Consider the following 123,138-nt stretch of genomic DNA (forward strand, 5'->3'; position numbering starts at 1 on the left):
CCTCATTCATCAACTCACCGGTCATTTGCGATCATGGAAGACACAGTAAGTAGACTAGCCCGTAATGAAGTTCAATAGTCCAGATAAATAAGCGTGGGGACGAGCCTACCTTGTATCGCGCGTGCACAATCGGTGATTGACAGGCAGCAGAGCCCAGCTCGTAACCTGATTGGTTACCTTTTACCGGTCCGGTCTGCAATTTTGTAAACAAACCTGCTGGCTTTGGAGGGACCTAGCGGGACATATAGGGGACCTAGAGAACTCTTTTTTTTTTTGTATTGGGGTATTTAATGTACTACTTTCAGAATCCCCGGACAGTTCCAGGCATTATGCTTGAAAAAGAGTTGCAGACTGCAGCTTTAATGACTGTAAAACATGTGGAGGTAGGCTGCATTTTATTTCTGTTGGTTAAATGCTGTTATAAAATAAAGCAAAACGTATCAAAGACTTATTTAAAGTATCAATACACATTTAGTTACTAAATTGTGTAGGCCTATATCTAACTAGCCAGCTGCAGTATCTAACTATCTATATCCAGCCTGTCTGAGCCTTTTAAAAAATCCCCAATTTAATATGTTGATAAATAAGCAAAATTAGAGACACCCAAAATTAAATAGGCGCGGGGGGGGGGGGGGGGGGGGTGTCGATAAGCATCTCCCTGATATGAGTTTTTGGAACTTGGGATGTCTGCCTTTTTCAAACACTGAAGGACTCAGATCATTTCACCGGTGACTTCTTGGATAAGCAGCTGCTTCTTTTTACCAGTTTAAACAGCAGTGAGGTGTGTATGTGTGTATTTAAAGGAGAGAAAATACTGTATGATCAGGATATGCTTTTGGATACAGAATATGTGGTTTTGAACACGTCTCTTTGATCACCTTTCAGGAAGAACTCCAAAATGTTGCTCACTGATGGAACACCCACATCATTCAGAGCAGAAAGGCGTTTGCTGCTCGTGGCAACAATTGTTGTGATGAGACAGTGTTCTCATTATCATCTCATATTATTATTCGGGTGTCCTGATGAGGGCAGATGAGGAACAGGTGGGATGGCAGGAGCAATCCAGACTCCATCCAAGAGTCCCAGGAATGATGCTCAGCCGAAGACTCAGAAAACCAAAATAAAAACAACAGCCAAGCATGATCGCAACACAAGGTGGTTAAATTTAGATATGAAGAAAGACTTGATGACCGTTAGAACATTCTGTTGTGATCAAAGAAAAATGAAACCTCCCCTTTTCTTAGATGAACACACAGAGTGTGTTGGAGACTGTAAAGGAAAATTAATTCTTATATGCATAGTACTGAGTGTTACTGTGTATAACCTGTAATAACCTCCTGCAAAGATACCAACCCGTTTTTCTCTTTTCCTTCCAGATGGGTGACACACCTGACATATTCTGGAGGACCTGCTTCTGTAAAAAGAAGTCCATAAGGTCATTAGCAGCATCCAGTTTTTGCCAGCAGGTGCTGCTAATTTATAAAACAACAAAGGTTAAAACAAGGCGCGGCTGAGCCGGATATCAAAACTAAACTGGAAAATAAAACATGAATATCACTGTGACAAGAAAATAAAACAAAACAAAAGACTTAACATGACATGGAAAAAACACTTATCTCGGCGTGGCTTGACGTGATAAGGGAATGGTGAGATCGGGGAAACTAAATGGTGAACTGAGAGTGATGGGTGAGTGAGTGCAGCTGGGGACGGATGGACAGGTGAAGGGAATGAACTGATGATCAGGCATGGGAAGTGAGGGGAAAACAATGGCAAGACTAAAAACAAGAACTCAAAAACCAAGACATGAAGCCTAAACCATGATACAACATAAAACTAAAAACATGGGGAAACCCCATGGCCGTGACAGTTTCCCAGATATTTGCCACATAGCTGTGAAAGCTGCCTTATACTCAACATGTAGAGATGTAAAACTATGGAGCTGATGGATGGAAAAGTCACATGAAATCACTTAAAGATGTTATTTCAGCGTCAGGGGAAGAGAATCAGCTGACTGGTCCCAATGATACTATCAGCACATCATGAATGTCCTTGTGTAGATGCTTTGAGAAGCGTGTTGACCATGATGCCCTCACTGTGCACGTGTCCTGTTTCTGAGCTGGAATATGGTGCAAAGACCTCACATCAATGCAGGGAGCTTTCCTGCTCCTGTCTCAGTCTCAGTGCACTCTGGGTTCATCCTCTGGGAGCAGGAACATCCACAGCAAACTGATGGAAATCTGTCCTGATAAGCTGCTGCTAAAGGACAAAATCCTGAGCTGAGATCAGTCCCAGATCTGTCTCTGAGAATGGAATAAAGTGAAATGATGTGGTGAAATCTGCTGGAAGCTGTTCAACAACAAGTGCTGCTGGAAGTGTTTTCATGAAGAGCTCATTAACATTTCACAGGAGGAACGGACTTTATTCCAGCAGCAGCTCAAAGCAGCAGATTCATATTTATCTGGACATGTGAATGAAAACATTCAGGATTAAATAAACCTCTTTAAAATGTCTCGCTTTTATTTATGCTGCATTGAAGTTTCATTTGGATCATTTTCCACTCCAAAGCTTTGAAATCTGCACAGTTTTTATCTTTGAACCTTCAGAAAAATTCTCTTAATAAGCAGAAAAAGTTGAATGAAAGTTGAAATAAATAAAGACAGCAGTGAAGAAGAAGCTCCCTCAGCTCAGTGTGTTTGGGACTCTGTCTGAGATGGAGGTGAAATATGTGAACCTGGGCTGTGGTTTACTGCTCTCTTCATGTCACAAACACTGTTTGCCATCTGTTCATCTGAAGGTTTTTGTACAGGCTGCAGGGATCATTTCTCACTGTGGGATCATCCTTCCAGCAGCTGCAGTAGTAGGTGGCTGAATGATCGAGTTTAACTTTCTGTATCTGCAACTCCCAGCCGTTCTGTTTATTCACAGCTGAGAAATCATCTTTCTGAGGATGATTGTAACTAGAATCTATGTTTCCACCACTCCGACTGATATCAAGAATCACTCTGAATGTTTCTGTTTCTTTCTTCTGGTACCAGAATACATAAGTATTAGAACACTGGTCAGTTCCACAGCTGAAGGAGACACTTTGACCAACTCTCCTGGTCAGCGTTAACTGGTCCTGACTCAGCTCTGCTGCCATGGCAACCAGCGCTGCAGAGACACAGACAGACAGACGAAGGTCAGTGGGACGGTGTTTGTTCCAGGTGGAGTTTGCTGGCTCCTGATTGGCTGGAAACACTCACCTGAACACAGACAGCACAGAGCAGCGGCTGGGAGGAAAAGCATTTTGTGCAGCGGTGTTTCCTCTGGTGAACCTGGGGAGAAGTGGCGCTCTGAGGCAGCTGAGGCCAAACAAGGACGAGCTGTGAGATCAGAGCAGGGCCACGTGCTTTCTGACAGCTCCTCAGAGCTCCCATCAGCCCCTGCTGTGGGCCCACAGATAAGACCGCTGCTGCTGACTGACAGCTCAGCCCAAGCTGCTGTGTGCTTTGTGGTCTGGATTTGAATCTGACAGCAGATGGAAAAAATGGGGTCACATGATGCAGAAAGACTAAAAAACATTCATGTTCCCACAGACACATTCAGCTCGGTGGTGAATTTAGTAACACGCTGTGTTATCTGTTGCATCTGTAAGCAGCTGTGAACAGAAACAGCACGGCTGTTATTACTGTGTTATGCTGATGCATGGAAGCAGCTGAATGATTGTGCTGTAAACACTGAGAACAGCCTGCAGATGTGGCTGTTGGGCTGCTTTTGCTTCACAGTCGGTGCAGACAACATGCAGCAGCTTGAAAGATAAATGTGAAATCACACAGAGTTCAGGAGGTGCAGGTCACATCTTCTGTCAGGTTTGCGGGTTGGCAGGACACGGATACGGACTCCAGAGGTGTAAAGCAAACTTGGTTTCATCACAAACAAACAAAAAGTCAAAAGAAAAGGCGGCTGAGCCGGATGATAACACTAAACTGTGGGATCAAAAACATGAATATAACTGTGACAAGAAAAACAACGGCCAGACTTCCAGCGACGTGGAGGCAGGAACCGATTTGGCGGACGGCCAGACCTGGGATAAGGTCATAAGGTCAGCCCAAGGACCCACAGCTTCAAGCCCCTCCCCCCCACCCTCTTTTTGGGATGTCTGGGATCCATCCCTTGAAGGGGGGGCTCCCCCGTCACTGGTTATCTGGCCGCCCGCCCGCCCGGCTGCAGCTTACAGCTACGTTTTTGGACACTTTTTTGGACTCCAATTTTTGTTTTTGATTTTCCCCTCCCTCCCCCCCCCTCCCTCAGGTTCAGTTCAGGTCTTGTCTTTAGTTTTTCCATGTCCCCATAGTTTCTGTTGCCCTGCCATCAGCTTCACTCACAGCACCGGATGTTTTTCCCCTCAGCTGCACTCACTCACCGATCACACACCAGATCCTCACCGTCTCCCTGGTCTTACCCGTCACCGCCCCTTATGTCAAGTACAGTAAAGTTTGTCCTTTTGTTTTCATAGTCAAGTTTAGTTTTTTCATAGTCCTTAGTTTTATTTCTTGATATCTGCATCCGTGTCCAATTCTCCACGCCACTGTACATGTGTTTAACAGCACAAAGAAAGAAAAAGATCTTAAAAATATACAATATTGTGAATATTAATACAACAACAAACAATGATTTGATGTGTTGAAACTTTGAGGTTTAAAGGTTAATATCCCAGTTTCCTGCTGTTTGTCTTTGTTCTATCCACCATCCCTCCATCTTCTCTACTCTCTTGATCCCGGCTGCCTTTAGGCACGAGGCGATGTGCGTCCTGAAGGGTCGGCAGTCCCTCACAGGGCCACACAATCATGCACACTCACCCTCACTCCCAGCCTCAATATACAATCATGTTTAATCTAACATGCATGTTTTTGGACAGTGGGAAGAAGAAGGAGTACTCAGAGATGTCATCTTTGTTTTATGAATGAACTAACAAACAAAAAGCAAATGAGAAAAATAGTGATGCTTTAACTTCCCCAGAATACATCATCAAATAATAAAGAAGCTGTCATCAAAGTTGGAGGTAATTATTTCATTTAGAACATTTAGAATGTGTCAGATTTTCAGAAGTATATACTCAGATTTCATCAAGCTTCAAAATGTGTAATAATTAGGTCATAACAAGAATGTGCCACCAAGCTGGTAAAAAAGTACGCCTCCGTCATTATACCACAGCGTAGCGTTACTTAATAAAATATAAGGATTTACCAGAAGTTCTCACTGTCTCAATAAACCTTATTTAATATCGTATGTAGGGCACCACCTTCAAAGAAGGAAATACACAGAATCTTACGATTCTGGTATGTTAAGTTAATATTTCAATTAATATTCAGTCTCACATCTCGCTACTTTCATAAATTATTGTTTGGTTGGACAGACATTACGTAAAGAAAGCATACAACACAACCTGTGGTTATACATATATAGATATATGAACTATTTATTAAAACGTTATGACCAAAGACATGAACCTTAAAACAAACAGGAGATGCGTTGAATATGGGTGATTATATACAACACTTAGTGAATGGAAAATAAAATAGGGGGGGGGTCCTTTGGTTGTGGATGACTTTCATGGACTTTGCAGTTGGCTGGACGGTCGCTTCTTTTCCACCAGGAAACAGGAACTGGCTGTTATCGAGGACTTCACCGCACAGAATGACCAAAAAACTATGTGATAACGTGCAGCAGCGGAGGTTAAAAACGTGCGACGTAAAAAGAACATGGATGGTGATGGAGGAACAAAAACACAGAAAACGTGTATCTTTAGACTACTTCATTCTGTTTCTATCTCTGTTCATCTGTACAGTTATGACATATGAATAGCGAACCCAACAATGTTATTTTCCTGTGTTAACAATGGAGTACAAAAAGATACAGAAGGGACATCGTTTAACAGTTGCATTACTGCATATAACTGTCCAGTTTACTGACTCCGTTTGGATTTAACTGTTCAACACTACAGACCACTAGGGGGCAGTGTGGTTCCATAGGCGGGTTAGTCATTTTTCCAACAGGGTTATTTCAAGCTTTCATAGGCCGAAGGTGGTTGTAAATGAGGAGATTTCCGTCTCTTCCTTTGTGTAGACTTCCCACATCTGGTCCTGACCCAGAAAAACATCCCCACAGGAATGTTTGCATCTTCCAAAGGTTTAAGGTATATTAATTCCACACTGGAGCGCAGGGCTGGACTGGCATCTGAAAAGGGCCCGGGCACTTTTTGATCACTGAGGGCCCAGCGCGCATATATGTATATTTATATACACACACACTTCTGTCTAATTATCATTAATCCTTCATTTAATCCTTGTAAGGTGTTCATGTTTTTCTTACATAGAAGATATTCTGGCCCAGTGGACCTGGGACTAAAGGAGGGGAAAAAAGCTGCTGTGCACCCTCATGTTCCCTTCATCCTGCTTGTGAAGTTCTGAGTATCTTTGTTTTTGAGGATAAGAGATAGAGAGAGGAGGATAACTAACTTTATTTTCCAGATGATGAGCCCTGGCCAGTGAATCTCATTGTGAAAAAAGTATTCATACCATTTCCCTCAGAAAAACCTGAAAATGGGTCCCACAGACCCAAGCCAGGGATAAGCAAAGCAATATTTCACCAGCACACACAACACTGTATAGAAAAGGAGCACCAGCACACACAACACTGTATAGAAAAGGAGCACCAGCACCACACACACTGTTGTATGTTCTAAGTCTTACTGAATCAAATTAAACATGTAGTAATAATTTCCTGGGTTCAATTATTTTATTTATTGCTCAAAATTGCTCCAGTCCACAGATACTGTCAGTGAGCTTACTGAATGGATGTTAACCCCCGCCCCCCAGGCATAAACTGTAATGCAGCTTGAGACTGATCAAAACAGCCTAAGATAGTGCTTATGTCTGTGTGTTTTTTCTCGGACACGTCATTTTTTTCACTACAGCAAAACCAAAAAATTATACCAAATGGGTATGTTTGTGACTGATTTGATGAAGTCAGGATGACAACTTGGTCTCGGTTTCAATCTTTCAGGCAATGGGAAACGAAACGCTGAAGCGCCCAATAGCTACACTGCATTGGCTAACGGGTGTTGAGATGAATTCTAACCTCAATCTCTCCCTGCTGGGTCACGTCTCCTATCTCCGTCTCCCCCTCCTCTGGTTCCCCAGCTGGAACCATCTCCTCCGCCTCCTCCTGTTCATTCTCCACCACCTGTGCGCTCGTTGATGTACCGGCGGCCCCACTGCCCAGGGTTGGGGAGTAACGGATTACATGTAACGGCGTTACGGTAAAAGGATACAAAATAAAAGTAACTGTAATACGTTACAGTACAAGCAAAAACGATGTACTCAGATTACAGTTACATTCAGTGAGAATGGGGGTTACTTAACAGGATTACAATTTGTGCGAGGTTGCAGTGACAGAAGTACAGAGCGGCAGGTCGGACTGGGGAAAAAAATCGGCCCTGGCAATTTTCCCCGGGACCAGCCCCCCCTCAGTATTAATAAAGTATCTCCAATCTAATTAAATAAAAATAAAAAAACGAGCACAGACCGCTCATACAGTCAATGGCATGTACCCATAGAAAAAATACACACTCACACACACATCACACAACCTGACTATCGGCTAACAACCATGATCAGTAACCCACACAAACCCAGACACATAATGGCTCGGCGGCCAGCAATCGGATAAACCAATGAAGTGAATCAATCCTGTGAAAGAATGAAAACAAGTGAATGAAACCTGCACTCACCCATTATGAAGTTAACTCTGCCAGCCCCTCCATACTCTTGCCCCTGCTCAGCCAACTCCTTGACGTCGGGTATGGTTGGAAACGTTACGGCGGCTAGCATTAGCAACGAGGCTGCTAGGCTTGCTAAATCGGTAAGCATTGGGCTACTGAAGAAAGCTAGTCTTTTTAACTACGTTATAGTATCATCTTTCTTCTCGGCTATAAGTTAACCTTTGTTTACGGCCACTGGCCCTAACCTGACGCGCTAGCTGTCAAATCACCGGAAGTTTTCACCGGAAGTACTGGCGCACACACACAAGCAAGGGCGTGCAAAGAAAAATAAAATGTGATGTAAAAGTCTTACTTTGCTTATTTATTACTAAAGTAGAGCACTTCATTGTCATTGCACATGTATTAATGAAATGCAGTTTGCCATCTTATCAAGTGTAACGCGTGCAGATTGTATAGCATGCAGTATTTAGAGATAAAATGCAGTTATTTACAGCTAGTGTAAGGAAAGATGGTTAATAGATATGTGCAGAATAGATCAATTACCTAGGGAAATGCATGTATGTGCAGAGAATGTATAATGAAGTTATGGCAGTACAATGAAAAGAAAAATAGCATGGTATAAATAAGTGAGATAAATACAGATGGAATCATACAGATAATAGGCTACCATAAATAGGTAAAAGTAATCCAAAAGTAATCCAAAAGTAATTAGTTACATTACCTTTTTTAAGTAATCCAAAAAGTTACACTACAATTACATTTTAAACAAGGTAACTTGTAACTGTAACGGATTACATTTTTAAAGTAACTTACCCAACACTGCCACTGCCCCAACCTGAGGTCGAGCAGCCAGGTTCCGCATCTCCCACGGCCCCACTAACCGAACCTGAGCTCGAGCTTGTGCTTTTAAAAAACATATCGGTGAATTTAACACATTTTACTGCGTCGTCTTTTAGTTTTTGTTTTCTCTTTTCTTTACGTTTGTCATGGTCACTCTTTTGTTTCTCCATTTCGCGTCCTCTTTCCACCAGAGCTTTAGCCGAATATAGCCAAGTGAAGTCGGCTAAACTTCAAGAGACTTGGGTCAAGTGGGCCTGTAGGGAGGGGCGGGCCTTTGACAACGTTAGGCATTCTCATTGGACTAGCGCTCTGTGCGTCAGGACAAACATCCAATGGGCCCCGACGTGTCATTTTTTTTTTTTACCGTCGCAGTCAATGAAAAATATAATATATATATGTATATTTTATTTACGGCCCTCGGAGGGCCCAGAGGGCCCAAATCGCGGGAGGGCCGTTCGGGATATGCCTGAACGGCCAGATAGCCAGTCCAGCCCTGGTGGAGCGTGCTACAAATGAATTTATCCATCTCATGAACCCACTGAGATAGCTTTCTCCAGTTGCTTATTCTAGTCTCAGTTTCTCAAATACAATAAAAATCCATAAAGTGTTTCATGATCATTTTTAGATAAACGCAATAAACACATTTAAGTGTCCCTGAATGAATTTATGGTGACGGATAAAGTCTCAAATGATTTTATAAATAAATGATTTTCTCAGCTCAGTGGATGGCTGTAACTGTCATTGTGTTATTAAGGTGAAAAGCCACAGCTAACGGTGTGGAGGCCGCAGAGCAGGAACCCACACAGCTGCAGCAAAGGAAGTCTGAGTGTCTGTCAGCAGGTTTTTCTGTCCTAATAACCACTGAGAACAGATTCATATCTGCTGCTGCACACACTCATCAGCCCCCCTCTCTGCTGTTTGTCTTTTCTCTGCTTCCTGGAAACCTTTTTACCACTGAGCCCTCCACCCACACAGCTGAACGGAGCTCAGTCACTTATTCATTTATTCACAGGGTAAGAAAGGAATAAAGAGAGCAAATGAAATGAGAGGAAGAGACTTAACACCACAGTCAAAAGGCTGTCAACATACCTAACCTGTAAACAAGCAGAGAAACAAACAACAACAAGCTTATTTTCCACTTTATTGAGAATGTTGAAGTGAATAAATGTGAAGAAGCAAACACACTGTGCACATACAGAATATTAAAAAGAGAGAAATGTTGTTAAATGCTGAAACATCTACAAGGCAGCTGATAATTCAGCTTCATTTAGTTTCTCCCACACATCCTGAGTAAGGTTGGTGAACGCTGATCAAAGTGATGAACCAGATGAACGGATGAGATGTGATGGTGAGAAAAGGCCAGCAGAAAACAGTCAGTCAGCATGTGTGCAGCCGGTGGACGCTCCCTTGTTTCTGAGGATCATCAGCAGAGAGAGTCCACAGCAGCACACCAGACTCTTCACTATCAGCAGCGTGTACAGCAGGCACAGCAGCTTCACTTGTTTCTGGAGCCTCTGAAGAAGCCAAGGAGAAACGTCTGAAACAGAAAAAGAGTCAAAGGTTTGAAGTTGCAGTGAGAAATGTCCGTCCTCTGCTCCTCTGCTCTCTCTGACAGCGTCTCCACATGAAGCTGAATCCCTGCTGAACACAGTCACCGAGCCTTGGTTACCTTGTTGTGTTTGGGCCTCCACTCGGCCCCCCTCGTGCTCCACGGAGCAGCTGTATTTATACGTGTGGAGAGGATCACGATCAACAATCCTGATGGAGGCGGTGCGTCCCGACTCTCTGAGCTCCAGCTGCTCTCCCTCAGCAGGGGGCAGCTCCTCCAGACCACCGTTCTTCTTCTGTCTTTTCCAGGAGAAGCGGACCAGAGGAGGAAACATGCCTGAGGCCAGACACAGCAGGGAGCTCCTCCCCTCCAGGTGGACTCTGGATGCTGCTGGGTACACGCTCACCACGGGCTTCACCACCTGCTCATCTGGAGTTGGACAGCAGCAACAAGCAGCACACACACACATTCACACAGTCAGCAGCAGCTTCCAGCACTGCGCTGCATTCAGTCTGATCCTGGAAACTACATGGACTCTGATCCCTGAACTACTCATCAGTACAGCACAAAGTTCCCTGCATGCACTGTATTCACCTTCATATCAGACACACTCATCACCTCATGTCACCATGTGGAACAGGTGCACGTGCTTTATTACAATAAAACTGCATTATTACACGACTGCTTTCATCTTTTATTGCTCTTTGAAGTGAAATATTACGTAAGACCCTTTACCCCTAATCCCTGATAGGGGACATTTTTGTCCACTTGGGGTGTACTTTCTTCTCTAATTTCACACTGTAGATAGTGATACTCATTATATTTGGTCCAGTTGTGCATTTTTTTTTTTTTTTTTCAAATTTCAAACACACATCATATACAATGCAATTTTTCATTGTGTAGAAAAAAAAACTCCTTAATTTCTGAAAAGGTACATTTTTGTCCCCTTTTAAAAAGACCTAAAACATCATATATTGATATTTTTTTCCACTTTTTTTCATAAATCTTTTATTCCACTTCGGTTCTGATCATAACTAGTTTTCAATTATTTTAAAAAAAAATTAACCCTTTAGATGCCAATTTGAACTTTTTAGCCCAAATTTTAAGCCTTTAGGTGCCAGTATTTACAAAATATGGAATTCTGTAACTACCAAGTTTATTAGAACCGATAAACTTGGTAGTTACAGAATTACCAAGAACTAAACAGAATTTAGTCATTGAGATGATCAATAACTAAATATCTGTGACATCACTAACAGTTAAGTTCAGTTGTTCCTGAAATTTAAACAAATACAACTGAACTGTACAAACAGGTGCAACTTTAATCCCAAATGTGACAGAAAACATGTCGAACTTTAACTGGAGCGTTCTGCTTTAATGTTAAAGTCAAATACGGCCTTTAAGTCAGACTTCATATTCGCCTCCAACTACTTTGTAAAACAGATTTTCTCCTTTACTATTTAGATTTATATCAGAAAGGAAAAGAAGACCAAGTGAGTTTGAGCCGTTATATGTCCACCAATGTTTTCTCTGGAGGTTCATTAACAGCTGTTTACTCCAGTTCAAACATGATGAATATCTGAATTTAACTTCAAAGTACGATAAACTGTCTGATCTGTAAATTCATCTTCAGCTTTTATTCTGTTTTACTTCAATTTAACATTTTAAAAAGACTTCTTTAATTCACAGGATAAAAATGACTTCTAAATATTTGAACGATGAATAATTATCGTCTTCATCTTATTTCAAATGAAACATGTTTAAATGATCATTCTGAGTAAATATCAAATCACTTTTCTGTTTGAATCTCATCCTGTTTTTGAACAACAGATGTGACAGAATCCCTGAGACCATCAAATCCTAAATCTTTGGAACATCACTAATATTTGCAGAAATAAAGAATAAGTTTAGCTGTTCAGTGGGATTTCAACATGTTTTCAGAAATGATTGAGCTTTTCTTCTGGAACAATGGCTGCAGGATGAATTCTCTGCTAATGATGAACAAACTAACATGTAAAGCCTGAAGCAGCAGAAACTGACTTTAAACACATTTAAACTTCTACAATAAAACAACTGAAGGAAAAGAAATGTTTGTTCTTACCTGTTACAAACAGTTTAGTTCCAGAGCCAAAAATGAAGTACCATCCTCCCCCACACAGTGAGTGAGAGTGATACAAAAACCTGTCTGCTGCTGAATGTGGCAGCTGAGCTGAACAGCCCAAATGATGAAGCAGTATCATATTTCAGCTCCATGATGTGTTTCTCTAATGTTCAGATCAACATGAGCGTCTCTTCTGCTCTCTTCTTTCAGCCTGGTGTTATTCTGAAATGTTCTTCCTTCTGCTCTGTGTGTGCATGTAAGCGCCTCTGCAGCAGCAACAGAAAGCAGCTGCAACAGGGGCACAGATTCTGCCTCAACTTCTCAATATGTCTGACAGGCACTGAGGCAAAAAATGGGAAGTGATCCATGTGATTTGGAGCTGGCCGCCAGCAAGACCCCAGCAGCAGGGAAAAGAAGTCCTTTAGAAGTCTGGACCGCGTTATTCAGTGAGGAAGTCGGCCAGTAGACCAGTGATACCATGTGATGGAGCAGCTCAGTGGAACCGCTGGGATGGTGGGTCATGCTCTCAGTCTTTCTAAGATGTTGGAGTTTTCCAAGCTGTCTTTGAAGGCAGATTACTGATTCCCTTCACCTCAGAGATTTTTCCCTGTGCGCTTCCAGCCTTCTGCTTCTGCCATCCTGAACTTCTTGGTGTTGTTGAAGTCGTATTTTGACTTCCCCGAGTTGGTTGGTGCGAGAGAATAAAATGACGGAGAGAACGGAGTACAAACTGCAGTTATTTATTACCAAGGATCCTTGGGGAACACGCAGTACAGAAAAAGTCTGCTCTCAAGCCAAGCGCCCTGTGTTCTGAAGCCGCGCTCCCTCGTGGTGTAGACTTATCCCGTTGTAACCCCACCCATGTGTGCTTATCTTTAGTCTTCACCTCTTTAATGCCTGACTCCTTATGTGTGTGTGCGTTGTCTTCACCCCCCTCCCACCCTTGCCCTTAACGAACTTCTTCTTTCTGATGTCTACTCTCTCCAGACACCAGACTTTTCAACTCTTGCCCTTCCTTTTGTGTTACGTCTTCCCAGAGCTTCAGACATTCAGAACACAGTGCACTTTTCCGTTTCCTAATATATGATTGTTACAGAGTATATGTTTATAAGTAGCAATAGAAGCAAGCATAGAAGTGCATTCAAAATAGAGTATAAGATATAAAAGTATAAAAAGAACATTAAATTGTGACATCATTGTATTACAGTCTCACAATTCCCCCTTTTGATCTCTACTCAGAGATCACTGTCGTGCTCTCATATGAAGCCCATTTCCTACCAGGACTAAGTACTAAAAACAGGCAATAATTAAGAATTAAGATCTCCCGACTGATGTCAGGACAGCTGAGTCGCTGCCCTCTCTTCAGGAAACACTACCCTGATCCGCCCTCTGAGGACATCACCTGTTTCCTCCCAGCTCCTTACGCACTTATTTGTTTCTAAATTGTCTTCACATTTGTCTCGGTACCTAACTTACTGCACTTACTCTAGCACTAGTTATGCTCTGTGACCTGAAGTTCTTTTGCCTACAGATGTGGAACACACTTATTGTAAGTCGCTTTGGATAAAAGCGTCTGCAGAATGACCGTAATGTAATGTAATGTAATGTAATGTAATGTAATGTAATGAACATTCTGGATCTCTGAGATGTTGAGCAGAGACGGCCTCATGGTCTCAGACGTCGGATACATCACAATCCTGGACCGAGCTTTGTTCGGCACGTGGACTCTTATGATGAACTCAAGCCGTATGGAGTCTGTGCCAATGGCGCAGTGGATGGGTTTTCCAGGATGGTTATTTGGCTTCATGGAAGGCAAGGCAAGTTTATTTGTACAGCACAATTCAACAACAAGGCGATTCAAAGTGCTTTACAGAAACAGTAGAAATAAAAAGCACAATTTAAATTTTAAACAAAAAAGAAAGAAATAAGAACAATAGATAAAATCAGGAGTTAAAATGTGATTAAGTTTTGAGCTTCATTCAAACGCAGCTGGAAATAGGTGTGTCTTCAGCCTGGACTTAAACACACTGAGTGTTTCAGCTGATCTGAGGCTTTCTGGGAGTTTGTTCCAGACATGTGGAGCATAGAAGCTGAACGCAGCTCCTCCATGTCTGGTTCTGACTCTGGGAACTGATAGAAGACCGGATCCAGATGAGCTGAGGGGCCTGGAAGGTTCATACTGGGTCAGGAGGTCACTGATGCATTCTGGTCCTGGACCATTCAGAGCTTTATAGAGCAGCATCAGAACTTTAAAGTCTATCCTCTGATGGACAGGCAGCCGGTGTAAAGACCTCAGAGCTGGACTGATGTGGTCCAGTTCTTTGGTCTCAGTGAGGACTCGAGCAGCAGAGTTCTGAATAAGCTGCAGGTGTCTAACGGACTTTTTAGGTAGACCTGTAAAGATGCTGTTACAGTAATCAAGCCGACTGAAGATGAATGCATGGACTAGTTTTTCCAGGTCCTGCTGACACATCAGATCCTTTAACCTTGATATATTCTTAAGGTGATAGTAGGCTGACTTTGTTACTGCCTTAATGTGTTTTTCCAAATTTAGGTCCGAGTCCATCACTACAACCAGATTTCTGGCCTGGTTGGTAGTTTCTAGGTGTATAGATTGAAGTTCTGTGGTGACCTGTAATCGTTTCTCTTTGGCTCCAAAGACAATTACCTCTTTTTTTGTTTGTTTTGTTTTTGTTTAGCTGGAGAAAGTTGTGGCACATCCAGTCAATCTCCTCAATGCATTTACCACGAGCCTGTACAGGGCCTCGGTCTCCTGGTGACATTGTAATATATATCTGCGTGTCATCTGCATAGCTATGGTAGTTTATTCTGTTGTTTTTTATAATCTGTGCCAGTGGGAGCATGTAGATGTTAAACAGAAGAGGTCCCAGGATGGAAGCTTGGGTAACTCCACATGTGACTCTTGTGTGCTCAGATGTAAAGTTACCTATTGACACAAAGTACTTCCTGTTCTCTAAGTATGTTTTGAACCAGTTTAGTACAGTTCCGGAAAGACCCGCCCAGTTCTCCAGTCGTTTGAGTAACATATTGTGGTCAACTGTATCAAATGCATGCATACTCCACAAACAGTAATCCTGAAATTATTGCTGGATATTTCATTTCAGAAGGTGAGAAAAGAGGGGGGACTGCATCCAGGATTCATACAGACATGGAGACAGAGAATGGTACAGCCTCGATGCCATTCTTATAGACTCAACACTCAACACTTCCTGGCACAGGAGAGAGGAAGCACAGCCTTTTATGGTATCATTTTGGGCATGGAGTATGCAAATCTACTACTAAACCAGGTGAAGTGAATGAAGGTGATGGCAAAGCAACAGAAACTGAGGAAAACATGGCTAAACTAAATACTGGACTTAAGCCCAATTCGCACGGGATAAGTATTACCTATGGACCCCCCGTAATTCGGAATAATTGCGGAGAATGTCTGAGTTCTTAGTCCTGTGCGAATGCGCCATGTCCGTGATTTGTGGGGTAATAATTCCGCCGCGAATTACCTACTGTATTTCGGCGAAACACAGACGTCCTGTGGTAATTTAAGTCCCGTCTGAACGCACACCTGTGTGTTCAACCTATGTGTACAACCAGGTACAACGGGGCAAAACAGGAAGTTACGACAATTACGGAATATCCGCTCATGATGTCTGTGATTTCAGTAAATTACAGACTTTTGCTTGTCCCGTCCGAATGCGCCACAAAAAATTACAGAGGTGCGGGGGTAGTTGCGAATTACCAGTGATCCATAGGTAATACTTATCCCGTGCGAATTGGGCTTTAGACTAGAAAACTAAGGCATGAGGGAAAACTAAAAACTAAACATGGACTTAAAAACTAAGACATGATTAACACATAAAACACCGAACTAAAAACATGGGGAGAAATCCCATGGAAGACTTTCAAAGATTCTTCAGCCTTGATCACAATGACAGCTATGCTAGAAAGTGCTTGATGTTAGCATCCAGCACCCACAGCCAGCGTATAGAGAGCAGGTGGGCTTCCTTAAGGAAACACCGTGCACTGGATCAACCTTTTCAGACATCCCAAGTCTCCCGGAAGTTCCGGGAGTCTCCCTGATACTGATAGTTAATCACGGATGCCCGCGAGTCGGGTAAAATATCCCGGATTTTAGACTATGCGAGGGAGTTTTTTTATTTTTTTCAATGCGAGTGAGAGCGTGCAGGCAATAAAATAACTCGTGCACCATGCACGTTTTGACTGCGCAGGCACGAGAGAGAGGGGTGTGAAACCTGTGCGTATGTGTCCAAAGCGATGCTCTGTTCAACCAGCGTTCAGGGCGACTGCTTGTCAGAGGGCGCGCTGATTGGTTTAGTCAGCAAAATAAGCCAATAACGTTCGGTGTGGGAGGGCTTCGATTTACTCTCTGACAGCCACCTAAGTTACCACTCAAAACTGTGCATCCTGCCAAATGGCAGAGGGTGAATCCTCGAGTAAAAAACTAAAATATAAGACTCATTTTACAGCAGAATATACTAAAGTGTATCCATGTCTAGAGAAGGTGAAGAATGATGACAGCGTGGCGAGGTGCACTGTATGCAGCAGTGACTTCAGTGTTGCCCACAGCGGACTTAAAGCTGCAGTCTGCAGGATTTGTTGTTGTCATACGTAAAGTCCTAATTTTTGGCATTTTAAGAGTTTACATGATCTATCAGAACGCTTGAAGTTGAAAACGGTGACCTCCGTAGTCGCAAAATGCAAGAAATGCTTATTTTTTAACCGAAAAATAAAAAGTTATTCAACTTCCTGTCCTGCCCCTTCAAAACACATGAGAACTCGTGCACGTACACGACTCCTCATTCATCAACTCACCTGTCATTTGCGATCATTGAAGACACAGTAAGTAGACTAGCCCGTAATGAAGTTCAATAGTCCAGATAAATAAGCGTGGGGACGAGCCTAACTTGTATCGCGCGTGCACAATCGGTGATTGACAGGCAGCAGAGCCCAGCTCGTAACCTGATTGGTTACCCTTTTACCGGTCCGGTCTGCAATTTTGTAAACAAACCTGCTGGCTTTGGAGGGACCTAGCGGGACATATAGGGGACCTAGAGAACTCATTTTTTTTGTATTGGGGTATTTAATGTACTACTTTCAGAATCCCCGGACAGTTCCAGGCATTATGCTTGAAAAAGAGTTGCAGACTGCAGCTTTATTGACTGTAAAACATGTGGAGGTAGGCTGCATTTTATTTCTGTTGGTTAAATGCTGTTATAAAATAAAGCAAAACATATCAAAGACTTATTTAAAGTATCAATACACATTTAGTTACTAAATTGTGTAGGCCTATATCTAACTAGCCAGCTACAGTATCTAACTATCTATATCCAGCCTGTCTGAGCCTTTTAAAAAATCCCCAATTTAATATGTTGATAAATAAGCAAAATTAGAGACCCCCAAAATTAAATAGGCGGGGGGGGGGGGGTCGATAAGCATCTCCCTGAAATGCGTTTTTGGAACTTGGGATGTCTGCCTTTTTCAAACACTGAAGGACTCAGATCATTTCACCGGTGACTTCTTGGATAAGCAGCTGCTTCTTTTTACCTGTTTAAACAGCAGTGAGGTGTGTATGTGTGTATTTAAAGGAGAGAAAATACTGTATGATCAGGATATGCTTTTGGATACAGAATATGTGGTTTTGAACACGTCTCTTTGCTCATCTTTCAGGAAGAACTCCAAAATGTTGCTCACTGATGGAACACCCACATCATTCAGAGCAGAAAGACGTTTGCTGCTCGTGGCCGACCCTACATGATGTATACCCTTCCACAGCTTTGTGGTGGACAAGATCATCTGAAACAAGTCTCAGAGCAGGCAGTGGAACCTTGCAAAGGGGAATGTCTTCAGAGAGGACCGTACACATGTGATGAGACAGTGTTCTCATTATCATCTCATATTATTATTCGGGTGTCCTGATGAGGGCAGATGAGGAACAGGTGTGATGGCAGGAGCAATCCAGACTCCATCCAAGAGTCCCAGGAAACCAGAGGGGTGTTCCACCAAAGTAGCTAAAGAAAGCCAGACTGTAGAGGGAAAGCCTCGCTTAAACTAACACCATCTCCCAATTAAGCCTCAAGTCGTTCCACGAAGCCAGTTTAGCTGCATCTCGGTGAGGCTAATCCAAGCGAGGGTTACATAGCCTAGCTAAGTGCAAGTGCACAAGGAACGTAAGAAGCCCTGACGAGTGGATGGTGGAAAAACGGAGATGGCAGAAAAGGATAGCAAGACAAGAACTGTTATTTTCTTGGCAGCTGAACAAATAATGCTTATGGAGCTGTAAGAGGATTTTAAAAGTGTCATCACCAGAAATGGTAATACAGCTGCGATCAATAAAGCAAAGAAACGGCATGGCTAACAACTGCTGACTAAATGCGTAAGTTTCATACTATTTTCAATTGTTAGACATTTATTTAAAGGACAAGACCGTTTTTTTGACATCGGGCCCTTGATTTCACATTATAACACGATGTTCTACTCACCCCTGCTTGTTGTTGGTCATTTGGAGCTGTTCCGAAGATATTCGAGAGGCGTCTGGCTGCTCTCTTGAGATATTCGGCCATGAAACGGTTTCCTATGGGCAACGTTATACAGGCACAAACTATGCTGTTTATAATTTATTAATTACTGTACACTAGCACTGATAACATGGAGGTGCGTCGCTTACTTAAAGAAATCCGGGTTACTGTAATTTTGAATTTTTGTCGTAAAGTGGGTGTTACTGATGTCATCATCGTGCTACTACCACAGACAGCCCACAGACCTGCTGCCTATTTATTCATTCGGCTAAAATTCAAAATGACAGTAACTAGTTCTCTGTTCTGGCACCCCGATGAACATGGGTAGCACAGGTAACATGGGTAGGTAAGGTGGTAACGAAGGCAGGTAGGTAAGACAAGCAAAGATCCAGCAAACTGACAGAAAGACTGGAAACTAAATAGGGAACTGGGTGATTGTGAATGAGCTGATGGGGAAAACACAGGTGAAGTGAGTGAAGCTAATGAACAAGCATGGGAAGTGAGGGGAAAAACAATGGCAAGACTAAACTAAACATGGACTTAAAAAACTACGACATGATTATCACCAAACTAAAAACATGGGGAGAAATCCCATGGGCGTGACACATTCGGCCTTCAATCAGTTACTGGCAGGTGAAAACTGATTGGAAACTGCAAAATGCATCCAAACATGGGAAGCAAATACTATGACGGGCCCAGATCAGATAAAAAACAATGCAGTCAGGAGGATCGCTGCAAAAGTTCTCATATCTTTATTGAAAACCCACCAATAGCCTAAATCATATTCATTACAGTCTAATTTCCAAAGACACAAAGTCATCAGACATACCGAGCACAGAGACATGTTTATCACATATTGTCGTTACGTGATAAACGTCAAACCTTCGAAGCTATAATTAGGTCTACATTATAATGCAGTTCTGTGTATCTGCACAATCACTTTTGGGAACGACACCAGCATCTCACAGCGTGAATGGGAGAAGATGCAAATAAACGCCAGTAAGAACCACGATCTGTGTTTGTGTGTTGTGACGAGAGCTACAATCAGCGTCCTGATAAGCTGCTGCTAAAGGACAAAATCCTGAGCTGAGATCAGTCCCAGATCTGTCTCTGAGAATGGAATAAAGTGAAATGATGTGGTGAAATCTGCTGGAAGCTGTTCAACAACAAGTGCTGCTGGAAGTGTTTTCATGAAGAGCTCATTAACATTTCACAGGAGGAACGGACTTTATTCCAGCAGCAGCTCAAAGCAGCAGATTCATATTTATCTGGACATGTGAATGAAAACATTCAGGATTAAATAAACCTCTTTAAAATGTCTCGCTTTTATTTATGCTGCATTGAAGTTTCATTTGGATCATTTTCCACTCCAAAGCTTTGAAATCTGCACAGTTTTTATCTTTGAACCTTCAGAAAAATTCTCTTAAGAAGCAGAAAAAGTTGAATGAAAGTTGAAATAAATAAAGACAGCAGTGAAGAAGAAGCTCCCTCAGCTCAGTGTGTTTGGGACTCTGTCTGAGATGGAGGTGAAATATGTGAACCTGGGCTGTGGTTTACTGCTCTCTTCATGTCACAAACACTGTTTGCCATCTGTTCATCTGAAGGTTTTTGTACAGGCTGCAGGGATCATTTCTCACTGTGGGACCTTATCACAGCTGCAGTAGTAGGTGGCTGAATGATCGAGTTTAACTTTCTGTATCTGCAACTCACAGCCGTTCTGTTTATTCACAGCTGAGAAATCATCTTTCTGAGGATGACCAAAACCTTTATAAACACCACCATTACTTTTAGCAATCCCAAGAATCACTCTGAATGTTTCTGTTTCTTTCTTCTGGTACCAGTATACATAATTATCATCACACTGGTCAGTTTGTCCACAGCTGAAGGAGACACTTTGACCAACTCTCCTGGTCAGCGTTAACTGGTCCTGACTCAGCTCTGCTGCCATGGCAACCAGCGCTGCAGAGACACAGACAGACAGACGAAGGTCAGTGGGACGGTGTTTGTTCCAGGTGGAGTTTGCTGGCTCCTGATTGGCTGGAAACACTCACCTGAACACAGACAGCACAGAGCAGCGGCTGGGAGGAAAAGCATTTTGTGCAGCGGTGTTTCCTCTGGTGAACCTGGGGAGAAGTGGCGCTCTGAGGCAGCTGAGGCCAAACAAGGACGAGCTGTGAGATCAGAGCAGGGCCACGTGCTTTCTGACAGCTCCTCAGAGCTCCCATCAGCCCCTGCTGTGGGCCCACAGATAAGACCGCTGCTGCTGACTGACAGCTCAGCCCAAGCTGCTGTGTGCTTTGTGGTCTGGATTTGAATCTGACAGCAGATGAAAAAAATAGGGTCACATGATGCAGAAAGACTAAAAAACATTCATGTTCCCACAGACACATTCAGCTCGGTGGTGAATTTAGTAACACGCTGTGTTATCTGTTGCATCTGTAAGCAGCTGTGAACAGAAACAGCACGGCTGTTATTACTGTGTTATGCTGATGCATGGAAGCAGCTGAATGATTGGGCTGTAAACACTGAGAACAGCCTGCAGATGTGGCTGTTGGGCTGCTTTTGCTTCACAGTCGGTGCAGACAACATGCAGCAGCTTGAAAGATAAATGTGAAATCACACAGAGTTCAGGAGGTGCAGGTCACATCTTCATGGAGAACAACCAGCTGATTATTTCACTCTTCTTCATGTGGACGACTCAGTAGAGATGAAATGACTTTATTTCCTCCTTGTTTACTGTTTCTAAGAAGTTTCTTCAGTCTGACCCGACTTGGAACAGAGTCAAATGTATTGGGACACGTGGGAAAGTGGATCCTTTGGACCCTCCATACAAAGACACTTTCTCATTTCTCTCTTTACTTTGTTGTTTGAAGACATTTTAAAGATGGTTTGTATATAAATAACATTTGTGAATTAACATGGTTTTAAAACTATTTTCTACACTGTTTAACTTCTGGGTTTTGTTGCTCTGTCTTACATATTCACAAAAGTCATCCAATCATCACCTTTTTACTGGAATTCATTGAATAATGTGTGTTCTGTGGCCAGAGATCACACTACATAACTGCATAATGAGACTTTTTCAGGACTCTACAAGTTAGAAAATGTATCCATCAAAGGACAAATAATTGTTGTAAACATATCAAACAATTGTCACGACCTGAGACACAGTTCTGATGGACTCAATTGCACGACTCAGTGAGGTAATCCAAAAGGTATTTATTTTCCAGAATAAAGAGCCAAAGACGCTCCAAAGAGGATGACAAAAATAATGCAAACTTAGAATGCAGTAACGCTTGACTTTAACTTGGTTAGGGACAGAACAAGACTAACTGACAACCAGACAAAGGGAGACAAAGACTATTTGAACATGAGGTAAGGGGACACAGGTGGAACCAATCAGGGGCGGGGTTGACAATCACAATGAGGGAAAGCACACAAAGGGAGGAAGTCAGGATCTGAAACGAGAGGGGAAAATGTGAATACAAAATAAAACAGGAAGTGCATGACAGGACTGGACATGAGTGACTTGACTAAACTAAAACATACAGGACCCACACATGAAACTAAACAAGACATGACATAACATAAACATGATACACACTACAGACATACAGACCACTAGGGGGCAGTGTGGTTCCATAGGCGGGTTAGTCATTTTTCCAACAGGGTTATTTCAAGCTTTCATAGGCCGAAGGTGGTTGTAAATGAGGAGATTTCCATCTCTTCCTTTGTGTAGACTTCCCACATCTGGTCCTGACCCAGAAAAACATCCCCACAGGAATGTTTGCATCTTCCAAAGGTTTAAGGTATATTAATTCCACACTGGAGCGTGCTACAAATGGATTTATCCATCTCATGAACCCACTGAGATAGCTTTCTCCAGTTGCTTATTCTAGTCTCAGTTTCTCAAATACAATAAAAATCCATAAAGTGTTTCATGATCATTTTTAGATAAACACAATAAACACATTTAAGTGTCCCTGAATGAATTTATGGTGACGGATAAAGTCTCAAATGATTTTATAAATAAATGATTTTCTCAGCTCAGTGGATGGCTGTAACTGTCATTGTGTTATTAAGGTGAAAAGCCACAGCTAACGGTGTGGAGGCCGCAGAGCAGGAACCCACACAGCTGCAGCAAAGGAAGTCTGAGTGTCTGTCAGAAGCTTTTTCTGTCCTAATAACCACTGAGAACAGATTCATATCTGCTGCTGCACACACTCATCAACCCCCCTCTCTGCTGTTTGTCTTTTCTCTGCTTCCTGGAAACCTTTTTACCACTGAGCCCTCCACCCACACAGCTGAACGGAGCTCAGTCACTTATTCATTTATTCACAGGGTAAGAGAGGAATAAAGAGAGCAAATGAAATGAGAGGAAGAGACTTAACACCACAGTCAAAAGGCTGTCAACATACCTAACCTGTAAACAAGCAGAGAAACAAACAACAACAAGCTTATTTTCCACTTTATTGAGAATGTTGAAGTGAATAAATGTGAAGAAGCAAACACACTGTGCACATACAGAATATTAAAAAGAGAGAAATGTTGTTAAATGCTGAAACATCTACAAGGCAGCTGATAATTCAGCTTCATTTAGTTTCTCCCACACATCCTGAGTAAGGTTGGTGAACGCTGCTCAAAGTGATGAACCAGATGAACGGATGAGATGTGATGGTGAGAAAAGGCCAGCAGAAAACAGTCAGTCAGCATGTGTGCAGCCGGTGGACGCTCCCTTGTTTCTGAGGATCATCAGCAGAGAGAGTCCACAGCAGCACACCAGACTCTTCACTATCAGCAGCGTGTACAGCAGGCACAGCAGCTTCACCCTCAGCTCAGACTGGAAGGAGGCTGACAGCTTCACAGGCTGAGGAGGAACCGAGCTCGCTGCTGGATCAGATGCTGGAGACGTTTCTTCTGGCAGATGTGCAGGAGCTGCTGCTGTTGGTGGTGGAGCTGCTGCTGTTGGTGGTGGAGCTGCTGCTGTTGGTGGTGGAGCTGCTGCTGTTGGTGGTGGAGTAGCAGGAACCTCTGAAAGAGAAAAGGTTTGGAGTTGCAGTGAGAAATGTCCGTCCTCTGCTCCTCTGCTCTCTCTGACAGCGTCTCCACATGAAGCTGAATCCCTGCTGAACACAGTCACCGAGCCTTGGTTACCTTGTTGTGTTTGGGCCTCCACTCGGCCCCCCTCGTGCTCCACGGAGCAGCTGTATTTATACGTGTGGAGAGAGTCGCTATCAACCGCTCTGATGGCGGCGGAGCGTCCCGACCGCTGGAAGTTTGTTTGCCATCCCTCAGCAGGGGGCAGCTCCTCCAGACCACCGTTCTTCTTCTGTCTTTTCCAGGAGAAGCGGACCAGAGGAGGAAACATGCCTGAGGCCAGACACAGCAGGGAGCTCCTCCCCTCCAGGTGGACTCTGGATGCTATCAGACACACGCTCACCACGGGCTTCACCACCTGCTCATCTGGAGTTGGACAGCAGCAACAAGCAGCACACACACACATTCACACAGTCAGCAGCAGCTTCCAAAGGGACATTTTTGTCCCCTTTTAAAACGACATAAAAACATCATATATTAATATATTTTTCCACTTTTTTTCATAAATCTTTTATTCCACTTCAGTTCTGATCATAACTACCAAGTTTTCAATTCTTTTCAATTATTTAAAAAAAATTAACCCTTTAAATACTAGTGTATATGAGGTAAACACCAATTTCTGTTAAAACACACACACACAAACTGCTGTATTTTCAATGTATGCAATGCAAAGTGAAATATTCTATGGGGGATTATTAGGTCTGGGATATGTCATTGATGAGCTACAACATCAGTTTTTACAGATTTTTAGTTTTTCTGCAATGGCAGATTACAGAAACGGCTCAGGTGTGCCATAGTCTAATGCTGTATTCATTATAATGGATGTCTATGGGAGCCGTTTCTGTAATATATAAACCAGTTTTTAAATGGTTAAATTTCTGAAAATAATTTAAAACTTATGATCAGAACTGAAGTGGAATAAAAGATCTATGGGACCGAAGTGCAGACGGAGCAGTCCCCTGCTTCCCAGCAGGTCTGACTTTTTCCTGGAGAACCATTTTGTGATGCAAATGTATTACTCTGTTGAACGCATATTGTTTTGAGAAGCAAAACGCTTTATTTTTTAAACCCCAGCCAACTAGCCGGACTACCTTCATCAACACCAAAACGAGGCTGGAACTCTGCTCACAGGACGCAGCAGGGGGTAAGAAGATGTTCAGAAATGATGTTGCTGATATGGGATGTTACACAGCTTCATGGCAAAAGAGGCGAACTGTCCCTTTAATATCATCTATCTGTGTGGCCCTGTGATGAACTGGGGACCCACCCAGGGTGGCCCCCACCTCTGGCCCAGTGGCAGCTGGGATAGACTCCAGCCCCTCCACCCCTGAATAGGATGGAGCGGCTGTAGAAAATGGATGGAGGCAAATGTCCTTCTGACCAACATTTACTTTGGTCTCATCACCAGAAAACAGCAAATCAGATTTTTGGAAGGATTTTTCAGCCAGTTGAAACTTTTCTGAATAAAGACAAAAACAACAAAGAGTTCATGTGTGTAAAAGTCTCCGTAGATTTATAACCATCACATCTCTGACCACACTAATGATGATGTAATGATTTCATTTTAAAGGACATGTTTGACATGTGTTACACATTTACATCCAAATACTTTTCTTCTTTTTCTCAAACTTATTTCTTAATATGAAACTTTTCTTCTGATTTTTCCATTCTGTTCATCAGTCTTAAACATACAAACAGAAGCGTTTGAGCTTTAATAAGTTGCCTCATATCGTCTGTCAGAATTGAACTTACTGACTAAAATATGCTCAAAATCTCCTTCAAACATGGTTTCATATTCAGTTATTTTCACTTCTTTTTTAGCTTCTTTTCCAAAACAATATTCAGTCTGAAAAAGATGAACATCTGAGCGAGTAACTGTTTCATGGACTTATTTTGAGTTGGAACTGATTTAAAACACAGAAGCACACAGATAGAAAACTAATATTTAACATCAAATCTCCTGTAATAAATATCAACCCAACAGAATCACTGAGATGATCAATAACTAAATATCTGTGACATCACTAACAGTTAAGTTCAGTTGTTCCTGAGATTTAAACAAATACAACTGAACTGCACAAACAGGTGCAACTTTAATCCCAAATGTGACAGAAAACATGTCGAACTTTAACTGGAGCGTTCTGCTTTAATGTTAAAGTCAAATACGGCCTTTAAGTCAGACTTCATATTCGCCTCCAACTACTTTGTAAAACAGATTTTCTGCTTTACTATTTAGATTTATATCAGAAAGGAAAAGAAGACCAAGTGAGTTTGAGCCGTTATATGTCCACCAATGTTTTCTCTGAAGGTTCATTAACAGCTGTTTACTCCAGTTCAAACATGATGAATATCTGAATTTAACTTCAAAGTACGATAAACTGTCTGATCTGTAAATTCATCTTCAGCTTTTATTCTGTTTTACTTCAATTTAACATTTTTAAAAAGACTTCTTTAATTCACAGGATAAAAATGTCTTCTAAATATTTGAATGATGAATAATTATCGTCTTCATCTTATTTCAAATGAAACATGTTTAAATGATCATTCTGAGTAAATATCAAATCACTTTTCTGTTTGAATCTCATCCTGTTTTTGAACAACAGATGTGACAGAATCCCTGAGACCATCAAATCCTAAATCTTTGGAACATCACTAATATTTGCAGAAATAAAGAATAAGTTTAGCTGTTCAGTGAGATTTCAACATGTTTTCAGAAATGATTGAGCTTTTCTTCTGGAACAATGGCTGCAGGATGAATTCTCTGCTAATGATGAACAAACTAACATGTAAAGCCTGAAGCAGCAGAAACTGACTTTAAACACATTTGAACTTCTACAATAAAACAACTGAAGGAAAAGAAATGTTTGTTCTTACCTGTTACAAACAGTTTAGTTCCAGAGCCAAAGATCCTTTCTCCTCCACACAGTGAGTGAGAGTGATACAAAAACCTGTCTGCTGCTGAATGTGGCAGCTGAGCTGAACAGCCCAAATGATGAAGCAGTATCATATTTCAGCTCCATGATGTGTTTCTCTAATGTTCAGATCAACATGAGTGTCCCTTCTGCTCTCTTCTTTCAGCCTGGTGTTATTCTGAAATGTTCTTCCTTCTGCTCTGTGTGTGCATGTAAGCGCCTCTGCAGCAGCAACAGAAAGCAGCTGCAACAGGGGCACAGACTCTGCCTCAACTTCTCAATATGTCTGACAGGCACTGAGGCAAAAAATGGGAAGTGATCCATGTGATTTGGAGCTGGCCGCCAGCAAGACCCCAGCAGCAGGGAAAAGAAGTCATTTAGAAGTCTGGACCGCTTCCAACAAAATAAACACACAAGACGAGACACGCCACCACACGGAGTCTCAGTTCCTGGAAGAAATAAACTAAAACAGCCTGAATAAAACAGTGGCGTCACAACAAATACAATAATTCAGTCAATTTGATTTAAAAATGGTCAAAGCCCCAGCCAACAGAGGAAGACCCAAGTTGGTCTTAAATGAATCTTCCGGTGGGCAAAACAGCAGCGAGTGACATCCAGGTGGAAAGCCAGCAGAAGAGCTCATCAGGTTGCTGTAAACTGGTAGGTTATGGCACCGCCATCTGAGCAGGTCAATAAATAAAGATCAAGCCGTTAGCTGTAACAGAACACTATATGCAGCAGAGGACGGGCTAAACCGGACATCAGACCACAGTTTACATTAGTGGCTGCTGTTAAAGCCGACTAAAACAATGAAAACAGCTACGCTTACCAGAGAACAGTTAGCAGCCGCAACACCAGGAGCAGGCAGACATCATGACAGGTGGAGACGTACTTTGAATTCGAGTTGCAGATGTTGATGGAGCTTGCAGGTGTTGTACCCCAGAGGACAGTTTGACATCAGGCTCTTTTCCTTCTGCTTTCAAGACTGCCAGAGTCACTCCTCTTCTAAAGAAACCAGCTCTGGACCCTTCAGAGATCAAGAACGCTTCCTGTCCAAAACCCTTGAACGTGCTGTCTTTAAACAACTGCCCTCTTACCTCCACCAGAACAACCTCTTGGACTCCCACCAGTCCGGGTTCAAGGTGGGCCCCTCACCTGAGACGGCCCTCCCAGCAGTAACTGAGTCCCTCCAAACTGCTGGAGCTAACTCTCTCTCCTCTGTCCTGGTTCTCCTGGACCCTAACCCTGGACCTGATCTGCAGCATCTGACACAGTGAACCACCACATCCTTCTCTCTACCCTGGAGGGAATGGGTGTCTCTGGCTCTGCACTCTCCATGTTCTCATCCTACCTGACAGGACGCTCCTACCAGGTCACACTGAGAGGGTCTGTGTCGAAGCCACGTAGGCTCACCACTGGGGTTCCCCAAGGTTCGGTCTTGGGTCCTCTTCTTTTCTCCCTCTACACATCATCTCTTGGTTTTGTCATCCACTCCCATTACTTTTCCTACCACTGCTATGCAGACGACACCCAGCTGATTCTGTCTTTTCCCCCTGCTGACACCCCAGTGGAGGCATTGCTGCGTGCCTGGCAGACATCTTGGAGTGGATGTCGATGCACCACCTTAAGCTCAACCTGGACCAGACTGAGCTGGTGTTTCTCCCGGGGAAGGGCTGCCCATTCAGAGACCTGGCCATCACCATGGATGACTGTGTGGTGACATCAACTCGGACTGCGAGGAATCTGGGTGTGACCCTGGACGACCAACTGTCGTTCTCGCCAAACATCGCATCAGTGACCCGTTCCTGCCGATTCCTCCTCTACAACATCCGGAGGATTCGCCCCTTCCTCACCGACAAGGCAGCACAGGTGCTCATCCAGGCTCTTGTCATCTCCCGCCTGGACTACTGCAACTCCCTCCTTGCTGCCATCAGACCTCTGGAGCTGGTTCAGAAAGCTGCTGCTCGTCTGGTGTTCAACCTCCCAAAGTTCTCCCACACCACTCCCCTTCTCCGCTCTCTACACTGGCTCCCTGTAGCTGCTCGCATCCAGTTTAAGACTCTGGTGCTGGCCTACAGGGCAGTGGAAGGAACAGCTCCTTCATACCTCCAGGCTATGGTCAAGCCCTACACCCCCGCCCGACCACTTCGCTCTGCGGCCACTAGGCGCCTGGCTGCCCCGTCACTCAGGGGTCCCTGCGCACGATCGACACGGTCACGGCTTTTCTCTGTTCTGGCACCCCGATGGTGGAACGATCTCCCGACTGATATCAGGACAGCTGAGTCGCTGCCCATCTTTCGCCGCAGGCTGAAAACCCACCTCTTCAGGAAAAACTACCCTGATCCGCCCTCTTAGGACAGCACCTGCGCCGTCCTAGTTCCTTACGCACTTATTGTTTCCTCCACCACTGGCACCCTCTATATTTTCATTACCCCCTACCCGAACCAGGGTTTGAATCCCCACCCCGCTGTGACTGGTGTGCAGTTGGTGAGAGGCTGGTTGGTTATCGCACTTACTCTAGCACTAGTTTTGCTCTTAGCTGTTTGGTATTAGAAGGAAATGCACTTATGATTTCTTGTGACCTGAAGTTCTTTTGCCTACCGATGTTAAACGCACTTATTGTAAGTCGCTTTGGTTAAAAGCGTCTGCAAAATGACCGTAATGTAATGTAATGTAATGTACAACATCCGGAGGATTCGCCCCTTCCTCACCGACCAGAGCTCATCCAGGCTCTGGTCATCTCCCGCCTGGACTACTGCAACTCCCTCCTTGCTGGTGCCCCGGCTTCTGCCATCAGACCTCTGGAGCTGGTTCAGAAAGCTGCTGCTCGTCTGGTGTTCAACCTCCCCAAGTTCTCCCACACCACTCCCCTTCTCCGCTCTCTACACCGGCTCCTTGTAGCTGCAGCATCCAGTTTCAGACTCTGGTGCTGGCCTACAGGGCAGTGGAAGGAACAGCTCCTTCATACGATCTCCCGACTGATGTCAGGACAGCTGAGTCGCTGCCCATCTTTGGCCGCAGGCTGAAAACCATCTCTTCAGGAAACACTACCCAGATCCGCCCTCTTAGGACATCACCTGTTTCCTCCCAGCTCCTTACGCACTTATTTGTTTCCTAAATTGTCTTTTTTTCCCCCCATTTGTCTCGGTACCTAACTTACCGCACTTACTCTAGCACTAGTTATGCTCTTAGCTGTTTGGTTTTGGAAGGAAATGCACTTATGATTTCTTGTGACCTGAAGTTCTTTTGCCTACCGATGTGGAACACACTTATTGTAAGTCGCTTTGGATAAAAGCGTCTGCAGAATGACCGTAATGTAATTTACTAAAAATTCTGGATCTCTGAGATGTTGAGCAGAGACGGCGTCATGGTCTCAGACGTCGGCTACATCACAATCCTGGACCGAGCTTTGTTAGGCACGTGGACTCTTAACCAAGCCATATGTGTCATGATGTGTTTAGGGGAGGACCCAGGTGCAGACAGGAGGCAAAATAAAGTTAAGGGATTTATTTTAACAAGGATAAACACAAATCATTAAAGTTCAAGTTATAAAAACTAAACGGGACATGAAACTAAGAAAATAACAAAACACTAGCAATAGGACAGACGAGGAAAGAATGCTTGATTTATTTTTGTGTGTTTATTACTGTGCTGTTCCATTCAGGCACACGTTAAAGGTTTGATTTCAACTTAAAACAAGTTCATATTACATTATTTCACTTACCTTAAGCCAGCGTGAGTGTACTATTGAACTGTGAGTGGTTTAAAATCATTTACATGTGATTTCTGATTGTTTATCAGTGATTTAATCATTTATTTTTCATTATAAAAGAAAAACAGTGAAGTTAACATTGCATATGCTAACACTGTAAATCTGAGGTTATCTTGAAATAAGTTAACAGTGGGAAAAATTCATTTTACATTGATATTGATTACATTGAGTAAATACAAACTGTACAGTTAAAAGGAAAAAAGTGAATAGATTTATTTAAGCCTGTTGTGTTATGCAGGCTGGGTTTTTTGGACACCCTTGGATCTTGGAGCGAGATTCTCTTCCTGACGAGGGAGAGTGGCGAGCCCACCCGTGAGACCACTTGGATTAAAGAGGACATCTCTTAGTCAACCAACGTTCTATCGGTTTGACAGAAACTAAGAAAAACTCAAACATTTAAGGAACACTATTTTCTACTCTTGGGAAAGAGACATTTTATTTTATTTTATTTTATTTTATTTTATTTTATTTTATTTTATTTTAAGGGTGCACCCGATTCAGAGACATTTAAAGTGTGACTAAAGGCCGGCCGAAATTGTAACAGTGTTATATGATGTGTGTTAATACATTCAAATATTGCTAAAACTTACCTCTGCGTGTTCCCTCTTAATGAAATGGTGTCCAGTTCATTAATCTACCATTTCTCCCTCACGAGTCTAGGAAAATTGTGGTCCGTGTTACTTACCTTACAGGTGGGTTACAAAGACTCCTCTCTTCAGAGAGCTGCTCCTCTCCTGACACCTGAACACACCTCACCTGCTCTTACCTGCACTTCTGCACTTGTTCTGCTTCTCCTCGATCATTTGGACAGATTTCTATGGATTTAACACTCAGCGTACAGACCAGGGTTTCTGCCTGCACTGGGATGTTGTTTCCTCACTTGTGAGTCACTTTGGATCAGAGCAGCTGCTGAATGGCTCAATGGAAATGACCTTAATGTCCATGATGACTGTAGAGAAACATTCCAGCAGAACTGTGAGTATGAGCCATCTTTGTAGAGACTGGATGTTTTAGGCTGTCGCTCTCAGCTGTTTCCCAGATATTTGCCACATAGCTGTGAAAGCTGCCTTATACTCAACATGTAGAGATATAAAACTATGGAGCTGATGGATGGAAAAGTCACATGAAATCACTTAAAGTGACTTTATTCCAGCAGCAGCTCAAAGCAGCAGATTCATATTTATCTGGACATGTGAATGAAAACATTCAGGATTAAATAAACCTCTTTAAAATGTCTCGCTTTTATTTATGCTGCATTGAAGTTTCATTTGGATCATTTTCCACTCCAAAGCTTTGAAATCTGCACAGTTTTTATCTTTGAACCTTCAGAAAAATTCTCTTAATAAGCAGAAAAAGTTGAATGAAAGTTGAAATAAATAAAGACAGCAGTGAAGAAGAAGCTCCCTCAGCTCAGTGTGTTTGGGACTCTGTCTGAGATGGAGGTGAAATATGTGAACCTGGGCTGTGGTTTACTGCTCTCTTCATGTCACAAACACTGTTTGACATCTGTTCATCTGAAGGTTTTTGTACAGGCTGCAGGGATCATTTCTCACTGTGGGGACCTTCCAGCAGCTGCAGTAGTAGGTGGCTGAATGATCGAGTTTAACTTTCTGTATCTGCAACTCACAGCCGTTCTGTTTATTCACAGCTGAGAAATCATCTTTCTGAGGATGACCATAACCTTTATAAACACCACCATTATTTTTATCAATACGAAGAATCAGTCTGAATGTTTCTGTTTCTTTCTTCTGGTACCAGAATACATCATTATAATCACACTGGTGAGTTTGTCCACAGCTGAAGGAGACACTTTGACCAACTCTCCTGGTCAGCGTTAACTGGTCCTGACTCAGCTCTGCTGCCATGGCAACCAGCGCTGCAGAGACACAGACAGACAGACGAAGGTCAGTGGGACGGTGTTTGTTCCAGGTGGAGTTTGCTGGCTCCTGATTGGCTGGAAACACTCACCTGAACACAGACAGCACAGAGCAGCGGCTGGGAGGAAAAGCATTTTGTGCAGCGGTGTTTCCTCTGGTGAACCTGGGGAGAAGTGGCGCTCTGAGGCAGCTGAGGCCAAACAAGGACGAGCTGTGAGATCAGAGCAGGGCCACGTGCTTTCTGACAGCTCCTCAGAGCTCCCATCAGCCCCTGCTGTGGGCCCACAGATAAGACCGCTGCTGCTGACTGACAGCTCAGCCCAAGCTGCTGTGTGCTTTGTGGTCTGGATTTGAATCTGACAGCAGATGAAAAAATGGGGTCACATGATGCAGAAAGACTAAAACACATTCATGTTCCCACAGACACATTCAGCTTGGTGGTGAATTTAGTAACACGCTGTGTTATCTGTTGCATCTGTAAGCAGCTGTGAACAGAAACAGCACGGCTGTTATTACTGTGTTATGCTGATGCATGGAAGCAGCTGAATGATTGTGCTGTAAACACTGAGAACAGCCTGCAGATGTGGCTGTTGGGCTGCTTTTGCTTCACAGTCGGTGCAGACAACATGCAGCAGCTTGAAAGATAAATGTGAAATCACACAGAGTTCAGGAGGTGCAGGTCACATCTTCTGTCAGGTTTGAGAAAAATAGTGATGCTTTAACTTCCCCAGAATACATCATCAAATAATAAAGAAGCTGTCATCAAAGTTGGAGGTAATTATTTCATTTAGAACATTTAGAATGTGTCAGATTTTCAGGAGAAGATATTTAGATTTCATCAAGCTTCAAAATGTGTAATAATTAGGTCATAACAAGAATGTGCCACCAAGCTGGTAGAAAAGTACGCCTCCGTCATTATACCACAGTGTAGCGTTAGCTGATAATATAAAAGGATTTTTTTTTTAACTTTTTATTTTCCATTAACCATTTTATACAAACATATACACAATTCAATCTTTGTCCCGTTTCACATTTGACATCTTATTACTTGCACATTTACACAGACCCTTTTAAACACTTTAACCTACCGTAAATATTCCCGACTGACTATTCCAACTAACACAAGTCCTCGATATAGGCAAAAGTAAAGAAAATATATTTCTCACAAATATCCATTAAGTCACTCAGAGATTGTGGTTATCTTTAACATCTATGACCATGTAAATCCGCATTAATTACAGTGTAAGGAACAACAGTGAACATCGGAAAACTAAAAACTAAGGTAATAAAAATACATAACACCAACTAAACTCAAGGAAAAAAAAAAAAAAGAAATAAAAGAATAAAAATAAAAAAAGAATATATAAGGATTTACCAGAAGTTCTCACAGTCTCAATAAACCTTATTTAACCTCGTATGTAGGGCAACACCTTCAAAGAAGGAAATTCTGGTATGTTAAGTTAATATTTCAGTTAATATTCAGTCTCACATCTCGCTACTTTCATAAATTCTCGTTTGGTTGGACAGACATTACGTAAAGAAAGCATACAACACAACCTGTGGTTACACATATATATAGATATATGAACTATTTATTAAAACGATATGACCAAAGACATGAACCTTAAAACAAACAGGAGATGCGTTGAATATGGGTGATTATATAAAACACTTAGTGAATGGAAAATAAAATAGGGGGGGGGGGTCCTTTGGTTGTGGATGAGTTTCATGGACTTTGCAGTTGGCTGGACGGTCGCTTCTTTTCCACCAGGAAACAGGAACTGGCTGTTATCGAGGACTTCACCGCACAGAATGACTAAAAAACTATGTGATAACGTGCAGCAGCGGAGGTTAAAAACGTGCGACGTAAAAAGAACATGGATGGTGATGGAGGAACAAAAACACAGAAAACGTGTATCTTTAGACTACTTCATTCTGTTTCTATCTCTGTTCATCTGTACAGTTATGACACATGAATAGCGAACCCAACAATGTTATTTTCCTGTGTTAACAATGGAGTACAAAAAGATACAGAAGGGACATCGTTTAACAGTTGCATTACTGCATATAACTGTCCAGTTTACTGACTCCGTTTGGATTTAACTGTTCAACACTACAGACCACTAGGGGGCAGTGTGGTTCCATAGGCGGGTTAGTCACTTTTCCAACAGGGTTATTTCAAGCTTTCATAGGCCGAAGGTGGTTGTAAATGAGGAGATTTCAGTCTCTTCCTTTGTGTAGACTTCCCACATCTGATGTTGATTTTATTTTTGATTTTAGTCCAACTGTGTAAGCACTTTGAGATTTTGCTATGAAAAGTGCGGTACAAATTAAATTGATTATTATTATTATTATTATTATTATCTGGTCCTGACCCAGAAAAACATCCCCACAGGAATGCTTGCATCTTCCAAAGGTTTAAGGTATATTAATTCCACACTGGAGCGTGCTACAAATGAATTTATCCATCTCATGAACCCACTGAGATAGCTTTCTCCAGTTGCTTATTCTAGTCTCAGTTTCTCAAATACAATAAAAATCCATAAAGTGTTTCATGATCATTTTTAGATAAACACAATAAACACATTTAAGTGTCCCTGAATGGATTTATGGTGACGGATAAAGTCTCAGTCTGACCCATCTTTTAACAGGATTCAGCACATTAAAACATGTGGGAAAGGATCACAGTGTACATTCTGATTTTACAACACACACAGGAAACACTTTCCACTTTATTTTGCCTTTGCAAACATGTTGTAAAGCAACACAAAACTGCAGCAGGTTTCTGCTCCATCAAGCTTCATTTCTCAGCTCTGACTTCATGATTCGAGCTGTTTCTCTCACAGATGATCTCACATTGTGTTATTAAGGTGAAAAGCCACAGCTAACGGTGTGGAGGCCGCAGAGCAGGAACCCACACAGCTGCAGCAAAGGCAGTCTGAGTGTCTGTCAGCAGGTTTTTCTGTCCTAATAACCACTGAGAACAGATTCATATCTGCTGCTGCACACACTCATCAACCCCCCTCTCTGCTGTTTGTCTTTTCTCTGCTTCCTGGAAACCTTTTTACCACTGAGCCCTCCACCCACACAGCTGAACGGAGCTCAGTCACTTATTCATTTATTCACAGGGTAAGAGAGGAATAAAGAGAGCAAATGAAATGAGAGGAAGAGACTTAACACCACAGTCAAAAGGCTGTCAACATACCTAACCTGTAAACAAGCAGAGAAACAAACAACAACAAGCTTATTTTCCACTTTATTGAGAATGTTGAAGTGAATAAATGTGAAGAAGCAAACACACTGTGCACATACAGAATATTAAAAAGAGAGAAATGTTGTTAAATGCTGAAACATCTACAAGGCAGCTGATAATTCAGCTTCATTTAGTTTCTCCCACACATCCTGAGTAAGGTTGGTGAACGCTGATCAAAGTGATGAACCAGATGAACGGATGAGATGTGATGGTGAGAAAAGGCCAGCAGAAAACAGTCAGTCAGCATGTGTGCAGCCGGTGGACGCTCCCTTGTTTCTGAGGATCATCAGCAGAGAGAGTCCACAGCAGCACACCAGACTCTTCACTATCAGCAGCGTGTACAGCAGGCACAGCAGCTTCACCCTCAGCTCAGACTGGAAGGAGGCTGACACACACACACACACACACACACACACACACACACACGAACAGGTCATTCTTCTCAGATCACTGAGAAAATATAAAGTGTAACTAGAAAGAGCTGTTCCTGTGAAACAGTGAGAATGCTTATGAGCTGAATGGGGATAGCTGACCATAATAAAAAAACTGAAAATAGTTCAATCTTAGCAGTAAAAACTGTTGCTAAAGTATTGGTTGAAGGATTTTTGTGTACTACCAAACTTAACATTGGAGTTAGTCAGAGAATTTGAGAGGTTGATCTCGGTTCAAGGCTCATAGCTGAAATTCTGTAAATATGAGCTCTTTAGTAGTTACATTGGCTGAAAGAGGACAGTTTTCCTACATTTTAAGGTATAATTTGTTTCTCTAAGTTAAACTGTATGAATGTTAGAGGAATTAGTTTGAAAAAATTGAAACTCATCAGCACGCACTCAACTGTGTGCTCATTCATAAAAATCAAGAAGGAGCAAAATGTTCATGTTTTTGAAACTGTCATATTTCAAAATTGGCTGAAACTTTTAAAAAGCTAAAACCATTGTTAATAGCTGAATGTCTTGTGAACTTTTTAAAGTTTGAATGGTGTCTCTAGCTGAAAGTATGCTGAAGTAGTTCAGTTTGAAAGAGGAGGAAGCTTTTTTAATGATTTGAAAGGATTTACCATTACTTTTAAAGGGAGGAAAAGTTGCACAAAAACCTTAATATTTAAAAAATGATAAAAGTCAGAAACACCAAAAACGATAGCCCCCATCTCCAGAAAGAGCTGAACGTTTTGTGCAAAAATGGTTTAATTTGCTTAAAGTATGCGGAAGTAGTTAAACGGCAAAAAAGGTACGGAAAATAGGATAATAATGAAGAGAAACAGGAACTTAAAGGGTAAACAGATAAAGGGAAACAGAAAAACAATAGTGAATAGTGAATGCCTTGCATTCTCACTAATATAAACACAGGTTATTAGGAGCTGAAGCTGATTGATTGATTTTCTTTTTGCGTCCACTAGGGGGCAGAAGAACTCCACAACACCTCACTAACTGATCTCTGACATATTATGGTCTGTCTGCTGTTTGGTGCTGAGCAGCCCGTGTACAGTGGCTTTATCACAGCGTGTCTGATGAAGACGTTCATGAGTGGAACTTTAAGATTTAGTCCCTAAAGTTGTTGTGGCGCCCTGATTGGACCTTGGAGCTGTCCGTGCAGAGAGGCAGCAGGTGATCTTACCGGCAGCTCGCTGCAGAGCTGGCAGGTCTGCTGGATCTCTCTCTGGAGGACAGGAGGCTGCTGGAGCTGGAAGCTCTGAAACAGAGAAGGAGTCAAAGGTTTGGAGTTGCAGTGAGAAATGTCCGTCCTCTGCTCCTCTGCTCTCTCTGACAGCGTCTCCACATGAAGCTGAATCCCTGCTGAACACAGTCACCGAGCCTTGGTTACCTTGTTGTGTTTGGGCCTCCACTCGGCCCCCCTCGTGCTCCACGGAGCAGCTGTATTTATACGTGCTGTTCTCTTGCTGACGGATCAGCAAGATGGAGGCGGTGCGTCCCGACTCTCTGAGCTCCAGCTGCTCTCCCTCAGCAGGGGGCAGCTCCTCCAGACCACCGTTCTTCTTCTGTCTTTTCCAGGAGAAGCGGACCAGAGGAGGAAACATGCCTGAGGCCAGACACAGCAGGGAGCTCCTCCCCTCCAGGTGGACTCTGGATGCTGCTGGGTACACGCTCACCACGGGCTTCACCACCTGCTCATCTGGAGTTGGACAGCAGCAACAAGCAGCACACACACACATTCACACAGTCAGCAGCAGCTTCCAGCACTGCGCTGCATTCAGTCTGATCCTGGAAACTACATGGACTCTGATCCCTGAACTACTCATCAGTACAGCACAAAGTTCCCTGCATGCACTGTATTCACCTTCATATCAGACACACTCATCACCTCATGTCACCATGTGGAACAGGTGCACGTGCTTTATTACAATAAAACTGAATTATTATACAACTGCTTTCATCTTTTATTGCTCTTTGAAGTGAAATATTACGTAAGAGCCTTTAATATCATCTATCTGTGTGGCCCTGGGATGAACTGGGGACCCACCCAGGGTGGCCCCCACCTCTGGCCCAGTGGCAGCTGGGATAGACTCCAGCCCCTCCACCCCTGAATAGGATGGAGCGGCTGTAGAAAATGGATGGAGGCAAATGTCCTTCTGACCAACATTTACTTTGGTCTCATCACCAGAAAACAGCAAATCAGATTTTTGGAAGGATTTTTCAGCCAGTTGAAACTTTTCTGAATAAAGACAAAAACAACAAAGAGTTCATGTGTGTAAAAGTCTCCGTAGATTTATAACCATCACATCTCTGACCACACTAATGATGATGTAATGATTTCATTTTAAAGGACATGTTTGACATGTGTTACACATTTACATCCAAATACTTTTCTTCTTTTTCTCAAACTTATTTCTTAATATGAAACTTTTCTTCTGATTTTTCCATTCTGTTCATCAGTCTTAAACATACAAACAGAAGCGTTTGAGCTTTAATAAGTTGCCTCATATCGTCTGTCAGAATTGAACTTACTGACTAAAATATGCTCAAAATCTCCTTCAAACATGGTTTCATATTCAGTTATTTTCACTTCTTTTTTAGCTTCTTTTCCAAAACAATATTCAGTCTGAAAAAGATGAACATCTGAGCGAGTAACTGTTTCAGGACTTATTTTGAGTTGGAACTGATTTAAAACACAGAAGCACACAGATAGAAAACTAATATTTAACATCAAATCTCCTGTAATAAATATCAACCCAACAGAATCACTGAGATGATCAATAACTAAATATCTGTGACATCACTAACAGTTAAGTTCAGTTGTTCCTAAGATTTAAACAAATACAACTGAACTGCACAAACAGGTGCAACTTTAATCCCAAATGTGACAGAAAACATGTCGAACTTTAACTGGAGCGTTCTGCTTTAATGTTAAAGTCAAATACGGCCTTTAAGTCAGACTTCATATTCGCCTCCAACTACTTTGTAAAACAGATTTTCTCCTTTACTATTTAGATTTATATCAGAAAGGAAAAGAAGACGAAGTGAGTTTGAGCCGTTATATGTCCACCAATGTTTTCTCTGAAGGTTCATTAACAGCTGTTTACTCCAGTTCAAACATGATGAATATCTGAATTTAACTTCAAAGTACGATAAACTGTCTGATCTGTAAATTCATCTTCAGCTTTTATTCTGTTTTACTTCAGTTTAACATTTTTAAAAAGACTTCTTTAATTCACAGGATAAAAATGACTTCTAAATATTTGAACGATGAATAATTATCGTCTTCATCTTATTTCAAATGAAACATGTTTAAATGATCATTCTGAGTAAATATCAAATCACTTTTCTGTTTGAATCTCATCCTGTTTTTGAACAGCAGATGTGACAGAATCCCTGAGACCATCAAATCCTAAATCTTTGGAACATCACTAATATTTGCAGAAATAAAGAATAAGTTTAGCTGTTCAGTGAGATTTCAACATGTTTTCAGAAATGATTGAGCTTTTCTTCTGGAACAATGGCTGCAGGATGAATTCTCTGCTAATGATGAACAAACTAACATGTAAAGCCTGAAGCAGCAGAAACTGACTTTAAACACATTTGAACTTCTACAATAAAACAACTGAAGGAAAAGAAATGTTTGTTCTTACCTGTTACAAATAGTTTAGTTCCAGAGCCAAAGATGTAGTAGTAGGGCCATCCTCCTCCACACAGTGAGTGAGAGTGATACAAAAACCTGTCTGCTGCTGAATGTGGCAGCTGAGCTGAACAGCCCAAATGATGAAGCAGTATCATATTTCAGCTCCATGATGTGTTTCTCTAATGTTCAGATCAACATGAGCGTCTCTTCTGCTCTCTTCTTTCAGCCTGGTGTTATTCTGAAATGTTCTTCCTTCTGCTCTGTGTGTGCATGTAAGCGCCTCTGCAGCAGCAACAGAAAGCAGCTGCAACAGGGGCACAGACTCTGCCTCAACTTCTCAATATGTCTGACAGGCACTGAGGCAAAAAATGGGAAGTGATCCATGTGATTTGGAGCTGGCCGCCAGCAAGACCCCAGCAGCAGGGAAAAGAAGTCCTTTAGAAGTCTGGACCGCGTTATTCAGTGAGGAAGTCGGCCAGTAGACCAGTGATACCATGTGATGGAGCAGCTCAGTGGAACCGCTGGGATGGTGGGTCACGCTCTCAGTCTTTCTAAGATGTTGGAGTTTTCCAAGCTGTCTTTGAAGGCAGATTACTGATTCCCTTCACCTCAGAGATTTTTCCCTGTGCGTTTCCAGCCTTCTGCTTCTGCCATCCTGAACTTCTTGGTGTTGTTGAAGTCGTATTTTGACTTCCCCGAGTTGGTTGGTGCGAGAGAATAAAATGACGGAGAGAACGGAGTACAAACTGCAGTTATTTATTACCAAGGATCCTTGGGGAACACGCAGTACAGAAAAAGTCTGCTCTCAAGCCAAGCGCCCTGTGTTCTGAAGCCGCGCTCCCTCGTGGTGTAGACTTATCCCGTTGTAACCCCACCCATGTGTGCTTATCTTTAGTCTTCACCTCTTTAATGCCTGACTCCTTATGTGTGTGTGCGTTGTCTTCACCCCCCTCCCACCCTTGCCCTTAACGAACTTCTTCTTTCTGATGTCTACTCTCTCCAGACACCAGACTTTCCAACTCTTGCCCTTCCTTTTGTGTTACGTCTTCCCAGAGCTTCAGACATTCAGAACACAGGGCACTTTTCCATTTCCTAATATATGATTGTTACAGAGTATATGTTTACAAGTAGCAATATAAGCAAGCATAGAAGTGCATTCAAAATAGAGTATAAGATATAAAAGTATAAAAAGAACATTAAATTGTGACATCATTGTATTAGTCTCACAATTCCCCCTCTCATGCTCTCATATGAAGCCCATTTCCTACCAGGACTAAGTACTAAAAAACAGGCAATAATTAGGAATTAAGATCTCCTGACTGATGTCAGTCTTACGCACTTATTTGTTTCTAAATTGTCTTCCCATTTGTCTCGGTACCTAACTTACTGCACTTACTCTAGCACTAGTTATGCTCTTAGCTGTTTGGTTTTGGAAGGAAATGCACTTATTATTGCATCGTATAAACTTAAAAACCAATCCAAATGCCGCGGCCGGCTAAGGCATGGGGTTTTATACTGATGACGCGTCACGCAGAACTATTGCACACGATGGTGTTATTTATTGCTCCATCTCACAAGCTTGTACATAAAAGACAGACACTTACTTCATTTGGTGCATTTCACAAGCCGTGCAAGGATGCCTCTGACAGTGCAAGTTATCTGGCTTACTATTACGTTTACGTTTACGGTCAACAGAAAGTTTTTCCTCAAGCTCACCCAGCCGCCATGATCCAGGCTCACCACATCACAGCTGAGCTCACCTGCTCATTTAAAGGTGATAGAGAAAGGTTGAATGGGGCATTAATCCTTGTTCTGTGATGTGATATGTAGCCCCCAAAAAATTGGTTGGGTCTGTAATGGCTCAGAACCTCCCTAAAAGGCTCTCTGAAACAGCTGTTACTATGCTGGGTTTAGAATGCGTCGTTTGCCCTTATTGGCGTCGTTCCAGAGCTTATCTGGCAACCTCATTATGAAATGTAGGTAGGTGTTGGCGCTATTCGGTTGCCGTTGCTTGATTGGCTGCCCTTGCCTAGCATTGAACCACCTGCTACGAGGTTACTTAGTCGAGAACGTATGGCTTCTCAAAGCCCCCTCCTATTGTGTAGTAATACATTTTAGTTTGGCTTCATTTGTTTTGTTTTACTTCGGTTACTGACTTCCAAAGGTTATGCATTGAAACAAGCAAGCTGGCCTTTGCAGGCTTACTTACCGCCTGCATAATAGTGCAAATAGCTAGCTGCTAAGGGGTTAGCTCATTCCCTTTAGATGAACAAGCCAGAGCTAACGTGCAATTCTTACAACAGGAATATGGCACAACACACATTTAAAACAAAATAAAATGTGATACTTACAGGCTGTACTGATTGCTGGGGTTGATTTTGTTGCAAAGTCGGAACAGAACCTCTACTGAGCATTAAATTCTGACTGAAGCCTGCTCGGAATCGTGCAAGCTTTGTGAAACTGTACTCCGTGAAATGCGCAGAGCAAAGGAAAAGTCGGCGGTTGTATGTACTGGGGATGCTGTTAAAAATAAATAAAAGCCATTGATGGCGAACATTGCTTTCCGGGGGAAGAATATGTAACGATCGTAGTCCGCTTTCACAGCCTTGGAAGGCTCACCTGTTCCTGTTTCTCGCCGAAGGGGCGTGTCTGAAACGGGGTGGCTGTGGATTTGGGTGTGGGGGGGGGCGATTGCGCCAAAAGATACGTCACTTAAAGCTGCAGTAGGCAAGTTTTCAAAATTGCGAGTCTAAAGTCGGAAAATTCGAACTGACACAACTTTCAGGTCCCTCCCCCAACCTCTAACAAGCTCCGAATCGCCCCCCAAACCCCTCCCCCTCTGTGGACGAGGTTGTGCACGTGAGTTCACACCAGTGTGAGCGCACACAAGCTGGGGCAGACTCACGCTCAGCAGCGTGTGCACAAGCTGTGATTGACAGGTAGGATTCCTCCACCCTAACTTGATTGGTTAAAAACAGCCGGGAGCGCTCGGTTTTTGTAAGCATGATTACAGGCTTCAGAGGGAGCTACAGATTTCGTTATTTTTCCTAAACAGCCTATTTAATATTCTACTTCCAGAATCCCATGACAGTTCAAGCTAATATGACTAAAAAAAAGTTGCCTACTGCCGCTTTAAAGGTTGGGTAGGGGTTCTTTTTCTGGAACATTTTTTTACAATCTGCTCCTCCCTCCCCCTCCTTCCCCCTGTGCGCGTACCCTGCTCCGTGAACGAATTACGCGTCCAGAAGCTTGGCAGGAAGCTAAACTAGAGCCAGCTTGGCTAGCACCTAGCATTATTAAACGTATAGTTAGCATATACTAAATACTAAATACTAAATACGGCAACGATAGATGCTTGCTGTCAGAACAACGCTCGTGCACCTTCGTGCTCGTGCGCGTTCATGTACTCTAGAGGCGTGGCTTCGGGGGGAAAGTGAAGAAAAGGGTTGGGACTTTTTACCTGTATATTTTCAAAATGCTGGACTCAAAATCCAGGATCTCCTACCCTACCTTTAATGCTCAAACACGGTGTTATAAATTGGCTTTATTCTTAAACTTTAATTGTAATTGTAATTAATTTAATGACCACACAGCCAAGCTGGTGGAATTTGTTTACAGTACAGCTCTTTGTACAGGTTCCAACATAACATTGAACATATAGTATGACATACATACAAACAGACACATACATACGTCACACATAAATACATAAATACATAAGGGTCATACATAATTCATATCAACAACAGTCCTCAGCGACAGCATAAAATAGACAGTCCTCAGTGTTTGGAGTTCAGAAGAGTTATTGCTATGGGAATGAAACTGTTTTTGAAGCGGGTTGTTCTGGAAGTGACTGTCCTGTAACGCCTCCCAGAGGGCAGTAGCTGGAAGGCGTAGTGTGCGGGGTGAGTGATGTCGGAAATGATCTTGTGCGCCCTGCGTAGTGTCCGTTTGTGGTGGAGTGATTCAAGGGATGGAAGGGGTGAACCGATGATTTTGGATGCTCTGTTGATGATGCGTTGTAGTTTCTTCCGGGAGAGTGTATCGAGACTGCCGAACCAGACTGTGATGGATGTGGTGAGGATGCTTTCAACGATGGCTGTGTAGAAACGGAGCAGGAGATGGGACCTTACTCTGAACTTCTTGAGCTGTCGGAGATGGAAGAGTCTTTGCTGGGCTTTTTTGTAGATGTGGTCTGAGTTGATTTTCCATTTGAGGTTATTGCTGATGTGGGTCCCAAGGAGTTTGAATGTGTCAGTGATGGAGATGGGCTCACCTTCAATGAACACAGGAGTTTTGGGGGATGGCTGGCGTCTGAAGTCGACGAGGAGTTCTTTTGTTTTTGATGTGTTGAGTAGTGGTCTGTGCACCAGGTCACTGCTTGGTTGATCTGTGCACGTTTATGTATTCATATTCTGTAGTTCACTAAATAATCTATGTTCCTAGTCTGTACGTTTACACTCTGCTCATACAAACGAAATGTATGTCAGATAGGTCTGGTACAGTAGATACACGCCTGAAACAACACACACACACACACACACACACACACACACACACACACACACACACACACACGCACACACACACACACACACACACACACACACACACACACACACACACACACACACACACACACAAACACACACACACACACACACACACACACACACACACATCGTTTATCACATCCAAAGAACACGACAAAGACGGTGGATGGCCTGCTCATATCACTAGCAAATGTCCAATTATACTTTGTCGAGTGTAAGTCCAACCTCTGTGAGATAAAGGTGGACATAAATATGAAATGTGTCCGGATATCGGGGCTCTCTCTGATGGAGGCCCTGCGAGGGCTCTGTCACTCCGAGTTCAGCACGGCTAAACTTCACATGTGACCACCAATAAATACTTTGTTTAACTTAAAGCAATACTATGTAACATTTCTTACTTAAAATAACAGCTTGAAAAAAATTGTGCGGCTAGAATGAGTTTTAATACAGTGGAAACCGCTTTGATCACGTTGGTCCAGAGCCAATTTGAACACTATAAGCGGTTGATTACTAAAACCGAAGTTGTATTACAGTACAGGTATTTCACTTGTTTTTTTATGCAGAATATCATCTAAATGCCATTTGTATGTTTTTCAATTAGAAAAATGAAACGGATAGCTTCAGCATTTACTGAATTATATTATCATGCAAGTTTAATTACAGTACTGCGCAGTGCGCAGACATACTGTAGGCTAACTCAAATACAGTACGTAACTTATTCTCTGCTGTGCCGCCGGTGCATTTTTTTTCTTACAAGTCAGAAAATAAAGTTTGAATTCAATCCGCCTTTCAGCACCCTGCTCGGATCTATGCTCCTCCGTGCCGGTGTTCTGTCGATTTGTGCTACTTGGCGTGAAAACGAAACTTAGAAAATCGGCTCAGCGCATGCGCAAAACCACAAAGTAGCAATTCTCGACAAGTAGGAGAAATCGACTGAACACCGGCCTCCCATCTTACAAGAACCAGCCTGGAGCTTCCAGCGGTCACACGCGCATTCAATCCGCTCTCCAGCACCCATCCTCGGACACATGCTCCTCCATGACTTCCTTTTTCCAGCCATGATGCGCGCGCTTGCTGCCCGGTGTCAACTCGTTACGTTAGCTAGCGAGGCAGAAGCAGACGTCCAGAAAGGAACCAAGGGAGTAAAAAATAAAATAGCTACACGTAGTTTTAAAATTATTTTTGCACATGTTTACATTCATAAAATGGCCAAAAATGAACATTATAAGCGGATTTCTTGATTACTATAAACAAATTATTTAAACAGCATTTGTATAGAAATGATTCCGTCCCAAGACTTTTGATCCATATAAGCGGTTGATTACTATATCCGTGACCACTATAAGCGGTTTCCACTGTATTACGATTGGCCTGTCTCCTATGCCCTTCGGGGGTCTGAGTTGGAAAAACTGCGCTATGTAACTTTGCTGAACCGGCCCGGTAGCTGAGCGGAAGTACTTCGACTTGCTTTCTGGCACACCTACCGCAAAAACAAATAGACCCCTCTCACGCTCCCAGGTACATTTGATTACTCTTACCTTCTCAGTCGACATAGCTTGCACCTTCTAACTCCTCGCCGGTTCGTCAACAAACGTGAAAAGTGAAAGTTAAAGGGTGTTGTATTTACGACAGTGTAACCGTACATTACCTCCAAGCCTGTAGGGGGAGCTCCATAATGGGCTTTTTGAGAAGTTACATTGTATTGCTTTAAGCCACTGAGGTGTTTTGCTTGTTAAAACCTAATTGACGCACTTGGACCATACCATCACGGATGAATGAGTACCCTGTTGCCTTTGAGTTTATACAAACAACTCCGTTTATTTGCCTCTCATGGTCTAAATCACGTCTCATGATTTCATCCGTACGGAGCACAAATGATCAATAGACAGCGGTCAAAAACTGTTTGTTGTCCGGAAACACCTGACGAGCCCCCAAACATACATACAATATATATAGGCTGACCCGCCAATCACAATCCGACAACAATTAACAGATCTGCTCTTACACTGCAAGTCCTGCAAAGCAGTTCTAACCCAGCACACTTTAACATTTACAGATCACACCAACACCAAAGAACCAATTCAGGCTCATAGAAGCAAGCAGTAAGTGTCCATCAGTATATGATATATACTCTGAGCTCCAACTCAGTCTGCCAGAATCACAAAGAGATGAGCAGAGAATCCACTAAAGGATTGCACAATGCCCATATCTTCCTCTACCCCTTACTAAACTGCCTCAGGGCCGTTAATGGAACAATCCATTTCAAATAATTGCAGCCTTAATGTGATCTAACGGGAAGGAGGATTTAAGAAGAAGAAACAGCCCCAGTCAGCATTAAAAGTGCTCCTGTTAGGATAATCAGAGCATGATATTAAAGATAAAACACACAGACAGGATTGAAGAAACTTCTAGAAATCTAAAGAACAATCAGTACCTCGTCAGTTTCCATTTAGTCAGCAGAGTTTCATCTCATGGCTACAGTCGTTCCAGGGCTTCAGTCCACATCAGAACACACATGGAGGAAGCTGGAACCAGGTCAGAGCCAGCATGTCAGTGACATGATGTTACAGCTCAAAGGAAAGAGGATTTTAAAGCTGTCCTCATGTTACAAGCTGACCCAGCGTAGCTCCTGTCTGCCTTCATGGCAACACATGATGCTGGATGGAGAACATCTCAGTCCAGACTGTTCTCCTTTGTGGCTCCACGGTGGTGGAAGGAGCTACCAGGTGCTATCAGAGCAGGGGCGTCCCTCTCTACCTTCAACAATCTGTTGAAGACTCCTCTCTTCAGAGAACTGCTCCTCTCCTGACACCTGAACACACCTCACCTGCTCTTACCTGCACTTCTGCACTTGTTCTGCTTCTCCTCTGTCATTTGGACAGATTTCTATGGATTTAACACTCAGCGTACAGACCAGGGTTTCTGCCTGCACTGGGATGTTGTTTCCTCACTTGTGAGTCACTTTGGATCAGAGCAGCTGCTGAATGGCTCAATGGAAATGACCTTAATGTCCATGATGACTGTAGAGAAACACTCCAGCAGAACTGTGAGTATGAGCCATCTTTGTAGAGACTGGATGTTTTAGGCTGTCGCTCTCAGCTGTTTCCCAGATATTTGCCACATAGCTGTGAAAGCTGCCTTATACTCAACATGTAGAGATATAAAACTATGGAGCAGATGGATGGAAAAGTCACATGAAATCACTTAAAGTGACTTTATTCCAGCAGCAGCTCAAAGCAGCAGATTCATATTTATCTGGACATGTAAATGAAAACATTCAGGATTAAATAAACCTCTTTAAAACGTCTCGCTTTTATTTATGCTGCATTGAAGTTTCATTTGGATCATTTTCCACTCCAAAGCTTTGAAATCTGCACAGTTTTTATCTTTGAACCTTCAGAAAAATTCTCTTAATAAGCAGAAAAAGTTGAATGAAAGTTGAAATAAATAAAGACAGCAGTGAAGAAGAAGCTCCCTCAGCTCAGTGTGTTTGGGACTCTGTCTGAGATGGAGGTGAAATATGTGAACCTGGGCTGTGGTTTACTGCTCTCTTCATGTCACAAACACTGTTTGACATCTGTTCATCTGAAGGTTTTTGTACAGGCTGCAGGGATCATTTCTCACTGTGGGATCATCCTTCCGACAGCTGCAGTAGTAGGTGGCTGAATGATCGAGTTTAACTTTCTGTATCTGCAACTCACAGCCGTTCTGTTTATTCACAGCTGAGAAATCATTTTCCTGAGGATGACCAAAACCTTTTCTGACTTCATCATCACTTTTATCAATCCAAAGAATCAGTCTGAATGTTTCTGTTTCTTTCTTCTGGTACCAGTATACAAAATTATAATCACACTGGTGAGTTCCACAGCTGAAGGAGACACTTTGACCAACTCTCCTGGTCAGCGTTAACTGGTCCTGACTCAGCTCTGCTGCCATGGCAACCAGCGCTGCAGAGACACAGACAGACAGACGAAGGTCAGTGGGACGGTGTTTGTTCCAGGTGGAGTTTGCTGGCTCCTGATTGGCTGGAAACACTCACCTGAACACAGACAGCACAGAGCAGCGGCTGGGAGGAAAAGCATTTTGTGCAGCGGTGTTTCCTCTGGTGAACCTGGGGAGAAGTGGCGCTCTGAGGCAGCTGAGGCCAAACAAGGACGAGCTGTGAGATCAGAGCAGGGCCACGTGCTTTCTGACAGCTCCTCAGAGCTCCCATCAGCCCCTGCTGTGGGCCCACAGATAAGACCGCTGCTGCTGACTGACAGCTCAGCCCAAGCTGCTGTGTGCTTTGTGGTCTGGATTTGAATCTGACAGCAGATGAAAAAAATGGGATCACATGATGCAGAAAGACTAAAACACATTCATGTTCCCACAGACACATTCAGCTTGGTGGTGAATTTAGTAACACGCTGTGTTATCTGTTGCATCTGTAAGCAGCTGTGAACAGAAACAGCACGGCTGTTATTACTGTGTTATGCTGATGCATGGAAGCAGCTGAATGATTGTGCTGTAAACACTGAGAACAGCCTGCAGATGTGGCTGTTGGGCTGCTTTTGCTTCACAGTCGGTGCAGACAACATGCAGCAGCTTGAAAGATAAATGTGAAATCACACAGAGTTCAGGAGGTGCAGGTCACATCTTCTGTCAGGTTTGTGGGTTGGCAGGACACGGATACGGACTCCAGAGGTGTAAAGCAAACTTGGTTTAATCACAAACAAACAAAAAGTCAAAACAAAAGGCGGCTGAGCCGGATGATAACACTAAACTGTGGGATCAAAAACATGAATATAACTGTGACAAGAAAAACAACGGCCAGACTTCCAGCGACGTGGAGGCAGGAACCGATTTGGCGGACGGCCAGACCTGGGATAAGGTCATAAGGTCAGCCCAAGGACCCACAGCTTCAAGCCCCTCCCCCCCACCCTCTTTTTGGGATGTCTGGGATCCATCCCTTGAAGGGGGGGCTCCCCCGTCGCCGGTTATCTGGCCGCCCGCCCGATCGGCTGCAGCTTACAGCTAAGTTTTTGGACACTTTTTTGGACTCCAATTTTTGTTTTTGATTTTCCCCTCCCCCCCCCCCCCCCCTCCCTCAGGTTCAGTTCAGGTCTTGTCTTTAGTTTTTCCATGTCCCCATAGTTTCTGTTGCCCTGCCATCAGCTTCACTCACAGCACCGGATGTTTTCCCCTCAGCTGCACTCACTCACCGATCACACACCAGATCCTCACCGTCACCCTGCTCTTACCCGTCACCGCCCCTTATGTCAAGTACAATAAAGTTTGTCCTTTTGTTTTCATAGTCAAGTTTAGTTTTTTCATAGTCCTTAGTTTTATTTCCTGATATCTGCATCCGTGTCCAATTCTCCACGCCACTGTACATGTGTTTAACAGCACAAAGAGAGAAAAAGATCTTAAAAATATACAATATTGTGAATATTAATACAACAACAAACAATGATTTGATGTGTTGAAACTTTGAGGTTTAAAGGTTAATATCCCAGTTTCCTGCTGTTTGTCTTTGTTCTATCCACCATCCCTCCATCTTCTCTACTCTCTTGATCCCGGCTGCCTTTAGGCACGAGGCGATGTGCGTCCTGAAGGGTCGGCAGTCCCTCACAGGGCCACACAATCATGCACACTCACCCTCACTCCCAGCCTCAATATACAATCATGTTGAATCTAACATGCATGTTTTTGGACAGTGGGAAGAAGGAGTACTCAGAGATGTCATCTTTGTTTTATGAATGAACTAACAAACAAAAGCAAATGAGAAAAATAGTGATGCTTTAACTTCCCCAGAATACATCATCAAATAATAAAGAAGCTGTCATCAAAGTTGGAGGTAATTATTTCATTTAGAACATTTAGAATGTGTCAGATTTTCAGGAGAAGATATTTAGATTTCATCAAGCTTCAAAATGTGTAATAATTAGGTCATAACAAGAATGTGCCACCAAGCTGGTAAAAAAGTACGCCTCCGTCATTATACCACAGTGTAGCGTTAGCTGATAAAATATAAGGATTTATTTATTTTTTACTTTTTATTTTCCATTAACCATTTTATACAAACATATATACAATTCACTCTTTGTCCCGTTTCACATTTGACATCTCATTACTTTCACATTTACACAGACCCTTTTAAACACTTTAACCTACCGTAAATATTCCCGACTGACTATTCCAACTAACACAAGTCCTCGATATAGGCAAAAGTAAAGAAAAATATATTTCTCACAAATATCCATTAACTCACTCAGAGATTGTGGTTATCTTTAACATCTATGACCATGTAAATCCGCATTAATTACAGTGTAAGGAACAACAGTGAACATCGGAAAACTAAAAACTAAGGTAATAAAAATACATAACACCAACTAAACTCAAGGCAAAAAAATAAAAAATAAAAAAAGAATAAAAATAAGAAATAAAAAAAGAATATATAAGGATTTACCAGAAGTTCTCACTGTCTCAATAAACCTTATTTAACCTCGTATGTAGGGCACCACCTTCAAAGAAGGAAATTCTGGTATGTTAAGTTAATATTTCAGTTAATATTCAGTCTCACATCTCGCTACTTTCATAAATTCTTGTTTGGTTGGACAGACATTACGTAAAGAAAGCATACAACACAACCTGTGGTTATACATATATATAGATATATGAACTATTTATTAAAACGCTATGACCAAAGACATGAACCTTAAAACAAACAGGAGATGCGTTGAATATGGGTGATTATATACAACACTTAGTGAATGAAAAATAAAATAGGGGGGGGGGGGGGGGGGGGGGTCCTTTGGTTGTGGATGACTTTCATGGACTTTGCAGTTGGCTGGACGGTCGCTTCTTTTCCACCAGGAAACAGGAACTGGCTGTTATCGAGGACTTCACCGTACAGAAGGACTAAATGGTCCAAGTGTCAGAGTTGGCTGGTTGCTGACCAACTCTGAGGTGAGCTTAAGTTCACAGAGTGTTAACAAAAAGTTGACAAGCTTGATGCTGGCTTTCTTGGTAAGAAAAAACTATGTGATAACGTGCAGCAGCGGAGGTTAAAAACGTGCGACGTAAAAAGAACATGGATGGTGATGGAGGAACAAAAACACAGAAAACGTGTATCTTTAGACTACTTCATTCTGTTTCTATCTTTGTTCATCTGTACAGTTATGACATATGAATAGCAAACCCAACAATGTTATTTTCCTGTGTTAACAATGGAGTACAAAAAGATACAAAAAGGAAAATCGTTTAAAAGTTGCATTACTGCATATAACTGTCCAGTTTACTGACTCCGTTTGGATTTAACTATTCAACACTACAGACCACTAGGGGGCAGTGTGGTTCCATAGGCGGGTTAGTCATTTTTCCAACAGGGTTATTTCAAGCTTTCATAGTCCGAAGGTGGTTGTAAATGAGGCGATTTCAGTCCCTTTCCTTTGTGTAGACTTCCCACATCTGGTCCTGACCCAGAAAAACATCCCCACAGGAATGCTTGCATCTTCCAAAGGTTTAAGGTATATTAATTCCACACTGGAGCGTGCTACAAATGAATTTATCCATCTCATGAACCCACTGAGATAGCTTTCTCCAGTTGCTTATTCTAGTCTCAGTTTCTCAAATACAATAAAAATCCATAAAGTGTTTCATGATAAGTTTTAGATAAACACAATAAACACATTTAAGTGTCCCTGAATGAATTTATGGTGACGGATAAAGTCTCTAATGATTTTATAAATAAATGATTTTCTCAGCTCAGTGGATGGCTGTAACTGTCATTGTGTTATTAAGGTGAAAAGCCACAGCTAACGGTGTGGAGGCCGCAGAGCAGGAACCCACACAGCTGCAGCAAAGGCAGTCTGAGTGTCTGTCAGCAGGTTTTTCTGTCCTAATAACCACTGAGAACAGATTCATATCTGCTGCTGCACACACTCATCAACCCCCCTCTCTGCTGTTTGTCTTTTCTCTGCTTCCTGGAAACCTTTTTACCACTGAGCCCTCCACCCACACAGCTGAACGGAGCTCAGTCACTTCTTCATTTATTCACAGGGTAAGAGAGGAATAAAGAGAGCAAATGAAATGAGAGGAAGAGACTTAACACCACAGTCAAAAGGCTGTCAACATACCTAACCTGTAAACAAGCAGAGAAACAAACAACAACAAGCTTATTTTCCACTTTATTGAGAATGTTGAAGTGAATAAATGTGAAGAAGCAAACACACTGTGCACATACAGAATATTAAAAAGAGAGAAATGTTGTTAAATGCTGAAACATCTACAAGGCAGCTGATAATTCAGCTTCATTTAGTTTCTCCCACACATCCTGAGTAAGGTTGGTGAACGCTGATCAAAGTGATGAACCAGATGAACGGATGAGATGTGATGGTGAGAAAAGGCCAGCAGAAAACAGTCAGTCAGCATGTGTGCAGCCGGTGGACGCTCCCTTGTTTCTGAGGATCATCAGCAGAGAGAGTCCACAGCAGCACACCAGACTCTTCACTATCAGCAGCGTGTACAGCAGGCACAGCAGCTTCACCCTCAGCTCAGACTGGAAGGAGGCTGACAGCTTCACAGGCTGAGGAGGAACCGAGGTCGCTGCTGGATCAGATGCTGGAGACGTTTCTTCTGGCAGATGTGCAGGAGCTGCTGCTGTTGGTGGTGGAGCTGCTGCTGTTGGTGGTGGAGTAGCAGGAACCTCTGAAAGAGAAAAGGTTTGGAGTGGCAGTGAGAAATGTCCGTCCTCTGCTCCTCTGCTCTCTTTGACAGCGTCTCCACATGAAGCTGAATCCCTGCTGAACACAGTCACCGAGCCTTGGTTACCTTGTTGTGTTTGGGCCTCCACTCGGCCCCCCTCGTGCTCCACGGAGCAGCTGTATTTATACGTGTGGAGAGAGTCGCTATCAACCGCTCTGATGGCGGCGGAGCGTCCCGACCGCTGGAAGTTTGTTTGCCATCCCTCAGCAGGGGGCAGCTCCTCCAGACCACCGTTCTTCTTCTGTCTTTTCCAGGAGAAGCGGACCAGAGGAGGAAACATGCCTGAGGCCAGACACAACAGGGAGCTCCTCCCCTCCAGGTGGACTCTGGATGCTATCGGACACACGCTCACCACGGGCTTCACCACCTGCTCATCTGGAGTTGGACAGCAGCAACAAGCAGCACACACACACATTCACACAGTCAGCAGCAGCTTCCAAAGGGACATTTTTGTCCCCTTTTAAAACGACATAAAAACATCATATATTAATATATTTTTCCACTTTTTTTCATAAATCTTTTATTCCACTTCAGTTCTGATCATAATTACCAAGTTTTCAATTGTTTTTCTCAAAATTAACCCTTTAGATGCCAATTTGAACTTTTTAGCCCAAATTTGAAGCCTTTAGGTGCCAGTATTTACATATATGTGTATAGATGTGTATATTTCAAATATGGAATGCAAAGTGGAATTATTGAGTAGGGGTAATTATGGTCTGGGATATATCAATGATTAGCAACAACATTGATTTTTAGGGATTTTTAGTTTTTTTGTTATGCCTGATTTAAAAAAAAAAAAACTCCTTAATTTCTGAAAAGGGACATTTTTTCATAAATCTTTTCTTCCACTTCAGTTCTGATCATAACCACCAAGTTTTCAATTATTTTCCAAAAAAATTAACCCTTTAAATACTAGTGTATATGAGGTAAACACCAATTTCTGTTAAAACACACACACACAAACTGCTGTATTTTCAATGTATGCAATGCAAAGTGAAATATTCTATGGGGGATTATTAGGTCTGGGATATGTCATTCATGAGCTACAACATCAGTTTTTACAGATTTTTAGTTTTTCTGCAATGGCAGATTAGAGAAACGGCTCAGGTGTGCCATAGTCTAATGCTGTATTCATTATAATGGATGTCTATGGGAGCCGTTTCTGTAATATATAAACCAGTTTTTAAATGGTTAAATTTCTGAAAATAATTTAAAACTTATGATCAGAACTGAAGTGGAATAAAAGATCTATGGGACCGAAGTGCAGACCGAGCAGTCCCCTGCTTCCCAGCAGGTCTGACTTTTTCCTGGAGAACCATTTTGTGATGCAAATGTATTACTCTGTTGAACGCATATTGTTCTGAGAAGCAAAACGCTTTATTTTTTAAACCCCAGCCAACTAGCCGGACTACCTTCATCAACACCAAAACGAGGCTGGAACTCTGCTCACAGGACGCAGCAGGGGGTAAGAAGATGTTCAGAAATGATGTTGCTGATATGGGATGTTACACAGCTTCATGGCAAAAGAGGCGAACTATCCCTTTAATATCATCTATCTGTGTGGCCCTGTGATGAACTGGGGACCCACCCAGGGTGGCCCCCACCTCTGGCCCAGTGGCAGCTGGGATAGACTCCAGCCCCTCCACCCCTGAATAGGATGGAGCGGCTGTAGAAAATGGATGGAGGCAAATGTCCTTCTGACCAACATTTACTTTGGTCTCATCACCAGAAAACAGCAAATCAGATTTTTGGAAGGATTTTTCAGCCAGTTGAAACTTTTCTGAATAAAGACAAAAACAACAAAGAGTTCATGTGTGTAAAAGTCTCCGTAGATTTATAACCATCACATCTCTGACCACACTAATGATGATGTAATGATTTCATTTTAAAGGACATGTTTGACATGTCTTACACATTTACATCCAAATACTTTTCTTCTTTTAATCAAACTTATTTCTTAATATGAAACGTTTCTTCTGATTTTTCCATTCTGTTCATCAGTCTTGAAACATACAAACAGAAGCGTTTGAGCTTTAATAAGTTGCCTCATATCGTCTGTCAGAATTGAACTTACTGACTAAAATATGCTCAAAATCTCCTTCAAACATGGTTTCATATTCAGTTATTTTCACTTCTTTTTTAGCTTCTTTTCCAAAACAATATTCAGTCTGAAAAAGATGAACATCTGAGCGAGTAACTGTTTCATGGACTTATTTTGAGTTGGAACTGATTTAAAACACAGAAGCACACAGATAGAAAACTAATATTTAACATCAAATCTCCTGTAATAAATATCAACCCAACAGAATGACTGAGATGATCAATAACTAAATATCTGTGACATCACTAACAGTTAAGTTCAGTTGTTCCTGAGATTTAAACAAATACAACTGAACTGTACAAACAGGTGCAACTTTAATCCCAAATGTGACAGAAAACATGTCGAACTTTAACTGGAGCGTTCTGCTTTAATGTTAAAGTCAAATACGGCCTTTAAGTCAGACTTCATATTCGCCTCCAACTACTTTGTAAAACAGATTTTCTCCTTTACTATTTAGATTTATATCAGAAAGGAAAAGAAGACGAAGTGAGTTTGAGCCGTTATATGTCCACCAATGTTTTCTCTGAAGGTTCATTAACAGCTGTTTACTCCAGTTCAAACATGATGAATATCTGAATTTAACTTCAAAGTACGATAAACTGTCTGATCTGTAAATTCATCTTCAGCTTTTATTCTGTTTTACTTCAATTTAACATTTTAAAAAGACTTCTTTAATTCACAGGATAAAAATGACTTCTAAATATTTGAATGATGAATAATTATCGTCTTCATCTTATTTCAAATGAAACATGTTTAAATGATCATTCTGAGTAAATATCAAATCACTTTTCTGTTTGAATCTCATCCTGTTTTTGAACAACAGATGTGACAGAATCCCTGAGACCATCAAACCCTAAATCTTTGGAACATCACTAATATTTGCAGAAATAAAGAATAAGTTTAGCTGTTCAGTGAGATTTCAACATGTTTTCAGAAATGATTGAGCTTTTCTTCTGGAACAATGGCTGCAGGATGAATTCTCTGCTAATGATGAACAAACTAACATGTAAAGCCTGAAGCAGCAGAAACTGACTTTAAACACATTTGAGCTTCTACAATAAAACAACTGAAGGAAAAGAAATATTTGTTCTTACCTGTTACAAACAGTTTAGTTCCAGAGCCAAAGATGTCGTAGCCGTAGCCTCCTCCACACAGTGAGTGAGAGTGATACAAAAACCTGTCTGCTGCTGAATGTGGCAGCTGAGCTGAACAGCCCAAATGATGAAGCAGTATCATATTTCAGCTCCATGATGTGTTTCTCTAATGTTCAGATCAACATGAGCGTCTCTTCTGCTCTCTTCTTTCAGCCTGGTGTTATTCTGAAATGTTCTTCCTTCTGCTCTGTGTGTGCATGTAAGCGCCTCTGCAGCAGCAACAGAAAGCAGCTGCAACAGGGGCACAGATTCTGCCTCAACTTCTCAATATGTCTGACAGGCACTGAGGCAAAAAATGGGAAGTGATCCATGTGATTTGGAGCTGGCCGCCAGCAAGACCCCAGCAGCAGGGAAAAGAAGTCCTTTAGAAGTCTGGACCGCGTTATTCAGTGAGGAAGTCGGCCAGTAGACCAGTGATACCATGTGATGGAGCAGCTCAGTGGAACCGCTGGGATGGTGGGTCATGCTCTCAGTCTTTCTAAGATGTTGGAGTTTTCCAAGCTGTCTTTGAAGGCAGATTACTGATTCCCTTCACCTCAGAGATTTTTCCCTGTGCGTTTCCAGCCTTCTGCTTCTGCCATCCTGAACTTCTTGGTGTTGTTGAAGTCGTATTTTGACTTCCCCGAGTTGGTTGGTGCGAGAGAATAAAATGACGGAGAGAACGGAGTACAAACTGCAGTTATTTATTACCAAGGATCCTTGGGGAACACGCAGTACAGAAAAAGTCTGCTCTCAAGCCAAGCGGCCTGTGTTCTGAAGCCGCGCTCCCTCGTGGTGTAGACTTATCCCGTTGTAACCCCACCCATGTGTGCTTATCTTTAGTCTTCACCTCTTTAATGCCTGACTCCTTATGTGTGTGTGCGTTGTCTTCACCCCCCTCTCACCCTTGCCCTTAACGAACTTCTTCTTTCTGATGTCTACTCTCTCCAGACACCAGACTTTTCAACTCTTGCCCTTCCTTTTGTGTTACGTCTTCCCAGAGCTTCAGACATTCAGAACACAGTGCACTTTTCCGTTTCCTAATATATGATTGTTACAGAGTATATGTTTATAAGTAGCAATATAAGCAAGCATAGAAGTGCATTCAAAATAGAGTATAAGATATAAAAGTATAAAAAGAACATTAAATTGTGACATCATTGTATTAGTCTCATAAATTCCCCCTTTTGATCTCTAATCAGAGATCCCTCTCATGCTTTCATATGAAGCCCATTTCCTACCAGGACTAAGTACTAAAAAACAGGCAATAATTAGGAATTAAGATCTCCCGACTGATGTCAGGACAGCTGAGTCGCTGCCCTCTCTGCAGGAAACACTACCCTGATCCGCCCTCTGAGGACATCACCTGTTTCCTCCCAGCTCCTTACGCACTTATTTGTTTCTAAATTTTCTTCCCATTTCTCTCGGTACCTAACTTACCGCTCTTACTCTAGCACTAGTTATGCTCTGTGACCTGAAGTTCTTTTGCCTACCGATGTGGAACACACTTATTGTAAGTCGCTTTGGATAAAAGCGTCTGCAGAATGACCGTAATGTAATGTAATGTAATGTAATGTAATGAACATTCTGGATCTCTGAGATGTTGAGCAGAGACGGCCTCATGGTCTCAGACGTCGGCTACATCACAATCCTGGACCGAGCTTTGTTCGGCACGTGGACTCTTATGATGAACTCAAGCCGTATGGAGTCTGTGCCAATGGCGCAGTGGATGGGTTTTCCAGGATGGTTATTTGGCTTCATGGAAGGCAAGGCAAGTTTATTTGTACAGCACAATTCAACTACAAGGCGATTCAAAGTGCTTTACAGGAACAGTAGAAATAAAAAGCACGATTTAGATTTTAAACAAAAAAGAAAGAAATAAGAACAATAGATAAAATCAGGAGTTAAGATGTGATTAAGTTTTGAGCTTTATTCAAACGCAGCTGAAAATAGGTGTGTCTTCAGCCCGGACTTAAACACACTGAGTTTCAGCTGATCTGAGGCTTTCTGGGAGTTTGTTCCAGACATGTGGAGCATAGAAGCTGAATGCAGCTCCTCCATGTCTGGTTCTGACTCTGGGAACTGATAGAAGACCGGATCCAGATGAGCTGAGGGGTCTGGAAGGTTCATACTGGGTCAGGAGGTCACTGATGCATTCTGGTCCTGGACCATTCAGAGCTTTATAGACCAGCATCAGAACTTTAAAGTCTATCCTCTGATGGACAGGCAGCCGGTGTAAAGACCTCAGAGCTGGACTGATGGGGTCCAGTTCTTTGGTCTCAGTGAGGACTCGAGCAGCAGAGTTCTGAATAAGCTGCAGGTGTCTAACTGACTTTTTAGGTAGACCTGTAAAGATGCTGTTACAGTAATCAAGCCGACTGAAGATGAATGCATGGACTAGTTTTTCCAGGTCCTGCTGACACATCAGATCCTTTAACCTTGATATATTCTTAAGGTGATAGTAGGCTGACTTTGTTACTGCCTTAATGTGTTTTTCCATATTTAGGTCTGAGTCCATCAGTACACCCAGATTTCTGGCCTGGTTGGTAGTTTCTAGGTGTATAGATAGAAGTTCTGTGGTGACCTGTAATCGTTTCTCTTTGGCTCCAAAGACAATTACCTCTTTTTTTTTGTTTGTTTTGTTTTTGTTTAGCTGGAGAAAGTTGTGGCACATCCAGTCATTAATCTCCTCAATGCATTTACCACGAGCCTGTACAGGGCCTCGGTCTCCTGGTGACGTTGTAATGTATATCTGCGTGTCATCTGCATAGCTATGGTAGTTTATTCTGTTGTTTTTTATAATCTGTGCCAGTGGGAGCATGTAGATGTTAAACAGAAGAGGTCCCAGGATGGAACCTTGGGGAACTCCACATGTGACTCTTGTGTGCTCAGATGTAAAGTTACCTATTGATACAAAGTACTTCCTGTTTTCTAAGTACGTTTTTAACCAGTTTAGTACAGTTCCGGAAAGACCCGCCCAGTTCTCCAGTCGTTTGAGTAACATATTGTGGTCAACTGTATCAAATGCATGCATACTCCACAAATAGTAATCCTGAAATTATTGCTGGATATTTCATTTCAGAAGGTGAGAAAAGAGGGGGGACTGCATCCAGGATTCATACAGACATGGAGACAGAGAATGGTACAGCCTCGATGCCATTCTTATAGACTCAACACTCAACACTTCCTGGCACAGGAGAGAGGAAGCACAGCCTTTTATGGTATCATTTTGGGCATGAAGTATGCAAATCTACTACTAAAACAGGTGAAGTGAATGAAGGTGATGGCAAAGCAACAGAAACTATGAGGAAAACATGGCTAAACTAAATACTGGACTTAAGCCCAATTCGCACGGGATAAGTATTACCTATGGACCCCCCGTAATTCGGAATAATTGCGGAGAATGTCTGAGTTCTTAGTCCTGTGCGAATGCGCCATGTCCGTGATTTGTGGGGTAATAATTCCGCCGCGAATTACCTACTGTATTTCGGCGAAACACAGACGTCCTGTGGTAATTTAAGTCCCGTCTGAACGCACACCTGTGTGTTCAACTTATGTGTACAACCAGGTACAACGGGGCAAAACAGGAAGTTACGACAATTACGGAATATCCGCTCATGATGTCTGTGATTTCAGTAAATTACAGACTTTTGCTTGTCCCGTCCGAATGCGCCACAAAAAATTACAGAGGTGCGGGGGTAGTTGCGAATTACCAGTGATCCATAGGTAATACTTATCCCGTGCGAATTGGGCTTTAGACTAGAAAACTAAGGCATGAGGGAAAACTAAAAACTAAACATGGACTTAAAACTAAGACATGATTAACACATAAAACACCGAACTAAAAACATGGGGAGAAATCCCATGGAAGACTTTCAAAGATTCTTCAGCCTTGATCACAATGACAGCTATGCTAGAAAGTGCTTGATGTTAGCATCCAGCACCCACAGCCAGCGTATAGAGAGCAGGTGGGCTTCCTTAAGGAAACACCGTGCACTGGATCAACCTTTTCAGACATCCCAAGTCTCCCTGAAGTTCCGGGAGTCTCCCTGATATTGATAGTTAATCACGGATGCCCGCGAGTCGGCTAAAATATCCCGGATTTTAGACTATGCGAGGGAGTGTTTTTTTTATTTTTTTCAATGCGAGTGAGAGCGTGCAGGCAATAAAATAACTCGTGCACCATGCACGTTTTGAGAGAGAGGGGTGTGAAACCTGTGCGTATCTGTCCAAAGCGATGCTCTGTTCAACCAGCGTTCAGGGCGACTGCTTGTCAGAGGGCGCGCTGATTGGTTTAGTCAGCAAAATAAGCCAATAACGTTCGGTGTGGGAGGGCTTCGATTTACTCTCTGACAGCCACCTAAGTTACCACTCAAAACTGTGCATCCTGCCAAATGGCAGAGGGTGAATCCTCGAGTAAAAAACTAAAATATAAGACTCATTTTACAGCAGAATATACTAAAGTGTATCCATGTCTAGAGAAGGTGAAGAATGATGACAGCGTGGCGAGCTGCACTGTATGCAGCAGTGACTTCAGTGTTGCCCACAGCGGACTTAAAGCTGCAGTCTGCAGGATTTGTTGTTGTCATACGTAAAGTCCTTCTTTTTGGCATTTTAACAGTTTACATGATCTATCAGAACGCTTGAAGTTGAAAACGGTGACCTCCGTAGTTGCAAAATGCAAGAAATGCTTATTTTTTAACCGAAAAATAAAAAGTTATTCAACTTCCTGTCCCGCCCCATCAAAACACATGAGAACTCGTGCACGTACACGACTCCTCATTCATCAACTCACCTGTCATTTGCGATCATGGAAGACACAGTAAGTAGACTAGCCCGTAATGAAGTTCAATAGTCCAGATAAATAAGCGTGGGGACGAGCCTACCTTGTATCGCGCGTGCACAATCGGTGATTGACAGACAGCAGAGCCCAGCTCGTAACCTGATTGGTTACCTTTTACCGGTCCGGTCTGCAATTTTGTAAACAAACCTGCTGGCTTTGGAGGGACCTAGCGGGACATATAGGGGACCTAGAGAACTCTTTTTTTTTTTGTATTGGGGTATTTAATGTACTACTTTCAGAATCCCCGGACAGTTCCAGGCATTATGCTTGAAAAAGAGTTGCAGACTGCAGCTTTAATGACTGTAAAACATGTGGAGGTAGGCTGCATTTTATTTCTGTAGGTTAAATGCTGTTATAAAATAAAGCAAAACGTATCAAAGACTTATTTAAAGTATCAATACACATTTAGTTACTAAATTGTGTAGGCCTATATCTAACTATCTATATCCAGCCTGTCTGAGCCTTTTAAAAAATCCCCAATTTAATATGTTGATAAATAAGCAAAATTAGAGACACCCAAAAGTAAATAGGCGGGGGGGGGGGGGGGGGGGGGGGGTCGATAAGCATCTCCCTGAAATGAGTTTTTGGAACTTGGGATGTCTGCCTTTTTCAAACACTGAAGGACTCAGATCATTTCACCGGTGACTTCTTGGATAAGCAGCTGCTTCTTTTTACCTGTTTAAACAGCAGTGAGGTGTGTATGTGTGTATTTAAAGGAGAGAAAATACTGTATGATCAGGATATGCTTTTGGATACAGAATATGTGGTTTTGAACACGTCTCTTTGATCACCTTTCAGGAAGAACTCCAAAATGTTGCTCACTGATGGAACACCCACATCATTCAGAGCAGAAAGGCGTTTGCTGCTCGTGGCAACAATTGTTGTGATGAGACAGTGTTCTCATTATCATCTCATATTATTATTCGGGTGTCCTGGTGAGGGCAGATGAGGAACAGGTGTGATGGCAGGAGCAATCCAGACTCCATCCAAGAGTCCCAGGAATGATGCTCAGCCGAAGACTCAGAAAACCAAAATAAAAACAACAGCCAAGCATGATCGCAACACAAGGTGGTTAAATTTAGATATGAAGAAAGACTTGATGACCGTTAGAACATTCTGTTGTGATCAAAGAAAAATGAAACCTCCCCTTTTCTTAGATGAACACACAGAGTGTGTTGGAGACTGTAAAGGAAAATTAATTCTTATATGCATAGTACTGAGTGTTACTGTGTATAACCTGTAATAACCTCCTGCAAAGATACCAACCCGTTTTTCTCTTTTCCTTCCAGATGGGTGACACACCTGGCATATTCTGGAGGACCTGCTTCTGTAAAAAGAAGTCCATAAGGTCATTAGCAGCATCCAGTTTTTGCCAGCAGGTGCTGCTAATTTATAAAACAACAAAGGTTAAAACAAGGCGCGGCTGAGCCGGATATCAAAACTAAACTGTGGAAAATAAAACATGAATATCACTGTGACAAGAAAATAAAACAAAACAAAAGACTTAACATGACATGGAAAAAACACTTATCTCGGCGTGGCTTGACGTGATAAGGGAATGGTGAGATCGGGGAAACTAAATGGTGAACTGAGAGTGATGGGTGAGTGAGTGCAGCTGGGGACGGATGGACAGGTGAAGGGAATGAACTGATGATCAGGCATGGGAAGTGAGGGGAAAACAATGGCAAGACTAAAATCAAGAACTCAAAAACCAAGACATGAAGCCTAAACCATGATACAACATAAAACTAAAAACATGGGGAAACCCCATGGCCGTGACAGTTTGCCAGATATTTGCCACATAGCTGTGAAAGCTGCCTTATACTCAACATGTAGAGATATAAAACTATGGAGCTGATGGATGGAAAAGTCACATGAAATCACTTAAAGATGTTATTTCAGCGTCAGGGGAAGAGAATCAGCTGACTGGTCCCAATGATACTATCAGCACATCATGAATGTCCTTGTGTAGATGCTTTGAGAAGCGTGTTGACCATGATGCCCTCACTGTGCACGTGTCCTGTTTCTGAGCTGGAATATGGTGCAAAGACCTCACATCAATGCAGGGAGCTTTCCTGCTCCTGTCTCAGTCTCAGTGCACTCTGGGTTCATCCTCTGGGAGCAGGAACATCCACAGCAAACTGATGGAAATCTGTCCTGATAAGCTGCTGCTAAAGGACAAAATCCTGAGCTGAGATCAGTCCCAGATCTGTCTCTGAGAATGGAATAAAGTGAAATGATGTGGTGAAATCTGCTGGAAGCTGTTCAACAACAAGTGCTGCTGGAAGTGTTTTCATGAAGAGCTCAATAACATTTCACAGGAGGAACGGACTTTATTCCAGCAGCAGCTCAAAGCAGCAGATTCATATTTATCTGGACATGTGAATGAAAACATTCAGGATTAAATAAACCTCTTTAAAATGTCTCGCTTTTATTTATGCTGCATTGAAGTTTCATTTGGATCATTTTCCACTCCAAAGCTTTGAAATCTGCACAGTTTTTATCTTTGAACCTTCAGAAAAATTCTCTTAATAAGCAGAAAAAGTTGAATGAAAGTTGAAATAAATAAAGACAGCAGTGAAGAAGAAGCTCCCTCAGCTCAGTGTGTTTGGGACTCTGTCTGAGATGGAGGTGAAATATGTGAACCTGGGCTGTGGTTTACTGCTCTCTTCATGTCACAAACACTGTTTGCCATCTGTTCATCTGAAGGTTTTTGTACAGGCTGCAGGGATCATTTCTCACTGTGGACCTCTCTTCTCACAGCTGCAGTAGTAGGTGGCTGAATGATCGAGTTTAACTTTCTGTATCTGCAACTCCCAGCCGTTCTGTTTATTCACAGCTGAGAAATCATCTTTCTGAGGATGACCATAACCTTTATTAACACGACCATTAACTCTGTCTATATAAAGAATCACTCTGAATGTTTCTGTTTCTTTCTTCTGGTACCAGTATACATAAGTATTATAACACTGGTCAGTTTGTCCACAGCTGAAGGAGACACTTTGACCAACTCTCCTGGTCAGCGTTAACTGGTCCTGACTCAGCTCTGCTGCCATGGCAACCAGCGCTGCAGAGACACAGACAGACAGACGAAGGTCAGTGGGACGGTGTTTGTTCCAGGTGGAGTTTGCTGGCTCCTGATTGGCTGGAAACACTCACCTGAACACAGACAGCACAGAGCAGCGGCTGGGAGGAAAAGCATTTTGTGCAGCGGTGTTTCCTCTGGTGAACCTGGGGAGAAGTGGCGCTCTGAGGCAGCTGAGGCCAAACAAGGACGAGCTGTGAGATCAGAGCAGGGCCACGTGCTTTCTGACAGCTCCTCAGAGCTCCCATCAGCCCCTGCTGTGGGCCCACAGATAAGACCGCTGCTGCTGACTGACAGCTCAGCCCAAGCTGCTGTGTGCTTTGTGGTCTGGATTTGAATCTGACAGCAGATGGAAAAAATGGGGTCACATGATGCAGAAAGACTAAAACACATTCATGTTCCCACAGACACATTCAGCTCGGTGGTGAATTTAGTAACACGCTGTGTTATCTGTTGCATCTGTAAGCAGCTGTGAACAGAAACAGCACGGCTGTTATTACTGTGTTATGCTGATGCATGGAAGCAGCTGAATGATTGTGCTGTAAACACTGAGAACAGCCTGCAGATGTGGCTGTTGGGCTGCTTTTGCTTCACAGTCGGTGCAGACAACATGCAGCAGCTTGAAAGATAAATGTGAAATCACACAGAGTTCAGGAGGTGCAGGTCACATCTTCATGGAGAACAACCAGCTGATTATTTCACTCTTCTTCATGTGGACGACTCAGTAGAGATGAAATGACTTTATTTCCTCCTTGTTTACTGTTTCTAAGAAGTTTCTTCAGTCTGACCCGACTTGGAACAGAGTCAAATGTATTGGGACACGTGGGAAAGTGGATCCTTTGGACCCTCCATACAAAGACACTTTCTCATTTCTCTCTTTACTTTGTTGTTTGAAGACATTTTAAAGATGCTTTGAATATAAATAACATTTGTGAATTAACATGGTTTTAAAACTATTTTCTACACTGTTTAACTTCTGGGTTTTGTTGCTCTGTCTTACATATTCACAAAAGTCATCCAATCATCACCTTTTTACTGGAATTCATTGAATAATGTGTGTTCTGTGGCCAGAGATCACACTACATAACTGCATAATGAGACTTTTTCAGGACTCTACAAGTTAGAAAATGTATCCATCAAAGGACAAATAATTGTTGTAAACATATCAAACAATTGTCACGACCTGAGACACAGTTCTGATGGACTCAATTGCACGACTCAGTGAGGTAATCCAAAAGGTATTTATTTTCCAGAATAAAGAGCCAAAGACGCTCCAAAGAGGATGACAAAAATAATGCAAACTTAGAATGCAGTAACGCTTGACTTTAACTTGGTTAGGGACAGAACAAGACTAACTGACAACCAGACAAAAGGAGACAAAGACTATTTGAACATGAGGTAAGGGGACACAGGTGGAACCAATCAGGGGCGGGGTTGACAATCACAATGAGGGAAAGCACACAAAGGGAGGAAGTCAGGATCTGAAACGAGAGGGGAAAATGTGAATACAAAATAAAACAGGAAGTGCATGACAGGACTGGACATGAGTGACTTGACTAAACTAAAACATACAGGACCCACACATGAAACTAAACAAGACATGACATGACATAAACATGATTAACAAATTTGACGAGACATAACAACAATTGTAGCGATATTTGGCATTTAGATATATCAAATATAAGGATTTACCAGAAGTTCTCACTGTCTCAATAAACCTTATTTAACCTCGTATGTAGGGCACCACCTTCAAAGAAGGAAATACACAGAACCTTACGATTCTGGTATGTTAATATTTCAATTAATAATCAGTTTCATAACTTGCTACTTTTGTGAATTCTTGTTTGGTTTGACAGACATTATGTAAAGAAAGCATTGTATCGAGGACTTCACCGTACAGAAGGACTAAATGGTCCAAGTGTCAGAGTTGGCTGGTTGCTGCCCAACTCTGAGGTGAGCTTAAGTTCACAGAGTGTTAACAAAAAGCTGACAAGCTTGATGCTGGCTTTCTTGGTAAGAAAAAACTATGTGATGACGTGCAGCAGCGGAGGTTAAAAACGTGCGACGTAAAAAGAACATGGATGGTGATGGAGGAACAAAAACACAGAAAACGTGTATCTTTAGACTACTTCATTCTGTTTCTATCTTTGTTCATCTGTACAGTTATGACATATGAATAGCGAACCCAACAATGTTATTTTCCTGTGTTAACAATGGAGTACAAAAAGATACAGAAGGGACATCGTTTAACAGTTGCATTACTGCATATAACTGTCCAGTTTACTGACTCCGTTTGGATTTAACTGTTCAACACTACAGACCACTAGGGGGCAGTGTGGTTCCATAGGCGGGTTAGTCATTTTTCCAACAGGGTTATTTCAAGCTTTCATAGGCCGAAGGTGGTTGTAAATGAGGAGATTTCCGTCTCTTCCTTTGTGTAGACTTCCCACATCTGGTCCTGACCCAGAAAAACATCCCCCACAGGAATGCTTGCATCTTCCAAAGGTTTAAGGTATATTAATTCCACACTGGAGCGTGCTACAAATGAATTTATCCATCTCATGAACCCACTGAGATAGCTTTCTCCAGTTGCTTATTCTAGTCTCAGTTTCTCAAATACAATAAAAATCCATAAAGTGTTTCATGATCATTTTTAGATAAACACAATAAACACATTTAAGTGTCCCTGAATGAATTTATGGTGACGGATAAAGTCTCAAATGATTTTATAAATAAATGATTTTCTCAGCTCAGTGCATGGCTGTAACTGTCATTGTGTTATTAAGGTGAAAAGCCACAGCTAACGGTGTGGAGGCCGCAGAGCAGGAACCCACACAGCTGCAGCAAAGGAAGTCTGAGTGTCTGTCAGCAGGTTTTTCTGTCCTAATAACCACTGAGAACAGATTCATATCTGCTGCTGCACACACTCATCAACCCCCCTCTCTGCTGTTTGTCTTTTCTCTGCTTCCTGGAAACCTTTTTACCACTGAGCCCTCACCCACACAGCTGAACGGAGCTCAGTCACTTATTCATTTATTCACAGGGTAAGAGAGGAATAAAGAGAGCAAATGAAATGAGAGGAAGAGACTTAACACCACAGTCAAAAGGCTGTCAACATACCTAACCTGTAAACAAGCAGAGAAACAAACAACAACAAGCTTATTTTCCACTTTATTGAGAATGTTGAAGTGAATAAATGTGAAGAAGCAAACACACTGTGCACATACAGAATATTAAAAAGAGAGAAATGTTGTTAAATGCTGAAACATCTACAAGGCAGCTGATAATTCAGCTTCATTTAGTTTCTCCCACACATCCTGAGTAAGGTTGGTGAACGCTGATCAAAGTGATGAACCAGATGAACGGATGAGATGTGATGGTGAGAAAAGGCCAGCAGAAAACAGTCAGTCAGCATGTGTGCAGCCGGTGGACGCTCCCTTGTTTCTGAGGATCATCAGCAGAGAGAGTCCACAGCAGCACACCAGACTCTTCACTATCAGCAGCGTGTACAGCAGGCACAGCAGCTTCACCCTCAGCTCAGACTGGAAGGAGGCTGACAGCTTCACAGGCTGAGGAGGAACCGAGCTCGCTGCTGGATCAGATGCTGGAGACGTTTCTTCTGGCAGATGTGCAGGAGCTGCTGCTGTTGGTGGTGGAGCTGCTGCTGTTGGTGGTGGAGCTGCTGCTGTTGGTGGTGGAGTAGCAGGAACCTCTGAAAGAGAAAAGGTTTGGAGTTGCAGTGAGAAATGTCCGTCCTCTGCTCCTCTGCTCTCTCTGACAGCGTCTCCACATGAAGCTGAATCCCTGCTGAACACAGTCACCGAGCCTTGGTTACCTTGTTGTGTTTGGGCCTCCACTCGGCCCCCCTCGTGCTCCACGGAGCAGCTGTATTTATACGTGTGGAGAGAGTCGCTATCAACCGCTCTGATGGCGGCGGAGCGTCCCGACCGCTGGAAGTTTGTTTGCCATCCCTCAGCAGGGGGCAGCTCCTCCAGACCACCGTTCTTCTTCTGTCTTTTCCAGGAGAAGCGGACCAGAGGAGGAAACATGCCTGAGGCCAGACACAGCAGGGAGCTCCTCCCCTCCAGGTGGACTCTGGATGCTATCGGACACACGCTCACCACGGGCTTCACCACCTGCTCATCTGGAGTTGGACAGCAGCAACAAGCAGCACACACACACATTCACACAGTCAGCAGCAGCTTCCAAAGGGACATTTTTGTCCCCTTTTAAAACGACATAAAAACATCATATATTAATATTTTTTTCCACTTTTTTTCATAAATCTTTTATTCCACTTCAGTTCTGATCATAATTACCAAGTTTTCAATAATTTTTTTCAAAATTAACCCTTTAGATGCCATTTTGAACTTTTTAGCCCAAATTTGAAGCCTTTAGGTGCCAGTATTTACATATATGTGTATAGATGTGTATATTTCAAATATGGAATGCAAAGTGGAATTATTGAGTAGGGGTAATTATGATCTGGGATATGTCAATGATTAGCAAAAACATTTATTTTTAGGGATTTTTAGTTTTTTTGTTATGCCTGATTTAAAAAAAAAAACTCCTTAATTTCTGAAAACGGACATTTTTTCATAAATCTTTTCTTCCACTTCAGTTCTGATCATAACCACCAAGTTTTCAATTATTTTCCAAAAAAATGAACCCTTTAAATACTAGTGTATATGAGGTAAACACCAATTTCTGTTAAAACACACACACACACACAAACTGCTGTATTTTCAATGTATGCAATGCAAAGTGAAATATTCTATGGGGGATTATTAGGTCTGGGATATGTCATTCATGAGCTACAACATCAGTTTTTACAGATTTTTAGTTTTTCTGCAGTGGCAGATTACAGAAACGGCTCAGGTGTGCCATAGTCTAATGCTGTATTCATTATAATGGATGTCTATGGGACCGAAGTGCAGACCGAGCAGCAAACACCGTAACAGGTGCGGCTGTCGCTAGGTGGCTGAACGCATTGATATGAAGGGAGAGAAAATAGCGCCAAGAGATTGTGAGGTCTGACTTTTTCCTGGAGAAGGATTTTGTGATGCAAATGTTTTACTCTGTTGAACGCATATTGTTCTGAGAAGCAAAACGCTTTATTTTTTAAACCCCAGCCAACTAGCCGGACTACCTTCATCAACACCAAAACGAGGCTGGAACTCTGCTCACAGGACGCAGCAGGGGGTAAGAAGATGTTCATACATGATGTTGCTGATATGGGATGTTACACAGCTTCATGTCAAAAGAGGCGAACTATCCCTTTAATATCATCTATCTGTGTGGCCCTGTGATGAACTGGGGACCCACCCAGGGTGGCCCCCACCTCTGGCCCAGTGGCAGCTGGGATAGACTCCAGCCCCTCCACCCCTGAATAGGATGGAGCGGCTGTAGAAAATGGATGGAGGCAAATGTCCTTCTGACCAACATTTACTTTGGTCTCATCACCAGAAAACAGCAAATCAGATTTTTGGAAGGATTTTTCAGCCAGTTGAAACTTTTCTGAATAAAGACAAAAACAACAAAGAGTTCATGTGTGTAAAAGTCTCCGTAGATTTATAACCATCACATCTCTGACCACACTAATGATGATGTAATGATTTCATTTTAAAGGACATGTTTGACATGTGTTACACATTTACATCCAAATACTTTTCTTCTTTTTCTCAAACTTATTTCTTAATATGAAACTTTTCTTCGGATTTTTCCGTTCTGTTCATCAGTCTTGAAACATACAAACAGAAGCGTTTGAGCTTTAATAAGTTGCCTCATATCGTCTGTCAGAATTGAACTTACTGACTAAAATATGCTCAAAATCTCCTTCAAACATGGTTTCATATTCAGTTATTTTCACTTCTTTTTTAGCTTCTTTTCCAAAACAATATTCAGTCTGAAAAAGATGAACATCTGAGCGAGTAACTGTTTCATGGACTTATTTTGAGTTGGAACTGATTTAAAACACAGAAGCACACAGATAGAAAACTAATATTTAACATCAAATCTCCTGTAATAAATATCAACCCAACAGAATCACTGAGATGATCAATAACTAAATATCTGTGACATCACTAACAGTTAAGTTCAGTTGTTTCTGAGATTTAAACAAATACAACTGAACTGTACAAACAGGTGCAACTTTAATCCCAAATGTGACAGAAAACATGTCGAACTTTAACTGGAGCGTTCTGCTTTAATGTTAAAGTCAAATACGGCCTTTAAGTCAGACTTCATATTCGCCTCCAACTACTTTGTAAAACAGATTTTCTCCTTTACTATTTAGATTTATATCAGAAAGGAAAAGAAGACCAAGTGAGTTTGAGCCGTTATATGTCCACCAATGTTTTCTCTGAAGGTTCATTAACAGCTGTTTACTCCAGTTCAAACATGATGAATATCTGAATTTAACTTCAAAGTACGATAAACTGTCTGATCTGTAAATTCATCTTCAGCTTTTATTCTGTTTTACTTCAATTTAACATTTTTAAAAAGACTTCTTTAATTCACAGGATAAAAATGACTTCTAAATATTTGAACGATGAATAATTATCGTCTTCATCTTATTTCAAATGAAACATGTTTAAATGATCATTCTGAGTAAATATCAAATCACTTTTCTGTTTGAATCTCATCCTGTTTTTGAACAACAGATGTGACAGAATCCCTGAGACCATCAAATCCTAAATCTTTGGAACATCACTAATATTTGCAGAAATAAAGAATAAGTTTAGCTGTTCAGTGAGATTTCAACATGTTTTCAGAAATGATTGAGCTTTTCTTCTGGAACAATGGCTGCAGGATGAATTCTCTGCTAATGATGAACAAACTAACATGTAAAGCCTGAAGCAGCAGAAACTGACTTTAAACACATTTGAACTTCTACAATAAAACAACTGAAGGAAAAGAAATGTTTGTTCTTACCTGTTACAAACAGTTTAGTTCCAGAGCCAAAGATCCTTTCTCCTGCACACAGTGAGTGAGAGTGATACAAAAACCTGTCTGCTGCTGAATGTGGCAGCTGAGCTGAACAGCCCAAATGATGAAGCAGTATCATATTTCAGCTCCATGATGTGTTTCTCTAATGTTCAGATCAACATGAGCGTCTCTTCTGCTCTCTTCTTTCAGCCTGGTGTTATTCTGAAATGTTCTTCCTTCTGCTCTGTGTGTGCATGTAAGCGCCTCTGCAGCAGCAACAGAAAGCAGCTGCAACAGGGGCACAGATTCTGCCTCAACTTCTCAATATGTCTGACAGGCACTGAGGCAAAAAATGGGAAGTGATCCATGTGATTTGGAGCTGGCCGCCAGCAAGAGCCCAGCAGCAGGGAAAAGAAGTCCTTTAGAAGTCTGGACCGCGTTATTCAGTGAGGAAGTCGGCCAGTAGACCAGTGATACCATGTGATGGAGCAGCTCAGTGGAACCGCTGGGATGGTGGGTCATGCTCTCAGTCTTTCTAAGATGTTGGAGTTTTCCAAGCTGTCTTTGAAGGCAGATTACTGATTCCCTTCACCTCAGAGATTTTTCCCTGTGCGTTTCCAGCCTTCTGCTTCTGCCATCCTGAACTTCTTGGTGTTGTTGAAGTCGTATTTTGACTTCCCCGAGTTGGTTGGTGCGAGAGAATAAAATGACGGAGAGAACGGAGTACAAACTGCAGTTATTTATTACCAAGGATCCTTGGGGAACACGCAGTACAGAAAAAGTCTGCTCTCAAGCCAAGCGCCCTGTGTTCTGAAGCCGCGCTCCCTCGTGGTGTAGACTTATCCCGTTGTAACCCCACCCATGTGTGCTTATCTTTAGTCTTCACCTCTTTAATGCCTGACTCCTTATGTGTGTGTGCGTTGTCTTCACCCCCCTCCCACCCTTGCCCTTAACGAACTTCTTCTTTCTGATGTCTACTCTCTCCAGACACCAGACTTTTCAACTCTTGCCCTTCCTTTTGTGTTACGTCTTCCCAGAGCTTCAGACATTCAGAACACAGGGCACTTTTCCATTTCCTAATATATGATTGTTACATAGTGTATGTTTATAAGTAGCAATAGAAGCAAGCATAGAAGTGCATTCAAAATAGAGTATAAGATATAAAAGTATAAAAAGAACATTAATTTGTGACATCATTGTATTAGTCTCACAATTCCCCCTTTTGATCTCTACTCAGAGATCACTGTCATGCTCTCATATGAAGCCCATTTCCTACCAGGACTAAGTATTAAAAAACAGGCGGCAGTAATTAGGAATTAAGATGTCCTGACTGATGTCAGTCTTACGCACTTATTTGTTTCCTAAATTGTCTTCCCATGTGTCTCGGTACCTAACTTACTGCACTTACTCTAGCACTAGTTATGCTCTTAGCTGTTTGGTTTTGGAAGGAAATGCACTTATTATTGCGTCGTATAAACTTAAAAACCAATCCAAACGCCGCGGCCGGCTAAGGCATGGGGTTTTATACTGATGACGCGTCACGCAGAACTATTGCACACGATGGTGTTATTTATTGCTCCATCTCACAAGCTTGTACATAAAAGACAGACACTTACTTCATTTGGTGCATTTCACAAGCCGTGCAAGGATGCCTCTGACAGTGCAAGTTATCTGGCTTACTATTACGTTTACGTTTACGGTCAACAGAACGTTTTTCTCCAAGCTCACCCAGCTGCCATGATCCAGGCTCATCACATCACAGCTGAGCTCACCTGCTCATTTAAAGGTGATAGAGAAAGGTTGAATGGGGCATTAATCCTTGTTCTGTGATGTGATATGTAGCCCCCAAAAAATTGGTTGGGTCTGTAATAGCTCAGAACCTCCCTAAAAGGCTCTCTGAAACAGCTGTTACTATGCTGGGTTTAGAATGCGTCTTTTTCCCTTATTGGCGTCGTTTCAGAGCTTATCTGGCAACCTCATTATGAAATGCAGGTAGGTGTTGGCGCTATTCGGTTGCCGTTGCTTGATTGGCTGCCCTTGCCTAGCATTGAACCACCTGCTACGAGGTTACTTAGTCGAGAACGTATGGCTTCTCAAAGCCCCCTCCTATTGTGTAGTAATACATTTCAGTTTGGCTTCATTTGTTTTGTTTTACTTCGGTTACTGACTTCCAAAGGTTATGCATTGAAACAAGCAAGCTGCCCTTTGCAGGCTTACTTACCGCCTGCATAATAGTGCAAATAGCTAGCTGCTAAGGGGTTAGCTCATTCCCTTTAGATGAACAAGCCAGAGCTAACGTGCAATTCTTACAACAGGAATATGGCACAACACACATTTAAAACAAAATAAAATGTGATACTTACAGGCTGTACTGATTGCTGGGGTTGATTTTGTTGCAAAGTCGGAACTGACCCTCTACTGAGCATTAAACTCTGACTGAAGCCTGCTCGGAATCGTGCAAGGTTTGTGAAACTGTACTCCGTGAAATGCGCAGAGCAAAGGAAAAGTCGGCGGTTGTATGTACTGGGGATGCTGTTAAAAATAAATAAAAGCCATTGATCGCGAACATTGCTTTCCGGGGGAAGAATATGTAACGATCGTAGTCCGCTTTCACAGCCTTGGAAGGCACACCTGTTCCTGTTTCTCACCGAAGGGGCGTGTCTGAAAGGGGGTGGCTTTGGATTTGGGTGTGGGGGGGCTATTGCGCCAAAAGATACGTCACTTAATCCTCAAACACGGTGTTATAAATTGGCTTTATTCTTAAACTTTATGTATTCATATTCTGTAGTTCACTAAATAATCTATGTCCTAGTCTGCACGTTTACACTCTGCTCATACAAACGAAATGTATGTCAGATAGGTCTGGTACAGTAGATGCACGCCTGAAACAACACTCACACACACACATCGTTTATCACATCCAAAGAACATGACAAAGACGGTGGATGGCCTGCTCATATCACTAGCAAATGTCCAATTATACTTTGTCGAGTGTAAGTACAACCTCTGTGAGATAAAGGTGGACATAAATATGAAATGTGTCCGGATATCGGGGCTCTCTCTGATGGAGGCCCTGCGAGGGCTCTGTCACTCCGAGTTCAGCACGGCTAAACTTCACATGTGACCACCAATAACCTTTGTTTAACTTAAGATTTCTCCAGCTTGTTCTTGGGCTTCCAATAAAAGAATCGGGCTAACAACGGATTTGCCCATTTTCTGGCGGCAATTCAAAAAAAGGGGGAGGACTTGAAACAGAGGTTCTGACACTTGCTGGCACTTTGTGTATACTCCCCACAGCGGGGAGACTCAGAACTAACACCAAAAATGTGAAAAAGATGATTTTGATTCTCTATCCCCTTTAAGGAAAAAACACACCCAAGGTGCCACCCACAGACACCGGCGACAGTCTCCGCTGAGGTCATGCACGTGCACACAAAATGAGAATAATACAAAGTAAAAATCAATGTATGGCTCCTACACTTATGATTTCTTGTGACCTGAAGTTCTTTTGCCTACCGATGTGGAACACACTTATTGTAAGTCGCTTTGGATAAAAGCGTCTGCAGAATGACCGTAATGTAATGTAATGTAATGTAATGTAATGAAAATTCTGGATCTCTGAGCAGAGACGGCGTCATGGTCTCAGACGTCGGCTACATCACAATCCTGGACCGAGCTTTGTTCGGCACGTGGACTCTTATGATGAACTCAAGCCATATGGAGTCTGTGCCAATGGGGCAGTGGATGGGTTTTCCAGGATGGTTATTTGGCTTCATGCATACTCCACAAACAGTAATCCTGAAATTATTGCTAGATATTTAGTTTCAGAAGGTGAGAACAGAGGGGGGGCTGCATCCAGGATTCATACAGACATGGAGACAGAGAATGGTACAATGGAAGACTTTCAAAGATTCTTCAGCCTTGATCACAATCACAGCTATGCTAGGAAGTATAGAGTAGAGCGTATAGAGAGCAGGGGCCTCATGTACAAAGACTTGTGTGGATTTCCTACTGAAACATGGCGTACGCTCAAACCCAAATACCCTCCAACGTCGGATGTATGAATCTGTGCGCACGCATCAATCCAAGCACATTTCGTTTGTACATCCCAATCAACGTGGAATTGAGCGCACATGTCGGAGCACCCGACTCCTCCCTGTCCACGCCCCTACTTAAATATGCAAATCATATTTAAATGAGCCCTGCACCTGCGATTCCCCTCTGTGTACGGTCAGAAAATAAAGAAAAAAGAATGAATAAGACTGAAAAAAGAAGAACTTCATGGAAAGCGAGATGTTGGTGCTACTTTCTGAAGTGGAGGCCCGCAAAAATGTGTTCTTTGGCACGCTGTCCTCCGGCATAAGCAGCAAACACAAGAGGAGTGGGTGGGAGAGCCTGAGGTAGAGGCCTGCGCGGGACAGAATTTTTAGTCCCGCTCCCGCCCGCAATTCCTGCATGATTCAGACGTTCGCGTTACTTCTCACGGAAGTTCTTGTCATTGGCTTGAGGAAAGAAACATGATCTTAGCTGCACACACTGTCTGTGTAATCCACTTATTATTTAAGTAGGTTAACCATGCCCTGTCCCTCGTCGTTGTGCAATGCGCATCTCCTGAATAAAAGGAGAGATGGATCGCGCTTTTGAACTTCTTTTAGTTCGGCTTTATTTCTTCTCAGTTGTTTTCAGCAGCAGGAGATCATTATAGCTTTTATATTAAACACGTTTTTAGTTAGCGGGACAGCAGCTTATCACCGCTCCTGCCCGTGCCCGCAATGAGCTTTCAAAATGTGTCCCGCGCCGCACTGCTTTGCGTTGGGTCCCGCGAGTCCCGCGGGAGTGCAGGGCTCTAGGCTGAGGCTGTCAATGCTGTGTGGTCTGAGAAGCCTCACAAAGCAGAGGTGAAGAAGAAGTGGTCCAACATTAAGGTGGATGTGAAGCGGGTGACCGACTATTTGAACTGAGAGTCGGCGCAACTATGGGTGGCACTGCTCTCTCTGGGGTGGTGGGAGCACATGTGGGTGACTCTGATTACCCCCAAGCTAAATACCCATGTTTTTGTGTAACTCACAACAACGTGTTCATACAGTAACGTGCAGAAGTGCGCCGGGGAAAAGGTGAGGCTGATTGAGACATTTCACACTTTACGCACGGGGTTATTAACATTTGCCCACAGAGACGATCAGGGGCTTGTTAGAAAGATCTTAAACTGAAGTTTAACCAGCAAAAAACAGCAAGAAACTAACTTTAACCACCGACTGATGCTGTGAAGACGGGATAGAAACTGGGGGCGCACATACTCAATGCACGTCAGGGGGAATAATATTAGGACAATTACAAGAATAAAGTTACTCACCAAGAAGCCACACACAGTGCCACCCTGTAAGTCTGTTCCCAACGATGCTGTTACTCAGAATGTATGAATCGTGCGTTGAACCAGGCCACCTCGCCACAATGTTGGTTAATTGCATTTACGCATCACATATGATCTGTACATTGATCGAATGAAAGTGTTCCCTGTTAACATACAAATTCATCATGTGATGGCGCTTTTATAGCAATGTGTGCGCAGTCGATAGCCCCGATTACAAAACCGGCTCTCGCTTCAAATTGAGCTTTAATGTTGGCCTGTTGGGAATTTGATATACGTGGCTGAGATGCAGATAATTCTGTCCCACACGGCTGGCATGGCTCGGCTCAGGGTTGACTGGCACAGTCCCAATCGGTTGGCCAGCTCCCTCTGGGATGCCCCGGTTGCTATAGGAACCCCAGTGTGCACATCAGCTGTGAGCACAGGCAGCGCATGGCTCCTCGCTGTGTTGCGCTCCAACGCCGGCCGCTGCTCTGCGCACAGTTCAGGAGGATTTCCCTCAAAGCGGCCAATGAGTCGCCATCATGTGCCAGCAAATCCTCTCTGTCTCTGAACACACGCTCTCTTCGAATTGCACCATTTGCAAAGTCTTCTAATAATTTTAAAGCAGCCATTGTTTTCAATGGTATGCATTGCACCACTTTGCGCTGCTTTTAAATCCACTCGTATATTTGCAGACACATGGGTGTATTAATTGTTTATCAGAATTAATTGTTCATCTATCTCAAATGTGCACATCAGTGTCTGAGGACTAATTGTTTTCACATTTATTTATTATAACAGTTTCCCAACATCACCTTAGGTGTCACCAAAGAATCAACAGCTGCAGAAAAGTGCGTACGCCAGCCCTGAAGCTGCCGTGAGGCACCGCACATTTCCACAGTCATTTCGCTCTTGATACATCTGATCATTGACGTGAAAAGGTGCGTACGCCACTATTTTGTGCGTACGCACGCTTTGTACATGAGGCCCCTGGTGGGCTTCTTTAAGGAAACACTTGCACAATACTGGATCAACCTCTTTCAAACACTGAAGGACTCAGATCATTTCACCGGTGACTTCTTGGATAAGCAGCTGCTTCTTTTTACCTGTTTAAACAGCAGTGAGGTGTGTATGTGTGTATTTAAAGGAGAGAAAATACTGTATGATCAGGATATGCTTTTGGATACAGAATATGTGGTTTTGAACACGTCTCTTTGATCACCTTTCAGGAAGAACTCCAAAATGTTGCTCACTGATGGAACACCCACATCATTCAGAGCAGAAAGGCGTTTGCTGCTCGTGGCCGATCCTACATGATGTATACCCTTCCACAGCTTTGTGGTGGACAAGATCATCTGAAACAAAAGGGAATGTCTTCAGAGAGGACCGTACACATGTGATGAGACAGTGTTCTCATTATCATCTCATATTATTATTTGGGTGTCCTGATGAGGGCAGATGAGGAACAGGTGTGATGGCAGGAGCAATCCAGACTCCATCCAAGAGTCCCAGGAATGATGCTCAGCCTAAGACTCAGAAAACCAAAATAAAAACAACAGCCAAGCATGATCGCAACACAAGGTGTTAAATTTAGATATGAAGAAAGACTTGATGACCGTTAGAACATTCTGTTGTGATCAAAGAAAAATGAAACCTCCCCTTTTCTTAGATGAACACACAGAGTGTGTTGGAGACTGTAAAGGAAAATTAATTCTTATATGCATAGTACTGAGTGTTACTGTGTATAACCTGTAATATCCTCCTGCAAAGATACCAACCCGTTTTTCTCTTTTCCTTCCTGGGGGTATCGTGTGCTCATTATATGATAAAACTGCATTTTAAGGAGGATAGGTAGGGAAGATGGTACTTGCAGCTGTGTGTGTAACCCTTGAGGTCGGGGGGGAAAAGTAGATAAGAATGCTCAACTATATCAAAGGAGCGATGACGCAACAATCTGCATTATAACTGAATTGTTTTTGTATTAAAAAGATGTATTAATGTATTAAACAAACCAATTTCCTACCAGGACTAAGTACTCAAAAACAGGCAATGATTAGGAACAGCTTCAGTCACTTCATGCAAAACAATCAGTCAGAAACTGGAGTTGGAGGAACCCATAACATGTAGATCAGAGCCTGTTACACACTAAATACTGCAAGTCCTGCAAAGCAGTTCTAACCCAGCACACTTTAATATTTACAGATCACACCAACACCAAAGAACCAATTCAGGCTCATAGAAGCAAGCAACAAGTGTCCATTAGTATATGATATATACTCTGAGCTCCAACTCAGAATCACAAAGAGATGAGCAGAGAATCCACTAAAGGATTGCACAATGCCCATTTCTTCCTCTACCCCTTACTAAACTGCCTCAGGGCCGTTAATGGAACAATGGATCAGAGCAGCTGCTGAATGGCTCAATGGAAATGACCTTAATGTCCATGATGACTGTAGAGAAACATTCCAGCAGAACTGTGACAGCAGTGAAGAAGAAGCTCCCTCAGCTCAGTGTGTTTGGGACTCTGTCTGAGATGGAGGTGAAATATGTGAACCTGGGCTGTGGTTTACTGCTCTCTTCATGTCACAAACACTGTTTGACATCTGTTCATCTGAAGGTTTTTGTACAGGCTGCAGGGATCATTTCTCACTGTGGGCCCTTATAACAACTGCAGTAGTAGGTGGCTGAATGATCGAGTTTAACTTTCTGTATCTGCAACTCACAGCCGTTCTGTTTATTCACAGCTGAGAAATCATCTTCCTGAGGATGACCAAAACCTTTTCTTACTTCACCATCACTTTTACCAATACGAAGAATCAGTCTGAATGTTTCTGTTTCTTTCTTCTGGTACCAGTATACATAACTGCCATCACACTGGTCAGTTCCACAGCTGAAGGAGACACTTTGACCAACTCTCCTGGTCAGCGTTAACTGGTCCTGACTCAGCTCTGCTGCCATGGCAACCAGCGCTGCAGAGACACAGACAGACAGACGAAGGTCAGTGGGACGGTGTTTGTTCCAGGTGGAGTTTGCTGGCTCCTGATTGGCTGGAAACACTCACCTGAACACAGACAGCACAGAGCAGCGGCTGGGAGGAAAAGCATTTTGTGCAGCGGTGTTTCCTCTGGTGAACCTGGGGAGAAGTGGCGCTCTGAGGCAGCTGAGGCCAAACAAGGACGAGCTGTGAGATCAGAGCAGGGCCACGTGCTTTCTGACAGCTCCTCAGAGCTCCCATCAGCCCCTGCTGTGGGCCCACAGATAAGACCGCTGCTGCTGACTGACAGCTCAGCCCAAGCTGCTGTGTGCTTTGTGCTCTGGATTTGAATCTGACAGCAGATGGAAAAAATGGGGTCACATGATGCAGAAAGACTAAAAAACATTCATGTTCCCACAAACACATTCAGCTTGGTGGTGAATTTAGTAACACGCTGTGTTATCTGTTGTTCAACAGCTGGGATGGAAACACACAACTACAAATCCACACAGCTGCTCAGCTCTGATTGAACTCTTCAACGCGTTTGAGCTGAATTTCTATCGACTCGTTCTTTTCCCACCCGTCTTCTCACACGATGGATTTAGTTTGTCATGTTGTTCTTCATCATGTTTCCATCATGCAGACAAAGTGCTGTCAGAGTTCAGCTCTCAGACGGTTCACCTTCAGCTCCACCGACACACCTTCAGCTGGGAATTCATTTCAAACTCACATCTTTATCAGGGCTGCAGTCTGTCCTTCACTCACTCGGGTTGTTACGGATCACATGGCTGGAACGTGAGATTTCCTTCTGAGCCGCAAACACAACTCCACTGCTGTCACTGCGCTGCTCATTGGGCTGTGAATGTTGTCAGAGCAGCTTTGCAGCAACAAGCTGCAGATGTGGCTGCTGTGCTGCTTTTGCTTCACAGTCGGTGTGGACAACATGGAAAGTGGAGCTCAGGAGGAGCAGCTGAAGCTTCTGCTGCTTTCATCATTCCTTATTCACCCTATCACGCCCCGCCCATTTTTAACAGCCTTTTTCCTTCCGCTTTGTGTTGGAACTTCCGGTCAGCTAGTTCGGTTAGCTGGTGTAAGGTAGTGTAAGATGGATGTTACCTGGGCAGAGAGGGGAAATGTTGCTACACCCTAGTCTAATAACAGAGTGGATGGACGACATGAGGAGATGGCCCCCTGTGATGTACGGCCATATTTTCAATCATATGGTTTCATCTGTAGGCGTAGACGGGGCTTCGATGAAACACTTTAAAAGCACCGAAGCATTCCAGTACCTACAGAGCGGAAAGGTCGGTCGCGTCCTGCTGCATAAACCGGATGATCAAAAGTTATTTTTAAAAGCCACCGTAAGCCCAAGCCAGGCCAGCTCTCTGGTCACAGCGCTTGGAGAAGTAAAGGTCTTGCAGCAGAGTCGTGATCGGTCATGCATTGATCCTCCCACTGTGTTCCGATGTCGCGCTGTCCATCACCCTCGGGCTCGAGCTCGAGCTCAGGCTCAACCTCAGCAGCATTGCTGGTTGATGCCTCTATGAAAATAATGACTAAGATTTATCCGTGTTGTCATGGCTTAACTAAGGTTAACACTATTTTTAAAACATTTACTCCTAAACTACAATCGTTTGAAACTGTGTTGACAAGCAGTCGATAACAGAATGTTACCACAAATGTAGCTAGCTGCTAACTGGCGTTAGGGCAAAGTATGTTCTGAGAACTTACCTGATTGCCTAACAAGCTGTCGTCGCGGACGTCGCAGCGGAGCTTCATAGCCGAGCCATTTCTCAGGATACGGGTGCTGGGTAGTAGGTCTACCCTCCACAGAATGAAAGGAACAGACATAGGGCTTTTTTGGAGGGTTTCTTAAGTTAAGTGCCCTCAGCCAAAGACGCCGGTCTTCCTCAACGCTAGGAGGCGGATGGAGATGAAAACCTGGCCCACAGCATTCAGTTCGCCTCTTCCCGTGAGTAAAACACTCGTGCTGAAGAGACAATCTTCTCTTATTCCAATTATTGTGGCAACCACGGACTGCACAAATGATACTAGTCATTGTACCTGACTTCTTTTTACCCTTGATTTTAATGACTCAGCTGCGCCACCGGAACACAAAATAAACAAGATGGCTCCGCCCTTGTAACCATGGAGAACAGGGTGAATAGAGACGACACAGTAATGACACTGAGATGCTTTTTATTCAGAGCTTTCACTGATTCTTTCAGGGTGGCAGCTTCAGGACCCTTTCTCCAGTCTGAGCCTCCCCTGGAACACAGTCACACATACTGGGACATGTGGGAAAGCCTCACAGTGTTCATGCCGTGCATATCTGAGAACATCCACAGGGAGACACTTTATCATTTACAGGCTGATTCTGTCATTTCAACATCTTTCAGAGTCAGATTTGTGCTAGAAATGATGTTCTACGCTGCATGCTGACACGTAGAAATAATCCCATTCTGCCTGTAAGCAGCTGTGAACAGAAACAGCATGGCTGCACTGTTATTACTGTGTTATGCTGATGCATGGAAGCAGCTGAATGATTGTGCTGTAAACACTGAGAACAGCCTGCAGATGTGGCTGTTGGGCTGCTTTTGCTTCACAGTCGGTGCAGACAACATGCAGCAGCTTGAAAGATAAATGTGAAATCACACAGAGTTCAGGAGGTGCAGGTCACATCTTCATGGAAAACAACCAGCTGATTATTTCACTCTTCTTCATGTGGACGACTCAGTAGAGATGAAATGACTTTATTTCCTCCATGTTTACTGTTTCTAAGAAGTTTCTTCAGTCTGACCCGACTTGGAACAGAGTCAAATGTATTGGGACACGTGGGAAAGTGGATCCTTTGGACCCTCCATACAAAGACACTTTCTCATTTCTCTCTTTACTTTGTTGTTTGAAGACATTTTAAAGATGCTTTGAATATAAATAACATTCATGAATTAACATGGTTTTAAAACTATTTTCTACACTGTTTAACTTCTGGGTTTTGTTGCTCTGTCTTACATATTCACAAAAGTCATCCAATCATCACCTTTTTACTGGAATTCATTGAATAATGTGTGTTCTGTGGCCAGAGATCACACTACACGACTGCCATAATGAGACTTTTTCAGGACTCTACAAATTAGAAAATGTATCTGTGGTAACTTGTAAAATAAAAGAACCACGAAACACAGATTGCCGAGTTTTCACCTTTTATCTGAATTGTAAGTAATTAAACATACAGCACGGTTTCTGAGAGAACTGTACACAACTTGCCAACGCAACATCCGGTCTGCTTCTTCTTCTACACTGGCTGCCTAATAATAATACACATCCATCCATTATAGTGGTCATCGGGCGCCACCTATTGGTAATAATTAATATTTCCCATATTTACATCATTACAACAGTATCCATCAAAGGACAAATAATTGTTGTAAACATATCAAACAATCCAAACTGTGTCCTCAGCTTCTGCCAACAACGTCAGACTTTTCCAGAATCCTGAATAAATGAGGAAATATGATGGTCAGCTTGTCCCTGAGGACCCCTCTCCCACTTCCTGTAGATGGTGAATGCAGCACTGCGACACGTCCTCTCCTCAGTCTGAGCTGAGATCACAGGCGCCACAGCTTTAACGTGTCAGCAGCATCTCTCCAGCAGTGAAGATCTTTTTGGATGGAACTGATCGGCTGGAGGAAAACAAAATGGCTGCCATGTGAAATACACCGGTGGAGCACGTTTAAAATCCTTCTGTCCGCACCATCCGATGTCAACACTGTCAGGTTTTCTCTCAGATGGAGCTGACAGATCCTTCTTTCACCTCTTATAAGACACATCATCTTTGACCTTGGTGAAGTATTCCACTGATATTTCATGCTTTTGTTTCCCCACAGATGTAAACACAGCCTGATCTACGTTCCTTAACCTTATTCTGTACATTCTTATTCTGTGTTCCTCAGCTCTGGTCCTCGGGGGTCACTGCCCAGCATGTTTTAGATGTTTCCTTCTCCATCTCACCTGAGGGAGGTACTACCAGGTGAGATTAACGCTTTAGCGAGCTCTGAGGTTTCAGTGGCACGGAGGTGTCTCTCTTTTAACCTGCTAGATCACCATGGTGACCGAAGCTGAACTGGGTGGGAGCAGTTTTTGTTTAGTTTCAGATTGAATCGGCCATAAAAAGCCACAGACTTTCTGTCAGAGATCTGTGTTTTAAATAGTTTTTAATACAGCGGGGTCTGATTTAAAAGCAAAAGTGATTGGATTTCTTGTACAAGCTTTACTGACAAACAGCCAGTGGCTACTGTGACTGTGTCAGCATGGTCTCAGTGAGCTGTAGGAACTGTGGCACCTCAGGTCTAATGCTGGCTCAGGAGATATCAGTGGGTGTAATCCTGGGAAGCACCAATCAACCATTTAGATTGACTGTAGGGAACGTCCCTGGTTCCAGAAATATTAATGTGTTTGTGAAGATCATCCAGTCCGTCTGCAGCCAGTGAAAGTTTGGCCGCAGTGGCAGCAACTCAGGCCGGTCGGGTGATTTATAGTTTAAACCTGTCAGTGGTAGAATATGTCATGTCTGTGAGGTTTTTAGTTCCTGTTTAGTTTTTTAGCTTTGTCATGTTTTAAGTTTATCTCATGCCTTAGTTTTGGAGTTCAGGTCTTGTCTTTAGTTTTTCCATGTCCCCATAGTTTCTGTTGCCCTGCCATCAGCTTCACTCACAGCACCGGATGTTTTTCCCCTCAGCTGCACTCACTCACCGATCACTCCCTCAGTATTTAGTTTCCAGTTTTCTCATGAATCTCGGCCAGATCCTCACCGTCTCCCATGGTCTTACCCGCCACCGTCCATTATGTCAAGTCAAGTATTCACAGGTAAAATAACTGCAGTGGGAAACCACTGTACATGTGTTTAACAGCACAAAGAGAGAAAAAGATCTGAAAAATATACAATATTGTGAATATTAATTCAACAACAAACAATGATTTGATGTGTTGAAACTTTGAGGTTTAAAGGTTAATATCCCAGTTTCCTGCTGTTTGTCTTTGTTCTATCCACCATCCCTCCATCTTCTCTACTCTCTTGATCCCGGCTGCCTTTAGGCACGAGGCGATGTGCGTCCTGAAGGGTCGGCAGTCCCTCACAGGGCCACACAATCATGCACACTCACCCTCACTCCCAGCCTCAATGTACAATCATGTTGAATCTAACATGCATGTTTTTGGACAGTGGGAAGAAGAAGGAGTACTCAGAGATGTCATCTATGTTTTATGAATGAACTAACAAACAAAAAGCAAATGAGAAAAATAGTGATGCTTTAACTTCCCCAGAATACATCATCAAATAATAAAGAAGCTGTCATCAAAGTTGGAGGTAATTATTTCATTTAGAACATTTAGAATGTGTCAGATTTTCAGGAGAAGATATTTAGATTTCATCAAGCTTCAAAATGTGTAATAATTAGGTCATAACAAGAATGTGCCACCAAGCTGGTAAAAAAGTACGCCTCCGTCATTATACCACAGTGTAGCGTTACCTGATAATATAAAAGGATTTTTTTATTCAAACTTTTTATTTTCCATTAACCATTTTATACAAACATATACACAATTCACTCTTTGTCCCGTTTCACATTTGACATCTTATTACTTTCACATTTACACAGACCCTTTTAAACACTTTAACCTACCGTAAATATTCCCGACTGACTATTCCAACTAACACAAGTCCTCGATATAGGCAAAAGTAAAGAAAAATATATTTCTCACAAATATCCATTAACTCACTCAGAGATTGTGGTTATCTTTAACATCTATGACCATGTAAATCCGCATTAATTACAGTGTAAGGAACAACAGTGAACATCGGAAAACTAAAAACTAAGGTAATAAAAATACATAACACCAACTAAACTCAAGGAAAAAAAAAAAAAAAAGAATATATAAGGATTTACCAGAAGTTCTCACTGTCTCAATAAACCTTATTTAACCTCGTATGTAGGGCACCACCTTCAAAGAAGGAAATTCTGGTATGTTAAGTTAATATTTCAATTAATATTCAGTCTCACATCTCGCTACTTTCATAAATTCTTGTTTCGTTGGACAGACATTACGTAAAGAAAGCATACAACACAACCTGTGGTTATACATATATATAGTTATATGAACTATTTATTAAAACGCTATGACCAAAGACATGAACCTTAAAACAAACAGGAGATGCGTTGAATATGGGTGATTATATACAACACTTAGTGAATGGAAAATAAAATAGGGGGGGGGGGGGGGTCCTTTGGTTGTGGATGACTTTCATGGACTTTGCAGTTAGCTGGACGGTCGCTTCTTTTCCACCAGGAAACAGGAACTGGCTGTTATCGAGGACTTCACCGCACAGAATGACCAAAAAACTATGTGATAACGTGCAGCAGCGGAGGTTAAAAACGTGCGCCGTAAAAAGAACATGGATGGTGATGGAGGAACAAAAACACAGAAAACGTGTATCTTTAGACTACTTCATTCTGTTTCTATCTTTGTTCATCTGTACAGTTATGACATATGAATAGCGAACCCAACAATGTTATTTTCCTGTGTTAACAATGGAGTACAAAAAGATACAGAAGGGACATCGTTTAACAGTTGCATTACTGCATATAACTGTCCAGTTTACTGACTCCGTTTGGATTTAACTCTTCAACACTACAGACCACTAGGGGGCAGTGTGGTTCCATAGGCGGGTTAGTCATTTTTCCAACAGGGTTATTTCAAGCTTTCATAGGCCGAAGTTTGTTGTAAATGAGGCGATTTCCGTCTCTTCCTTTGTGTAGACTTCCCACATCTGGTCCTGACCCAGAAAAACATCCCCACAGGAATGCTTGCATCTTCCAAAGGTTTAAGGTATATTAATTCCACACTGGAGCGTGCTGCAAATGAATTTATCCATCTCATGAACCCACTGAGATAGCTTTCTCCAGTTGCTTATTCTAGTCTCAGTTTCTCAAATACAATAAAAATCCATAAAGTGTTTCATGATCATTTTTAGATAAACACAATAAACACATTTAAATGTCCCTGAATGGATTTACGGAGACGGATAAAGTCTCTAATGATTTTATAAATAAATGATTTTCTCAGCTCAGTGGATGGCTGTAACTGTCATTGTGTTATTAAGCTGAAAAGCCACAGCTAACGGTGTGGAGGCCGCAGAGCAGGAACCCACACAGCTGCAGCAAAGGCAGTCTGAGTGTCTGTCAGCAGGTTTTTCTGTCCTAATAACCACTGAGAACAGATTCATATCTGCTGCTGCACACACTCATCAACCCCCCTCTCTGCTGTTTGTCTTTTCTCTGCTTCCTGGAAACCTTTTTACCACTGAGCCCTCCACCCACACAGCTGAACGGAGCTCAGTCACTTATTCATTTATTCACAGGGTAAGAGAGGAATAAAGAGAGCAAATGAAATGAGAGGAAGAGACTTAACACCACAGTCAAAAGGCTCTCAACATACCTAACCTGTAAACAAGCAGAGAAACAAACAACAACAAGCTTATTTTCCACTTTATTGAGAATGTTGAAGTGAATAAATGTGAAGAAGCAAACACACTGTGCACATACAGAATATTAAAAAGAGAGAAATGTTGTTAAATGCTGAAACATCTACAAGGCAGCTGATAATTCAGCTTCATTTAGTTTCTCCCACACATCCTGAGTAAGGTTGGTGAACGCTGATCAAAGTGATGAACCAGATGAACGGATGAGATGTGATGGTGAGAAAAGGCCAGCAGAAAACAGTCAGTCAGCATGTGTGCAGCCGGTGGACGCTCCCTTGTTTCTGAGGATCATCAGCAGAGAGAGTCCACAGCAGCACACCAGACTCTTCACTATCAGCAGCGTGTACAGCAGGCACAGCAGCTTCACCCTCAGCTCAGACTGGAAGGAGGCTGACAGCTTCACAGGCTGAGGAGGAACCGAGCTCGCTGCTGGATCAGATGCTGGAGACGTTTCTTCTGGCAGATGTGCAGGAGCTGCTGCTGTTGGTGGTGGAGCTGCTGCTGTTGGTGGTGGAGTAGCAGGAACCTCTGAAAGAGAAAAGGTTTGGAGTTGCAGTGAGAAATGTCCGTCCTCTGCTCCTCTGCTCTCTCTGACAGCGTCTCCACATGAAGCTGAATCCCTGCTGAACACAGTCACCGAGCCTTGGTTACCTTGTTGTGTTTGGGCCTCCACTCGGCCCCCCTCGTGCTCCACGGAGCAGCTGTATTTATACGTGTGGAGAGAGTCGCTATCAACCGCTCTGATGGCGGCGGAGCGTCCCGACCGCTGGAAGTTAGTTTGCCATCCCTCAGCAGGGGGCAGCTCCTCCAGACCACCGTTCTTCTTCTGTCTTTTCCAGGAGAAGCGGACCAGAGGAGGAAACATGCCTGAGGCCAGACACAGCAGGGAGCTCCTCCCCTCCAGGTGGACTCTGGATGCTATCGGACACACGCTCACCACGGGCTTCACCACCTGCTCATCTGGAGTTGGACAGCAGCAACAAGCAGCACACACACACATTCACACAGTCAGCAGCAGCTTCCAAAGGGACATTTTTGTCCCCTTTTAAAACGACATAAAAACATCATATATTAATATATTTTTCCACTTTTTTTCATAAATCTTTTATTCCACTTCGGTTCTGATCATAACCACCAAGTTTTCAATTATTTTTCTCAAAATTAACCCTTTAGATGCCAATTTGAACTTTTTAGCCCAAATTTGAAGCCTTTAGGTGCCAGTATTTACATATATGTGTATAGATGTGTATATTTCAAATATGGAATGCAAAGTGGAATTATTGAGTAGGGGTAATTATGATCTGGGATATATCAATGATTAGCAACAACATTGCTTTTTAGGGATTTTTAGTTTTTTTGTTATGCCTGATTTAAAAAAAAAAAACTCCTTAATTTCTGAAAAGGGACATTTTTTCATAAATCTTTTCTTCCACTTCAGTTCTGATCATAACCACCAAGTTTTCAATTATTTTCCAAAAAATGAACCCTTTAAATACTAGTGTATATGAGCTAAACACCAATTTCTGTTAAAACACACACACACAAAAACTGCTGTATTTTCAATGTATGCAATGCAAAGTGAAATATTCTATGGGGGATTATTAGGTCTGGGATATGTCATTCATGAGCTACAACATCAGTTTTTACAGATTTTTAGTTTTTCTGCAGTGGCAGATTACAGAAACGGCTCAGGTGTGCCATAGTCTAATGCTGCATTCATTATAATGGATGTCTATGGGACCGAAGTGCAGAGCGAGCAGCAAACACCGTAACAGGCGCAGCTATCGCTAGGTGGCTGAACGCATTGATATGAAGGGAGGCAAAAATAGCGCCAAGAGATTGTGAGGTCTGACTTTTTCCTGGAGAATGATTTTGTGATGCAAATGTATTACTCTGTTGAACGCATATTGTTCTGAGAAGCAAAACGCTTTATTTTTTAAACCCCAGCCAACTAGCCGGACTACCTTCATCAACACCAAAACGAGGCTGGAACTCTGCTCACAGGACGCAGCAGGGGGTAAGAAGATGTTCAGAAATGATGCTGCTGATATGGGATGTTACACAGCTTCATGTCAAAAGAGGCGAACTATCCCTTTAATATCATCTATCTGTGTGGCCCTGTGATGAACTGGGGACCCACCCAGGGTGGCCCCCACCTCTGGCCCAGTGGCAGCTGGGATAGACTCCAGCCCCTCCACCCCTGAATAGGATGGAGCGGCTGTAGAAAATGGATGGAGGCAAATGTCCTTCTGACCAACATTTACTTTGGTCTCATCACCAGAAAACAGCAAATCAGATTTTTGGAAGGATTTTTCAGCCAGTTGAAACTTTTCTGAATAAAGACAAAAACAACAAAGAGTTCATGTGTGTAAAAGTCTCCGTAGATTTATAACCATCACATCTCTGACCACACCAATGATGATGTAATGATTTCATTTTAAAGGACATGTTTGACATGTGTTACACATTTACATCCAAATACTTTTCTTCTTTTTCTCAAACTTATTTCTTAATATGAAACTTTTCTTCTGATTTTTCCATTCTGTTCATCAGTCTTGAAACATACAAACAGAAGCGTTTGAGCTTTAATAAGTTGCCTTATATCGTCTGTCAGAATTGAACTTACTGACTAAAATATGCTCAAAATCTCCTTCAAACATGGTTTCATATTCAGTTATTTTCACTTCTTTTTTAGCTTCTTTTCCAAAACAATATTCAGTCTGAAAAAGATGAACATCTGAGCGAGTAACTGTTTCATGGACTTATTTTGAGTTGGAACTGATTTAAAACACAGAAGCACACAGATAGAAAACTGATATTTAACATCAAATCTCCTGTAATAAATATCAACCCAACAGAATCACTGAGATGATCAATAACTAAATATCTGTGACATCACTAACAGTTAAGTTCAGTTGTTCCTGAGATTTAAACAAATACAACTGAACTGTACAAACAGGTGCAACTTTAATCCCAAATGTGACAGAAAACATGTCGAACTTTAACTGGAGCGTTCTGCTTTAATGTTAAAGTCAAATACGGCCTTTAAGTCAGACTTCATATTCGCCTCCAACTACTTTGTAAAACAGATTTTCTCCTTTACTATTTAGATTTATATCAGAAAGGAAAAGAAGACCAAGTGAGTTTGAGCCGTTATATGTCCACCAATGTTTTCTCTGAAGGTTCATTAACAGCTATTTACTCCAGTTCAAACATGATGAATATCTGAATTTAACTTCAAAGTACGATAAACTGTCTGATCTGTAAATTCATCTTCAGCTTTTATTCTGTTTTACTTCAATTTAACATTTTTAAAAAGACTTCTTTAATTCACAGGATAAAAATGACTTCTAAATATTTGAACGATGAATAATTATCGTCTTCATCTTATTTCAAATGAAACATGTTTAAATGATCATTCTGAGTAAATATCAAATCACTTTTCTGTTTGAATCTCATCCTGTTTTTGAACAACAGATGTGACAGAATCCCTGAGACCATCAAATCCTAAATCTTTGGAACATCACTAATATTTGCAGAAATAAAGAATAAGTTTAGCTGTTCAGTGAGATTTCAACATGTTTTCAGAAATGATTGAGCTTTTCTTCTGGAACAATGGCTGCAGGATGAATTCTCTGCTAATGATGAACAAACTAACATGTAAAGCCTGAAGCAGCAGAAACTGACTTTAAACACATTTGAACTTCTACAATAAAACAACTGAAGGAAAAGAAATGTTTGTTCTTACCTGTTACAAACAGTTTAGTTCCAGAGCCAAAGATGAGGTAGTACCATCCTCCTCCACACAGTGAGTGAGAGTGATACAAAAACCTGTCTGCTGCTGAATGTGGCAGCTGAGCTGAACAGCCCAAATGATGAAGCAGTATCATATTTCAGCTCCATGATGTGTTTCTCTAATGTTCAGATCAACATGAGCGTCTCTTCTGCTCTCTTCTTTCAGCCTGGTGTTATTCTGAAATGTTCTTCCTTCTGCTCTGTGTGTGCATGTAAGCGCCTCTGCAGCAGCAACAGAAAGCAGCTGCAACAGGGGCACAGATTCTGCCTCAACTTCTCAATATGTCTGACAGGCACTGAGGCAAAAAATGGGAAGTGATCCATGTGATTTGGAGCTGGCCGCCAGCAAGACCCCAGCAGCAGGGAAAAGAAGTCCTTTAGAAGTCTGGACCGCGTTATTCAGTGAGGAAGTCGGCCAGTAGACCAGTGATACCATGTGATGGAGCAGCTCAGTGGAACCGCTGGGATGGTGGGTCATGCTCTCAGTCTTTCTAAGATGTTGGAGTTTTCCAAGCTGTCTTTGAAGGCAGATTACTGATTCCCTTCACCTCAGAGATTTTTCCCTGTGCGTTTCCAGCCTTCTGCTTCTGCCATCCTGAACTTCTTGGTGTTGTTGAAGTCGTATTTTGACTTCCCCGAGTTGGTTGGTGCGAGAGAATAAAATGACGGAGAGAACGGAGTACAAACTGCAGTTATTTATTACCAAGGATCCTTGGGGAACACGCAGTACAGAAAAAGTCTGCTCTCAAGCCAAGCGCCCTGTGTTCTGAAGCCGCGCTCCCTCGTGGTGTAGACTTATCCCGTTGTAACCCCACCCATGTGTGCTTATCTTTAGTCTTCACCTTTTTAATGCCTGACTCCTTATGTGTGTGTGCGTTGTCTCACCCCCCTCTCACCCTTGCCCTTAACGAACTTCTTCTTTCTGATGTCTACTCTCTCCAGACACCAGACTTTTCAACTCTTGCCCTTCCTTTTGTGTTACGTCTTCCCAGAGCTTCAGTCATTCAGAACACAGTGCACTTTTCCATTTCCTAATATATGATTGTTACAGAGTATATGTTTATAAGTAGCAATATAAGCAAGCATAGAAGTGCATTCAAAATAGAGTATAAGATATAAAAGTATAAAAGTATAAAAAGAACATGTTAAATTGTGACATCATTGTATTACAGTCTCACAATTCCCCCTCTCATGCTCTCATATGAAGCCCATTTCCTACCAGGACTAAGTACTAAAAAACAGGCAATAATTAGGAATTAAGATCTCCCGACTGATGTCAGGACAGCTGAGTCGCTGCCCTCTCTGCAGGAAACACTACCCTGATCCGCCCTCTGAGGACATCACCTGTTTCCTCCCAGCTTCTTACGCACTTATTTGTTTCTAAATTGTCCCCCCATGTGTCTCGGTACCTAACTTACCGCACTTACTCTAGCACTAGTTATGCTCTTAGCTGTTTGGTTTTGGAAGGAAATGCACTTCTGATTTCTTGTGACCTGAAGTTCTTTTGCCTACAGATGTGGAACACACTTATTGTAAGTCGCTTTGGATAAAAGCATCTGCAGAATGACCGTAATGTAATGTAATGTAATGTGATGTAATGTAATGTAATGTAATGTAATGTAATGTAATGAACATTCTGGATCTCTGAGATGTTGAGCAGAGACGGCCTCATGGTCTCAGACGTCGGCTACATCACAATCCTGGACCGAGCTTTGTTCGGCACGTGGACTCTTATGATGAACTCAAGCCATATGGAGTCTGTGCCAATGGGGCAGTGGATGGGTTTTCCAGGATGGTTATTTGGCTTCATGGAAGGCAAGGCAAGTTTATTTGTACAGCACAATTCAACTACAAGGCGATTCAAAGTGCTTTACAGAAACAGTAGAAATAAAAAGCACGATTTAGATTTTAAACAAAAAAGAAAGAAATAAGAACAATAGATAAAATCAGGAGTTAAAATGTGATTAAGTTTTGAGCTTTATTCAAACGCAGCTGAAAATAGGTGTGTCTTCAGCCTGGACTTAAACACACTGAGCGTTTCAGCTGATCTGAGGCTTTCTGGGAGTTTGTTCCAGACATGTGGAGCATAGAAGCTGAACACAGCTTCTCCATGTCTGGTTCTGACTCTGGGAACTGATAGAAGACCGGATCCAGATGAGCTGAGGGGTCTGGAAGGTTCATACTGGGTCAGGAGGTCACTGATGCATTCTGGTCCTGGACCATTCAGAGCTTTATAGAGCAGCATCAGAACTTTAAAGTCTATCCTCTGATGGACAGGCAGCCGGTGTAAAGACCTCAGAGCTGGACTGATGTGGTCCAGTTCTTTGGTCTCAGTGAGGACTCGAGCAGCAGAGTTCTGAATAAGCTGCATGTGTCTAACGGACTTTTTAGGTAGACCTGTAAAGATGCTGTTACAGTAATCAAGCCGACTGAAGATGAATGCATGGACTAGTTTTTCCAGGTCCTGCTGACACATCAGATCCTTTAACCTTGATATATTCTTAAGGTGATAGTAGGCTGACTTTGTTACTGCCTTAATGTGTTTTTCCAAATTTAGGTCTGAGGCCATCACGACACCCAGATTTCTGGCCTGGTTGGTAGTTTCTAGGTGTATAGATTGAAGTTCTGTGGTGACCTGTAATCGTTTCTCTTTGGCTCCAAAGACAATTACCTCTTTTTTTTTGTTTGTTTTGTTTTTGTTTAGCTGGAGAAAGTTGTGGCACGTCCAGTCATTAATCTCCTCAATGCATTTACCACGAGCCTGTACAGGGCCTCGGTCTCCTGGTGGCATAGAAATATATATCTGCATGTCATCTGCATGTTTAGGAGTATTTTGAGATTAAATTGGCGAAAATTAATACCAACGTATTCCGGGGTGTGTCCAATCAAAACGCTAGTTGAGCTGGATTCACCAATTGTGTTCTTCGGCGAATCTACGTCACTCAAGGAAGTAAACACTCTCGTGCTGGTGTTGGCTTGAAATCTCCGTGGAACAACTTTCAGGTAAGACTTCATAATGTTTCATAATGACAACACATTTTGACATGCGAGTATCATTTATTGTGTTTGCCATCTTTTTAATGCTACAGCTCGTTTTCTCTGCCATTGATGAGGGTGGGTGTGAGACAGCTAGTACGTAGGCTACAGAGTATGGACAAACAAGTCCATCATTGCCATTCAGTTTTAAGTCGACGGCAGTATGTTACAGTGTTCTCAAGTCTCACTCTTTTGGAGTGAGACTCACTAATTTTGACCCTTTCTCACTCTCTCACTCCACACTTAGTATTTCTCACTGAAAAAAATCATTAGAAAGCCCTATTTGCATTTGGGTTTTTTTTCCAAGCATTTCCATATAATAGGCGTCCCTGTATGGAATGTCCATGAGGAGAATGTTCCAAGCCAATGAGAAAACTATTACACAGTCGACCTATTAGCTTATAAGTGGATTTATTTCAAATATGCATCCAAAATCACACTCCCAACTGAGGCCAAAACTTGAGAGCCCTGGTATGTATATGAACTATTTACAGCTATTCTCTTTTACACATTTTCGTAGTTTTTACAGTTGCATAATTCTGTACACGGCAGGCTGTGCTTTCTGCACGTGCAGTTGCCTTTGACGCATTTTAGTGATTTGCACTGGCAGTGCATAAGTTCCAAGACGGACTTTAGCTGAATATGATGAAATTTGAGTGTTTTGTTCTTCCTGAACAATTTTTTGAACATATCATATAGCCGGGATAGCCTGAAAACCTCACATTTTTTAATAGTCTTTCTTCCACTACTGTCAAAAAGAAATGTTTGTAGCCTGGTGTGTCCTGAGGTGCATTTTTGAAAAGAAAATGTGTGTAGCTTCTATAGCAGTTCCGATGGTACATCGCCGCTGAGGCTACAAGATCTCTCCCTCAAATTTCAATTAGAAGCCTCTCATCCCTCCGACTCTCTGCTGCAATAAGCAGCTTTATTTGCTGTTAATGATTCACATTTGGACAGTTTTTCTTGTTCTTTTCCTATTGCACCCAGTAATGTACTGTTTTTTTCTTGCATATCAGGGAACCAACAGGGAGAAAATGAGATGCCCTCCTTGGCAGTATTGTACAGTACAGTACAGTACATTGTAGATTTTCGCGTAGGGCGTTCAAACTGCATGAACATGAATAGAACCTCAATTTTAGCAGTTGTCCAACAGCGATGTCCGCTGTCTATCCACCTTACGTCACCACGGCACAGGTGGATTGGCAGATGACATCGCTGTTGGACAACTGCTAGAATTGATATTTTTTGTTAAGCTCATAATTCAAATGTGTTTATGCACAGTTCTGATGCCCTCCGCGTGAATCTACAATGTACTGTAAATAGCCACAAAAATAAAGACAATGCATTGAATGAGAAGGTGTGTCCAAAGTTTTGGCCCATACTGTATTTGCAGAATTAACACATGTTAATATTTTTTAAAGCGACATCACACCATTTTTGGAATTATGCTGGGGGAATAGGAAAAAGGTAAAGCACAAGTTTTTAATTCGAGGGGTGGTGGAAAATGGGCACACTTAGTTCATGTCTATGGGAGCAAATTGGGGACCAGCAACAAGTCCCCCTCTGTGTAACTAACCCCTGATCTGTTTTTCATTGTTGTTTGAGGAATGATGGGGTCTCACATGTGCTGGGAGTGCTTATGATGTAGGCATTCTGTGTTCTTTTTTTTTACAAGACATTGGTTTCGAGATAATGTTTCTTTATAATAATGTTCATTTATTGTATCTTGGAAATTATCTGAATAAAAATCAATAACATTCAGCCCTGTCCGTGCCTTGCTTTATTCAGGGGTCACTTCTATTAAGTTGTGTGGCACCAGCCTGTCCTGGGTGTTTGGTCTTTAATATTTCACACATCACTGAAGGTTGCTGAGAAGAGGTTCAAGCAGGTATTTTGTGATTGCCAGTAATCAGTGTGGAAGCCCTGAACTTGAATGACCTACACCATTATTCACTTTGTAATGTCAATGTCTTGAGTTACTTGCTCAAATCCTATTGGGTACACAGACCTCATCTAATACAGGCGAAAAGGAAATCATACACTGGTTACAAACCTTCACTGTCCTTGGTTGCCTTCTCTTTCTTCTTCCGTGCTCTGTTAATGTGTGCCTCATTAGTGAAGAGCATGTAGCATTTGCGGTGGTATCCTATAGGCATAGGCCTATTAGCTGCCAATTCCTGGTCTTCTTCCAGATTTAAATCCTCTAGGGCATGTCTAGCCACTTCCCTCTCTCTGCAGGGTTGCAGGTTCAGCCATGAGTGGGCACACTGCAGGAACTTTGACCAACTTACATTGGAAAATGGTATGACAGGTGTTTTTTCCCCAGGCACTAAATGCATACAACGCTTCATTTTTCCACATTTTGCTACTGCTGGCATGCCCACGTGTACCTACCTACATGTTATGAATTCATGTTGTTACATTGTTTACGGGATAGGACCACCCACCATGTCAGACCAGGCATATAGTTCAGACCAGAACCCATTTAAAGGTAGGGTAGGAGATCCTGGATTTTGAGTCCAGCGAAGCTGCATTTTGAAAATACACAGGTAAAAAGTCCCAACCCTTTTCTTCACTTTTCCCCCGAAGGCACGCCTCTAGAGTACATGAACGCGCACGAGCACGAAGGTGCACGAGCGCTGTTCTGACAGCGAGCATCGGTCGTTGCCGTATTTAGTATTTAGTATTTAGTTTATGCTAACTATACGTTTAATAATGCTAGGTGCTAGCCAAGCTGGCTCTAGTTTAGCTTCCTGCCAAGCTTCGTTCACGGAGCAGGGTACGCGCACTGGGGGAAGGAGGGGGAGGGAGGAGCAGATTGCAGTTTGATAGACGCATCAGAATCCAATCATTGTGAACGGTCCGTTCAGTATGATTGGATACTGTTTTTCCTAGATTGTACGTTCTAGAGGCCACTAAAACTTTTCATATTTGTGTCAAAACTTTTAATTAATTGGTTGCAATGGGGGTGTGAAGAGTATTTCAAGCAATATGTAAAAAAATGTTCCAGAAAAAGATCCCCTACCCCGCCTTTAATGTATTGATAGAAAGACAAGCACACACAATTCCCTTGACAAAATGGAATTTATTTATTGTATTATCATGCTTTAAAAAAAAGAAAAAAGTTATTACGACTTTTTAACCATACAAAATTATCGGAAACACAAAGATGAGGCAACATCACTTTATCCAAGACTTTAAGTAGAGAAAAGACTGTTTTGACATTAATAACTAACATATTCCACATTATTGATAATATACCTTATCCAAAACATGCCACTCCAGTTGCAATTTCCCCTGGAGAGAAGAGTATTGTCATTATACTCTTATAATCTCTCGGGTATTGCCGAGGTTCAGCGAGAATGAATTGTCTCGACAGCGACACCCGAGGTTTTTTACGTGTTGTTGTCATGGAAACGCACGGTTGCCCTACATATTCGCCCGATCAAAAAAGAGAGACTTTACAACGATATTTTGGCCAAATGTGCGCGAAACAAGGGTGTAAACAAAGCAAATACAGTTTGACGGATTTTTATAATGCCATCCTTAAAAAATGGGTTTCACTCGTGGACGGTAATTATGAAATTCACAATTCAGCGGTCCAGCCCACCACCTATGTGGGGAGAGATGTGAAACCTGTGCGTATCTGTCCAAAGCGATGCTCTGTTCAACGAGCGTTCAGGGCGACTGCTTGTCAGAGGGCGCGCTGATTGGTTTATTCAGCAAAATAAGCCAATAACGTTCGGTGTGGGATGGCTTCGATTTACTCTCTGACAGCCACCTAAGTTACCACTCAAAACTGTGCATCCTGCCAAATGGCAGAGGGTGAATCCTCGAGTAAAAAACTAAAATATAAGACTCATTTTACAGCAGAATATACTAAAGTGTATCCATGTCTAGAGAAGGTGAAGAATGATGACAGCGTGGCGAGGTGCACTGTATGCAGCAGTGACTTCAGTGTTGCCCACAGCGGACTTAATGTAAAACATGTGGAGGTAGGCTGAACGCGCCATCATCTGCATTTTATTTCTGTTGGGTCGATAAGCATCTCCCTGAAATGAGTTTTTGGAACTTGGGATGTCTGCCTTTTTCAAACACTGAAGGACTCAGATCATTTCACCGGTGACTTCTTGGATAAGCAGCTGCTTCTTTTTACCTGTTTAAACAGCAGTGAGGTGTGTATGTGTGTATTTAAAGGAGAGAAAATACTGTATGATCAGGATATGCTTTTGGATACAGAATATGTCGTTTTGAACACGTCTCTTTGCTCGCCTTTCAGGAAGAACTCCAAAATGTTGCTCACTGATGGAACACCCACATCATTCAGAGCAGAAAGGCGTTTGCTGCTCGTGGCAACAATTGTTGTGATGAGACAGTGTTCTCATTATCATCTCATATTATTATTCGGGTGTCCTGATGAGGGCAGATGAGGAACAGGTGTGATGGCAGGAGCAATCCAGACTCCATCCAAGACTCCCAGGAATAATGCTCAGCCGAAGACTCAGAAAACCAAAATAAAAACAACAGCCAAGCATGATCGCAACACAAGGTGGTTAAATTTAGATATGAAGAAAGACTTGATGACCGTTAGAACATTCTGTTGTGATCAAAGAAAAATGAAACCTCCCCTTTTCTTAGATGAACACACAGAGTGTGTTGGAGACTGTAAAGGAAAATTAATTCTTATATGCATAGTACTGAGTGTTACTGTGTATAACCTGTAATAACCTCCTGCAAAGATACCAACCCGTTTTTCTCTTTTCCTTCCTGGGAGTATCGTGTGCTCATTATATGATAAACTGCATTTTAAGGAGGATAGGTAGGGAAGATGGTACTTGCAGCTGTGTGTGTAACCCTTGAGTTTGGGAGGAAAAGTAGATGAGAACGCTCAACTATATCAAAGGAGAGATGATGCAACAATCTGCATTATTACTCGGGCTGGGCGAGTTAACTCGTTATTATCGAGTTAACTCGTTAATTATTTAACAGACAAATATTTTATCGCAACGTGACAAGGGAATGGTGAGATCAGGGAAATAAATCAAACTGAAAGGGGGGGGGCGGTCGGTGGCTTAGTGGGTTGAGCAGGCGCCCCATGTACAGAGGCTACAGTCCTCGCTGCAGCTGGCCCCGGTTCGACTCCCGCACCGAGCGGCCCTGTGCTGCATGTCTTTCCCCTCTCTCTGTCCCCTGCTTCCTGTCTCTCTCCAACTGTCCTCTCATTAAAGGCATAAAAAACACCAAAAAATACTTAAAAAAAAAAAAACTGAAAGGGGAGCATGGAAACTAGATAGTGAACTGAGAGTGATGGGTTATGGGAAGTGAGGGGAAAAACAATGGCAAGACTAAAAACAAGAACTCAAAAACCAAGACATGAAACCTAAAACATGATAAAACAACAAACTAAAAACATGGGGAAAACCCCCTTGCCATGACAGAGCCCCCCCTCAAGGGATGGATTCCAGACATCCCAAAAAGAGGGTGGAAGGGAGGGGCTCGAGACTGCGGGTCTGCGGCCCTCCGGACTCTCTGGGCTCTGGCGCTAGCTCTGCTAGCTCCCTGGACTCTAGCTCTGCTAGCTCTGCTAGCTCCCTGGACTCTAGCTCTGCTAGCTCCCTGGACTCTAGCTCTGCTAGCTCTGCTGGCTCTGCTAGCTCTGCTGGCTCCCTGGACTCTAGCTCTGCTAGTCTGCTAGCTCTGCTAGCTCTGCTAGCTCCCTGGACTCTAGCTCTGCTAGCTCCCTGGACTCTAGCTCTGCTAGCTCTGCTGGCTCTGCTAGCTCTGCTGGCTCCCTGGACTCTAGCTCTGCTAGCTCTGCTAGCTCTGCTTGCTCCCTGGACTTGGAGTCTTGGACTGTGGTGTTGGAGAGGTGAGGGGGGGATCTGTACAGCGCTACTACCTTTTCAGGCTCCATGCCGAACATGTCCAGTAACGCAGCGCGCTGCACACTCCTGACCTCTGCCCAGATGGGTGACACACCTGGCATATTCTGGAGGACCTGCTTCTGTAAAAAGGAGTCCATAAGGTCATTAGCAGCATCCAGTTTTTGCCAGCAGGTGCTGCTCGGTCCCGACCAGCTCCCAGAATGCCGCCGCGTCCATCGTTGGTGATTTCTTTCTGTCAGGGGTGGGTGGGTTTGGCAGGACACGGATGCGGACTCCAGAGGTGAGAAAGAAAACTTGGTTTATTTATAAAACAACAAAGGTTAAAACAAGGCGCGGCTGAGCCGGATATCAAAACTAAACTGTGGAAAATAAAACATGAATATCACTGTGACAAGAAAATAAAACAAAACAAAAGACTTAACATGACATGGAAAAAACACTTATCTCGGCGTGGCTTGACGTGATAAGGGAATGGTGAGATCGGGGAAACTAAATGGTGAACTGAGAGTGATGGGTGAGTGAGTGCAGCTGGGGACGGATGGACAGGTGAAGGGAATGAACTGATGATCAGGCATGGGAAGTGAGGGGAAAACAATGGCAAGACTAAAAACAAGAACTCAAAAACCAAGACATGAAGCCTAAACCATGATACAACATAAAACTAAAAACATGGGGAAACCCCATGGCCGTGACAGTTTGCCAGATATTTGCCACATAGCTGTGAAAGCTGCCTATACTCAACATGTAGAGATATAAAACTATGGAGCTGACGGATGGAAAAGTCACATGAAATCACTTAAAGATGTTATTTCAGCGTCAGGGGAAGAGAATCAGCTGACTGGTCCCAATGATACTATCAGCACATCATGAATGTCCTTGTGTAGATGCTTTGAGAAGCGTGTTGACCATGATGCCCTCACTGTGCACGTGTCCTGTTTCTGAGCTGGAATATGGTGCAAAGACCTCACATCAATGCAGGGAGCTTTCCTGCTCCTGTCTCAGTCTCAGTGCACTCTGGGTTCATCCTCTGGGAGCAGGAACATCCACAGCAAACTGATGGAAATCTTTCCTGATAAGCTGCTGCTGGAAGGACAAAATCCTGATCTGAGATCAGTCCCAGATCTGTCTCTGAGAATGGAATAAAGTGAAATGATGTGGTGAAATCTGCTGGAAGCTGTTCAACAACAAGTGCTGCTGGAAGTGTTTTCATGAAGAGCTCAATAACATTTCACAGGAGGAACGGACTTTATTCCAGCAGCAGCTCAAAGCAGCAGATTCATATTTATCTGGACATGTGAATGAAAACATTCAGGATTAAATAAACCTCTTTAAAATGTCTCGCTTTTATTTATGCTGCATTGAAGTTTCATTTGGATCATTTTCCACTCCAAAGCTTTGAAATCTGCACAGTTTTTATCTTTGAACCTTCAGAAAAATTCTCTTAATAAGCAGAAAAAGTTGAATGAAAGTTGAAATAAATAAAGACAGCAGTGAAGAAGAAGCTCCCTCAGCTCAGTGTGTTTGGGACTCTGTCTGAGATGGAGGTGAAATATGTGAACCTGGGCTGTGGTTTACTGCTCTCTTCATGTCACAAACACTGTTTGCCATCTGTTCATCTGAAGGTTTTTGTACAGGCTGCAGGGATCATTTCTCACTGTGGGACCTTATCACAGCTGCAGTAGTAGGTGGCTGAATGATCGAGTTTAACTTTCTGTATCTGCAACTCACAGCCGTTCTGTTTATTCACAGCTGAGAAATCATTTTCCTGAGGATGACCAAAACCTTTATTAACATGACCACTATTTTTGTTAATCCAAATAATCAGTCTGAATGTTTCTGTTTCTTTCTTCTGGTACCAGTATACATAATCATAATCACACTGGTCAGTTTGTCCACAGCTGAAGGAGACACTTTGACCAACTCTCCTGGTCAGCGTTAACTGGTCCTGACTCAGCTCTGCTGCCATGGCAACCAGCGCTGCAGAGACACAGACAGACAGACGAAGGTCAGTGGGACGGCGTTTGTTCCAGGTGGAGTTTGCTGGCTCCTGATTGGCTGGAAACACTCACCTGAACACAGACAGCACAGAGCAGCGGCTGGGAGGAAAAGCATTTTGTGCAGCGGTGTTTCCTCTGGTGAACCTGGGGAGAAGTGGCGCTCTGAGGCAGCTGAGGCCAAACAAGGACGAGCTGTGAGATCAGAGCAGGGCCACGTGCTTTCTGACAGCTCCTCAGAGCTCCCATCAGCCCCTGCTGTGGGCCCACAGATAAGACCGCTGCTGCTGACTGACAGCTCAGCCCAAGCTGCTGTGTGCTTTGTGGTCTGGATTTGAATCTGACAGCAGATGAAAAAATGGGGTCACATGATGCAGAAAGACTAAAAAACATTCATGTTCCCACAGACACATTCAGCTCGGTGGTGAATTTAGTAACACGCTGTGTTATCTGTTGCATCTGTAAGCAGCTGTGAACAGAAACAGCACGGCTGTTATTACTGTGTTATGCTGATGCATGGAAGCAGCTGAATGATTGTGCTGTAAACACTGAGAACAGCCTGCAGATGTGGCTGTTGGGCTGCTTTTGCTTCACAGTCGGTGCAGACAACATGCAGCAGCTTGAAAGATAAATGTGAAATCACACAGAGTTCAGGAGGTGCAGGTCACATCTTCTGTCAGGTTTGAGGAAAATAGTGATGCTTTAACTTCCCCAGAATACATCATCAAATAATAAAGAAGCCGTCATCAAAGTTGGAGGTAATTATTTCATTTAGAACATTTAGAATGTGTCAGATTTTCAGGAGAAGATATTTAGATTTCATCAAGCTTCAAAATGTGTAATAATTAGGTCATAACAAGAATGTGCCACCAAGCTGGTAAAAAAGTACGCCTCCGTCATTATACCACAGTGTAGCGTTACCTGATAATGTAAAAGGATTTTTTTTTTCGAACTTTTTATTTTCCATTAACCATTTTCTACAAACATACACAATTCACTCTTTGTCCCGTTTCACATTTGACATCTTATTACTTTCACATTTACACAGACCCTTTTAAACACTTTAACCTTCCGTAAATATTCCCGACTGACTATTCCAACTAACACAAGTCCTTGATATAGGCAAAAGTAAACAAGAATATATTTCTCACAAATATCCATTAACTCACTCAGAGATTGTGGTTATCTTTAACATCTATGACCATGTAAATCCGCATTAATTACAGTGTAAGGAACAACAGTGAACATCGGAAAACTAAAAACTAAGGTAATAAAAATACATAACACCAACTAAACTCAAGGAAAAAAATAAAAAAATAAAAAAAAGAATAAAAATAAGAAAAAAAAAAAGAATATATAAGGATTTACCAGAAGTTCTCACTGTCTCAATAAACCTTATTTAACCTCGTATGTAGGGCACCACCTTCAAAGAAGGAAATTCTGGTATGTTAAGATAATATTTCAGTTAATATTCAGTCTCACATCTCGCTACTTTCATAAATTCTTGTTTGGTTGGACAGACATTACGTAAAGAAAGCATACAACACAACCTGTGGTTACACATATATATAGATATATGAACTATTTATTAAAACGATATGACCAAAGACATGAACCTTAAAACAAACAGGAGATGCGTTGAATATGGGTGATTATATACAACACTTAGTGAATGGAAAATAAAATAGGGGGGGGGGGGGGGGGGTCCTTTGGTTGTGGATGACTTTCATGGACTTTGCAGTTAGCTGGACGGTCGCTTCTTTTCCACCAGGAAACAGGAACTGGCTGTTATCGAGGACTTCACCGCACAGAATGACCAAAAAACTATGTGATAACGTGCAGCAGCGGAGGTTAAAAACGTGCGATTTAAAAAGAACATGGATGGTGATGGAGGAACAAAAACACAGAAAACGTGTATCTTTAGACTACTTCATTCTGTTTCTATCTTTGTTCATCTGTACAGTTATGACATATGAATAGCGAACCCAACAATGTTATTTTCCTGTGTTAACAATGGAGTACAAAAAGATACAGAAGGGACATCGTTTAACAGTTGCATTACTGCATATAACTGTCCAGTTTACTGACTCCGTTTGGATTTAACTGTTCAACACTACAGACCACTAGGGGGCAGTGTGGTTCCATAGGCGGGTTAGTCATTTTTCCAACAGGGTTATTTCAAGCTTTCATAGGCCGAAGTTTGTTGTAAATGAGGCGATTTCCGTCTCTTCCTTTGTGTAGACTTCCCACATCTGGTCCTGACCCAGAAAAACATCCCCACAGGAATGCTTGCATCTTCCAAAGGTTTAAGGTATATTAATTCCACACTGGAGCGTGCTACAAATGAATTTATCCATCTCATGAACCCACTGAGATAGCTTTCTCCAGTTGCTTATTCTAGTCTCAGTTTCTCAAATACAATAAAAATCCATAAAGTGTTTCATGATCATTTTTAGATAAACACAATAAACACATTTAAATGTCCCTGAATGGATTAATGGTGACGGATAAAGTCTCAAATGATTTTATAAATAAATGATTTTCTCAGCTCAGTGGATGGCTGTAACTGTCATTGTGTTATTAAGGTGAAAAGCCACAGCTAACGGTGTGGAGGCCGCAGAGCAGGAACCCACACAGCTGCAGCAAAGGCAGTCTGAGTGTCTGTCAGCAGGTTTTTCTGTCCTAATAAGCACTGAGAACAGATTCATATCTGCTGCTGCACACACTCATCAACCCCCCTCTCTGCTGTTTGTCTTTTCTCTGCTTCCTGGAAACCTTTTTACCACTGAGCCCTCACCCACACAGCTGAACGGAGCTCAGTCACTTATTCATTTATTCACAGGGTAAGAGAGGAATAAAGAGAGCAAATGAAATGAGAGGAAGAGACTTAACACCACAGTCAAAAGGCTGTCAACATACCTAACCTGTAAACAAGCAGAGAAACAAACAACAACAAGCTTATTTTCCACTTTATTGAGAATGTTGAAGTGAATAAATGTGAAGAAGCAAACACACTGTGCACATACAGAATATTAAAAAGAGAGAAATGTTGTTAAATGCTGAAACATCTACAAGGCAGCTGATAATTCAGCTTCATTTAGTTTCTCCCACACATCCTGAGTAAGGTTGGTGAACGCTGATCAAAGTGATGAACCAGATGAACGGATGAGATGTGATGGTGAGAAAAGGCCAGCAGAAAACAGTCAGTCAGCATGTGTGCAGCCGGTGGACGCTCCCTTGTTTCTGAGGATCATCAGCAGAGAGAGTCCACAGCAGCACACCAGACTCTTCACTATCAGCAGCGTGTACAGCAGCCACAGCAGCTTCACCCTCAGCTCAGACTGGAAGGAGGCTGACAGCTTCACAGGCTGAGGAGGAACCGAGGTCGCTGCTGGATCAGATGCTGGAGACGTTTCTTCTGGCAGATGTGCAGGAGCTGCTGCTGTTGGTGGTGGAGCTGCTGCTGTTGGTGGTGGAGCTGCTGCTGTTGGTGGTGGAGTAGCAGGAACCTCTGAAAGAGAAAAGGTTTGGAGTTGCAGTGAGAAATGTCCGTCCTCTGCTCCTCTGCTCTCTTTGACAGCGTCTCCACATGAAGCTGAATCCCTGCTGAACACAGTCACCGAGCCTTGGTTACCTTGTTGTGTTTGGGCCTCCACTCGGCCCCCCTCGTGCTCCACGGAGCAGCTGTATTTATACGTGTGGAGAGAGTCGCTATCAACCGCTCTGATGGCGGCGGAGCGTCCCGACCGCTGGAAGTTTGTTTGCCATCCCTCAGCAGGGGGCAGCTCCTCCAGACCACCGTTCTTCTTCTGTCTTTTCCAGGAGAAGCGGACCAGAGGAGGAAACATGCCTGAGGCCAGACACAGCAGGGAGCTCCTCCCCTCCAGGTGGACTCTGGATGCTATCGGACACACGCTCACCACGGGCTTCACCACCTGCTCATCTGGAGTTGGACAGCAGCAACAAGCAGCACACACACACATTCACACAGTCAGCAGCAGCTTCCAAAGGGACATTTTTGTCCCCTTTTAAAACGACATAAAAACATCATATATTAATATTTTTTTCCACTTTTTTTCATAAATCTTTTATTCCACTTCAGTTCTGATCATAATTACCAAGTTTTCAATAATTTTTTTCAAAATTAACCCTTTAGATGCCATTTTGAACTTTTTAGCCCAAATTTTAAGCCTTTAGGTGCCAGTATTTACATATATGTGTATAGATGTGTATATTTCAAATATGGAATGCAAAGTGGAATTATTGAGTAGGGGTAATTATGGTCTGGGATATGTCAATGATTAGCAACAACATTGATTTTTAGGGATTTTTAGTTTTTTTGTTATGCCTGATTTAAAAAAAAAAAAAACTCCTTAATTTCTGAAAAGGGACATTTTTTCATAAATCTTTTCTTCCACTTCAGTTCTGATCATAACCACCAAGTTTTCAATTATTTTCCAAAAAAAATAACCCTTTAAATACTAGTGTATATGAGGTCAACACCAATTTCTGTTAAAACACACACACAAAAACTGCTGTATTTTCAATGTATGCATTGCAAAGTGAAATATTCTATGGGGGATTATTAGGTCTGGGATATGTCATTGATGAGCTACAACATCAGTTTTTACAGAGTTTTAGTTTTTCTGCAGTGGCAGATTACAGAAACGGCTCAGGTGTGCCATAGTCTAATGCTGTATTCATTATAATGGATGTCTATGGGAGCCGTTTCTGTAATATATAAACCAGTATTTAAAGGGTTACATTTTAGAAAATAATTGAAAACTTGGTAGTGATGATCAGAACTGAAGTGGAATAAAAGATCTATGGGACCAAAGTGCAGACCGAGCAGCAAACACCGTAACAGGCGCGGCTATCGCTAGGTGGCTGAACGCATTGATATGAAGGGAGGCAAAAATAGCGCCAAGCGATTGTGAGGTCTGACTTTTTCCTGGAGAACGATTTTATGATGCAAATGTATTACTCTGTTGAACGCATATTGTTCTGAGAAGCAAAACGCTTTATTTTTTAAACCCCAGCCAACTAGCCGGACTACCTTCATCAGCACCAAAACGAGGCTGGAACTCTGCTCACAGGACGCAGCAGGGGGTAAGAAGATGTTCAGAAATGATGTTGCTGATATGGGATGTCACACAGCTTCATGTAGAAAGAGGCAAACTATCCCTTTAATATCATCTATCTGTGTGGCCCTGTGATGAACTGGGGACCCACCCAGGGTGGCCCCCACCTCTGGCCCAGTGGCAGCTGGGATAGACTCCAGCCCCTCCACCCCTGAATAGGATGGAGCGGCTGTAGAAAATGGATGGAGGCAAATGTCCTTCTGACCAACATTTACTTTGGTCTCATCACCAGAAAACAGCAAATCAGATTTTTGGAAGGATTTTTCAGCCAGTTGAAACTTTTCTGAATAAAGACAAAAACAACAAAGAGTTCATGTGTGTAAAAGTCTCCGTAGATTTATAACCATCACATCTCTGACCACACTAATGATGATGTAATGATTTCATTTTAAAGGACATGTTTGACATGTGTTACTCATTTACATCCAAATACTTTTCTTCTTTTTCTCAAACTTATTTCTTAATATGAAACGTTTCTTCTGATTTTTCCATTCTGTTCATCAGTCTTGAAACATACAAACAGAAGCGTTTGAGCTTTAATAAGTTGCCTCATATCGTCTGTCAGAATTGAACTTACTGACTAAAATATGCTCAAAATCTCCTTCAAACATGGTTTCATATTCAGTTATTTTCACTTCTTTTTTAGCTTCTTTTCCAAAACAATATTCAGTCTGAAAAAGATGAACATCTGAGCGAGTAACTGTTTCATGGACTTATTTTGAGTTGGAACTGATTTAAAACACAGAAGCACACAGATAGAAAACTAATATTTAACATCAAATCTCCTGTAATAAATATCAACCCAACAGAATCACTGAGATGATCAATAACTAAATATCTGTGACATCACTAACAGTTAAGTTCAGTTGTTCCTGAGATTTAAACAAATACAACTGAACTGTACAAACAGGTGCAACTTTAATCCCAAATGTGACAGAAAACATGTCGAACTTTAACTGGAGCGTTCTGCTTTAATGTTAAAGTCAAATACGGCCTTTAAGTCAGACTTCATATTCGCCTCCAACTACTTTGTAAAACAGATTTTCTCCTTTACTATTTAGATTTATATCAGAAAGGAAAAGAAGACGGAGTGAGTTTGAGCCGTTATATGTCCACCAATGTTTTCTCTGAAGGTTCATTAACAGCTGTTTACTCCAGTTCAAACATGATGAATATCTGAATTTAACTTCAAAGTACGATAAACTGTCTGATCTGTAAATTCATCTTCAGCTTTTATTCTGTTTTACTTCAATTTAACATTTTTAAAAAGACTTCTTTAATTCACAGGATAAAAATGACTTCTAAATATTTGAACGATGAATAATTATCGTCTTCATCTTATTTCAAATGAAACATGTTTAAATGATCATTCTGAGTAAATATCAAATCACTTTTCTGTTTGAATCTCATCCTGTTTTTGAACAACAGATGTGACAGAATCCCTGAGACCATCAAATCCTAAATCTTTGGAACATCACTAATATTTGCAGAAATAAAGAATAAGTTTAGCTGTTCAGTGAGATTTCAACATGTTTTCAGAAATGATTGAGCTTTTCTTCTGGAACAATGGCTGCAGGATGAATTCTCTGCTAATGATGAACAAACTAACATGTAAAGCCTGAAGCAGCAGAAACTGACTTTAAACACATTTGAACTTCTACAATAAAACAACTGAAGGAAAAGAAATGTTTGTTCTTACCTGTTACAAACAGTTTAGTTCCAGAGCCAAAGATGAGGTACCATCTTCCCCACACAGTGAGTGAGAGTGATACAAAAACCTGTCTGCTGCTGAATGTGGCAGCTGAGCTGAACAGCCCAAATGATGAAGCAGTATCATATTTCAGCTCCATGATGTGTTTCTCTAATGTTCAGATCAACATGAGCGTCTCTTCTGCTCTCTTCTTTCAGCCTGGTGTTATTCTGAAATGTTCTTCCTTCTGCTCTGTGTGTGCATGTAAGCGCCTCTGCAGCAGCAACAGAAAGCAGCTGCAACAGGGGCACAGACTCTGCCTCAACTTCTCAATATGTCTGACAGGCACTGAGGCAAAAAATGGGAAGTGATCCATGTGATTTGGAGCTGGCCGCCAGCAAGACCCCAGCAGCAGGGAAAAGAAGTCCTTTAGAAGTCTGGACCGCGTTATTCAGTGAGGAAGTCGGCCAGTAGACCAGTGATACCATGTGATGGAGCAGCTCAGTGGAACCGCTGGGATGGTGGGTCATGCTCTCAGTCTTTCTAAGATGTTGGAGTTTTCCAAGCTGTCTTTGAAGGCAGATTACTGATTCCCTTCACCTCAGAGATTTTTCCCTGTGCGTTTCCAGCCTTCTGCTTCTGCCATCCTGAACTTCTTGGTGTTGTTGAAGTCGTATTTTGACTTCTCCGAGTTGGTTGGTGCGAGAGAATAAAATGACGGAGAGAACGGAGTACAAACTGCAGTTATTTATTACCAAGGATCCTTGGGGAACACGCAGTACAGAAAAAGTCTGCTCTCAAGCCAAGCGCCCTGTGTTCTGAAGCCGCGCTCCCTCGTGGTGTAGACTTATCCCGTTGTAACCCCACCCATGTGTGCTTATCTTTAGTCTTCACCTCTTTAATGCCTGACTCCTTATGTGTGTGTGCGTTGTCTTCACCCCCCTCTCACCCTTGCCCTTAACGAACTTCTTCTTTCTGATGTCTACTCTCTCCAGACACCAGACTTTTCAACTCTTGCCCTTCCTTTTGTGTTACGTCTTCCCACAGCTTCAGACATTCAGAACACAGTGCACTTTTCCGTTTCCTAATATATGATTGTTACAGAGTATATGTTTACAAGTAGCAATAGAAGCAAGCATAGAAGTGCATTCAAAATAGAGTATAAGATATAAAAGTATAAAAAGAACATTAAATTGTGACATCATTGTATTAGTCTCACAATTCCCCCTCTCATGCTCTCATATGAAGCCCATTTCCTACCAGGACTAAGTACTAAAAACAGGCAATAATTAGGAATTAAGATCTCCCGACTGATGTCAGTCTTACGCACTTATTTGTTTCTAAATTGTCTTCCCATTTGTCTCGGTACCTAACTTACTGCACTTACTCTAGCACTAGTTATTCTCTTAGCTGTTTGGTTTTGGAAGGAAATGCACTTATTATTGCATCGTATAAACTTAAAAACCAATCCAAACGCCGCGGCCGGCTAAGGCATGGGGTTTTATACTGATGACGCGTCACGCAGAACTATTGCACACGATGGTGTTATTTATTGCTCCATCTCACAAGCTTGTACATAAAAGACAGACACTTACTTCATTTGGTGCATTACACAAGCCGTGCAAGGATGCCTCTGACAGTGCAAGTTATCTGGCTTACTATTACGTTTACGTTTACGGTCAACAGAAAGTTTTTCCCCAAGCTCACCCAGCTGCCATGATCCAGGCTCATCACATCACAGCTGAGCTCACCTGCTCATTTAAAGGTGATAGAGAAAGGTTGAATGGGGCATTAATCCTTGTTCTGTGATGTGATATGTAGCCCCCAAAAAATTGGTTGGGTCTGTAATGGCTCAGAACCTCCCTAAAAGGCTCTCTGAAACAGCTGTTACTATGCTGGGTTTAGAATGCGTCTTTTTCCCTTATTGGCGTCGTTTCAGAGCTTATCTGGCAACCTCATTATGAAATGCAGGTAGGTGTTGGCGCTATTCGGTTGCCGTTGCTTGATTGGCTGCCCTTGCCTAGCATTGAACCACCTGCTACGAGGTTACTTAGTCGAGAACGTATGGCTTCTCAAAGCCCCCTCCTATTGTGTAGTAATACATTTTAGTTTGGCTTCATTTGTTTTGTTTTACTTCGGTTACTGACTTCCAAAGGTTATGCATTGAAACAAGCAAGCTGGCCTTTGCAGGCTTACTTACCGCCTGCATAATAGTGCAAATAGCTAGCTGCTAAGGGGTTAGCTCATTCCCTTTAGATGAACAAGCCAGAGCTAACGTGCAATTCTTACAACAGGAATATGGCACAACACACATTTAAAACAAAATAAAATGTGATACTTACAGGCTGTACTGATTGCTGGGGTTGATTTTGTTGCAAAGTCGGAACTGAACCTCTACTGAGCATTAAACTCTGACTGAAGCCTGCTCGGAATCGTGCAAGGTTTGTGAAACTGTACTCCGTGAAATGCGTAGAGCAAAGGAAAAGTATGTACTGGGGATGCTGTTAAAAATAAATAAAAGCCATTGATGGCGAACATTGCTTTCCGGGGGAAGAATATGTAACGATCGTAGTCCGCTTTCACAGCCTTGGAAGGCTCACCTGTTCCTGTTTCTCGCCGAAGGGGCGTGTCTGAAAGGGGGTGGCTGTGGATTTGGGTGTGGGGGGGGGCGATTGCGCCAAAAGATACGTCACTTAATCCTCAAACACGGTGTTATAAATTGGCTTTATTCTTAAACTTTATGTATTCATATTCTGTAGTTCACTAAATAATCTATGTCCTAGTCTGTACGTTTACACTCTGCTCATACAAACGAAATGTATGTCAGATAGGTCTGGTACAGTAGATGCACGCCTGAAACAACACACACACACACACACACACACACACACACACACACACACATCGTTTATCACATCCAAAGAACATGACAAAGACGGTGGATGGCCTGCTCATATCTCTAGCAAATGTCCAATTATACTTTGTCGAGTGTAAGTACAACCTCTGTGAGATAAAGGTGGACATAAATATGAAATGTGTCCGGATATCGGGGCTCTCTCTGATGGAGGCCCTGCGAGGGCTCTGTCACTCCGAGTTCAGCACGGCTAAACTTCACATGTGACCACCAATAAATAACGTCATGCACGTGCACACAAAATGAGAATAATACAAAGTAAAAATCAATGTATGGCTCCTACACTTATGATTTCTTGTGACCTGAAGTTCTTTTGCCTACCGATGTGGAACACACTTATTGTAAGTCGCTTTGGATAAAAGCGTCTGCAGAATGACCGTAACGTAACGTAATGTAATGTAATGTAATGTAATGTAATGTAATGTAATGAACATTCTGGATCTCTGAGCAGAGACGGCCTCATGGTCTCAGACGTCGGCTACATCACAATCCTGGACCGAGCTTTGTTCGGCACGTGGACTCTTATGATGAACTCAAGCCGTATGGAGTCTGTGCCAATGGGGCAGTGGATGGGTTTTCCAGGATGGTTATTTGGCTTCATGCATACTCCACAAACAGTTATCCTGAAATTATTGCTGGATATTTAGTTTCAGAAGGTGAGAACAGAGGGGGGGCTGCATCCAGGATTCATACAGACATGGAGACAGAGAATGGTACAATGGAAGACTTTCAAAGATTCTTCAGCCTGGATCACAATCACAGCTATGCTAGGAAGTATAGAGTAGAGCGTATAGAGAGCAGGGGCCTCATGTACAAAGACTTGTGTGGATTTCCTACTGAAACATGGCGTACGCTCAAACCCAAATGCCCTCCAACGTCGGATGTATGAATCTGTGGGCACGCATTAATCCAAGCACATTTCGTTTGTACATCCCAATCAACGTGGAATTGAGCGCACATGTCGGAGCACCCGACTCCTCCCTGTCCACGCCCCTACTTAAATACGCAAATCATATTTAAATGAGCCCTGCACCTGCGATTCCCCTCTGTGTACGGTCAGAAAATAAAGAAAAAAGAATGAATAAGACTGAAAAAAGAAGAACTTCATGGAAAGCGAGATGGGGGTGCTACTTTCTGAAGTGGAGGCGTGCAAAAATGTGTTCTTTGGCACGCTGTCATCCGGCATAAGCAGCAAACGCAAGAGGAGTGGGTGGGAGAGCCTGAGGTAGAGGCCTGCGCAGGACAGAATTTTTAGTCCCGCTCCCGCCCGCAATTCCTGCATGATTCAGACGTTCGCGTTACTTCTCACGGAAGTTCTTGTCATTGGCTTGAGGAAAGAAACATGATCTTAGCTGCGCACACTGTCCGATCCTTCACGTGGGGCACACGGTGCAGGAGCGCATCAGATGGCACAAGCAGCTGAGGCTTTACAGCAATAAGCCAACATACCTACCAAAATCTACCGTGAATATTAAGATTAATACATTGTACATATGTTATATGCCACTCCTCACATTTCCATTCTTGGAAGTAAAAGTATATATTTTTAGTTAATATGATTTTAAACACAGTGTGATGGAGCCCCTCCCCCTACTTTGAGTGGATTTGAGCATAAATATCTAAGCCTACAGCTCAGGTTACATTGATTTAAATGCAAACGAGTGGAATGAAAACAATATGTGTTATTAATTACCCTACCTTTTCTAAACCCAGAATGTTGAAAATGTAACATGTAATCCACTTATTATTTAAGTAGGTTAACCATGCCCTGTCCGTCATCGTTGTGCAATGCGCATCTCCTGAATAAAAGGAGAGATGGATCGCGCTTTTGAACTTCTTTTAGTTCGGCTTTATTTCTTCTCAGTTGTTTTCAGCAGCAGGAGATCATTATAGCTTTTATATTAAACACGTTTTTAGTTAGCGGGACAGCAGCTTATCACCGCTCCTGCCCGTGCCCGCAATGAGCTTTCAAAATGTGTCCCGCGCCGCACTGCTTTGCGTTGGGTCCCGCGGGTGTGCAGGGCTCTAGCCTGAGGCTGTCAATGCTGTGTGGTCTGAGAAGCCTCACAAAGCAGAGGTGAAGAAGAAGTGGTCCAACATTAAGGTGGATGTGAAGCGGGTGACTGACTATTTGAACTGAGAGTCGGCGCAACTATGGGTGACGCTGCTCTCTCTGGGGTGGTGGGAGCACATGTGGGTGACTCTGATTACCCCCAAGCTAAATACCGATGTTTCTGTGTAACTCACAACAACGTGTTCATACAGTAACGTGCAGAAGTGTGCCGGGGAAAAGTCGAGGCTGATTGAGACATTTCACACACAGGGTTATTAACATTTGCCCACAGAGACGATCAGGGGCTTGTTAGTAAGATCTTAAGCTGAAGTTTAACCAGGAAAAAAACAGCAAGAAATTAACTTTAACCACCGACTGATGCTGTGAAGACGGGATAGAAACTGGGGGCGCACATACTCAATGCACGTCAGGGGGAATAATATTAGGACAATTACAAGAATGAAGTTACTCACCAAGAAGCCAACAATCACACATAGTGCCAGCTTGTAGTCTGTTCCCAACATGCTGTTACTCAGAATGTATGAATCGTGCGTTGAACCAGGCCACCTCGCCACAATGTTGGTTAATTGCATTTACGCATCACATATGATCTGTACATTGATCGAATGAAAGTGTTCCCTGTTAACATACAAATTCATCATGTGATGGCGCTTTTATAGCAATGTGTGCGCAGTCGATAGCTCCGATTACAAAACCGGCTCTCGCTTCAAATTGAGCTTTAATGTTGGCCTGTTGGGAATAAGATATACGTGGCTGAGATGCAGATAATTCTGTCCCACACGGCTGGCATGGCTCGGCTCAGGGTCGACTGGCACAGTCCCAATCGGTTGGCCAGCTCCCTCTGGGATGCCCCGGTTGCTATAGGAACCCCAGTGTGCACATCAGCTGTGAGCACAGGCAGCGCATGGCTCCTCGCTGCGTTGCGCTCCAACGCCGGCCGCAGCTCTGCGCACAGTTCAGGAGGATTTCCCTCAAAGCGGCCAATGAGTCGCCATCATGTGCCAGCAAATCCTCTCTGTCTCTGAACACACGCTCTCTTCGAATTGCACCATATGGAAAGTCTTCTAATAATTTTAAAGCAGCCATTGTTTTTAATGGTATGCATTGCACCACTTTGCGCTGCTTTTATATCCACTCGTATATTTGCAGACACATGGGTGTATTAATTGTTTATCAGTATTAATTGTTCATGTATCTCAAATGTGCACATCAGTGTCTGAGGACTAATTGTTTTCACATTTATTTATTATAACAGTTTCCCAACATCACCTTAGGTGTCGTCAAAGAATCAGCAGCTGCAGAAACGTGCGTACGCCAGCCCTGAAGCTGCCGTGAGGCACCGCACATTTCCACGGTCATTTCGCTCTTGATACATCTGATCATTGACGTGAAAAGGTGCGTACGCCACTATTTTGTGCGTACGCACGCTTTGTACATGAGGCCCCTGGTGGGCTTCTTTAAGGAAACACGTGCACAATACTGGATCAACCTTTTTCAAACACTGAAGGACTCAGATCATTTCACCGGTGACTTCTTGGATAAGCAGCTGCTTCTTTTTACCAGTTTAAACAGCAGTGAGGTGTGTATGTGTGTATTTAAAGGAGAGAAAATACTGTATGATCAGGATATGCTTTTGGATACAGAATATGTGGTTTTGAACACGTCTCTTTGATCACCTTTCAGGAAGAACTCCAAAATGTTGCTCACTGATGGAACACCCACATCATTCAGAGCAGAAAGGCGTTTGCTGCTCGTGGCCGACCCTACATGATGTATTGACCCATCCCACGTGACGTCACAACAAAAGCGTCAGCCATTTTGGACGTGAAAACAAGTAGTCTACCACAGCCAACAACGGAGGAGCGAGGAACATTCAAAGGAAAATATCGATTAGATCAGTAAGGTTTACATCATGCCGGCATATTGTTGCGCGCCTGGGTGTACCAACAGTCAGCAGACGAGGAAAGATTTGTCTTTTTACCGGATCCCCACTGATCTTGAGCGACGGAGAAGATGAGTCGCGGCGATCAATAGGAAAGGCTGGCAACCTTCAGTATACCAGCGGTTGTGTAGTGGCCACTTTGTTGGAGGTAAGTGTCGAATAAAGATATATAACATATACATATACATGCAAAATAAAGATAAAGCCTGAGAGGGATTTTCCACGGCACACAAGTGTTCCCCCGTGCCATTTCAGGGTTGCCTTTCTACTAGATAAAACATAACACAGCGCCTTTAGTAAAGCACTACGACTTGGTCATTGCAATTCTCGTAATGGCAAGATTATAACACCGTGTCAACGGGTTTACATGTCGTTTATCCTGGTGAACAACGTTAAATGAAAAATGTAAACAAACCTTAGCTGTAAAAAGATGGCGCCCACCGGCTCCAGGGACGATCCACTGGTAAAAGGCAGGTCACATAGCCCGACACAAAATATTTGTAGGCATCCAAACTCTTGTATGCCTTTAGATCCTTTCCCGTGTATGGCGATGGGTTTTTTACAACATAAATATAAAGGTCGTGGGGGCCGAAGTCGGGTAAAGACGAGGCGGTGGCATGCTGTCGGACGTCTGTAAACAGCCCCGGTGGAAGCAAGTACACGTCGTTTTCTAAACCTCCAATTTTCAGCTTCTCCAAATACCTCTCCCTCTGCTGGCCCACTAAATGCCCGACCTCGCTGGATAGTGGAGTTTTTTTCTGCATCTTGTTCTTTCTTCTTTTATTCAATTTTCAGTCTGTCTGTATCGTTACTCTGCTGTTACTATTGTTACTCGCAAATCGTTGTCTTCTATACGTCCAAAATGGCGGTTGCTTTACGAAAGTCACGTGACTGGGAAGGGTCAATACCCTTCTACAGCTTTGTGGTGGACAAGATCATCTGAAACAAAGGGGAATGTCTTCAGAGAGGACCGTACACATGTGATGAGACAGTGTTCTCATTGTCATCTCATATCATTATTCGGGTGTCCTGATGAGGGCAGATGAGGAACAGGTGTGATGGCAGGAGCAATCCAGACTCCATCCAAGAGTCCCAGGAACGATGCTCAGCCTAAGACTCAGAAAACAAAAATAAAAACAACAGCCAAGCATGATCGCAACACAAGGTGGTTAAATTTAGATATGAAGAAAGACTTGATGACCGTTAGAACATTCTGTTGTGATCAAAGAAAAATGAAACCTCCCATTTTCTTAGATGAACACACAGAGTGTGTTGGAGACTGTAAAGGAAAATTAATTCTTATATGCATAGTACTGAGTGTTACTGTGTATAACCTGTAATAACCTCCTGCAAAGATACCAACCCGTTTTTCTCTTTTCCTTCCTGGGGGTATCGTGTGCTCATTATATGATAAAACTGCATTTTAAGGAGGATAGGTAGGGAAGATGGTACTTGCAGCTGTGTGTGTAACCCTTGAGGTCGGGGGGAAAAGTAGATAAGAATGCTCAACTATATCAAAGGAGCGATGACGCAACAATCTGCATTATAACTGAATTGTTTTTGTATTAAAAAGATGTATTAATGTATTAAACAAACCAATTTCCTACCAGGACTAAGTACTCAAAAACAGGCAATGATTAGGAACAGCTTCAGTCGCTTCATGCAAAACAATCAGTCAGAAACTGGAGTTGGAGGAACCCATAACATGTAGATCAGAGCCTGTTACACACTAAATACTGCAAGTCCTGCAAAGCAGTTCTAACCCAGCACACTTTAATATTTACAGATCACACCAACACCAAAGAACCAATTCAGGCTCATAGAAGCAAGCAACAAGTGTCCATTAGTATATGATATATACTCTGAGCTCCAACTCAGTCTGCCAGAATCACAAAGAGATGAGCAGAGAATCCACTAAAGGATTGCACAATGCCCATTTCTTCCTCTACCCCTTACTAAACTGCCTCAGGGCCGTTAATGGAACAATCCATTTCAAATAATTGGAGCCTTAATGTGATCTAACGGGAAGGAGGATTTAAGAAGAAGAAACAGCCCCAGTCAGCATTAAAAGTGCTCCTGTTAGGATAATCAGAGCATGATATTAAAGATAAAACACACAGACAGGATTGAAGAAACTTCTAGAAATCTAAAGAACAATCAGTACCTCGTCAGTTTCCATTTAGTCAGCAGAGTTTCATCTCATGGCTACAGTCGTTCCAGGGCTTCAGTCCACATCAGAACACACATGGAGGAAGCTGGAACCAGGTCAGAGCCAGCATGTCAGTGACATGATGTTACAGCTCAAAGGAAAGAGGATTTTAAAGCTGTCCTCATGTTACAAGCTGACCCAGCGTAGCTCCTGTCTGCCTTCATGGCAACACATGATGCTGGATGGAGAACATCTCAGTCCAGACTGTTCTCCTTTGTGGCTCCACGGTGGTGGAAGGAGCTACCAGGTGCTATCAGAGCAGGGGCGTCCCTCTCTACCTTCAACAATCTGTTGAAGACTCCTCTCTTCAGAGAACTGCTCCTCTCCTGACACCTGAACACACCTCACCTGCTCTTACCTGCACTTCTGCACTTGTTCTGCTTCTCCTCGGTCATTTGGACAGATTTCTATGGATTTAACACTCAGCGTACAGACCAGGGTTTCTGCCTGCACTGGGATGTTGTTTCCTCACTTGTGAGTCACTTTGGATCAGAGCAGCTGCTGAATGGCTCAATGGAAATGACCTTAATGTCCATGATGACTGTAGAGAAACACTCCAGCAGAACTGTGACTATGAGCTATCTTTGTAGAGACTGGATGTTTTAGGCTGTCGCTCTCAGCTGTTTCCCAGATATTTGCCACATAGCTGTGAAAGCTGCCTTATACTCAACATGTAGAGATATAAAACTATGGAGCAGATGGATGGAAAAGTCACATGAAATCACTTAAAGTGACTTTATTCCAGCAGCAGCTCAAAGCAGCAGATTCATATTTATCTGGACATGTGAATGAAAACATTCAGGATTAAATAAACCTCTTTAAAATGTCTCGCTTTTATTTATGCTGCATTGAAGTTTCATTTGGATCATTTTCCACTCCAAAGCTTTGAAATCTGCACAGTTTTTATCTTTGAACCTTCAGAAAAATTCTCTTAATAAGCAGAAAAAGTTGAATGAAAGTTGAAATAAATAAAGACAGCAGTGAAGAAGAAGCTCCCTCAGCTCAGTGTGTTTGGGACTCTGTCTGAGATGGAGGTGAAATATGTGAACCTGGGCTGTGGTTTACTGCTCTCTTCATGTCACAAACACTGTTTGACATCTGTTCATCTGAAGGTTTTTGTACAGGCTGCAGGGATCATTTCTCACTGTGGGACCTTCCTTCCAGCAGCTGCAGTAGTAGGTGGCTGAATGATCGAGTTTAACTTTCTGTATCTGCAACTCACAGCCGTTCTGTTTATTCACAGCTGAGAAATCATTTTCCTGAGGATGACCAAAACCTTTATCAACACGACCATTTTTTTTGTTAATACGAAGAATCAGTCTGAATGTTTCTGTTTCTTTCTTCTGGTACCAGTATACATAATCAGAATCACACTGGTGAGTTTGTCCACAGCTGAAGGAGACACTTTGACCAACTCTCCTGGTCAGCGTTAACTGGTCCTGACTCAGCTCTGCTGCCATGGCAACCAGCGCTGCAGAGACACAGACAGACAGACGAAGGTCAGTGGGACGGTGTTTGTTCCAGGTGGAGTTTGCTGGCTCCTGATTGGCTGGAAACACTCACCTGAACACAGACAGCACAGAGCAGCGGCTGGGAGGAAAAGCATTTTGTGCAGCGGTGTTTCCTCTGGTGAACCTGGGGAGAAGTGGCGCTCTGAGGCAGCTGAGGCCAAACAAGGACGAGCTGTGAGATCAGAGCAGGGCCACGTGCTTTCTGACAGCTCCTCAGAGCTCCCATCAGCCCCTGCTGTGGGCCCACAGATAAGACCGCTGCTGCTGACTGACAGCTCAGCCCAAGCTGCTGTGTGCTTTGTGGTCTGGATTTGAATCTGACAGCAGATGGAAAAAATGGGGTCACATGATGCAGAAAGACTAAAAAACATTCATGTTCCCACAGACACATTCAGCTCGGTGGTGAATTTAGTAACACGCTGTGTTATCTGTTGCATCTGTAAGCAGCTGTGAACAGAAACAGCACGGCTGTTATTACTGTGTTATGCTGATGCATGGAAGCAGCTGAATGATTGTGCTGTAAACACTGAGAACAGCCTGCAGATGTGGCTGTTGGGCTGCTTTTGCTTCACAGTCGGTGCAGACAACATGCAGCAGCTTGAAAGATAAATGTGAAATCACACAGAGTTCAGGAGGTGCAGGTCACATCTTCTGTCAGGTTTGTGGGTTGGCAGGACACGGATACGGACTCCAGAGGTGTAAAGCAAACTTGGTTTAATCACAAACAAACAAAAAGTCAAAACAAAAGGCGGCTGAGCCGGATGATAACACTAAACTGTGGGATCAAAAACATGAATATAACTGTGACAAGAAAAACAACGGCCAGACTTCCAGCGACGTGGAGGCAGGAACCGATTTGGCGGACGGCCAGACCTGGGATAAGGTCATAAGGTCAGCCCAAGGACCCACAGCTTCAAGCCCCTCCCCCCCACCCTCTTTTTGGGATGTCTGGGATCCATCCCTTGAAGGGGGGGCTCCCCCGTCGCCGGTTATCTGGCCGCCCGCCCGATCGGCTGCAGCTTACAGCTAAGTTTTTGGACACTTTTTTGGACTCTAATTTTTGTTTTTGATTTTCCCCTCCCCCCCCCCCCCCTCCCTCAGGTTCAGTTCAGGTCTTGTCTTTAGTTTTTCCATGTCCCCATAGTTTCTGTTGCCCTGCCATCAGCTTCACTCACAGCACCGGATGTTTTCCCCTCAGCTGCACTCACTCACCGATCACACACCAGATCCTCACCGTCACCCCTGGTCTTACCCGTCACCGCCCCTTATGTCAAGTACAATAAAGTTTGTCCTTTTGTTTTCATAGTCAAGTTTGGTTTTTTCATAGTCCTTAGTTTTATTTCCTGATATCTGCATCCGTGTCCAATTCTCCACGCCACTGTACATGTGTTTAACAGCACAAAGAGAGAAAAAGATCTTAAAAATATACAATATTGTGAATATTAATACAACAACAAACAATGATTTGATGTGTTGAAACTTTGAGGTTTAAAGGTTAATATCCCAGTTTCCTGCTGTTTGTCTTTGTTCTATCCACCATCCCTCCATCTTCTCTACTCTCTTGATCCCGGCTGCCTTTAGGCACGAGGCGATGTGCGTCCTGAAGGGTCGGCAGTCCCTCACAGGGCCACACAATCATGCACACTCACCCTCACTCCCAGCCTCAATATACAATCATGTTGAATCTAACATGCATGTTTTTGAACAGTGGGAAGAAGAAGGAGTACTCAGAGATGTCATCTTTGTTTTATGAATGAACTAACAAACAAAAGCAAATGAGAAAAATAGTGATGCTTTAACTTCCCCAGAATACATCATCAAATAATAAAGAAGCTGTCATCAAAGTTGGAGGTAATTATTTCATTTAGAACATTTAGAATGTGTCAGATTTTCAGGAGAAGATATTTAGATTTCATCAAGCTTCAAAATGTGTAATAATTAGGTCATAACAAGAATGTGCCACCAAGCTGGTAAAAAAGTACGCCTCCGTCATTATACCACAGTGTAGCGTTACCTGATAAAATATAAGGATTTATTTATTTTTTACTTTTTATTTTCCATTAACCATTTTATACAAACATATATACAATTCACTCTTTGTCCCGTTTCACATTTGACATCTTATTACTTTCACATTTACACAGACCCTTTTAAACACTTTAACCTACCGTAAATATTCCCGACTGACTATTCCAACTAACACAAGTCCTCGATATAGGCAAAAGTAAAGAAAAATATATTTCTCACAAATATCCATTAACTCACTCAGAGATTGTGGTTATCTTTAACATCTATGACCATGTAAATCCGCATTAATTACAGTGTAAGGAACAACAGTGAACATCGGAAAACTAAAAACTAAGGTAATAAAAATACATAACACCAACTAAACTCAAGGCAAAAAAATAAAAAATAAAAAAAGAATAAAAATAAGAAATAAAAAAAGAATATATAAGGATTTACCAGAAGTTCTCACTGTCTCAATAAACCTTATTTAACCTCGTATGTAGGGCACCACCTTCAAAGAAGGAAATTCTGGTATGTTAAGTTAATATTTCAGTTAATATTCAGTCTCATATCTCGCTACTTTCATAAATTCTTGTTTGGTTTGACAGACATTACGTAAAGAAAGCATACAACACAACCTGTGGTTATACATATATATAGATATATGAACTATTTATTAAAACGCTATGACCAAAGACATGAACCTTAAAACAAACAGGAGATGCGTTGAATATGGGTGATTATATACAACACTTAGTGAATGAAAAATAAAATAGGGGGGGGGGGGGGGGGGGTCCTTTGGTTGTGGATGACTTTCATGGACTTTGCAGTTGGCTGGACGGTCGCTTCTTTTCCACCAGGAAACAGGAACTGGCTGTTATCGAGGACTTCACCGTACAGAAGGACTAAATGGTCCAAGTGTCAGAGTTGGCTGGTTGCTGACCAACTCTGAGGTGAGCTTAAGTTCACAGAGTGTTAACAAAAAGTTGACAAGCTTGATGCTGGCTTTCTTGGTAAGAAAAAACTATGTGATAACGTGCAGCAGCGGAGGTTAAAAACGTGCGCCGTAAAAAGAACATGGATGGTGATGGAGGAACAAAAACACAGAAAACGTGTATCTTTAGACTACTTCATTCTGTTTCTGTCTTTGTTCATCTGTACAGTTATGACATATGAATAGCGAACCCAACAATGTTATTTTCCTGTGTTAACAATGGAGTACAAAAAGATACAGAAGGGACATCGTTTAACAGTTGCATTACTGCATATAACTGTCCAGTTTACTGACTCCGTTTGGATTTAACTCTTCAACACTACAGACCACTAGGGGGCAGTGTGGTTCCATAGGCGGGTTAGTCATTTTTCCAACAGTTATTTCAAGCTTTCATAGGCCGAAGTTTGTTGTAAATGAGGAGATTTCCATCTCTTCCTTTGTGTAGACTTCCCACATCTGGTCCTGACCCAGAAAAACATCCCCACAGGAATGCTTGCATCTTCCAAAGGTTTAAGGTATATTAATTCCACACTGGAGCGTGCTGCAAATGAATTTATCCATCTCATGAACCCACTGAGATAGCTTTCTCCAGTTGCTTATTCTAGTCTCAGTTTCTCAAATACAATAAAAATCCATAAAGTGTTTCATGATCATTTTTAGATAAACGCAATAAACACATTTAAATGTCCCTGAATGGATTTACGGAGACGGATAAAGTCTCTAATGATTTTATAAATAAATGATTTTCTCAGCTCAGTGGATGGCTGTAACTGTCATTGTGTTATTAAGGTGAAAAGCCACAGCTAACGGTGTGGAGGCCGCAGAGCAGGAACCCACACAGCTGCAGCAAAGGAAGTCTGAGTGTCTGTCAGCAGGTGTTTCTGTCCTAATAAGCACTGAGAACAGA

The 123,138-nt window shown here is 42.5% G+C and overlaps 7 protein-coding genes across 10 annotated transcripts in view; all 7 read right to left on the reverse strand.

Moving 5' to 3' along the window:
- The window catches only part of LOC142398735 (uncharacterized), a 15,225-nt gene extending 8,034 nt beyond the window's left edge, over positions 1-7,191 (reverse strand). The window contains exons 1-3 of the mRNA XM_075482870.1: positions 7,120-7,191; positions 3,243-3,507; positions 2,832-3,150 (exon numbers count right to left, since the gene is read on the reverse strand). Of these exons, the coding sequence (XP_075338985.1) occupies positions 2,832-3,150; positions 3,243-3,507; positions 7,120-7,191 (656 nt within the window). The remainder of the gene's footprint in view (positions 1-2,831; positions 3,151-3,242; positions 3,508-7,119) is intronic.
- A 2,538-nt stretch (positions 7,192-9,729) lies between these two features.
- On the reverse strand, positions 9,730-21,080 carry LOC142398575 (immunoglobulin lambda-1 light chain-like). Its single transcript, XM_075482626.1, has 5 exons — positions 20,855-21,080; positions 20,449-20,762; positions 16,709-16,716; positions 12,253-12,305; positions 9,730-10,580 (listed from the first exon to the last, which is right to left on the reverse strand). Exons 1-5 carry the CDS (start codon positions 20,895-20,897, stop codon positions 9,976-9,978), a joined length of 1,023 nt encoding a protein of 340 aa, XP_075338741.1. The 5' UTR covers positions 20,898-21,080; the 3' UTR covers positions 9,730-9,975.
- Positions 21,081-23,259: 2,179 nt separating this feature from the next.
- Positions 23,260-27,826, reverse strand: LOC142398561 (immunoglobulin lambda-1 light chain-like). 3 transcript variants are annotated; one of them, XM_075482607.1, is made up of 4 exons: positions 27,642-27,826; positions 26,775-27,261; positions 23,958-24,266; positions 23,260-23,834 (listed from the first exon to the last, which is right to left on the reverse strand). In XM_075482607.1, exons 2-4 carry the CDS (start codon positions 26,905-26,907, stop codon positions 23,506-23,508), a joined length of 771 nt encoding a protein of 256 aa, XP_075338722.1. In that variant the 5' UTR covers positions 26,908-27,261; positions 27,642-27,826; the 3' UTR covers positions 23,260-23,505. The 3 variants fall into 3 exon arrangements, with proteins under 3 accessions (XP_075338722.1, XP_075338721.1, XP_075338723.1); XM_075482606.1 differs by having other exon boundaries at positions 26,775-27,492; XM_075482608.1 differs by having other exon boundaries at positions 23,260-23,661; positions 23,938-24,266; positions 26,775-27,824.
- A 24,670-nt stretch (positions 27,827-52,496) lies between these two features.
- LOC142398573 (immunoglobulin lambda-1 light chain-like) lies at positions 52,497-64,544 on the reverse strand. Its single transcript, XM_075482624.1, has 5 exons — positions 64,323-64,544; positions 63,925-64,230; positions 56,282-56,329; positions 53,153-53,461; positions 52,497-53,029 (listed from the first exon to the last, which is right to left on the reverse strand). The coding sequence occupies exons 1-5, from the start codon at positions 64,363-64,365 to the stop codon at positions 52,743-52,745; spliced, it is 993 nt and encodes a 330-aa protein (XP_075338739.1). The 5' UTR covers positions 64,366-64,544; the 3' UTR covers positions 52,497-52,742.
- Positions 64,545-67,409: 2,865 nt separating this feature from the next.
- LOC142398563 (immunoglobulin lambda-like polypeptide 5) lies at positions 67,410-72,111 on the reverse strand. 2 transcript variants are annotated; one of them, XM_075482611.1, is made up of 3 exons: positions 71,185-72,111; positions 68,087-68,395; positions 67,410-67,963 (listed from the first exon to the last, which is right to left on the reverse strand). In XM_075482611.1, the coding sequence occupies exons 1-3, from the start codon at positions 71,315-71,317 to the stop codon at positions 67,656-67,658; spliced, it is 750 nt and encodes a 249-aa protein (XP_075338726.1). In that variant the 5' UTR covers positions 71,318-72,111; the 3' UTR covers positions 67,410-67,655. The 2 variants fall into 2 exon arrangements, with proteins under 2 accessions (XP_075338726.1, XP_075338727.1); XM_075482612.1 differs by having other exon boundaries at positions 67,410-67,811; positions 68,067-68,395; positions 71,185-72,110.
- Positions 72,112-87,034: 14,923 nt separating this feature from the next.
- LOC142398572 (immunoglobulin lambda-1 light chain-like) lies at positions 87,035-102,052 on the reverse strand. The gene is made up of 6 exons (XM_075482623.1): positions 101,825-102,052; positions 101,419-101,732; positions 95,515-95,523; positions 90,788-90,824; positions 87,691-87,999; positions 87,035-87,567 (listed from the first exon to the last, which is right to left on the reverse strand). Exons 1-6 carry the CDS (start codon positions 101,865-101,867, stop codon positions 87,281-87,283), a joined length of 999 nt encoding a protein of 332 aa, XP_075338738.1. The 5' UTR covers positions 101,868-102,052; the 3' UTR covers positions 87,035-87,280.
- A 2,654-nt stretch (positions 102,053-104,706) lies between these two features.
- On the reverse strand, positions 104,707-108,740 carry LOC142398748 (uncharacterized). Its single transcript, XM_075482890.1, has 3 exons — positions 108,590-108,740; positions 105,384-105,692; positions 104,707-105,260 (listed from the first exon to the last, which is right to left on the reverse strand). The coding sequence occupies exons 1-3, from the start codon at positions 108,738-108,740 to the stop codon at positions 104,953-104,955; spliced, it is 768 nt and encodes a 255-aa protein (XP_075339005.1). The 3' UTR covers positions 104,707-104,952.
- Positions 108,741-123,138: the final 14,398 nt, after the last annotated feature.

Source organism: Odontesthes bonariensis, chromosome 14 (assembly GCF_027942865.1).
Source record: "Odontesthes bonariensis isolate fOdoBon6 chromosome 14, fOdoBon6.hap1, whole genome shotgun sequence".
Lineage (NCBI taxonomy): Eukaryota > Metazoa > Chordata > Actinopteri > Atheriniformes > Atherinopsidae > Odontesthes > Odontesthes bonariensis.

Coding starts and splice junctions, on each gene's coding strand:
- LOC142398748 (XM_075482890.1), bottom strand. CDS start 108,740: ATGGAGCTGAAATATGATACTGCTTCATCATTTGGGCTGTTCAGCTCA. Junction 105,693..108,589: donor AACTAAACTGTTTGTAACAG/GTAAGAACAAAC, acceptor GTCCAACTCCAG/ATGAGCAGGTGGTGAAGCCC. Junction 105,261..105,383: donor GGAGGCCCAAACACAACAAG/GTAACCAAGGCT, acceptor TTTCTCTTTCAG/AGGTTCCTGCTACTCCACCA.
- LOC142398573 (XM_075482624.1), bottom strand. CDS start 64,365: ATGCTTTTCCTCCCAGCCGCTGCTCTGTGCTGTCTGTGTTCAG. Junction 56,330..63,924: donor AGCCACCTACTACTGCAGCT/GTGAGAAGAGAG, acceptor TGTGTGGAGGAG/GCTACGGCTACGACATCTTT. Junction 53,030..53,152: donor GGAGGCCCAAACACAACAAG/GTAACCAAGGCT, acceptor TTTCTCTTTCAG/AGGTTCCTGCTACTCCACCA.
- LOC142398563 (XM_075482611.1), bottom strand. CDS start 71,317: ATGATACTGCTTCATCATTTGGGCTGTTCAGCTCAGCTGCCACATTCA. Junction 68,396..71,184: donor AACTAAACTGTTTGTAACAG/GTAAGAACAAAC, acceptor GTCCAACTCCAG/ATGAGCAGGTGGTGAAGCCC. Junction 67,964..68,086: donor GGAGGCCCAAACACAACAAG/GTAACCAAGGCT, acceptor TTTCTCTTTCAG/AGGTTCCTGCTACTCCACCA.
- LOC142398575 (XM_075482626.1), bottom strand. CDS start 20,897: ATGCTTTTCCTCCCAGCCGCTGCTCTGTGCTGTCTGTGTTCAG. Junction 20,763..20,854: donor TCTGTGCTGTCTGTGTTCAG/GTGAGTGTTTCC, acceptor GTGTCTCTGCAG/CGCTGGTTGCCATGGCAGCA. Junction 10,581..12,252: donor AACTAAACTGTTTGTAACAG/GTAAGAACAAAC, acceptor GTCCAACTCCAG/ATGAGCAGGTGGTGAAGCCC.
- LOC142398561 (XM_075482607.1), bottom strand. CDS start 26,907: ATGATACTGCTTCATCATTTGGGCTGTTCAGCTCAGCTGCCACATTCA. Junction 24,267..26,774: donor AACTAAACTGTTTGTAACAG/GTAAGAACAAAC, acceptor GTCCAACTCCAG/ATGAGCAGGTGGTGAAGCCC. Junction 23,835..23,957: donor GGAGGCCCAAACACAACAAG/GTAACCAAGGCT, acceptor TTTCTCTTTCAG/AGGTTCCTGCTACTCCACCA.
- LOC142398572 (XM_075482623.1), bottom strand. CDS start 101,867: ATGCTTTTCCTCCCAGCCGCTGCTCTGTGCTGTCTGTGTTCAG. Junction 88,000..90,787: donor AACTAAACTGTTTGTAACAG/GTAAGAACAAAC, acceptor GTCCAACTCCAG/ATGAGCAGGTGGTGAAGCCC. Junction 87,568..87,690: donor GGAGGCCCAAACACAACAAG/GTAACCAAGGCT, acceptor TTTCTCTTTCAG/AGGTTCCTGCTACTCCACCA.